General features: G+C 54.6%; 2 protein-coding genes and 1 long non-coding RNA gene across 8 annotated transcripts in view; 2 read left to right on the forward strand and 1 right to left on the reverse strand.

The window, feature by feature from the left end:
* Positions 1 to 10262: 10262 nt before the first annotated feature.
* Positions 10263 to 119926, forward strand: HPCAL1 (hippocalcin like 1). 6 transcript variants are annotated; one of them, XM_082745503.1, is made up of 6 exons: positions 10263 to 10599; positions 54758 to 54835; positions 84487 to 84613; positions 114030 to 114425; positions 116196 to 116301; positions 119039 to 119926. In XM_082745503.1, the coding sequence occupies exons 4-6, from the start codon at positions 114048 to 114050 to the stop codon at positions 119134 to 119136; spliced, it is 582 nt and encodes a 193-aa protein (XP_082601629.1). In that variant the 5' UTR covers positions 10263 to 10599; positions 54758 to 54835; positions 84487 to 84613; positions 114030 to 114047; the 3' UTR covers positions 119137 to 119926. The 6 variants fall into 6 exon arrangements, with proteins under 6 accessions (XP_082601629.1, XP_082601631.1, XP_082601630.1 ...); XM_082745505.1 differs by lacking the exon at positions 54758 to 54835; XM_082745502.1 differs by lacking the exon at positions 84487 to 84613 and having other exon boundaries at positions 10265 to 10599.
* A 10198-nt stretch (positions 119927 to 130124) lies between these two features.
* On the reverse strand, positions 130125 to 137982 carry ODC1 (ornithine decarboxylase 1). Its single transcript, XM_082745498.1, has 12 exons — positions 137732 to 137982; positions 134665 to 134812; positions 134262 to 134396; positions 133825 to 133998; positions 133468 to 133640; positions 132918 to 133052; positions 132720 to 132801; positions 132445 to 132528; positions 131590 to 131752; positions 131395 to 131507; positions 131096 to 131310; positions 130125 to 130599 (listed from the first exon to the last, which is right to left on the reverse strand). The coding sequence occupies exons 3-12, from the start codon at positions 134361 to 134363 to the stop codon at positions 130455 to 130457; spliced, it is 1386 nt and encodes a 461-aa protein (XP_082601624.1). The 5' UTR covers positions 134364 to 134396; positions 134665 to 134812; positions 137732 to 137982; the 3' UTR covers positions 130125 to 130454.
* Positions 137983 to 138063: 81 nt separating this feature from the next.
* LOC309871995 overlaps positions 138064 to 139552 on the forward strand; it is a 4280-nt gene continuing 2791 nt past the window's right edge. The window contains exons 1-2 of the long non-coding RNA XR_014315605.1: positions 138064 to 138701; positions 139545 to 139552. The exon at positions 139545 to 139552 is cut by the window's right edge and continues 2791 nt beyond it. This is a non-coding gene — a long non-coding RNA (uncharacterized lncRNA). The remainder of the gene's footprint in view (positions 138702 to 139544) is intronic.

A 139552-nucleotide genomic window follows, 5' to 3' on the forward strand; every position in this document is an offset into this window, starting at 1 on the left:
TTCTTGTGCCCTGGACAGATGTGACCGGGGCCAAGGCCTGTGTACACACTGGGCGACTTGGGGTTTCCACGTAGAGTGGAGTGTAGAGCTCTCTTCCCACTTGGGTTCAGAAATGGGACGAATTGTGGTAAGTGTACAGAGGGCGCACACTTCCCTTCAGCCTGGGGCTGTGCTGTGGTTCAGGACTCCTGAGGCACTTTTCAAGGCTAAATGTGTTTCTAGGTGGAGGAGGGGTGGGGAGAGCCTTGGGCAGAGAGCGTGGCATGTGCAAAGGCCTGGAGGCAGGAATGCTCTTCAGGTGACCACCAAGAAGATACAGGAAAATGAAATCTTTTGTTGTTTTTGAAACAGCTTTATTGAGATATAATCCACACAGTATGCAGTTTACCCATTTAAGTGCACAACTCAATGGTTTCTGTATGTTCACAGAGCTGTGCAGCCAACACCATGACCAATTTCAGAATTTGTTCGTCACCCCAAGAAGAAACCCATCCCCTTTAGCAGATAATCTCACATAGTACTCATCCCTGACTCCAGCCCTAGGAAACCATGAGTTTACTAAGAAAATAAAGTGATTTGCTAAGAAAATAAGTGATTTTTCCTTTGGATGTTTGATCTTTGCAGATCCTAAACCTGTCTCCGTGGTACAGATACAGATCTGTGAGGACATTTGGATCGTGCACCTTTGCCAGGACAGCCCAAGACCTCCACATGGTCTAGCTTGATCCTTTCCCTTTTAAGCATGCAAAAAAAAAAAAAAGAAAGAAAGAAAGAAAAAAAATATCAACCAATAATTTCATCATAGAAATCTAAGATATTTTTTTTAAAGATTTTTTAAAGATTTTATTTATTTATTTGACAGAGAGAGATCACAAGTAGGCAGAGAGGCAGGCAGAGAGAGAGAGAGGAGGAAGCAGGCTCCCTGCCAAGCAGAGAGCCCGATGCGGGACTCGATCCCGGGACGCGAAGGCAGCGGCTTAACCCACTGAGCCACCCAGGTGCCCCAGAAATCTAAGATATTGTGAAAATCGGCCCCACAGTGGTTCTCTTCCGGCTCCTTAACAGCAGGATCTGCAATGTATTTGTAACTGCAAAGGCCCTTTAAGACCCCATTTATCTGGAGTGCAAAGGCCCCATTTCCAGCTTCCTTATTGAAAGGTGTGGCCATATGACTAAGTTCTGGCCAACGGAGATGTGAGCAGAAGCCCTGTGTGGCACCTGCCTTCTCTTTAGGAGGAGGGCATGGCCCCCTTCCCTTTCCTTCCTCCTTCTGCCTGGACAGGGATATAGATGCTGGAACTTCTGCAGTCATTCTGAGCCATGAGGTGCCCTTGAGACCAAAGATCATGGAAGGAGGAGAAACACAATAAAAGAAGACTGTGTTCCTGTTATCTGGGACCATTTTAAAAAAAAATTTTATTTATTTGACAGAGAGAGAGAGAGATCACAAGTAGGCAGCAAGGCAGGCTGAGTGTGGAGGGGGGAAGCTGACTCCCTGCGGAGCAGAGAGGACCATGAGGGGCTCCATCCCAGGACCCTGAGATCATGACCTGATCTGAAGACAGAAGGCCCAACCCACTGAGCCACCCAGGCACCCCTATCTGGGACCATTTTAATCCCAGACTTCCTGTCTCTGGACTATTTAAAAAAATTTTTTTAAATCAACTTTATTGAGTTATAATTTACTTAAAATACACCCCTTTTAAGTATATCGTTCTTTGGGGCTTGACAAATGTATGCCGGTGCACCATCCCAGTTAAGATGTATTTCTGTCACTCCCCACAGCATTCTGCAGCCCTCCGCTTTCCAGCCCTGCTCCCACGACCCTCTGCGCAGCTACCTCAGGTACCGCCTTCCTGCGTTTTGTCCTGTAGAATAGTTCTGCTCCGGGCTGCTCTTCAATGAGAAAGAACTAAATGCTTATCTCACTGAAGCCAATATATTGGGGGCCTTTACGATTTGCAGCTGATTCTAATGCAGAAGTGACTATAGATATATTACACGCAGCCTCAAAGAGAGGTTTCTAAACACACTGTAATATTGTCTTGACTGCCGGTAGCCATCCCATATCTTCGATTGTTCCCTAGGAAACAGATTTGGAGATGACATTTTCAAACCGGAGGTTTATTAGGAAGTGCCAGTGGACACGCACCTCTGCAGAAGGGAAGGGCCACAGGGCGAGGGCAGCTTCACCAGAACCTCAGCTGTCCCCACGGGGAGCTCTGAGGCCAAGGTGACCTTCAGAGATATCCTGGGCTATGTGCCCAAGTTACCAGTTATCGGATGAGGGCTGAACCTGGGGAGCAGGGAAGGCAGCTCATTTCACTCAAAGGCAATTTCCAGGGAAGAGTCAAGAGCAGCCACTCCCGGGAGTGGAGGGATGCGTGTCCCGGCTCCGAAGGGGAACCTAGGAAGTGTGTCACAGCAGTGGTGACACCGTGTCCTCAGGGGTTCCACGGCTGTGTGGGAGCAGCCTGCACCTGCTTGGAAGACCTTGGAAGACCACTGATGGGGCAGATGCCCGGCTCTGTGGGTCCTGCCTTCCCCTCTGCACAGGGTCCCCTCCTGCCCAGGAAGCTGTGGCATCAGACGCTTTCTCTACCCGTCTCTCGAGCTGACCCTTGGTGGGCTGTCTTTACACACGCTGACTTTGGCAATGCCTCCCTGTGTCCTGGCCCTTCCTTATTTTGAGCTTCACGGTGACGCCACTGATGCTTCTCCAAAAATGTGAAATTTAACATCCTTCTGAGCTACGGGCATTTCTCTGCTCTGAGGATGGCTCACTGGTTCCCATGTGTCTGCCTCATTTGACCAGCGAAGGCTGAATTCAGGACCTGGTCTGCCTAACAACCTTCTCCATGGCAAGAGCCGTTTTCTCCACTTGGTCTGAGTGCTGCGTTCCCAAAGGTTGGGGTTCCGGGATTCTGCCATTTTACGAGCGCTGGGCATGGCCATAAATTAGAATCCAACAGATGAAACGAGGGACGAGGGATACTGTTCGTGTTACTTTTTTTTTTTTACGAGAAATATTGTAAAACACAGATAAATTTAGAGACACATATATATCAGACACATACATTTCTGCAACAGAGTTGCTATCAGAACAGATTGGCTTCATATTTTTAGAAATAATGCCCGTCAGGTACAGCCGATTAGCACTGTACTCTCTTTCCCATCTCGTGCGGTCCCAGAAGCAATCACTCAATCACTTACAGCAATCCCGGCTCTGTCTTTCAGCCCACGTTGGTGCTTTTGCTATGTTTGCATACATTTACACAAATGTACATTGTATTGTTATAGCTGAAATTAACAGTAACATACCATTCCGTTTCTATTCTTTTTTTAAAAAATTCAATGCTTTTTTTTTTTTTTTAAAGATCTTCCCATGTTGATTTGGACTTATCTAGTTGATGGATTTTACTACCATATATAGTAAACCGTCGTGTGAATATAAGGGGCTTTTTTCATTCCTTCCCCCCCTCAACCCCCCATGCAGGACACTGAGGCAGATTTTCTCTCCTGTATTGGGACGTGTTGTCTCCACATGGCTTTTCGGCTTATGTATGCACAGAGGTTTTCTCGGGGTGGGTAACTGGAGGGACAATCGCTGGGGTGGGGGTATCTGTCTCTCCAACTTTGCCAGATATTGGCAAACCGTTCTCCTGAGAGACTGTTGGCATTTACACTCTCAGCTCAATGCCTGGGAATGTCTCTTTCCCCATGTCCCCTTCATTACTTTGTAGCAATTATGAAGAGTGCTGCGATCAACATCCCGCCCAAGTTTTGGGGTGGATGTATATTGGAAGAACTGCCAGACTGGCCTCCACAGCTAGCACACCATTTTGTACTACCACCGGCAAAGAACGTGGGTGGGTTCCAGCTTCTCCGGTCCTCACCCACACTTACTGTTCCTCTTTTTGATTATAAAAATGCTCATGTGTGTCAAGGAATCTCATAGAGGTTTTGCTTTGTATTTCCCTGATAACTAATAATGTTGGTCTTTCCATGTGCTTTTTGGCCCTGTACACGTATTGTCCTTAGACAGATGTCCACCCAGAACAAATTCCTTCCCATTTTTAAGTTGGGTCGTTCGTCTTTTTATTGTTGAGCTGTGAGACTTCAATTTATATGCCATAGAGACTCCTTATTAGATATACAGTGTGCAAATATTTTCTCCCCTTCTGGGGGTTGTCTTTTCATTTTCCTGATGGTGCCCTTTGAAGCCCCAGAGTTTTAAGCTTTGCCAACTTTTGCTTTGATTGCTTGTACGTTTGCTGTCATACCTAAGGAGCCATCGTCCAATCCAAGGTCCCAAAGATTTACACTTGTGTTTTCTTCTAAGGCTTTATTGCTTTAGCTCTGACGTTCAGGTCTTTGATCCATTTGGAGTTAAACTTTTGTATATGGTGTGAGGTAGGGGCCCCACTTCATTCTTCTACAGGTGACCGACCGTCTGTGCCCATCCTGTGGTTCCAACATCACTTGTTGGAAAGACTGTTCTTTCTCCCACTGAATTGTTTTGGCACCCTTGTCAAAAAGCAATCGATTACAAATGGAAGGGCTTATTTCTGGATTTCAATTTTGCTCCGTTCATCTGTGTACGCGTCCTTATGCCAGAACCACACTCTCTTGATTACTGCAGCTTTGTTGTAACGATACAGCTTTGCCAGCTGTATATTATAAAGCGCACTTCTGCTGTTTCAGAAGACTGCCTAGGCCAGTGGTTCTCAAAGTGTGGACTCCTGACCTGCAGCGTCATCATCACCTGGTAATTTGTTAGAAATGCAAATTCTTAGGCGAGACCCTAGACTTTGTGGATCATTAACTCTGGGGGTGGAGCTTAGCGATGTGTGTCCTTGCAAGCTCTTCAGGGGATTCCAACGTACCCGAAAGTGGGGATCCCTTGCATCTAAATGACAGTCGCCAGTCGCCTATGGCTATTAAGCCCTTGAATGGTGCTAGCCTGAACTGAGATGTGTGATAAATATAGAACACACACTGAATGTCAAAGACTTAATATGAAAAAAAAGAATGCAAAATATCTGATTCATAGGTTTTGGAGTGATTGCATGTTGAAGTAATAATATTTCCTCTATGTTGAATTAAAAAAATGTATCATTCAAATTAATTTCGCCTGTGTCTTTTTACACTTAAAAATGTGTCTGCGTATGTGGGTCACATTTCCTTTCTGCTGAGATGTGGACAGTCGGCTAGAAGGTGAAACGAGAGACAAGCAGCGCCGTGGGGGTGTTACTTCCATTCCACGTCAGCCGCCGAACTGTTCTGGGCAGAGAGTCACCTGCTATCCTGCTCAGAACATGTACCAAGTTCTCAGGCGTCAGGAGCTCCATTTCTCCAGAAGAGAACCCATCCGGAGCTGAGCTGGAAAGGCAAGGGGCCTTTTCCGGTTCAGACTGGTTGGGAACAGCGGTCAGAGCCGCTGTTTGTGTTTGGCTTTGGGTTTTGTGCTTGAGCCGGAGTATGGTGCCGCCAAACAGACTCTTGGCTGCTTCCCTCATGGTTCACCAGCATGCAAAGGATGTCGGGCCGGGTGTGCGGCTTCCCGGGCTGGAGGCTTGGCTGGACATATGGGGGGCCTGGCAGGCTACTCCTGGGTGCGCCCTGCCTACCCCAGGTCATCGTGCGGGACACGGACACAGGACCCCTTGAATCCAGCTGTGCCAACCAGCAAGGTACACCTGTCCCGGGGCTCCATTCCTATGCACGGTGAGCACACCTTGTGCAGCCGTGACTTCAAGATCGCCGCTCCAAGTCCCCAGCAGGTGCTTCGACAGGGTCTTGGGTCACTTTCCAAATCCTTGCTGCATCTGACCCTCTCCCCTGCCCTGGTCACCTGTGGGGAGCGCTGTCCTGAGGAAGAAAGCTCCCAGAGGTTAGGGGGTCTTGTTCAGGTGACACAGCTAGAATGTACCAGAACTGGGGCTAGAACCCGGGCCTCCCAAGATTCCGTGGGATGCTCTCCTATACATTTGTACTGAGTCGGTCAGCCTTTGATGAGCTGCTGATGATGCTGAAGGTAATGTCTTCTCAAGTATCTACCATGCCGCAGGCCCCTTTCATGCATTGCCTTTTTAAGTCCAAGGGAGACATGAATATCCACGTTTTATAAATTAGGAAATCGGAACCCTGGATTAGGGTTCAACTGGGATGGCTGAAGAGAAGGTTCTGGACCTACTAAGGGGGAAGGAGGGAAGAGGGGGGAGGGAAGGAAGAAGGGGGTTATTACCAAGGTCCCCATGCTGGTGACAGTGGGATTCAGACCTGCCTGTAGGTCTGCCTGCCCCAGAACCCTGCTCACTCTCCCCTGCACCTCAGTGGGCATGCCTTAGGGGACTCCGAGAGACGGCCCAGCCCCTGAGCCCTCACCGGAGAGCCAGGCTCCTCTCCACACCCTTCCCCTGTTCCTCGGGAAGCAGGGCAAGTGGGTGATGCACTGCTCAAGGAATAAAACAAGGTCCTGAGAGCTCCAGGTCCTGACGACCGGGTCCCGGGGCCCAGCTTTGAGACTCAGGGGGGACAGCTGGGCAGGCAGAGTGGGTAACAGAAGATGAGAAGTTATGTTGGTCTGTCTTAGCTTGTGTGGCCATAACAATATCCTGAGACCGAGAGGCCTGACATTTCTCTCTCACAGCTCTGGAGGCTGGAAGCCCAAGGTGTTGGCGGATTCAGAATCTGTTGAGGGCTCCTTCCCTGGCTTGCACTTGGCAGCCTTCTTGCCGTGTTCTCACACGGCCTCTGTGGAGAGCCAGAGAGATCTCATTCCCTCTTCCTCTTCTTGTAAGGCACCAATCCTCTTGGATGAGGAGCCCATCCTTATGATCTCATTAATCTTAATTACTTCCTAAAAGCCCCCTCTCCAAATACAGGCAGGTGTGCTGGGGCTTCAGTGTACGACTTCCACAGGGGCACAGCTCAGTCCATAGCAGGGGAGAATCTCCAGGTGAAGGGAGACTCTAGTTTATCTTGATACCTGGGCACTTGCAAGGGCGAAGGGAGACCCATGTGAATGTGCCTCTGAGTCACGCTCCCTAGGTAAGCCACGGGTCACAGCATCTGCCTCAGGGTCCTTCATGAGCACCGGTGGACCTCAGGGAGAGGCAAGGTGGCCTCGCCCTCCCATTTCCCCACCTCTGATCCACGCTGACCCTGGGCAGGATCCAGCCATCCCAGCAAGTCTTGCTATTGGCACTGCCAGCAAGTTTTCCGACTGTGTCCTCCGGGTTGCACTTCTGGGGTCGGGCAGGGTGGGCAGTCAGAGGGCTGTCTCTAGCCCAAGGGAGCATGGTCCACTCCATTCCCAGCAGCCACACTTCTCCCCTCTGCAGTTACAATGACACAGAGGACCAGAGTCAAAAGAGGACCTGGAGATCAGTGGACCGTCACCTCTTCAAGCTTTCAGAAGCAGGGGTCTGTGGGCTAGAAGCCTGGTTATTGGAAAGGACCTCCTTAGATAGGATTATCATTATTATTTTTAAAGATTTTGTTTATTTATTTTGAGAGAGAGAGAGTGAGAGTGCATAAGCACGGGGAGCAGCAGGCAGAGGGAGAGGAGAAGCAGGATCCCCATGGAGGAGGGAGCCCAATGAGGAACTTGATCCCAGGACCCTGGGATCATGACCTTCGAGGAAGGCAGATGCTTAACCGACTAAGCCACCCAGGTGCCCTAAGTCAGTTATTATTACGACTAATGAGGCTCATTCCTGACTTCAATTGTTTATAGCCATGGTATGGAAGACAAATTGTATATAGAGCAGGCCATCTCTTACATGTTGAATTGTTCCCCCATAAAGATGTTGAAGTCCTAATCTCTGGTACCTGTGAACATGACCCTGCTTGGAAACAGCGTCTTTGCCCATGGTCAAGCTCATTAGAACGGGCTCTAATCCAGTATGACTGGTGTTCTTCCACAAGGGGGGGAATTTGGACCCGGAGGCAGACACACACAGAGGAACGATGACAGGAAGACATAGGGAGAAGACCGCCATCTGTAAGCCAAGAAGCCCTTGACGGAAATCAGGGGAGAGGCCTGGGACAGATTCCCCCTCAGGTCCCTCAGAAGGAACGAACCTTGCTGACACAAAGATCTTGGACCTCCCAGCCTCCAGAACTCTGAGATAATAAACGTCTTGGTTTGAGCCAGCAAGCCTGGGGTACTTCCTTAAGGCGGCCCAGGACACTCACAGGGCACCATATCCCGAGTTGGCTCGTTGCTTTGCTCTAGTTTATTAAATTCAGAAGTACCTACTGAGTCACTACCGCATGGCCCGCGAGAATGAAAGGAAGAGGTCAGCTTGTCTCTCACCTGAGGGAGACATTCCTCCTTTAGATGCTCTGAAACAGAGGTAGAGACATGGCGACATGCTCACCCACTCCATGGGTTTCTCCATGACCCCTGGCAGCCAGAAAGCCCGGTGTGACTAATTCTGGTCCCTGAATGTGGACCCATGTTATGTGTGCCTCCTCTAGGCCTGGCTCCCGATGACCCTGAACCCCCCCCTTACCCCCAATACCACCCCCACCCCCCCGCCACCAGCACGATCTCTTCCCTTGTTGCTGGCTGGAAGTCAAGGGGCAGCAGTTCCTTGGAAGCCCTGAAAGAAGAATTTCGAAATGGAAGAGATGTTGGCGGAATCTCAAGACGGAAGGGGCTGGAATCCCTGATTGCCCGTGAGGAGCCTTCCCCGTGTCCCCCGACCTGGTGCCAAAGCACAGCCCGAGTGAGAAGTGGGTCTTACGTGTGACCACAGCAGAATATGACCTACGCCACTGAACCCAGTATCTGTGGTCACCCTGCTGACAGGCCTGGGCTTGACTTGGTGGGGGGGGCGTGGTGGTTCTCACCTACAGCCCTACCCTCTGTGCCTACAGACAGAGGAAGGCTGCTCAGTGCCCCTGGGCCCTGGTCTGCGGAGGAGAGATGCTGCCCCTGGGTACCAGAGCCATTCCGTGTGACCTCACCACAGCCCCACACGGCTGACTCTCACTGTCATTATTGTATTTAATCCCCACAGCGGGGCTGCCTAGGAGACTAACTCCGTGTAGGGCTGGTTTTGCCATTTGCTTGCTGAGACAGGGGTCTGGGCTCTCAGACCACCTGACCTGCCGGCCCCTCTCTTCCCGCCCAGCCGCCCACCAACATTCCTCTCTGCAGCCGCCTGTGGAGTGGGAGTTCACTCCCGGTGTTTTTGTGGAGGAGGCTTTGCAGGAGGATTTGAGTTTTCCCCTGGAGACGTCAGAAAGACAGTCTGTCTCAGCCTAACACTAACGCCCAGCTCCACATTCAGGGCTGTTTCTGTGGTTACCTTTCTTTGGGGATGTTTGGGGTGGGCGGTGGTGGTAGTGGTGGGTGTGGGTATGTGTTTGCTTTCCCCAGGGCCCAGATTTTCCGGAGCTACTGGGGTGAGAGGCTCTGGGAAGCACAGTCCCTTATTCCTTCCCTCTGTGCAGGTGCCTTAGAAGGGGGACAGAGGAAGTCCGCAGGAAACACAGGTCTGTCTCTCTCCCTGACTCCCAGGCCGCCTGTCCCTGGGACCCAGATGTCCACCAAACCCCTTCCCCAGCAGAGGCGGAAGACCCACAGCATGTCCGGGAGGGAAGGACCAGAAGAAGCCTGCTCCTCCTCCCGTCCATTTTAGAGACGGGGAAACCAAGCCCTCCAGAGTCTCGGGGACTCGCCCAAATCACCCAGAACCGACAAAGGCGACCAGAACTGGAACTCAGGTGTCCCCTCTCCGGGTCCTCAGCTCCTTCCCAGAAAGAGGCGCGGGAAGGCTGGTGGTAACAGCTCAGGGGCCTGGCGGCGAGGGTGCCAGAGGGCGCCGGGAGGCGGCCTGGGCCGAATCCGGCCTCTTCCCTTTCTGGGCCACACTTCCTGCAGAGGACCGGGGAGGCGGGGGAGTGGGCGCCGAGCTCGTCCCTCCCGGTGCCGCCTCCCCGCCTCTCCCACACCCGCAGGCCGGAGGCCAAGGGTTAGGGAAGCGGAACCGGTGCTCAGCTCCGCTCCTGCCCCGAAATCCACCAGGCCTGGGGCCGGGTCAGGGCCTAGGCTGGGCGGAGAGCGCGCTAAAGCGCAGGGACGGACCGGGCCGGGACGGCTCCGAGGCCCGGCACCCAGCAAGAGGCGTGGCTAGGGACAGGGGCGCGACCCGAGCGGGCTTGGTGGGCGGGGCCAATTCTGGGGGCGTGGCCGGGCGGGGGCGGGTCCGCAGGAAACTTGAGCGCCAGCCCCGGCCGCACGCCCCGCCCCCGGCCTCCGCCTCCGGGTCCCGCCTCCAAGTCCCTTCCTTCCCGGCGCTGGCGGGCGGGCCGCGGCGACTGCAGGCGGCGGACGGGCGGACCGGCGGACGGGCGGGCGTCTCCACCTCGCTCCCTCCCTCGCTGCCGGCTTCCTTTTGTTTTTCTGGGAGGAGATGAGCGCAGGGCCAGCGCGGAGGCTGCGGGCGCACGGAGGCCCGCGCTCCTAGCCACCCTCCCGGCCTCGGCGCGCTCGTCCCGGGCAGCGGCCCGCGCCCGCCCCAGCACCAGCTGCGCCGAACTTGGGCTCGGGAAGCCGGCGGACCGCGTCCTGCGCGGGAGCAGGTAGGGCAGCGGGGGGCTACGGGCTGCGGGCAGTGCGGGCGTGTGCACCGGCGTGAGCTGCGACCGGGCTCTCTGCGTGTGTGTGTGTGTGTGTGTGTGTCCGCGAGCGTGTGTGTTGGGGGTGCCTGTGTTTGCGTCGTGGAGTTGTGGGTGACCGCGGACGGTGGTGTATCCCTGGAACGGCGTGTCCTCGTGGGGATCCGTGTGTACAGTGGGTGTGCACATTTTGGGTTGCGTTTGTGGAATTGTGTGTCCGGGCGCAGTTGCTGGTGGGGACGGGTGCGGGGCGGGTGGCCGGTGTGAGCGGCTGCGCGTGGGGCGCGGGCAGCGGGGTGGGCGTGGGCAGTCCATCCCTGCGTGCGGAGCCCTCTGTCCCCTGCCGGCCGGCGCAGTGCGGAGCTCCAGGGGCCCCGGGGACAGCTGGCATCCGAAGGAGCTAGCGCGGGCCTCTGGGGCAGCGTGGGCTAGTCCCCTGGGGGGCCGGTCCGTGCGGCCCACGTGGGTGGCAGGTGCGCTCCGGCCAGGGGAGGGGACCGGCTCGGCCGCCATCTGCTCCCTCCCCACTAGGCCGAGGGGCGACGGACAGAGCCGTGCTCCCGAGTCAGGAGCCCCGGCCTCGCCGTGACTCGCACTGCGACCTGGGCCAGACACGCCACCTTATCCGGTAGAGGTTTGCTTCTCTTGCAAACGGGGACAGTTCCTCCCTTGGGGTCTGCCGTGACATTTCAGAGGAGAACGCACCAAAGATGGCTCTTGGTCCAGTGCTTGGCACATAGTAGGTGCTGAGTTAATTGAATTAGTGTCAATTAGTGCTCTCTCTCTCTCTTTTTTTTTTTAACCCTTTTTTTTATTCTTTATCGCGGGTGGGGCTGTTGCATCCCCCACCCCCACCCATCACGCCCCTAACTTAACTGCGAAGCACCGAGATTCGAGAAAGTTTAGGCTGACGGCTGCGCTGCCTGCTCGCCGCACCTCCCTGGCGCCGCCGCCTCGGGCGTGCAGCAGGGAAGGCTCCCGCGCCCGAGCTGGGGGTCCCTCTCCTGGCCAACTGCGGCGGCTGCTGAATGAGTCGGGAGCCTTTTTGTTCAACAAGTGCCTAGTCCCCGGGGCTTGCGGCTCAAAGAGTCAGGGCGTGAAAGTGGCGCTCCCCGCAGAGACGGACCTCGGGCTCCCAGGGCATCCTGGCCGGGCCTGGTCAAGCTGAACGCCATCCCCTTGACTCCCGGCCGATACCGAGTCCTCCTAGAGGAGGGTGTTTGCCAGGACCGCAAGTCCTGCCTGGGGCCTCCGTGTCGGACCCTCCTACCCTACCCCCTTCCACCCAAGGGTGGTTCTGTTGATCAGGGGGTCCCCAGGGGTCCGGGGGATCCTTCCTCCTAGTCCTACACCTTAATTTTTAAAATATTTAGTTCGAAGCCTACTACTACGTAACACTGAACTGCAGTGACCGCACACACCCTGGAACCACGATTTGCTCTCAGGGAGAGTCCTGCCGACTGCAGCATCGCACTTGCTAGACCCAGCAGGGCCAGGTGGCCCGGGCTGGCCTGCTGCCTTCTGCCAGAGCTGGTGATTCCTTCCCTCCATCGCTGTGGTTTCTTTTTTCCTCTCAGGACCCTTCCCAGTCGGAAAAACAAATAAGCTTTTGAGAAGGGAGTTGCGGAGGGCATGGTGCATGGTTTTCTCAAAATGGAACATGGGCCTGGAAGGGGCATGGGGGGGGGGCGTGGGGCTGAGCAGCGGGGCTGTGCCTAGGGATGGGATGTGTCTCCCGGGGTCACCTGCTCCCGGTGGGTGTGCTCAGGAAAGCTGGAATCCTTTGCAGGATTTTATGACACAGGAGCAGAAAGCTCTTGCTTGGTCTGTCTTCTGCCGGCCCCAAAAGCTGAGGTCTTGGCGGTGACGGCAGGCCGGAGGACCTGGAGGAGCCAAGTGTTCATCTGATTGGGTGTGAGGGGCACAGTTAGAATGCAACCTGCTTTTTTTCTGTTGCAGAAAATGATTTTATAACCTAGAGGAGAAAAGGGCTTTTCATCTGAATCCTACTGTCTTCCCTATAATCAGATTGAGTAATAATGGGGGGAAAAAATCAGGCTGGCTTTCTTAGCTCAGAAGACAGACCAAAAGCTGGGCTGTTTGTTGTTGGGGTTGTTGTTTTGTATTTTCCTGCTTAAAACCAGCCCTTTGTCTCAAGCAAACCAGTGCTTCGGCCCTAGATCTATTTCTGTTTCACTTTTGAGAGCGCCTCTAATTACTGAGCTCTTGAGGTTTTGTTGGATAATGTGCTGGAGGGAAGGCCCGGGGGCTCTGCCTCCTGCCTGCCTCCCGCCTGCCTGCCTGCCTGCCTGCCTGCCTTCGGATGTGCTGACTTTTAGCCTTGCCTGCTCCCTTCGGGTCCTACTTGGATGCTTTCCGCAAGGTGAAAAATAGATGTCAACGTGTGATAATAATTTGGGACACCTGGCATTGGCCATCAGATGCCTGGAAGCGCAGACTTGTGGAGAAACAACAGGTCAGACCCCCAGAAGAACAGAGATTTGCCCAAACCTGAGCTGGTGATCCGTTCATTTCCAATAAGCCCTCTAGAGGGAAACTCTAAGAGATAGAAAGGAGCTCAGACTAATGCCTTCAGAATTTTATCTTAATGCCTCTTTCTGGCCACTGGGCTGTGCAGAATTAGAAATACAAGCTGTTGAGGGACAAGGAGTGGCCTTGCCTTAGTGCACAGTCCCCATGGGGGCCTCCTCCTTCCTGAGCTCAGTCTCTACCTGGAGCTGCTCTGGAGTTTCATCCTGGTAAAGCAGTAGTGCTGTCTTTTGGGGAGGGGGGTCCCGGGGGGTGGGGGGCTTGATCCACTGCCTTATTTGGCTCCATGTGCACACTTACTTGTAAGACTTGCTTTTTCCTGGGGCACCTGGGTGGCTCAGTGGGTTAACCCTCTGCCTTCGGCTCAGGTCATGATCTCAGGGTCCTGGGATCGAGCCCTGCATGGGGCTCTCTGCTCAGCAGGGAGCCTGCTCCCCCCCCCCCTGCTTGCCTCTCTGCCTACTTGTGATCTCTCTCTCTTTCTGTCAAATAAATAAATAAAATATTTAAAAAAAAAAGACTTTATTTTCCCCATAGTATACCCTATTGAACGTTTGTGTATCAGGCAGTCTGTCTCCCCCTTACGCCTGTGGTCCTTCCCCCTGTCCCAACTTATCCTGGGACCTTGTATGACCACTTGCAAGTGACAAAGCGCCTAGGTCACTTGGGGACTGGTGTTAATCCGGGATACTATTAAGGAGCCCCACAGTTATTTGGCGCCACGGGGTAAGCTGTTCGGCAGCTGACGTTTCATCGATATCAGGATCAGGTTTGTGTTCGAACTGAGTGTGCCAGCAAGCCCTAAACCAAGCTTGTTTGTGAGGGGACAGTCTTTCGAATTTGTTATTCGGCCAGCCTGGGATCAGTGGGGGATTAGGTGTGTTTTGCTAGTGTGTCAGTCCCGGATGTTGTCATTGTGTTTGTGGAAGGAGGGCGCTTACCAACCTTAATTGTGCTCTGTCTACCTTGGGATTCACCATTCTCCTGCAGTCTCATTGGATTTCTCGGGTGTTTTCCCCGCCCACACGTAAGGCTGTGCATCTCACGTGGCTCCTGTCCTCTTCCCTTTGGATTGAGTTCCTAATCAGGGGATGGCAGGTAGTGGTATATGGAGAGAGCAGAACAGGCTTAGGGGCTGTCCCGGTAACTCTTGTCCCATGAGGGGGAGTGGGGAAATGTTTCTTTCAAATCACTTCCCACCCCCCACCCCCCCAAAAAAGGTTGGAGTCTAGTGGCACGGGTTTTAATGTAACTTCCGGTAATCAGTATGGTTCGACAGGTGAACGTTTCTTAGGCACTGATGAGCAAGGTGCAAGTCTAAAGAATTATTTTTTTTTATCATCAGGAAAGCACAGTAAATCCTTTAAGAGAGCCCTGCCTCGGCCATGTCCTTTCAAGTATAATTGAATTTCAGAGGCAAAGCTTCATATCTCTGCATTTATGAGGCATGACTAACTGAAGACACTTACGGAGAGATCCCAGGCTCTTCCTGGCGCAGCCCTTCCCTGCTGGCATCAGGTGGGCAAAGATGTCTTCTTGGGGCTCTTTAAATCTACCTGTTTTTTTTTTTTTTAAAGATTTTATTTATTTATTTGAGAGTGAGAGCAAGTGAGTGAGAAGGGAGCGCATGAGCAGGGGCGGGGAGCAGAGAGAGAGGAAGATACAGATGCCCCCGCTGAAGCAGGGAGCCCGCTTCGGGGCTCGATTTCAGGACCCTGAGATCATGACCCCTGAGCTGAAGGCAGACGCTTCACTGACTGAGCCGCCTGGGCGCCCCTTCATTTACCTTCATAAGCCAAGTGCATCCTGCCCTCCCCTGCTAATCCAGCAGCCGTGTTTTCCAGATATCTGTTGCTTTGAGCTCTTGAGGTGCCCCTCAGGTTGGCAGGAAGCCAGGAAACGGGTCGGGGTGCTGGCATCAGTCCCACCTGCCTCACTCGACGAGAAGTTTCTGAGGAGCAAGGGATGGGTCGGTGACCCTTGGCTAAGAAGCACTCAGGCTAGTTAAGTTTGTATTCCCCGGGTAAGGCTGCTGTGATCTGCAGACAGGAAGAAGGCTTTGCGGGGTGTGCGGTTCCCGTGGGAGTCTCCCTCGATTGCCTCAGGACCCTGATGCTTCCTTCCAGCTGGAAGCTTCCTTTGCTCTGTGCCTCTTTCGGCCACGGAGGGGTCCCTTCGGCAGCGTTCTCTGAGCTCTCCTCTCACCTGGGCTCACGCCTGTGCGCTGGCAGGTGAGCAGACCTGAGCTCTTCCCACGCTCAGACCCAGCCCTGTGGTACACGCTCCGTGCTGCTCCACATCAAAGCAGAGCCCAGAACTTTCCTCCAACCGAGTCCCTCTGCCTGTTGTAGTGATTGCCTCTTGCCTACTCGTTCATTACAGCTAGAAATCTCAGGAGTGTTTCTGGGCTCTTTCCCCTTTTTTTCGTCTAGGAATCCTGAGATGGTCAGTCCTCTGAGGCCCGAGCCCTCCTCTCTGACCCCACGACTCCTGTCCCTACAGGGCTGAGCTTTCTCATCCCTTATCCTGGGGCCCTGCTTCCACCTGGGTCATTGCTGTCATCAGATCACTGTGGGAAACAGATTTTCTCATCTCACTCGACACTGTGGTCCCCGCCCCCCCCGTCCCCCCCCCCCCCCCCCAGTTCATGCTCTTGCTCTGTAAGACACCTGCTGGGTGCCTTGCTTCAAGCCGAGACTTTGAAACCCAGACCCAGGCTTTCTCCCTGCCAGAGCCCAGCTTGGGCTTCGGGTTGGGGAGCCGGCCTGAGGAGCCCTCAGACCTTGACAAGAGCTCCAAGGAAGCACTTCCCCCTGGGCTGGGGGGCGGGAGGGGGGTAGGGGGGTGCTGGCTCCCAGCTGTGCTGGAAGTGGTGCAGGTGTCTGGGGGGAAGTGGGACCAGGAGGGTGAGCCTGGCGGGGTTGCCACAGCACCTGCCTTTCTTCTCTCCCACCCAGACTTCTTTATTGGCTAAACTCCTGCTCATCCTTGGGGAAAAAAAATCTTTTTAACTAACAGCTTTATTGAGATACAGTTTATATACCGTGAAGTGTACCCATTTCAAATGTACAATCCAGTACTTTTCAGTAAATTTACAGAATTATGCAGCCGTCACCACAATCCAGTTTTAGAACCTTTGCATCACCCCAGAAAGCTCCCTCCTGCCCGTTTTCTGTCACTCTCTGTCCCCGCCCCCATCCCCAGGCAACCGCCAATGGGCTTTCTGTCTCTACATCTGCCTTTTCTTCCTCCCTCTCCTTTATAGATTTGGCTGCAGGGCCTTCTCCTTGAGGCTTTCCTGGAGTTTTCCATTGAGAATTGGTTGCTCCCTCAGGAAGATCAAAGGGGCTGGGTGCTCAGGAAGATCAAAGGGGCTGGGGCAGGCCGGCCAGCTCTGTGATGCCCTGGCTTGGTCCTTCTGGCCCCTATCCCTCCCCTAGTGCAGCGCTGGGCCCCTGGACTGCTCCCAGGGCCTGTTGTCTGCTCTGCGCTCAGGTGAAGTTGCTCCCCCCCATTTCTTTTGTGGGCTCCCGAGTATCCAGCAGGGGGGTTCGGATTTAAAGTACAGAGTGAGGCAGAAGGGGTCAACCCATTATTTATATATGTATGTATATATTTAAAAGATTTTATTTATTTATTTGACAGAGAGAGATCACAAGTAGGCAGAGAGGCAGGCAGAGAGGGGGAAGCAGGCACCCTGCTGAGCAGAGAGCCCGATGCAGGCCTCCATCCCAGGACCCTGAGATCATGACCTGAGCCGAAAGCAGAGGCTTAACCCACTGAGCCACCCAGGCGCTCTAAACCCTTTTTTTAAATGAGAAAATCTAGGATACCTGGAGCACACCAACTCACCCAAAACCTTGGGCAAGGAGAAGAACCAAGAATGAAGCCAGGTCAAGTTCTCTCCCACCCCTGTTTGGTAGCCAGGATCTGCCCTTCTGGGGCTTTTTCCAGAGTGATGTTCAGTTTCTCGTCAGGGTCTCCAAGCCATGGAAGTTCCTTGTGGGGCATGAGCGGTGCATGGCGCTTCTCCATTTGCCCCAGTACTTGGCTCACAGCTGATGGGGTAGCAGTGATGTAAGCGTGCGTGGGCGCAGGGAGGTCTCCCGGGAGGTAGACAGACAGGGGCGCTGGGAGGGGAGGGCACTTGCCTGGGTTGTGCGTTTCAGAAGAACTTCCCTTCTTGGGTTATTTTTGTTCTTCAAGGAAAAGCAGAAGAGAAGACCCATTTTGCAGATTGCAAATTGAGTCACAGAAATGTACAGACAGGTAGATCTGGGTCGGGGTGTGTAGGCCACTGGGTCCCCAATGGTCTCTCTTCACTGTTAACTAACAAAGTTAACAAAAACAAAAACAAAAACAAAAGAAAGCCCTCCAGTAGGGGTAACAAACAAAACTAAACAGAAAGCACAAATGGTGTCTCTCTCCCACTGAGGCAGAGAACTTTCTCGGTAGACAGCAAGAGTGTCTTATGTCCTTCGGAAGATGGCGGATGTTGGGGTCCGGCAGGCCTGGGTTTGAGTCAGGCTCTGTTCCTCTTCTGGGTGACGCTTTCTGAGCCTGTTCATGAAGGGATTCTGGGGCCACGTTAGACTGCACGTGGACATGGATGTAGAGTTGTTGTGGAGGAGTCATCAACTGGTCACGTACATGTCTGTGGTTAAGTGGCGGCCATTATTGCTATTTAACGTTCCCAGAAGGCGTTCCTTGTCTGCCACGAAGGTTTTCTTCTCATATTCGGTTTATTAGGCACCTTTTGACCCAGGCTGTAGGAGCAAAGCAGTTGTTGGGAGAGCCTGTGCGTGTGTGTGAAGGCCTCCGGCAGGGAGCTGGTGCGGGCCATAATTTGGAGGTCAGGGAGCTGCCATCTTGGATTGCCCGGCTCATGTCTTCTCAGAAGGTTTTCTGGGGGTCTCTGACACAGCCGTGGTGTACTTGGGGGGCTGCCCAAAGTGATCTGGGCGAGGTCATTCTGCAGATCTAGGTAGGTTGTTCCTCAGACCCAGGGAGGCCCTGATCTCTTGATCCCCTGCCTCCAAGAGTGGTTGGAACCATTTTTTGGGTTGGCTTGCGAGCGTGCTAGTGTGCCTGGAGACTCTTGGGAACACCGGCAGCGTTTCGATTCTCTGTGGCTGTGTGTCTGGATCACAGCACGTTTATTCCCCCTCCAGCAGCAAAATGCTCAAGTCCCTGCTTCCTTCCTGTGCATTTAACAGACGTTTCCAGAAAATAGAATTGACGACAGCTCCCCACCCTTCCCTGTCACTCCCATCCTTTCCCTTTGCCGTGCTGCAATCCATTTTTGGAGGGAAGCGAGAACCTCTCAAAATCAATCATCTGGGTTTAAAAACAAATCATTTCCAACATCGTATGATTTTCCGTATTTACATGTGGGGCTGGGGAGTCACTCCTGCCAGAGTGAGTGTAGGATGTCTAGAAAAGCCTGTGCCCCAACCGTGGGCCCAAGGCAGAGCTGTGGGTGGGCAGGACTGGTGGCTCGCTCTCTCGCTCGCTCTCTCTCAGCCCTCTCCAAAGCGTGGGGCGGCAGTCGCAGGAATAAGCCTTTATTAAAAATCCTCAGTCATGCAGTGCCAATCCCATGCTTGGTGACGCAGCCTGGACAGTCTGGCTCGGCTTCCAAGGGTGGGAGACGAAATCTGTTGGCTGCTTTGCCTTCTTTGGGTGTCTTTCTTGTAAGTACGGGAAGGTAGGAAGAGGCCTGGGACAGGTGTTGAGGCTCGGCTTTGGCCCTTAGGGCCTATTCTTATTCTTATAACACACTCTGGGGTGTGTTTGTCCCTCCTCTTTATCTCTGAAGGTGGGATAAAGAATTGCCGCTTTTATTAGCTTATGTTCTTGGTGATACGCTATTATCTGCCCTCAAAACAAATGGCCTGGCTGATTGTTTTCAGAGCTGGCTGTGAGGAGAAAGCTCATGCATTTGGGAGTGATTTTTGCTGTCGTTGGAGGAAGTAGGGGGAGGGGGTTTGTAGCACAGGTGAGGAATTCCAGGTCCTCTCGGCCAGGGCCCCCCAAGCAGTGTGAAGATCTCACTGTGGCCCATTTCCCCTTCCCCTGTGCTTTGTCCCGGGCCACATGCTGGCTTCCCAGCATACCGTGTTATCAGTCTCACCATCACTATCCCCGTCATCACTGTCATCACCATCCTCCTCCCCTCCTCCTCACCGTCATCACCACCGTCACCGACACCTTCCTCATCCCCACCATCCCCCTCTCCACCACCATCACTGTCCTCTTCCTTCTCACCATCACTACCATCATCACCATCATCATTCTCTTTCTTCTCATCACCATCATCACCATCATTACCATCACCTTCCTCCTCCTTCCCTCCTCCTCACCATCATCATCCCATCGTCATCACCACCATCACCACCATCACCACCATCACCATCATCACCATCATCATTCTCTTCTTCCTCCTCATCACTGTCATCACCATTAACACCACCATCACCATCATCATCACCGCCATCACCATGGTCACCATCATTACCACCATCACCATCCTCATTCTCTTCCTCCTCATCGCTGCCATAACCACCATCACTATCATTACCATCACCTTCCTCCTCCTCATCACTACCATCATTACCACCATTACCATCACCACCGTCATCACCATCACTATCACCACCATCGTCATTGCCATAACCATCATCATCCTCCTTATCATAATCATCCTCCTTATCATAATCATCACTGTCACCGTTACCACCATCACTGTCATCATCATCGCTGTCGTTATCATCACCTTCACCACCGCCATCAACACCCCATCCAGTCTCCACATTTCTTCCTCATGTTTGGGTCACTGCTTCATAGAGCCCATTTCTGTTGAGTGAGCTGTTCTTTGTCGACAGGTTGTGTGGGGACACCTACTGTTAGGAGGGTCATGAGGAGAGTTAGTACGAGATGATGGTAGGCATAGAGAACCCAAATGGGTGGGTGATGGAATGTTACTCTAACAAAGGCTTCACAAGACTCATTGATCTGGAATATTCTTGGAAAAATCCCACCTGTGATGGTTAATTTTATGTGTCAATTTGACTTGGCTAAGGGATGCCCAGATAACTGGTAAAACTGTATTTCTGGGAATGTCTGTGGGGATGTTTCTGGTAGAGATAAGCATTTGTGGCACGCCTGGGTGGCTCAGTGGGTTAAAGCCTCTGCCTTCAGCTCAGGTCATGATCCCAGCATCCCAGCAGGGAGCCTGCTTCTCCCTCTTCCTCTGCCGCCACTCTGTCTGCCTGTGCTCGCTCGCTCTCCCTCTCTCTCTCTGATTAAAAAAAAAAAAAAAAAAAAAGAGATAAGCATTTGAATTGGTAAATTGAATAAGGGAGACCCCCTTCCACAGTGTGTGCAGGCATCATTCAATCCCATGAGGGCCTGAATACAGCAAAAATGAGGGGGAAGGTGGAATTCACTTTGCTTGAGCTGGAGTGTCCGTCTTCCCTTGTCCTTGGAGATCGGAGCTCCTGGTTCTCCGGCATTTGGACTCGGACTGACACTTAGACCATCAGCTCCTTTGATTCTCGGGCCTTTGGAGTTGGACTGAATAACACCAGCTTTCCTGGGTTTCTAGCTTGCAGTTGGGAGGTTGTGGGACTCTTAAGCCTCCAAAGTCACATGAGCCAATTCCAGTTAAGTCTCCTTGACTGAGAAATCACCTGCCTGCAGGCCCAGGAGAGACCCAGTGGTTCCTAGTCTGTTGAGCTCCACGTGGCCCTTCCAGGGAGGATAAATTTGGCCCCTGTTGTATTGTGTAGGCCGTTTGCTGGCCCTCTTCACCAGTACTGGTTGGAACCTCACCTCCCTGGTTGTGCACTGTGCTTGTCTGCCTCTCCTAGGGCAGTGGGCCTCTCTGCATGTAGGACCTTGTGGATTTCTCCTCCCTGGCCCCCCATTCCTGGCACAGAACCTGGAACACAGTGGATGCCCAGATGTGTGCCTAAACCACGGCTCCCTTCCGTCAGTGGGAGGATGGTGGGGGAGTTGAAGTATTTAACCTCAACGCCTTTGCCAAAAGGGCCTGCTTTGCAGGCTGGATGTGTGATCGGCGGGGCATCACTATTTTCTGTGCTCGTCACTGATGGCAAGTGTTTTTCCCATTCGCTAAAATTGCAGCACCGCGGTGTAGAAGCCATCAGGGTTTTCTGGGCTGGCGGAACGAGCCCCATCTGATTGTCGAGGTCTGGCTTTAACTTGGCATGAGTGGTTTTTCCTCTCTAGATTGCAGTTTTTTGGTTTGTCGAATGGAGCTTGGGACTAGGTAGTCTCTGCATTCTCTATCAGCTCTACAGTTCAGGAAAAATGTTCAAAAATGTAAATTTGGGGGGCACCTGGCTGGCTCAGTCCACGGAACATGCAACTCTTGATCTCAGGGTTGTGGGTTGTGACTTCGAGCCCCACGTTGGGTGTGGAGATTACGTAAAAATAAAATCCTTTTTTCTATAAAGACTTTATTCACTTGAGGGGGAGAAAGATAGTACGAGCAGGGGGCAGTGGGAGAGGGAGAAGAAGACTCCCCACTGAGCAGGGAGCCCAGTGCTGGGCTCGATCTCAAGACCTAGAGATCATGGCCTGAGCTGAAGGTAGACGCTTAACCAACTGAGCCACTCAGGCGCCACTTAAAAATAAAATCTTAAAAAAAAATGTAAACTTGAGTTATGGGGCACACCCAACATAAGCATGGAGAGAATTTTCCTAGCTCAACTGACTGCAAAAAAAAAGAACGTTCTAGAAAGCACAGACACCTTAGTAAGTGCTATTTCATGGGCTGGCACCTTGATTCAGAAGAAGCTGGTCCTGTAGAGGGACAAGCCTGTGGCGCACAGATGAGAAGGAAGGGGAAGGGTCAGAGGACACTGAACTTGGGGAGGTGACCTCTGTATGTTTCACCTACCCCTCCGTCATTCAGCATGTTCCTATAACTTCCTGTCCCAGGACGGTGCTGTATATGAACGAAGAGGATGGGCTCATGGTACAAAGGTGGTGAGCGACGTTGGCGGGAGCACAGAAGCCTGGCGGTGGAGCCGCTGAGTTCTCAGGCCCTAGATCTGGTGCCTGATTCAGGAGCTCTTGACTATCCCTTTAAGAGGACACACCCAGGGAAAACCAGTGCAGAAGATAGAGCCCTCCTTTTTGTAATGGTGCAACTCTCTTCTTGCTGGGAGGCCCTCACTGCTGATATCACCAAACTGGTAGACTCAGCTTTCTGCTTTGATTAACCATGACTCAGGGAGAATTAGGGAGTATTATAGAAGACAAGGAATTGTGTTATTCTTGGACAAAAGCGTACGTTAACACAAACTCCTGAATTGATTGAGCTAATTTAATTACTGAGAATTCTTTGAGGGGCACCTGGGCGGCTCAGTGGGCTAAACAGCCAACTGTCGGCTTTGGCTCAGGTCAGTCAGGGTCATGAGATCGAGTTCTGTGTCGGGCTCTGTGTTCAGGCCAGAGTCTGTTCAGGAGTCTCTTCTCTCTCTCCGCCCTTCTCCTGTGCTCTCCCCAACCCCATACATAAACAAACAAACAAGCAAACAAATAAATAAAATCTCAAAAAATAATTCTTTGAAATGAGCACATTTATGGTTATAGGCTGCTAGGTTTTTGCTAAAGGGGTTAAAAACAAGCAATTTAGGCATTTCAATATATACAGGGCTGGGGAGCAAGGTATAGAACTATAGGGACAGTTTCATTCCAGTTATGTTTATGAGGGGAAAAAAAAAAAGAGAAAACAGGAGAAGGGCATACCCCAAACTTTCAGCAGTGGTTGAGGCTGATGGGATCATGGTGGTTTCTCTTCCTGGCCTTTTCGTATTCCTCTACACTCTGAATTTTTACCAATAGCTGTGTATTACTCTTGCAACTAGAAGGAAAAAAAGGTTTTAAAAGGAACCCCAAGGACACATTCCTCTGATAACCTTGTTTACCGTGTTATTTGCTTAGCAAACTTTTCTTTTTATAGTCAGACTGTCTGGAACCCAGGAATTCCATAGTTGTGATGATTTGAATTAATGGAAATTTATCGTGATGCATCATTAGAATTTGCTAATCTCATCTAAATTCAATGCGGAGTAACTTTATTAACTGGGTATGAAGAAGAATGTTGTGAGCCTTCTTAGAAATTCACCATTTCAACATGGCAACGGGTAGAGTTTGTTTAAGGTCGAGAATATGCTGCTTCTTTTTTACTTGCTCGAATTTGGGGGTTCCCTTTGTTTCTTGATCTGGAAGAGCCTTTGTGGTTCCCACGGGGTCTGTCCAGAGTGTTTGAATGAGGTGGTCGGTGTCCTCACCCCGCCCATGGCTGGTCTCGGCTCTCACTGGTTTTCCTTTGCTTTTCTCACCACCAGGTGTTCAGCACAGTGGCCTTCCTCCAGGGATGGTCTCCTTGCTGTTTGTCGGTTGGGCTGCTGTTCAGCTCCCTTTTTGAAAATAACTTTTTCTGTTCCCCATCCTTGACCTCCCTGGCTTCATGCCCGCCTGAGAGCAGAGCCGCTGGTCTTCATCCTCTTCCAGTTGGAGGCGAGTCTTCCCCACTCCCTGTGCTGCTCAGGCCTCGGACCTTGTGTTGACTTGGGTTGGTATTGGGTTGACATTGGGTTGACCATCTTTCTTTACTGGCTGGGGAGCAGGACCCCCGCAGCCTTTGTTAGGGCCTTGCCTGACTTTTGGTGGCATTGTTCCAGACGCTTCTTAGGCTGCTTTTTTTTTTTTTTTTTTTTCAGAGGTTCATCTGCCTGAGTCCAGGATACTGAGTCAGCAGTGGGAGGTTGTGAAGTTGAGGCCAGTCATCAGAGGACTTGGCCAACATGAGGGATACATTTCAGGGTGAATGAGGGAGAGATCCTGGTGGCTGGCCATATAATGTGAAATACCAGATGTTGCCTCTGCTCCTGGCTCAGAGTCTGCCTATAGTTTAGTTCCCTGGATTTGAAATTTAAAAAAAAAAAAAAAAAATCACAACTTTATGGTCCGAGGTCCATATTTCTGATCCTGAGCTAGAAAATAGTTGTCAGCAAAATTCCGTACACATCGGGTAGACTATGTCAGGATCTTAACCATAAGGAACCCATATTTTTTAAAAAAAATTAGTCTGGCTACAGTGTTCAGAAATTATTATTTTTGAAAGCTGGGTCCTCAGTTTATTGTAGGATTCCACATGGAGGCAGGAAGGAAGCCCTCCAAATCCCTGGAAACAGGTAGGTTACCATGGAGACTGGGCGTGTCCCTGTGGTTTCCCAGTTGTCCTGGAAAAGGAGCAAGCCGGACTTCTCTTTCTGAAATTATGTGAAGGGTCATACGTTTTGTGGACTTCGACAGTGATTTCTGACATGATTTTGCCCTCCTTTCTGTTTGTCTAATTGTTAATGCTGTGTGCCCCTGCCTTTCCTGCCAGAAACACTAAAAAAACAAAAAACAAAAAACAAGGGAACACCCACTGGAAACATCAACCAGAACAAAATCTTTTAATAAAGCTAGGGATGCTCTCTTTAGCGCCAACGATGATTACTCTACAGTTCGGCAAATTAGTTCTACTCTTTTGTCTTGTACGCCGGGCTGGGCTCTGGGCCCTGGGGACCAACAGTGAGCACGATATTGGGGGCCCTGCCCTTGCCAGGCTGGTGTTGTGGTTGTGACCCATAAGGAGACAGCTTGAAGCCAGGAGGGGTCCAGCGTGAAGCCAAGGAGGGGCCCTGGGCCGATGGGCAGCAGCTCCCACCAGCAGCCACGGAGCCACAGCCAGCCTCCCACAGCAGCAGCGGCTGTAGGCTCGTGGCGGGCCTCCCTGCCTCCCTCTCCCTCTCTCCTGCCGAATGCTTCTTTCCGCAGAGAAGGCATGTCCTCTTTGTCCTGCCTGCTGCACGTTTGTAGTAAGCAAGGACCTGTGCCACCTCACCACTGGGTGGCCTGTTTTGCACAAGCTTGTTGACTGGCGGGGACCTCGAGTGGGCTTGTCACACCCTACAGAGGCTGCCGGTAGGCACGGGGCAGAGCTGGTGGCCACACTGGGTGTCGGGGACGTCGAGGAAGCGGCAGACTCCAGCCTCTGCGCACCTCGTGCTTAGACCAGCGGTCATGGCCGCAGAGGATGCTGTCATCTGAATGAAAAAACCACCCTCAGGCCCCCAGGGTCCCGGGCCCCCCGAGGAGACTTCCTGCCTCATCAAGCTGCAGAGGGGGACCCCAGACTAGAGCTGTCTCTTCTTGTTTTGCGCCCACCATGGATCCTAATCTGGGGCTTGAACTCACAACCCTGAGATCCAGACCTGAGCTGAAATCAAGAGTCGGGTGCTTAATGGACGGAGCCACCCGGGGTGGGGAGTGGCACTAAAGATGTCTCTTCTTGACGCTGGACTGACTTCTGTTCTAAGGGACAGTGAAGAGACTGTTCTTTTCCAAAGGAGAAAAGGCACCTGCGTGGACTCAGTCCCTATCTTGCTCCCCTTCCCAGGGTGTAAACAGCGCCCACTGTTGCTTCCCCAGGCAGGTCCCTTGGGTCTGCTGGAACACAGCCCCAGGAATCCCTTTCTTCATCTGATGTGGGAATGATAAAACCCTCCCTCCCTGGATTGTTGTAAGAAATCGCCGTTAGAACTCTTGTAAACTCTAAAGTGCTGTATTCGTGGAAAGACTGTTCCCATCATTGTCATCATTAATCTTTTTACATTCACATCCTGTAGCCCCTGACCCATGGTGGTCTAACTCGGCAGGTCTGCCTTGCTGGGGCTTGATGCCCGCTTCCCTCCCCGGAATCCAAATTCGGAGTCTCCTGCCCTTTTTCTTCTCCCACTTGGGGTCCCATTTCCCTCCTGCAAGGTGGCAGCCCGCAGCAGAGGCCCCGAGAACCGTGTTGTCCGAGACTCACAGAAGAAATGGAAATTTGTATCTGCTCACCTGTCCTCTGGGACTCTTGGATCTTCTCCATCTTTCTGAGTCTGCCAGGAGGGGGTCGCTGGCTGAGTGTATGGCAGGCAGCAGGGAAACTTACTGGTCCGATTAAAAACACTTGTTCAGGGGCGCCTGGGTGGCTCAGTGGGTTAAGCCGCTGCCTTCCGCTCAGGTCATGATCTCAGGGTCCTGAGATCAAGTCCCGCATCGGGCTTTCTGCTCAGCAGGGAGCCTGCTTCCCTCTCTCTCTCTCTGCCTGCCTCTCCATCTACTTGTGATTTCTCTCTGTCAAATAAAAAAAAAAAATTAAAAAAAAAAAAAAAAAAAACACTTGTTCAAATACAGTCAGGCTGGGCTCAGATCAGTGACGTGTTCAGCAAGCAGGGCATTCCCCATCTGGGTTCTTGGTTCTTGGGTTATGGGGAAAGAGAACACTCACCTTGACTCTCATCCTTTGAGGAGAGGATGCCTCCCCCCACAACCTGGTGAGCCCCCCACACGTCCTTCAGGAAGCTTCAAGAAGCTATGCCTTTTCACCTGCCTGCGCCCTGCGCCCTGTATTTTACTGTCATTATCAGAGCATCTTTTAGAGGGAGTGGCATGAAAAAGTAAGTCTTTCTTCCCAGCACGCAGAGTCCCCTGGGGAGTGGAGACCAAATGTGTTCCCTGTTAGGCCGCGCGCTGGGGCTGTTCCTCCCCTTGCCACGGAGGTGGATGTTCAGTGACATTGGCGGGATAGGACTGGGGCAGCTCCAGATGAAGGCTCCCGGGTGAGCCCCTCACAGCTTCCCCCTTATACTTCCCCCTAGAAAGGCCCCCCTGTCTCCAGACTCGAACCACACCTCGCTCAGGATGAAAACAGTAAAATCTCGAGTAACCAGCACCGTCCCGAATGGCCCTTGATCACGGGCCTTGAGAATTAGCCCTCATTCATTCATTCATTCGACACACAGTCACCCCCAGTGCCTGCTCTCTGGCTGGAGGGAGGTGTCCTGGGGAGGAAGATACCTCTTGGAGCTCCTCTTGGAACTCACCTGTGCTTCCATTGTCCACACGCCTTGAACAGACACAGAAAGCATTCGAATCCGATTACCCTCTCAGTGTGATGCCAGGATTGTCTAAAGGATGAACTCCAACCTGGGGAAGGCCCTACTGTCTTCTCAGGAAAAAAATGGAGACTGAAGCAAAAACCTACTTGAAAGTCAGCGAAGAATTTTTCCAAACATGAAAACGCTAAATTATTAGCGTTCTTCTGTCCGCCTAGGAAAAACTCCCTCGCTCTTGTTGTTATTAACAGGGCCAAGCCCAGAGGTTTAGTTATGTAAAAGCCAATTAAAATAAATTAAATGCAAATACTGTTTCATTGTAATGTAAATTTTGGGAACTGGATCAATCAAAGGTTGTGGAAATGCCAAAGTTGTTAAGACTTTGGTTACCATGACAACGGCTCTCTGTCGCGAGTGGTCGGGTCCTGGGGAATTCTTGGGGTGGGGGGATCTGGCTCTTGGGGTGACTGCGTCTCTGGGGGCAGGGGTGGAACTCTCTGGAGGGAGGTCCCAGTCCAGCCAGGCCACCTGTGTCATGACCTTTTGGGGAAGCCAGAATTAAGAGTGCCCAGGGCAGGTGAAGGAGCTGCCCCTGGTCCCGCTTTGTCTGTCTGCCCTGCCCTTTGGTGAAGGTGCTGTTCTTTGTCATCTTGGCTCCCGGCTAGCAGGGACCTTACCTGCCCTGTCGCTCCATTCCGGGTGGGGGTGGGGAGTGTCGGCGGGGGGTGGGGGGGTGTTGTTCGGATGGCACCCACCCGCTGCCATCATCACACCTTCTCAGGGCTTTCAGTTCACAGACAAGGCTCTCCAGGCTTCATTTCATTTTGCTCCGGAGCCCCAGCCTCTGGGGCCATAGTTATTTTACAGGAGAGGGACTTAACAGATGTTGGGATTCAGAGCGCGACTTGCCCAAGGTCTCAGGGCCCTAAGATAGCCGTGCCAGGATTGCCGTGGGCTCCTGAGTGCTGGACAGAGATGGCGCTGTGTCCCACAGAGGCCCTGGGGACCCACGCTTCGAGCCTTTCCCTGCACCTGCTTCTGCAGAAGCCTGCTCAGAGCTGGTCCCCTCCTCCTCCGGACTCCAGCTGACCCGGCCTCTTGGTTCCGAACGCTGGGCCCAGAGCCGCCATGATGTCTCTTTGGGGTGTCCCTGCAAAGAAGCTTCCTAACACGTACATGCTTTTAGGATGTCAAAATCCCACAGCTGGTGCATATGAACCCTCTGCTCTCTTAGCGGGAGGAGGGCCCGGAAGCATCTGCCAGGTGCTAATTAGTGCCTCCGCGGGGCTGCGGTCCAGGGCCTTGTGGATGAGACCCCACGGGCCTCGTTCCGCTCCCTGGAGGGGGCTGGCGATGGTTGGGAGATGCTGCCGCAGTTGGGGATCCTTAAACTCTGTAGCAACGAGGTTGTGGCCCTGCCATTGTCCATTCATACACCAGTCCATTCATACCCCAGACCGAGCGCCTGCCTGATCGGTCCGCTGAGGAGGAGGCCCGTGAGACGGAGGGCTGCAGGTGGGCCGTGGGCTGCCCCGTGTCCCCTCGCTGCTGTGGCCACGCTCCGTCTTGGCGTGCCCGCCCGCTGGTGCCCAACGAGCACATAGGGGTGGAATAATAACAGAAGGCAGCTGTTTGCGCCGGAGGACAGGCGCGCTCTCCCAGTCTGGCCTGGGGGGTGTAGAGTTTAATGAACTTAGCCACGTTTTCTTGGAGTTGCTTCTCAGAGTAAGCACAGGGGGTGTCCCTGCCTCACGGGGCCACTGGCCACGGGGCCACGAGCAGATGCTGTGCAGGAGTCGCGGTGGGTGTGGGAGGTTGCTGTGAGTGTGTGTTGAAGGAGGCTGGTGTGTCATCTTCTCATCCTCAGACTCTTAAAGTGGGTGGTGGGAACCCTGTGTGGTTGGTCCTGCTTTGGACACCTTGACCTTTGACACTCTTATCCTTGACCTCCAAAACCTTGGCAGGCCACTCTTTGGGGGTGTGAGGGTTGGGGTCCGGTCGTGTTGGCTGGACCCCTGGGCCAGGAGTGAGCCGACCTGGGGCCTGCCTTCGCCTCCGCTCCCAGCCTCAGTGTGTGAGGCTCCACCGGCTTTCTGTGACTCGAGGGGAGAGTGCGCAGGGCTGGCCTGAAGTCCGGGGTGTCCTGCGTGAGGGATTCTCCCGTCTCAGCGGCAGTGCTGACAAATACATGAGATGGGGCGTTTCTCCCTTTGGGGAGAATTGGGGCACTGTCACTTGACACATATTCTGTCTTTTAGAGAATGCTGCTCCCCTTTCCCCCTCCCGTGCGCTTTGAAGTTGGCCGGTGCTTGCTAACAGATGCTCCGGGCTCTCAGCCTGGGCCGCGGGCCACCATGTCCTCCCCCGGATCCACCCTGCGTTCCAGCTGGGCTGGACCGTCGCCACCCCGCAAACACATCAGCGTGTCCTTCTGGCCTCCAGCTCGCGGTCTTTGCTGTCCCTCCCTCACCCAGCTAGAGCGAGCTCTGTGTCCGGGTGGCCAGAGTACGTGGGGCTGCTCCCTGCTTTGACCTGTGGACCCCACATCTTCGAGGGACACAGCCCAGAGTCTCTCTGCTGCGGCGTCCCCAAGGAGGGGAGCCTGTGTGGGGCGCGCCCTGGGGCTCCTCTTCCCCGGGACCCCAGCCCCGATGCAGCGTGTGCAAGGACTCCTGTCTCATGAGTCTACCCAGAGTCCAGCCTTGCCTTCCCATTACTCTGTGACTTGAGCCGTGGCTGAGAGTTGGAGAAATCCTTGCAAGTGTTCTAGATTGTGTTAGAATCTCAAAATGTGCATTTCGTGGCTGTTGGTTCTAGAACCCCAGAATGTATAAAGCGGCTCCCTGGGCGGCGGCGGTGGGCCTGCTGCCGGAGGGACCATGCCCGTTGCTTCTCCAGATCTCCCGTGGCTCCGTTTCTTGGCCCTGTGAGCCCCGCGCAAGTCACTCCGAGCCTCATTGTCCACCGCGTTAACTGTCCGGGCCTGGTAAGGCTGGCGTGAGGATTCTCTGGGCTCGTTTGTATTAGAGCGCTGTGTTCGTGTTAGTTGATTAGTGTACTTTAAAGACGGAACAGGAACGAATTTGCCGGTCATCTGTGGGCGTGAGTACTCTTACCTTCAGCCACTCAGAACAAGAGCCTTGGCTTGTTCTGCCGGAGGATGGTGTTATTCAGAGCCCAGTTGTATGGGACTGAATTCTCCGGGTGCCATTCTTTGCAGCCGGCGTTTGCGCTGATGACTTACTATATATGTACTCGCAAGTGGGTAATTTATGGTTCACACTCAACCCGTAACTTTTCATTTCCTGGCTGATGTATCAGAAGCTGCGTTTGCAGCGGCCTGTAAGTGTAGTAAGCGGAAAAGGACGTAAGCTGAGGCCGTTTCTGTCCAAGCTGTGTGTGTGCTTCTAGAATCCTGGCCCTGTGAGGCATGGAGGGGGTGGCACCTGGCTGCGTGTGGGCCCAGGTGTGTCCCCCAGCAGGCCGGTGGTGGCAAGGATCCCACTGCACAGTGGGCACGCTCGGGCCCAGAGAGGTTAAGCGACTTCTTCGAGGGTTTACAGCTCAGAAGTGACGATGTGCCTGGAGGTCCAGTGTGTCCCACTCCGGCGGACAGTGCCTCGCTTGGAGCAGGTGCTCAGTCAGATTTTGTCCAAGATCTGGTCAACTCGCCCACCTGAATATTCTGTACCCTAGATATTCAGGCCCCTTGGGGTGTGGAGGTTGTTGAGGAAGATGATTAAAATGCAGCTTCCCGGCCCCAGCCCACCTCGTCGGCATTGGGGAAAATAGGGGTGAGCCTCAGAATGCCTTTGAGCCGTGGCGGGGGTCTCTGAACGCACAAGTTAGAAACCACTGCTCCAGCTTTGTGGAATCCATCTCCTTCACAGTCACATGGCACACAGGATGGTGGCCTCCCGCACTCCCCCCACCTCCCTGGACGGGGGTCCACATCCCTGATCCTAGTAAGGTAGCCAGGTCAACCTTACATGGCAAAGGGCTTCGCAGTGCAATTAACATGGGGGATCTTGGCTCAGGGACCGTGTCCCAGACTCTCCAGGTGGATCCACGACCGCGAGAGAGGGGGGCCTCCCGCAGCTGCAGTCGGTCTGCCGCGATGTGACTGAGAACGGGCTGGGAGATGCCGGCCAGCGCTGCGGCTGGCTTGGCGGAGGAGGACGGGGCCACCAGCCAAGAGATGTGGGCGTCTGTTCGAAGCTGGGAAAGGCAGAGAAGCAGAGTCCCCCTGGGAGCCTCCATGTAGCCCTGCGGCCCCTCTGTCCCAGCGAGGCCAGTCTCTTCCTCGTCACTTCCTGTTCTCCCTCCAGAGTGCCCCCCCCTTCCAACCCCTCTGCCCCCTCGGCCCCACCCCTGCCCGTGCCCAGAGTCCAGGACTTTGGCGGGGGGGCCTTGGGCCAGTGTGGTTCCCAGCTGCGGGAACTCAGAGTTCAGGATCCCGTGGTTTGTGCACATTTAAGTGGTGCTGGGCCTGTCTTGTTGCATTTTTCCTGCATGACGTGGGCTAACCGTCAGAGGGGGTGTAGGCCGTGACCGTGACGGGCGGTGCTGGGCTCCAGGACCCCGGCTGCTTCTCTGTAGCTCACTCCCCCCTTCCACCTGCACACTTGGCCTGCAGGGTCTGCAGCCCTCAGAACACTTCCTGTTATTTAAATGTTGGTCCTTTTGATTTTTTTTTTTTCCTTTCAAACTAGAGACTTGACTTTGTACAGTTTTGTGGTGAGCCAGACGCATTTTCTTCTTCCGAGCGGCCCGGTGATCTCTGAGTGTGTGAGGAGGGCCTTGTGACGGGGTCTTTGAGGCCCCCTTGGGGCTCCCCCTGTAGACACCTCTGATGAGGAGGAGAGATGATCTCTTGAACTTTCGGGGGGACCTTGACCAGGCATAGAATGTTCTCATTGGAAATGGTCTTAGTCCTTTAAGGAGAGTGGTTGGGAACATTTTCTTCGGAGAGGCCTAGGGGACTTGGGTCCTTACTACTGGGCCCCTTACTGCTAAGTTCCTTAACTGGGCCTCTCTCCTTGGCTTGTGGACAGCTGCCTCCTGACTGTGTCCTCACAGGGTCGTGTCTGTGTCCTGATTTCCTATTCAGATAAGAGCACCGGCCAGATGGGACTCGGTCATTCCAGTCACTTCTGTAAAGAACCTGTCTCCAAGTCTGGTCACATTCTGAGGTCCTAGGGTTGGGGCGTCAACGTATAAATGTGGGGGAAACGTCTGCCTCAGCCCATAGTTCCCATGTGAATGGGAACTACAGTGCTCGCCGGAATCAGGTTGGTGAGGGATTAATTTGAATGCTGATGTATTTAAGTGCTTGGCACACTCAAGAGGTGGCAGCCAGCACTAGCTGTGGAAAATTTGAGGGATTTTTCTCGAGTGCCTCTTGCATGCCAGGTCTAGGTTCTTCTTGCTAGACATTAACTTGCTTCACGCGCGGGCGGTTGCTGTCCGTGTTGTGTTTCTGGAAATGTGGATCCTATCCACATCTATCCAAGACCGTAGGTACCTGGGCCCCAAACCAGGCTTTGGGAGTCAGACACACACGGCTGGGCAAGGGCCTGGGAATTGCATTTTAAGTAAGTATTCCCAAGCACACGAACGGCAGTGCGAGACCCAAGCTCCCGTCCACGGCTCTCATCATTATCTTGGTCCACGCTTGCCCCTCTCCTGTGGACTGGGCTGTCCCCCCTTCCCTGTGTGGCTGGCTCCCTTTCCACCTCATGTGTCCGTCTGTCCTACCGCCTGCAAGAGTGACTTCTTTGAGCCACATGGCCTCCTCCTGCTCTATGCTCCGAGGCCTTGCCAGCAATCTGCAGAAGGCAGCTCGAGCTCAGGGGACTGCCTGGCGTCCAAGTGGGTCCTGCCTGGCCTCCTGCCCACTTCTCTGCCACACTCCAGGTGTCCCTGGTCCCAGGCTTAGAGAGCCGTGTGCCGTCTGCTGGGCAAGGCACCACTCCTGCCTCCTCAGCTTTGCACGTGTCCCGCCCGCTACCGGAGGACCCCCCCGGCGCCCCTCCTCCTGTATCTCCTCCTGCCTGTGTTCTCAAGCACAGGCTCCTTCGTGTCCTCTGTGGCTCTGAGCACCGTTTCCGAACCCGGAGACACTCAGGAAACGTCTGTCGGCCGAGTGGATGTAAGAAGTGATTTTCCTGGGTAAGAAAGGAGCTCCCAGTAGCTTTCTTGAGGCCACGTTACGGCCAGCGGCCAAGCCGAGCTGGTCATCCTGTCTTCTGGGCGTGCTCCTCGGGCGAGGCCATGCTTGTCTTTCGCCAAACACCCCCACGCTATGGTGAGTTCTTGGGTTTTCTACGGTTTCGGTTTCCTTCTTTGTTCATGGCTCTTCTGGTGTCTCCAGCCGCTTCTTCCTCCCCGTCTGATCCTCTGGGGACTTGGAAAGGATCCTGGCGTCACCTGTTGTCATTTCACCAGGGAGCTCAATGTCACCTGTTGTCAGCTCACTGGGGAGGTCTGTGTCACCTGTGTCATCTCAGGAGGCAGCCCTGTGACACCTGTCGTCATTTCACGCCCTTGGCTCCTGGCTGTGCGGTAACCTGCCGCACGCATGGGCTGCGGGCCCTGAGCCTCAGTGTGAGTCCGCCCTGGGGGAGCAAGGGGCCAGCAGCCCTACCTGCCTTCCCATCTCAGCCCCCCACCCCACTCCCCATGGGTGCATTTTAGTGAGGTTCTGGGAGAAGTTCCTTTTTTAAATCCTTAGCCAAAGTGTCTGAAAACACGAACCCAGGCGATCTCTAAGACCCTTCCCGTGCCAACCTTCTTTGGCTTCTAGAACAAATCCTTCATAACCATCAGTGGATTTGCTGGAGGTCAGTGAGGTCAGGTTGGCCTGTCCCGGCTGTCGTGGTCATCCAGAAATGGCAGGTGAGCCTGACTGAGAGGGAAGGCACTGTGGGGTGTGGTGGTGGGGGGGGCTGGCATCTGCCTGACTTTGGGTGTCTGTGGCTTCCCCCCACCGGTCGCCGGGTAGAGCGTGGTGACAGGCAGGGAGCTTGCTCCGGGGGTACAGCAGAGCCTGGGGCCGTGGCCTGGAGGGACCACAGCTTTGGGGAGCAGGGTGATGGGGGGGTCCATGCCCCAGCTAACGAACGGGTGGAGGGTGAGTGCCCTGGGCTGTTGTGGTTGGTCAGCGAGGGCACCTGGTCATCCTGATGGCCAAGCCCGAGAGAGAGATCACAGCCTGCCGGTGAGCTGTGAGGCGTTTCCTAGAAGTGTTTCAGGTCTCAGCCCGTTGAACTCAAAAGTTTAGTTCTGAGTGTTGATTGGCCCGGCGGTGTGTGGAGGCAGGCTGCTGTATGTGGACTTCCCATGTCACGCCGTGAGCATCCTGAGTGTGTCCCTTCTCCCAGGGCAGACGTGTGTCCCTCTTACCAAACAGACAGACCGACGGACAGGAGAGGAGAAGGGCTCGTTTTGCTGGGACACTGGTTCCTTATCTCACTTCCTCTTCCTTCCTGCTTCTGTGGAAGATGCCAGAGGGCGATTCTGGGGAAGTGACTTGCCTGAGGTCACACAGAGTTGAGGTCACACTGGGACCCGAGCCCTGTCCTGTCACCACTTTCCCCCACGCCTTCCCCAGCCAACCGCCTTTTTCCTTCTCTCTCCTTCCCGGGGTCTCCTCCGAGTTCCCATTCACTCCCCGCGAGGCCTTACAGCGGCACGACAGTCACCATGTTCTCTGACCTTTCCCCAGTCGTGTGTTTAAGGCTCATCGGCCTGGCCCGCCCGCCCAGTGTCTTGGGAACTGTCTCTGTGACCCCCGTTCCTCTCTGGGCAGGTGGCGGGGAGGGGGTCGTATGCAGGGAGGGGCCCGGAGCTCCCCGGCCGGGCTGCTGGCTGTCAAGGAAGGAACCATCCCACGCATGGTAAGCGGCGGGGGACCTAGACTCAGGAGCAGGGCAGGGGGTGGGCCTCTGTGGCCGCAGAAGGGAGAGCCCAGCCCGGGTGAACGGGGATGGAGCCAGTAGGGCTGGGGGGAGGGCAGTCGGCAGACAGTCCGTCGCTCATCGGGACCGCCAGGGTTGGAGGAATCTTTTGGGGCTCGTTGCTCAAGATAGGCCAAGGGTTAATAACACATCCAAGGTCAGGGATGAGGAACGGGGTTAGGGCTGCGGTGGTCAGATGTGGAGGGTGGGGGACTCTCACTGACCTGGCGGAGCGGGGCGGGTGGCGGCAGGGCAGCCAGCAGGGACTCTGGGGGGCGGGACGGCCCGAGCTCCGTCTTTCATCAGCCTCTTGGGGATTGTGGACCTGTGCAAGTAGAGATATTTCCCTTTAAAGTCACTTGTTGGGGTGCCTGGGAGGCTCAGGTCATGATCCCCAGGGTTCTGGGATCGAGTCCCACATCAAGGCTCTCTGCTCAGCGGGGAGCCTGCTTCCTGCTTCCCTTCCTCTTTCTCTGCCTGCCTCTCTGCCTACTTGGGATTTCTGTCTGTCAAATAAACAAATACAATCTTAAAATAAAATAAAATAAAAAAGTCACTTGTTTCCTGGTGACGAAAGTAATGTGTTCTTACTGTAGACTTAGGAAGCAGAGAAGGCATCAGTCGGGTGGTCATAACTTTTGTACCCCTGGAGCCTGTGGTCTGGGAGTTGGCTTGACCCCCGCTAATCTGTGAGCCCTCGGGGGGCTGGGGCGGGGTGCCCGCACGCTGCTGTCACCAGCTTCTTCCCTTCAACACCGGCAGCAGAAGGCCCTTCCCTGCAGGGATAGGAGCCAGGCTGCTACCTCTCACACAGCTCCCCCGGGGCCTGATGACAGGTGCCACTTCCCCGGGCCATCCCTGGGGCAGGCTGCTGCCTAGGATGAGCTTCCAGGGGCCCCGTGTCTTCCGAAGATGCAGGTGTTCCCCCCCAAACTTTCCCCTGTAAACTGGAATTCCTTTATGCTCTCAAAACTCATGTGCTCTGGTATCAACTGTGGCCATTTTACTGTTGTGTTGACTTAATCTTTGGAGAAATTTTTCATTTTCCTGCACAAAATTCTGCATCACTTTGTAAGATAGGCAAACACAGAAAAACAAAGGGAAAAAGATCCTTTATAAAATTGTAAGCACTCACCCCCCCCCCCCATGTAACCCTTGATAGGTTTCCGTTGTGTACCCCTTGAGCTTCATTTCTGTCTACAAAATGGTATCCATGATTTCTGGAAATGTAGGCAGATAGATACGAGGTCATCTTTAATCTGTAAAAGAATTAAAGAGTGTCCTCTGTGTCCAGACTTTATAGATGTCCTATAGAGACGTATAATAAAACTTATATATATTTTAGCAAAAAAAGATCATAGTTTCATTTCATTTTGACTTACTGTTCTATAAAGACCCATAAACGTGACAGGCCCGCCAATGCCCAACCTCTCCTCTCTGTCCGCCCCTTCCTCAGGGCGCCCCTCTGCTGAGGGACTGGAGCTGTGTCCATCCATGTTTTGGGTTCTTGCCACAGGCGTGGTAAGAGCTTTAAACAAACATTAGTTTCTATGTGTTAGAAATAATCCTAAATCTACTTATTATTCACATCTTTTCAAAAAGATTTTATTTATTTACTTGTCAGAGAACCGAGCACAAGCAGGGGGAGGGGCAGAGGGAGAGGGAGAAGCAGGCTGCCAGCTGAGCAAGTCGCCCCATGCGGGCCTCCATCCCAGGACCCCGGGATCATGACCTGAGTCAAAGGCAGATGCTTAACCCACTGAGCCACCCAGGTGCCCTCTTCGTGTTGTTTGGTAGTTTGGCCTTTGACGATATGTCTAACACTGTCTTTGAGGTCAGTCGTAGTGATATGTAGGTATGGTCCATGGTCTTCTTTTCCCTCTTTTTGTTAACTGCTGGATAGCGTTCCCTTGTCTCAATAAACCGCATTTCCCAAGTTGTGTCCAGTTTTTTCTTACTGTTACAGAGAGCGCTGTGGCAAGCGCTGTGTTTTTCTTGAGTGCCCCAGAAGGCAGCCTTGGACACGGTGCCCGCTGATCCCGGCATCCTGTGGGATCCCCTGCCCTTGAGTGTGGACCGGACTTACTGATTTGATTCCAAGATGGAAAACAGCAGAGTGTTGTGATGTCCCCTTATTAGGTTATAAAAGGACTGCGGTAGCCAACTCGGGTGCTCTCTCTTGCCCTCTCTTGGGTCCCTTGCGCTGCATCAAGCTAGGTGCCACATGGTGAGGGCACCCTGTGGGGCAGCTGTCAACATGCATGGGAGTGAGCCCAGAGCAGTGCTCCACCCCGACCCTCCACCACTGCCTAGCAGCCCTGGACGGAAACCGAGCTGGAACCCCATGACTGACCTTGAACCAGAGCCCTCCCACCCCCACCGCCCCAGCGAAGGCACAGCCAGATTCCTACCTGAAGGACCTGTGATATAGGAGTGTTTATTTTATGCTGCAAAGTTGAGGGGGCCCTGTATTACACAGCAGCGACTCGCATGAGCATACCATGAGAGTTCCTGGAGCCTTCGGAGTTTTTACCAGGGGAGCTGCTGGGTCCTCTGCTCACGTCCCCTGTTACTGGTTCTTAAACCATCTTCATGGTATTTGCGGTGGCTTCTTGTCCCCACTATGAGGGTAAGAGGTTCCTTTCCCCACACCTCTCCAGCACTGGTCTTCTCCAATGTTAGCGTGTTAACCCGTGGATCTCATGCATTTAAAACAGTATCTCACGGGCTTTTAATTTGCACGTTCCTGAGTTCTAGCGAGGTTGGACACCTTTTCAGCATATTTGCTCTCCTTCACTGTGACCGGCATGTTCCTTTCCTTCGTCCAGTTTCTTTTTGGGGGTACGTTGTTTTTTCCTATCGATTTATAGATATTTTTATATTATGGAGACTAATCCTTGGTCAGTAATACTATTTCATACTCTGTTTTTTTAAGTTAATACCATATTGAGAACGTATTTGTATGCAGACAGTTTTTTAGCTCTGAACTAACTGAACATTTGATTGACCTCATATCGTAGAGATACATATATATATACACACACATATCTAGTAAGATATACAGGTACTTATGTATAAATGTAAGTTGTATATAACACACATGTAACACATATAAACATTGAATATATCTTATAACGTACAGTATGTTATTTGTCAGTACGTATTTTGTTATTTAGCTGGTGGTTTATGTTGCTTGCCGTTCTGCGTTAGTCGGAATGTGGCTGCGTATCAGTCAGCTAGGTTATGCTCTGGTAACAAATGACCCCTTAAATCTTCTGGTTTGCAGCAATGTAGGTTTTCTCTCACTCAGGTTACATGACTGTTGGCTATGGCTCTGCTTTCCACCCTTGTCCCCCTGGGGCCCAGGCTGACAGAGCAGCCCTTGTGAGACATCGCTGGTTTCGTGCTGGAGAGAGAAAAGATGGTGGAACAACAGGATGGTTAAGCTTTCTCTCCAAAGTGGAGATGGCCTGTGCCGCTCGTCAAGGCCCCTCCTTTCTCCCTCCCTCTCCCTCCTCCCTCCTCCCTCCCTACCTCTTTTTCTTCTCTCTTCCTTTCTTCTTTCATGTAAATTTTAGTAGTTAACATGCAGTGCACTACTGGTGTCTGGAGGAGAATTCAGGGATTCATCACTTACCTACAACACCTGTGCTTATCACAAGTGCCCTCCGAGTCCCCTTCGGCCATGTAGCCACCCCCCCCCCCCCAGCATCTTTCAGTTTGTTCTCTGTCCTTAAGAGTCTCTTCTGGCTTGTCTCTCTCTCTCCTTTTTTTCTTTTCCCCCTTCCCGTACGTTCACCTGTTTTCTTTCTTAAATTCTGCCTACGAGGGAGATTGTAGGGATTTGTCTTTCTCTAACTTGTTTTGCTCAGCATAATACCCTCTAGTTCCATCCATGGTGTTGCAGATGGCAAGACTGCATTTTTTTTTTTTTTTTGATGGCTGAGTAGTATATACACCTTCTTTATCATCCAGCAGGTGATGGACATCTGGGCTCTCTCCACAGTTTGGCTGTTGTAGATAATGCTGCTCTACACGGGTATCCCTTCGAATCTGTATTTTTGTATCCTTTAGGTAAATCCCTAGTAGTGCAGTTGCTGGATCGTAAGGCCGTTCTCTTCCCCCTCACATTGCAGGGGCTAAAGCAAACCATATGGTGAGGCCTGATGTTAGTGGGGTGAGAAGTATCACTCCCCCCATGGGAAAGGTCAATGATGATTTTTTTTTTTAAAGATTTTATTTCTTTATTTGCTAGAGAGAGAGAGAGAGAGAGAGAGCGCACAGGCAGGCAGAGTGGCAGCAGAGGCAGAGGGAGAGGCAGACTCCCCGCTGAGCAAGGAGCCTGATGTGGGACTCGATCCCAGGACGCCGGGATCATGACCTGAGCTGAAGGCAGCTGCTTAACCAACTGAGCCACCCAGGCATCCTGGGTGGGACGATTTTGAGCAGTAAAATTTTCCATGTGCTGTGATGAACATGTCTAAACCCCTTGCCCTCGCCACTTCGTGTCATTAGGCCTCAGGATTCTTAGAAGTAGAATTGCTAGGTTAGGAACATGCACGTTTGTAAAGCTTTTGCTCTTTATTATGTCAGGTTTTCACTGTTACTGAATTCCTGCTGTGAAATTATAAATAATTATTAGTCCCGATGACTCATTTTCAAAGGAAAAAAATACTATTGCGTGGAAATACTGCCCTGCAAACCCCTCTCCCCCACCATGACTATAACAACTTTATTTACTTCTTGTAGCTGCTTTGTGAGGTTTGGTGGTGCAGATGTTCTCGCTCTTTCTTAAGCGAGAAGCCTGAGGCTCAGAGAGGTTGAGAAATTTGCCCGGGATTGTACAGCAAGTAATGAGGAGAGACCCTGACTCTTAGTCAGGACTGGGCTCCTCCTCTGCCACTCTGGCTTTTGGAGTCTGTGTCGAAAAGTCCCCCAACCCCTTTGTTCCCCCCTGCCCAGCCCCTGCTCTGTTTGCTGACGTGCCCTGTGGCTGGCCGTGTGGCCCTCCGAGAGGTGCCTGGCCCAGGCCCTGCGCTGAGGAAGCCCATCAGAGCCTGCCCTCCGAGGATGAGCTGGCCTTGGCAACACTGGCTTAATCGGCATTAAGGTATCGCTGACCATCTTTGGACCTGGGGAGGGGATTTACTATTATTAGAAAACGTAAGGGAACGTTATAAATCCTGTTAGCCCCCAGAACTGAAGACAGATGCTTGTTTATCGAGGAGGAAGCCTCTTTCCCGGAGGTGGCACATTTTGGACCCGGGGACTGGGGCGCATGATGGGTACGTGTTGCAATTGAAGTAAACCTCACAGCGGGGCCCAATGAAATGCCACATTCCTTCCTCAGCCCCTGGTTGAACCTCATGCCTCTGCTTGGTCTCCGGACCAGGGGAGGGAGCTGAGCTAGGAATGGATTGCTTTGAGATTGAGGTGATGTTTGTGTCACATTATTCATTATCTTTGGGCCTGCCATTGGCTCATCTATCAAATATAAAATTTGGGGCACCTGGGTGGCTTGGAGGGTTAAGTGTCTGCCTTTGGCTCAGATCGTGATCTCTGGGTCCTGGGTTTGAGCTCTGGCATGGGGTTCCCGGCCCAGCGGGGAGTCTGCTTCTCCCTTTGTCTCCGCCTCCATCTCTGCTCATTCTTTCTCTCTCTCTCTCTCAAATGAGTAAATAAAATCTTAAAAAAAAAAAAAAAGTAAAATTCTTTCCTGCCTCCTTTCCATGTTGACTGTGGGAGCCCGTGAGATCTCCCAGAGGTGCGGAGTGAGCTGTGGATGCCTAGACCATAAAGGGGTCACCTACTAGGAGGGCCAGAACCCAAAAGACGGATAGTAACAAGTGTTGGTGACGAAGGGGAAAAATTAGAACTCTCATGGGCAGTGGGGATGTACACTGGGGCAGCCACGTTGGAAAAACAATCGAGCAGTGTTCCTCAAACAATTAGTATATAGAGTTAGTATGTGACCCGTAGCTCTGTTTGCAGGTTTGTGCCCAAGAAAACACACGTCCGCACAGACCTGCACACGAATGTTCACAGCAGTGGTGTTCTGATCCCTGAGCTGGTGCACGGATAAACGGAGTGTGGTCTATCCGTGCGATGGAATGTTAGTGAGCTGTAAACAGGGCAAGGTGCTGACTCTCGCTTTGGCGTGAATGAGGCTAGAAGACAGGGAGCTTGCGCAGAAGACACCAGACGCAAAGGGCCCTATATCTCGTAAGATTTCACTGATACAAAACATCCAGGATGGGCGAGTCTGAAGAGACAGATAGTGGATCAGTGGTTGCCCGGGCCAGAGGTGAGGGGGGATGGGGGTGTCTTTGGGGGAGGCGAGAACGCTCTGAATTAGGCAGTGGTGATGCCTGCACAACCTTGTGGATATGCCAGGAACTGCAGAACTGTGTCTTCTCAAACAAAGCAAAGGGAATGATAATGAACAATATTTTGATAAGTGATTAGGGGCAACACAAGGGGACAGAGTGCGAACTTCGAAATCCGACAGGTCTAGTTGTCGTGTGATTTTCATCCTTTTGAGCCTCAGGCTCCCTGTTGGTAAAGCGGGGGAGTTGCCACTCTAGGGGGCAGGACGGACTCGGCAAGGTGATGTTTGCATCGGCCGGCATGAGCAGGTGCTCGCGGAGCTGTAGCGCTGAGGGTTGGGCCACCTTCTCTGGGCCCCGCCCTGTGTGGGCAGCGGGCTATGAAGATGGTAAGGCACAGTCATGACCTGTGACTCGGCAAGACCCCGTGACACCGTGTTTTTGGAGGGCACTGTCCAGAGAGCCCACCCCTGTGCCGATCATCCTCTGCTGATGGTGAGGTGATGTCCCCGATCAACCCAGTGCAAGTCGCCAGTGCAGTTAACACACCGGACCTGTCCGACGGTGTAGCTTCTTGCCGGGCTGCCTTCAACATGCTCCAAACACTTCTGTCAGCTGACAGCTGGCAAAGTCTTCTCACGTGAAGCCTGTGTTGAAACCGAGGGTTGAACATCTTCTGTAGTTTATTGAACACTGTCCTGAACGTGAGAAACAGAATGGCTCTGGGGACGCAGCATGGCTGTCCGTGTCTCGACTGCTCGCCCCTGTGATTGCGGCGGCCTGGGAGCCGCGGCGGCCGCCGAGCATCGTGTTGCCAGCCCCGGAAAGACCCAAATTCAGACTCAAAGTCCAGATTCTACGGAATGCTGGCCTCTGCACACCGTCAGGTCAGAAAGTGTTGGTGGCGCCATCATCCGTCTGGGACTGGCTGTGTTTCGTAGAGCTCTGAAGTGTCCCTGCGAGGTGGACCAGGCAGATGACAGCGGCCCCGTCCATAGACAGAACAGCGATGCGTGGTGGTGGTGGGGGCGGAGGCCGCCTGGAGTGTGGCTGTGGTGGCGTCGTGCGGGCTCACTTAATCAGAGCAAGGAAGGGGGGATGGGGGGTGACGGGGTGGAGAGTTGGGGGTTGTGGGGGTGGGCATGAGGGGCTGGGCAGGAAGTGTGCCCAAGAGAGGACAAGAGGCACCGTGTGCTGGCCTCTGACGCTAGGTCATGGGTACCTGGCACTCACAGTACTAGTCCTCTCTCTTTTCTGTGTATTGGCAGTTTTTTTATGAGAAAAAGTTTTAAACACCGACATGGTGAGGTAGGAGGCTGTTCTCTTCGTAGTGCAGAAGGGGAGGTCGAGGTACAGAGCATGCGAGGTTAGGGAGCTTGCCGCCCTCTTCCGATGGTGAGGCTTAGGCACCAGGCTGGCGGGGCGGGTCCCCTGGGTCAGGGGTCCTCTTGGGGTACTTGCGACCAGTACTTCCTCCTGCCAGAACCCTTGAGGAGTTGGGGTTCCTGTGTCCCCAGCCATGGCTGATACACTCCCCTCTTTGCCTATCGCAAGAGCTCTGGGCTTGAGAGATGGGGGGGTGGGGTGGGGCGGGGAGTCAAAAGGCCACAACTTGGGGATTCTTGGTGGTTCTGGCCTTTGTGATGCCAAGGGTTCATTCACCAGATTCTGTTAGTCTGGTAGAGTCTGTGGGCGCGCGTGACGTCACTTGGTTTCTCATCCTGTGACTTTTCAAAAATGTGAGAATCAAGTGAGGGGTGGGTGCCTGCATTGCTTTCTGGCCCGCTCTCCCCTTCCCTGCAGAGCAAAAGTCCCACATACCTCACTGTGACGTTTTGACCTGCATGGCTTTGCAGGTGTTGTCTAACCTCTCTGAGCCCAGTTTCCTCCCTTGAACGGAAAGGATATTAACGCCTCCTTTCCTTATTCCTGGAGCTCCTCAGTGTGGGCGTCGAGAGTGTTCTGACCATGTAAAGAAATGGTGTTATATGGTAGGGCCTGTTGCTAGAAACTGCACGATCTTGGTAAAGGGTGATGTTTTCCGGAGGCTGGTGGAGAGATGTTCTGGTTATTAGTGTGTCTTTCCTATTGGATAACTCAGAATACCGCTTATGGTGGAAGGGGGGTAAATTTGAGAGACCAGCTGTAGGGGGGCGTGGCACCCCCCCTGCGGGTGTGGCACCCCATTTGTTCCCCCCGTTGCAGGCTCAGAGGGGGCTGAGCTTGCTAGGCCCATGCTGTTGCTGCCCAAAGCTTTGCTTTTAGGCTCTCACTCCAGATGTCAGGGGATGCTCCTCTGGGGCTTGGTTGTCCTGCAAAGCCCTGTAAATTTCCTCCTGGCCCCGTCCCCCAGCCAGCCCAAATGCCTGTAGCCCCTTTCCTCTGCGGTATCTGGGTATCTGCATACCTGTCCCGTTTGTTGTCTTGTGGGTAAGAAAGTGTTTTTAGAATCATGATGATTTTACTTAATTAACCCTCAGATTTCTGTTCTCAGGGAGAAATCATTCCTCCCCATCCCCAAACACACCCCAAACATCTGTTATAAATTCTAGATGCTATATTGGATCTGTCTTAAACTCCAAATGAATCCCACATGATGGCCTGCTACACTAATGCATCTAGAGACAGGATCTCAGGAAGGTTATGCTTTCAATGGGTTGTCCTGGGCAGTTTTTCTGACAGCCTGGGTTGTCGACGACCCAGGGGTCTGGATTCGTAATGGAAATCCTGGCAGGGACCGAGCTGTATTCACGCCATCAGTCCCTCTCTGTCACGTTTGGTGGTGACCCTAGGGTGAGGGCTTGTGGGGTCTGGGGTCGTTTTTTTTTTTTTTTTTTTAAAGATTTTATTTATTTATTTGACAGAGAGAGACCACAAATAGGCAGAGATGCAGGTAGAGAGAGAGAGGAGGAAGCAGGCTCCCCGTGAAGCAGAGAGCCCGATGTGGGGCTCGATCCCAGGACTCTGGGATCATGACCTGAGCTGAAGGCACTGAGCCACCCACTGAGCCACCCAGGCACCCCGGGTCTGGGGTCTTTAAACAGGAACTCTCCCTGATAGGCTGGCAGCCGCCCAGAGACCCAGAAACCTGAATGGGAGACCTTGGCTTTGTTACAATCGGAAGTGATTCTGGGGCTGCTCTGTCTGTTATAACCTCCGAGGGAGGGTGGGGCCAGCAGCCGGAGCAGGGGCCGGCAGGTGGAGGGAGCAGGGGGTCCTTGCCAACGGTGCCACTGTCTTAGGGGCAGCCCCCTCCGATTACCCTGGAGAAAATGCAAATATTTCGCAGAGATCCCCAAATCTGAACTTAAAGGAAGGGGTCCTTCCTTTCACAGCAGTGCTGTGGTTGTCATTTAGGTGGGATTCGGTGTGAATTAGGATGGAATTTCATGGCTGGTGAGGACTCTGTGACTCCACACTGAGCAAGTGTGGGAGGTGGGGGCTGTGTTCCTTCTCCCCGGGGGTGGGGGTGCAGCGGGGGGCTCACCGCCGCATTCTCTCCAAGGCCGCAGCCCAGCATCCCCTGTGCCAGGCCAGATAGTTCTGGGTCCTGGCCTCGGGTGATAAAGACTCCAGCCTCATCAGGGAGGGAGTACACAAATAATACCGCTCACGGGGACAAGTGCCCAGAGAGCTCCAGGAGGAATGAATTAGCCCAGCCTGGGCAGGGTTAGGGAGGCCTCCCAGGGAGGTGCGCTCTCCTGGGCTTCTAAGGATGCTAGATGTTTGGCATGGGAAGAAGTTGGGGCGGGCACATTCTAGGCATCAGGAACAGCATATGCTAAGGTGTCTGGGCTGCGAGGAGCCAGATATGTTGAAGCCTCTTGATAAGCTTCCTTCTGTGGTTCTTTCTTTCTTTCTCTAGCTGAGTTTTGTTTTGTCACTGGTCAAGGACCAGTTTGTTCCCAGGCTGGGCCGTCTGCCTTCCCGGGGCTGGGCAGAACGTTCTGGCCTGGCCTCTGAGGATTCTCTGTGTCTGTCCTGTGGCCTGAATCCAAGGCTGTGGCTTGTAGTGGCCATTTTGTTTCTCCTCTCAACGGCCTCCATCCCCCCTTACGGCCTCCATCCCCCCTTACGGGCAGGTAGACCCTTAAGCCGGGGCGTGGCCGAGCCACACAGCAGAAACACCACCGGCTGTGGTGATGATCCGCTAGATCAGGGTCCCAAGGACGGGAGGGAGAAGGGAAGGAGGAGCTGTTTCCCTGCCCCTACCTAAGGTCAGGGTTGGGAATCACGGAGTTTTAGGACAAGAGAAACATTTGTTCCTTTTTATTCCTCTTTGCACTGCTTCCCCTAGTGTGTCCCTCCTGCTAGAGACTGTTCCTTCGTAAGGTGCACACTCCAGCAGCCCGTGGAGGCCTGTCCCACTTCCTAAAACACAGCACACTTGTTACTTACCCCCCTTTCCCTCCACTAAGGCCCATCCTCAGAGAGTGGCGTTCTGGAGCAAGAGGAGTGAAACCCGCTGGTAATTCTCACTAGGGTGTGAAGGACTGACTGCACCTGATCGCCCCTAGGACTCTTGGCAGAGGGTGGTGGGCCACCAGGCAGGAGAGTAAGCCCAGTGTCTGCCCCCTGACTTTGCGTAAGCCAGTCCTGCTTTTCCCAGGGTTCTTTCTTCTGGTTCTGGATTTGGAGGTTTCTGGAAGGCTAGCATTTTCAGGGTGAGGAGTGGCTTTGGGTAAAGGATCTGAGGGACAGGTTGGCAAGCTGCAGGTACCTTTGGCTGTAGACCCTGGACTGAGCGAGGCCCCTGCTGTCTCAGCGTGATCCAGCTGGAAGCGACTAAAGCCAAAGGCCAGAAACAAAACGCATCCTCACGGAGGGACGTTGAGATCAGCCGCAGTGGCATATGAAGTCTTTCTGCTGTTCTCCTGTTAGGAGGTGGGTCAGGGGTGAAGGGCGTGGGGGGACCAGAGAAGAAAGAGAAAGAGTCCGTCTTGGGTCTCTCTGGTGCAGACTGGACAAATGGCCTGGGGCCGCACTCTTCCAAGGCAAGTAATTTGAGAGCCAACCTCCGGCTCAGGAAGACCCGCGCGGCTCTCTGGGTTATTGAGAACATCAGGGCATCCGTTCTTTGAAGTCACACGCAGCCCAGCCTGAGCCCGGCTCATGCCTCCGTGGAAAGCCCTGACCTGTTGTGTTTTTAACTAGGTTATTGAGCTGTTGAAGGAGCAGGCATGAAGGGTCTCTTATTAAAAACTAAAACAAGAAACAAAAAAGGACAAGCCGATCAGAAGAGGGAGTGCTATGGTGAACTCATCAACCCCGCGGCTTTGATCTTGGAGGCCAAGGAAGATGTGGTCTTTGATGTCTGCTCCCCCCACGGCCGTCCCCGCGCCAGACGGCGGAGTGCTGTGCCTCTGAGCCGGGATTAATTATGTAAGAGAGCTGCGATCCGGGCCGGCTGCGCGGGAAGGGGCCCCGGCAGGCTCTGCCCGAGTGCCCCGGCGTCTTGGGATTAGCCTAAGGCCCGCTGATCTGGGAAGCGTGAACAGACTCCTGTAGGGGAAGCGGGGGCACCGCACGGCGTTTCTTCAGTTCTCCTGTTATTGTCTTCATGGAACTCCAGAACAGCTTCTTGGATATCAGTCTTCAGGTCCCTGAAATGGAGCCCTGTGCGGAGAAATGAAGAAAAGTATCTGGGCATCCGCAGCCGCTGTTAGACCATCTGGTGGCTCAGAAATATTTTATAATCAAATGAGTAAGACGGGCAGGCGTCTGGCTCGCTGCGTGGAAGAGGCTCCCTTTCTTCCCTCTCCTCCTGTTTGTGCTCCCTGCTGCCCTCGGGAAACACCAGAGAAGACTTTTCCCAGGTGTGAGGACACCCCTTGGCCAGCTTTGACCTTGGGCTGGCCAGGCGACCTTGGGCTGCTCTGTGGGCTCGCTCGTCCTTGCTCTGTTCCCGTGTAACATGGAGGCCCTTGTGCTCAGTGCTGCGAAGGGATCGAGGCGAGGTTACTAGTGGGTCCTGCTAGGAGGCTGTCCGTGCTACTTGTCTTAGAAAGACTTTTTAAAAATTGTGCACCAAGGGGCGCCTGGGTGGCTCAGTCGGTTAAGCTTCTGCCTTTGGCTCGGGTCATGATTCTGGGGTCCTTGGATCGAGCCCTGCATGGGGCTCTCTGTTCATTGGGGAGTCTGACTCTCCCTCTGTGCTCTTCCTTTCTCAAATCAATAAATAAAATCTTTAAGAAGATTGTGCACTTGAACTTTTTCTGAACAGAAATATGATAGATGCATATTCACAGTAGAATATTTAAAAAAGTAGGAAATGAATTCATATTGTACAATACCCCCTCCCTCCAAAGGGGTGACCACTGAGAATTTGGTGATGTTTGGAAGGTTTCTGCCATGGCTTGCGCACACACACACTTGCACACACAGAGGTGATCTGTCTGCCTAAAGCACGAGGAGTAATTGTGGACACAGATGGAAGTGTGAGTCTGAGTGTGTCTGACGTGTGCACACGTGGGGCCCTCAGAGCTCTCCAGGTCAGGGCGAGGCCCTGGCACATTTCTGTTTGTGCCTTTCTTTCAGAGGAAGTGAGGGTGTAGATGTTGCCGGGGTACGTGGTTGGGGGGCAAGGTTGGCCTCCCCTGCTGTCCTGTAGGAACGTGCGTCCTGGGATGGCCAGGAGGTAGGAGGAGACAGACGTACAAATGCCCGTGTGTCTCGTTCAGGAGCAGCGTTTGGAGGTGCTCCCTCCGTCCCCAGCACTAACTCAGTCTGCCTGCCCCCCTTCCCCACCGTGCACCGCCCCTTGTGACTTCTTGTTTTTTGTCGGGAGGTTGATCTGTCTTCTTGAGACTGTTAACACAAAACAAACCTCCTTAACACCCTTTGAGGGAGCCTAAGTCCTGAGCCAGTTGGAGTAAATGAGCCCTGCAGAGTGTCCCCCGCACTGGGGTAACGGGCGGCCGAGCTGAGAACCAGAGACCCCAGATGGCTGATGATTCGCGCTGATGAGGTATGGGGAGGGCTTCATCCGGTGTGGAGCAAAGCAGAAATACTGTGTTTCTGCAAAAACACTCTGAATTCTGGTCTTCTCCCAGGAAACCGAGATTTGCCTGGTGTGGGGTTACTTGAACCTTCTTCTGAAAGCAAGCCTGCCTTTCAGCAGGTGAACCGAAGAACTCCGAGGAGGGGCCTCTCTCAGCTCCAGCCAAACCAAGGGAGTCGATTTCAGTGTTAATTAACTGCAAAGAAAATAGCAATTCACTTGAGCCAGAGAATCCTGATTAGTTTGGTGTTCTGTATTGCTCCTTTTCTGTATTTCTTGTTGACCTTCGTAACGTTGGGGTGCTTCATTGGCTCCAGAAACAATGCTGGCCAGGACAGGGTGGCACTTCTGGATTCCTTCCCATTGTTAGCAGGAAGTAATAGAATCTGGGTCTTTAAAAAAAAAGTATTTTATTACACATTTTCTCTGCAATGCATGCAATGCATACTCACTGGAATGTTTTGAAAAAGCCAAATGGTGAAAGGGACATAGAAAACAAGTGACATCTTGTCACACCTTCCCAGGTAACCGCCATTGTATTTGTGTCCTAGAAGAAGCCCTCTTCCAGTGCCATCGGCCCTGGCAGGGAGTTGCTTGATTGAAAAAGATCAGTAAAGAGGGGATCAAAAAATGATGCAGACATACCTGAACGTCTTATTTGAACATAAAACGTGCATTTGTTCCACTTGTCCCCTGGTTTACGACCAACGCCTCTCTTGTATAATGGGTCTCCTGGACCTTTTTTGTAGTACCTTTTAATGCCCCATCTTACTTTCTTTGATTCTCAGTTTCTGTTTCTGTCAAGTGAAATAGGGAACACCCTCCCAATATCAAACAGTGATTTTTGTCTATGCCTAATTTAGCAGTGATCGTCCCCAAATATCCAACATTTGTTCCCTAAAAACAATTCCCTTTTAATTCCTATCCCAATGGTTTACATAAAATTTAATTGTTATGTAATTACGTAAGTACAGCCTGTGTAGGCAGGTTTGAGGACAAGCATGGCTGAGTCTTGGTGAATTTGGAGACCAGCACCCCCCCGCCCCCATCCCAAGCACCCGGCAGGCCCTGTTACTCACAGGGAATGCTGAACATCCCATAGTCCAAGGGCAGTTCAGGGAGGCATCTGTGCTCATTTTACATATAGAACATTTTACATGATTCCTTAAGAATCTCTTAACTACTCAAGAGAAGTCTTACAAAGTTATCAATTCCAGGCTGAAATTTATAAATTAAATTAAACACATAACAGCTAATGTCATACTTAATGGTGAAATACTAAAAGCTTTCTCTTTAAGATCAGGAATTGAGACAAGGATGGCCACAATTGCCACTTATTGTACTGGAAGTTCTAATCAAAGAGAGCAAGCAGTTAGGCAGACAAACAAACAGACAAAAAAAACCACAGGCAACCAAACCAAAAACATAAAACCCCATAAATGAATGAAAGACATCTAGGTTGGGAACTAAGAATTAAAACTATTTGTAGGCAAGATGATTTTGCACATAGAAGAGCCTAAGGAATCCACTAAAAACACTCAGAGCTTATAAACAATTTTGGTAAGCTTGTTGGATACAAGACCGATATAAAAAAATGAATTGCATTTCTGTGTACTGCAGTGAAGAACCTGAAAATTAAATGAAAAAAAAATAAATCCATTTGGAGTAGTATCAAAAAGAATAGAATATTTGGGCATAAATTTAGCAAAATAAGTGCAAGACTTATTCTGAAACTGACAATGTACTTTGAAAGAAATTAACAACCTCAGTAAATGGAAAGACATCCCATGTTCATGGATCAGAAGGCTTAATATTATGAAGAGTGCACCATTCCCAAATTATAGATTCTGCACAACTCCCTATGAAAATTTCAGCAGAATTCTTTGTAGAAATTGACAAGTTGATTCTAAAATTTATACGGAAATTCAAGGAACCCAGAATAGCCAAAACAGTCTTGAAAAAGAAAAACCCAGTGGGAGGGCTTATACTTCCTGATTTCAAAGCTTATTACAAAGCAATAGTAATCTATACAGTGTGGTACTGGCACAAAGGGAGACGTAGATTAGTGGAATAGAGTTCAAACTCCAGAAATAAACTCTCATATTTACAGTCAATTGATTTTCAAAGGTAGCAAATAATTCTATAGAGAATAGGCTTTTCAACAAATGGTACTGCTACAAATCAATAGTCCCATGTAAAAGAATGAGGCTGGACCCCTACCTCACACCATTTATAAATATTAATGGATCAAAGACCTAAATGTAAGAGCTAAAACCATAAAACTCTTAGGAGAAAAATAGGTGTAAATCTTCTGGACCTTGAATTAGGCAGTTGTTTCTTGAATATAATAACAAAAGGATAAATGACCAAAGGACGAAATACGCAAATAGAACTTCATCAAAATTAAAAACTTCTGTGCTACTTAGGACACTATCAAGATAGTGAAAAGACAGCCCACAAAATGGAACACAGTATTTGCAAGTCACATGTATTCTATACTTGTACCTAGAATAAAGAACTCAGAACTTAGTATTAAAAAAATAATAATCCATTGAAAGTAGGGCAAAGATCTTGAACAGGCATTTTCCATGGTACAAGCCCATGGAAAGATGCTCAACATCATTAGTCATCAGGGAGATGCACATCAAAACCACAAGATACCACTTCACACCCACTGAGATTTCTAGAGTCGACAAGCCCGATAAATGCAAGTGGTGGCGAGGACTCGGAGAAGTTGGAACACTTCAACACTGCTGGTAGGTATGTAACTGGTGCAGCTGTTTTGAAAAGAACCTGGCAGTTCCTCACAAGTTTAGACAGAGAGTTCCCACATGACACAGCAGTTCCCCTCCCAGGTGTACATCCCAAGGAGAGGAAAACTCACATCCCCGTGAAACATGCTCGTACGTGTGGAGACAAGCCAGGTGTCCACCCGCTGATGAATGCGTAAACAAAATGTGTTAGATCCACAGAGTGGAATATTATTTGGCAATGAAAAGGAAATCCCATTCACGTGCTATACAACAGACGAAGCTGGAAAACAATATGCTGAGTGAATGGAGTAAGTCATGAAAGACCACGGATTATGTGATTTCACCTATGTGCAATGTCCAGAATGGCAGATCTGTAGAGACAGGAAGTAGATTAGGGTTGCCCAGAGCTGGGACCGGGGGAGTGACTCTTAATAGGTGTAGGTGTCTTTTGAGGGAGATGAAAATGTCCTGAAGTTGATTGTGGTGATGGTTGCACAACTCTGTGCGATTACTGAGTTGCATACCTGAGATCTGTGAGTTGTGTGCTTTGTGAATTGTATCTCAAGAAAGCTACTATTTTTCTTAAAGGTTTTATTTATCTATTTGACAGAGATCACAAGTAGGCAGAGAGGCAGGCAGGGAGAGAGGGGGTGAAGCAGGCTCCCCGAACAGAAAGCCTGACGCAGGGCTCGATCCTAGGACCCTGGGATCATGACCTGAGCCGAAGGCAGAGGCTTTAACCCACCGAGCCACCCAGGTGCCCCAAGAAAGCTACTATTTTAAAAACAAAACCCCAGGAGCCCTGCTGCCTATCCACACTACACCCTCGACCTCTCCTCTCCGACCCCTTCCCGTTTCCCCATCTCCGATTTCCAGTAGAGGGAGGTTCTGCATGGAGGTCCCCTTGCAGTGTTTGGGACTTTGTTCCTTCCCTAATCCCCTAAGCCCCTCAGGATATAGAATATACCTTGATTCCTGCCCACACATTGCTGAAACTTCCCCATTCTGGTCTTGAGCCTCTTTGTTAATGGACTGATTTCCCAGTAGGTTTGTGTCTGATTCTAAATTAATTATCCTGGAAACAATTGACTTCATCCCCCGTCGGCAGCTAGTTCCATTGGCACAGGTCATGCGTGCTGGGGCAAGACCCAGGCATGTCCCTTCCTCTCTGTCTTCTGGGGAACTGGTTTCAATATTGAGGGGTCCTGAGAGCTCAGGCCTCCACAGAGAGGTGTGGAAGGAGCTTAAGGCCTGGCGCTCCCAGCAGGAGCACTGTTGGGGTCTCCCTGATCTGCCAGGCCTTCTGGAATGTTCCAGATGTGGAAGGTTCCAGCTCTCAGCACTCTGTGGAGCAGAAAGAAAAAGAATCTTCTAGTCTTTCTGACCAGCCAGTAAGTTCTTTAAAGACAGGTACCATTCTTGACATTAAAAAAAAAATAATTGTGGGACACCTGGGTGGCTCAGTTGGTTAAGCAGCTGCCTTCGGCTCAGGTCATGATCCCAGCGTCCTGGGATCGAGTCCCACATAGGGCTCCTTGCTTGGCAGGGAGCCTGCTTCTCCCTCTGCCTCTGCCTGCCATTCTGTCTGCCTGTGCTCGCTCTCTCTCCCTCTCTCTCTGACAAATAAATAAATAAAATCTTAAAAAAAAATTGTGTGCAGGTTAGACACTTAATTTTTTATTTGAACTGGTCACTGAAAACACAGACTAAGCAAAGATGATGCTCTATCAGTCCTGCTGTCAGAGGGTGGTTAGATGTGTGGTGAGCCAGGTTAAGATGAAGGCAGAGAGACTCCGCACTGCCTGGGGCTGGTAGCCGTCAGTGGAGACACACTTCTCTGCCTGCGGTTGGTTTGCTGGAGGAACGTGGACGGGTCATTTGGCCTTTCTGTACCTCAGTTTTCTGTCTTGCTAGCCTCGAAGGTTTGTTTGAGAACCAACACATGCCTTGAGCATGGGACCGTGAGGTCAGGGTGGCATCCCTGCACCCCTTTGCCTCTGCTGGGGGCACCCTGGGGCTGCAGCCATCCTCGGGGGTAGCAGAGGACCTGGGGGCATCACACAGGTGCTTCATGTGGGAGATTGGGTCTTGGAGGGGTGAGGCTGGGGCGTGAAGAGAAGCCTGAGGGAAAGTTCATTTTTAGGACCCAAAGAGGGGGTAGGAGCTCTCAGACTTTAGGATCTGAACTGGCAAAAACAAACAAACAAAAAAATTAATTAATAAATCAGGGCCCATATAGGGTTGCTACCTTTAACTTTTGTCACATCAGGGCATAAAACATTGTCCTCTAACTTGTTCTTTGTGATAGAAGGGACATTTTCGTAGCAACGATTGTGGAGGGAAAGTGTGATTGCAGAAGAAAAGAGCGTCCTCTGAAAAGGCACCTCAGCTTGTAGAGAAACCTCTGACATGGTCATCCTTCCTCTCTCTGCTGTGTCTGGTCCCCGTGCTGGCAGTGGGGGGCCCCGGGGGGTCCCAGTGCTGGCTTGTGGTGGTTTAGAGATGGCAGGACTGAGAGGGTCAGCTTTCTACGTGGGTCTGGATTCTGGGAAGCCTTCTTTTTCTTTTCTTTCTTCTCTTTAAATTTTTTTTATGACAGAAAATTTCAAACATAGGCAAATGCAGCAAGAATAGTAAAATAAATGGTAAAAGGGCAAAGAAATTGGGGGGTGGGGTGCCTAGGATGATTTAAATGGGGCCTGAGGGCAAAGCAGTGTGTATTATCTGCTGGACCCTGGGTCGGGGGGAGCTAACACTACCAGTTGCCCACAGCTTCACTTGACGAGAGCATCCCTCTAGAACTAGGGGCCCAGGGCCTAATCTGGCCCCCTGCTTGTTTTTGCAAATAAAGTTTTATTGGCACAGCCACGTTCATTTGTCATTTATGTCATTATCTTCGGCAACTGTTGCTCAGTAGGCAAAGTTGAAGAGTTGGGGCAGAGACCCATAACCTGTAAAGCCGAAAATATTTACTCTGGCCCTTTACAGAGGTTTGCTGACCCCTGGCCTAGCATGTAGAATGCCGGAAGTCAGGTGGAAAGGGACTGAGAGAGTTTTTTTTTTTTTTTTTTAAAGACTTTATTTATTTATTTGACAGAGAGAAATCACAAGTAGATGGAGAGGCAGGCAGAGAGAGAGAGAGGGAAGCAGGCTCCCTGCTGAGCAGAGAGCCCGATGCGGGACTCGATCCCAGGACCCTGAGATTATGACCTGAGCCGAAGGCAGGGGCTTAACCCACTGAGCCACCCAGGCGCCCCGAGAGAGTTTTTATTCTAAGCACCCACGCAATGCTTGGGCTTTTTAGCTGTACTATAGTTCTATGAAGTGGTCTTTCATCTGCTCTGGGCTTGTATTCTTCCAGCGACGGGGTGCTCACCCACCAGCTGCAGTGCGTTCCAACATCGTGCGGTTCTTTTCCTAATCGTCTCTCAACTCACTCTCCCAGGTCTCCCAGGTCTTTGTTTGCAGCCTCACAGGCCCAGCGCGGTTCTGTTTCCCCCTCCCTACGCACAGTCCTTCAGCTGTGCGCTCATTCTCATTGTCGTCCATTCCCTCCTTCATCCCACAGGTGTTTCCTGAGTGCCTTCTACTGCCAGGCGGTTACAGACCTCTTGGGAGCCTCAGTGTCTTCATTCTCCCCTGCACTGTAAGTGGTCCCTCCCCTCCACAGCTCCCGCAAACAGATCTCAGAAATTCGGGGTGCAAACCGAGGCTGACTTTGCCAAGTTAATGCTGGATCAGATAACAGTTAATGCTGTTACCTCCTCCTGGCACCTTACAGGTTCCCTTGCCAAGGGGGCTTGGAGGCATCAGTGTCATCCTTGCACGGAGGAGTAAACTGAGGCTGCCAGCTCGCCAGGCGACACCAGCCTCACACTCTGAGGCCCCGCACTGTCAAGGCAGGGTCGGGCTTCTGACTACTCAGACCTTCTTTCTGCCTTTCTCTGGGTTCTTGCATAGCTCCGGGGTGGGGAGCAGGGATGGAGGCTTATCATACAAGTGACCTAGACTTCCGAGGGCTTCTGATCCTAAAGGTGCAGCCCTGTGCATGGGCCTAGTGTGAAACTTGTGACGTGACCTTAGTTTTGCAAACTGCTCTTCTCGCCTCCAGCTCCTTCACCTGTCAAGCCCTCTGAACCTCCTCCACGAACCAGGCCTATCTGGAGAGGTGCTCTGGAGCACACGGTGGGGAAGACAGTGTCGTTGTGCCCCTGTAGCTCACCGGCTCGTGGGAGGTCAGAAGATAGATGGGCCCTGCACTGGCCTTCTGAAAGCCGGGGGGGAGCAGTGGTGGGACACCTTCTTGAGGCGGGCGGTAGCAGCCAAGAGGGAGGGCACTTTGATTGGGCATTGAAGGGTGCATAGGAGTTTGCGGGAGAGTCACAGCATTAACTGGTCACTGAAAAGGAAGTGGAGAGCAACACTGAGTGTTTTGTCCTGACAGCTCTTCCTGGAGACTGTCTGCAACTGTGTAAATTTGTGGAGAAACACCCCACGGCTGGCTGGGAAAATCGATTAGGGCTTGACCTCCTTTGTTATGTGCTTCCCTCCCAGGGAGATGGAGAAGCGAGTTCTGCAAAGGCCCGGGAGCATTAAACTCTGGTTAGATGTACGCATTTTTTCTAAGTAGATAAATAATGACCTTATGCAAGTTTCCTTTGGCTCCATGTGTGTGTGTGGGGGGGGGGGCTTGCTCTGAGGGTCCAGGAAATCGGTACCTGTTTTCTCTTATTTGACGAGAGGAGCCCCTGGCTGAGGTGCCGCGCGGTCTCGGAGAGTGCGTTCTCTTCCCCAGGAACGTTAGTCACAAACCAGTAATTTACCTCAGCAACTGCACGGAGTGGGATGATGTTGGCCTTTCGGCAAAACATGCTTGTTTATAACTGGCGAGAGAAGCAGCCTGAAGACGTTCTGCGTGACGCCCAACTGCACGGTCACAGCGGAGGGCCTGCGCTGCTCTCCACTTAACGGGGGACGGAGGAGGAGGAAGGGATGCGGGGCTGGGGTGCGGGAGGTGCAGAGACAGCGAGAGAGCAGGAGGAGGGAGAGGGAGGTTGGGCCCTGCCCTGAGTCCACCCCCACCTGGCCTTTCTCTGCCCTCGGGAAGCACCCTTCGGGGTCAGGCCCCCTGGCTTGGGATCCTCAGAGCCCCTGCCTCACATCTGGGAAGGCACAGCGTCTCCCAGGTGCAGGGCTGGGCTCTCCCCCTCCCTGAGGAGCCGGGTCGCCCTCCACCGCCCTCCCTCCTGCGTGGGCCTCCCCTGGCCAGACGGAGGCACCAGCTCCAGCGTTCCGGGCTTCCTCGGGCTTGGGAAATCCGTTCTCCACTCCCCGGCAGGGGCAGTGACAACACGCGTGCGTGGAGATCCCCCCCCAACCCCGGCCATCTGCGTCACGGAGCGTCCATCCTGCCCCAAATGCTGTGAAAGGAGCTGGGGAGGAGACCATGCCTCGTGCCTGTCCTTGACATGGGCCCAGGTCTGTGTTCCCCAGCCCTCGAGGGGCTCAGTCCTGACGTCGCTGCTCAGTCCTGTCACATGCTCGCTCCGCGCCAGGCCCTTTCCTCTCCTTACTTGTTTATTCCTTCCTTCATTTGCTCTTCTGATTCCAGCAGTGACCTTCCGAGGCAGGTCTTACTGTCTTTGTTTCATTATACATAAATTGACGCCCAGCAAAGTTAGGTAACTTTCCTAAAGACACACAGCGCCTAAGTTCATCGTGGGATACCCCTTCTAGCTTGGGAGGACCTGGTGGGGGGGGCTTGAATTAGGCCTCAAAGGACAGCCGAGAAGTTTGAGGCAGGGAGGGGCAGGCCAGGACAGCGGGGGGCAGCGGCAGCACTGCTCTGTGCCAGGTGCCCGATGTGGCATCACGCACACAGTCCCCTTCATCCTGTAGGCAGCCGGAAAGGCGAAGTGGCTGGGCCGAGCTGTAAAGGTAGGACTGGGACGCAGCTCCGTCTGGTGCCATAGTCGGTCTGTGCCCTCTATCCACACCACCCTGGGGCATGGCCATCAGGAAAGGGCACCCCGGGGTTGGTGGTACAAAGTGAGCGGTGGGTATATGGTAAAACCCTCACCTTTGTTCAGGGCTCTCCCATGGGGTCCTGGGCCCCGTGGCCCTGGCTTTCCCCCAGGTCTCAGCCGCCCACCTCCCCTAGGTCCAGCTCCTGCCCTGCCCTGCCCCTGTGCGGGCCTCTCCCTGGGCACTCCTCCGGCCTGACCACGTTCGGATCTTGCACCGGCCCTGCTTCCATCCCACAAACCCTCACATAACCTTCTTTGCAAAGCTGTTTAAAAGAGTGATCTCTTTTTTTTTTTTTTTTAAAGATTTTATTTATTTATTTGACAGAGAGAGATCACAAGTAGGCAGAGAGGCAGGCAGAGAGAGAGGAGGAAGCAGGCTCCCTGCTGAGCAGAGAGCCCGATGCGGGACTCGATCCCAGGACCCTGAGATCATGACCTGAGCCGAAGGCAGCGGCTTAACCCACTGAGCCACCCAGGTGCCCCTAAAAGAGTGATCTCTTGACTCTTGGGTGAGCACCTGCTCTGGTGTTCCCAGGCCGTCTGTTCAGGGACCTGCGTCCAGAGGACCAGGGAGGGGGCCAGAGGCGGTGTGCTGGGAGCACAGGAGTCCGGGCAGCGGGGGGTGGGGGGTGGAGGAGGAGACGAGGGAGAGCTTTTGGCAGGTGAGGGCCAGGGCATGGAATTCATGACTCCTGGTCTCGCCCAGGCTCCTCCTCGGACGTGCATTTTCCTTATTACGTGGCAGCGCTAGCTTGTCTTACTTCTTCCTTGGGGGCGTGAGCTGTGCCAGGAGGCTGAGTCTCGCACCTTCTGCGGGGCTGTCGTGGCCAGGAAGCTGCCACAGGTGCAGCGGACGCCCGCGGGTGGATGCGGGAAGGAGGCTCCGCGCTGCGCGGTTCTGCCCTGATCGGTTTCACACCGTCGCTCGCGATGTGTTTCCTCCAAGGAGTGTGCTAGGAAGAGCGCAGGTGCCTCTTGCCTCTTTATTGGATCACTCTAGATGGGGACCCGCCTCCGAACCAGCAGGTTCTTTTAAACATCGTGACCTTCCCTCCCCGAGAGGTGTCTGCAGGACAGTGATATTTCCTCCTGACATTTGCCCGCCTGCAGTGGAGAGAAGAAAACCAAGAAACGGTGTTTTTCTCCTCCACACAGTCCCCTCCCCACCGGTGATAACGACAGAGCTGTCTTCCTGTAGGAAACGGTGCCCTCGTCTTTAGGCAGAGAAAGCGTGGTGTTGCGTTTGCCGGGAGCGAGACAGTGGAAGGTGGCGGAGGGGGGCATGGCTACGCCTCCCCAGGTCTGCACCCCCGAGAGCTTCTGCCCCTCGGGGGGAAACATGGCTGTGATTTGGGGCCATAGCCCCTGCCCGTTCTCTTCCCCTGAGCCCGCTTCCTTCCACGTTTCAAACGCGGCTTTGCTGTGTGCAGCTCTGATGAGCACAGCCTTTCTCTGGGGCCCCGGGGATTTGCTGTAAGAAAGAAGAGGGTTTGGCTCCAGTTTCTGGCTACATGTGTCCCTGATCGCAATGCCTCTGGTCCCACTTTATAAATGAGGGACAGATGTGATGTCTGGGTGTCGGGATTGCTGGGTTGAGCACCCCCTCCTTTTTAAAGATATTATCCATTTATCTGTCAGAGAGAGAGGCAGGCAGAGGGAGAAGCAGGCTCCCCGCTGAGCAAGGAGCCTGATGTGGGACTCGATCCCAGGACCCCGATATCATGACCTGAGCTGAAGGCAGATGCCCAACTGACTGAGCCACCCAGGCGTCCCGAGCCCCATTTTTTTAAGTAGAAAGTATGAAGAGAAAAGCAGGGGTGAAGCGCGGCCATAACCATCTAGAGAGCCTTTGGAAATACGGTCTCTGGAAATGCCAGGTGACCCGGATGACGACCGGTCAGCAGCAGGGATGCAGGGATGCAGACTGGCCAGCGAGGGACTCCAGGCAGCCCTCAGGATGGAAGCACGGTGTTGCAGAGCCGTGGCTGAGAAACTGAAACCAGGAGGCTTGGTTGCTGTCTCTCCATTCCGCCATCCTGATGGCCTGCGTGGCAGCAGCAAGTCCTCGAGTGGGCACGGGGGACTTTTCTGCTCTCTGCTTCTTGGGGAGCCACCAAGCCATGGGGCCTTGTCTCTCCGGCCCTCTGCCCAGGTAGATAGAGCCTCTCCCCTATAGCTCTGCGGCCGTGGAAGGAAGGTTCTAGACCATGAGCCCCGACCCCCACCTTCCAGGCCCTTTTGGGTGGCTGGGGCCTCACCCTCCAACCCCAGAGAAACCACAGCCCTTGATTCCCGGCCTCCCGTGATCCTGACCCTGACCCTCACGCCGCTGCCTGGTGGGTGGATGGTCAGGCCAGCTCCTCTCCACTCTGAGTAAGGTGCCCCCTTTCCTGGAGGCCAGTACCCCCAGTAGTGGTGGGCAGTTTTAGCTCCATATTTACTGATGCATTAATGGACACTTTTCAGAGAAGGCTGGGTTAACTCTGCCGTCTTCACCAGGCCCGGGAGCCCCTAAACTTGCCTCTTACCCACTTCCTTATCACCTGTGAGTTTGCCTCCTGGGCCGATCAGTGCCTCCTTTAATTTCTCCCTCTGTCCGTTCATCCGTCACCTGACAGTCCACAGGTCTCGTGCTGTGGGGTGTGGGATACTGGCAAGGGCCCCCAGTCTTGAGAGAGCGGTCATACCCCTGAAAGGCACATTGATGGAGGAGGCATGGGGCTGGGGGAGCGGCCCTGACTCCCTGCGGTGGGTTGGAGGGTATGGAGGGCGTGTCCCTGGAAGGGGCTGCAGGGAGCTGCTGCCCTAGGAGCCCCTGGGGTGAGGGTGCCAAACAGGGAGGGCATTCGGGCTTAGGAAGCCTCCCCCAGGAGACTGAGTTCCCCAGACACCCAGCACGTGTGAGCCGGACCCGTGAGCCAAGGGCTTTGGCTGTCCCATTACACGAGAGACTTTCACATAGTTACTGAGTGCTCAGCTATGAACAACGGACAGTGGAGACCAAAACCCAAAATACAACAATCCTTTCACTAGACTTCCATTGGAAAACAAATCCTATGTGAGGGGAGACCAGCCGTCTTCGCAGTGCGAGAGAGGAGGCCTGTGCACATTCCAGAAGAATTCTTGGGGTTGTCGCCCTCCTCCCTCCATCCGTTGTCCCTCTCCTGCCTTCTCCCTCTCCTCTTCCTCCTTCCTCCCTTCTCTCTCTCTCCTTTTGAACTTACTTTTTTTTTTGTTAAGATTTTTTCTTTATTTATTCAACAGACAGAGATCACAAGTAGGCAAAGAGAGGGGGACGCAGGCTCCCTGCTGTGCAGAGAGCCCAATGCGGGGTTCGATCCCAGGACCCTGAGATCATGACCTGAGCCGAAGGCAGAGGCTTAACCCACTGAGCCACCCAGGCGCCCCATCCTTTTGAACTTTCTTAATTGCATTTTCATCTCTTGTCCCTCAGCCTCCCTCAGTAGAGATGTCAGGGCTCCTGGCATGTGCCCCGCGTTTGCGGAGCTCTGACGACACATGGGAGCGAGGTGGCTGGATGTGGGCCCCGCTCTCAGAGAGCTCCCCGTCCAGCCTGTTGGTCGGGGGGCCCTATTTCTAGAACACTACCTGAGGATGGGTGAGCCCGCTGTGTAGGGTCACCCCAGGACACTATCATGGCTCTCTGAAATTTGAATCAGTTACCCTACTTGGCTTCAATTTATCAGAAGACAGAATCTCTAACCAAAGTCCTTGACCAGTCCCGGCTCCCTGGACGTTTGTTGTGCCTCCTCGTCGGTGCTGTGAAACCATCGTGTTTGGGAACCTGAGATGAATGATTTGCCGGTTATTTTAAACTGATTCCCTAAGCTGTGCACACAGTGCTTACCGTTGTGTTTAAAGCTCTCCATTTTGCAGCGATTACTTTGGTACATTGGCAGGTTAGAGTCTCTCTTATGGTGCTGATGTCTTTTCATAATAACATTGGTAACATTTCTGTAGCCCTGGAAAGCTTGCCAATTGCCTTCCTATACTTTAGGTAATTTGAGTCTCATGGTATCAGCTGGAGTTACCCTCTCAACCATAACAGGGACACAGAAGCTCAGAGAGGGTAAGGAAGGTACTCAGGGTCACACAGCTAGCGAGTGCTGGAGAAGGGGCCTAGGGCTGCTTCCGCTTGACTCTGCCCCACTGAATCTGAGTTGCTCAACCAATGAGTCTTTATTGAGCACCTACTGTATGCTAGCATTATGGAGGTGAGCAGGTACAATTGCGGGATTGGTGGGAGCAGGCGGTGCTCGAGTGGCGGTGGAGACAGAGAGGGTGGCAGCTGTGGGCTGGGACCCAGGCAGGTGGGAGGAGCCCTTGGCTGGTGTGTGGCGGGCAGGTCGGCCGTCAAGTGAGGAAGCGAGGCATCCTAGGGTGGGTGGCATGTCAGCAGGCCGAGCTCCGGATGGCTCTGGGTCCTGCTTCCCAGAGAGGTCAAGCTAGAGTTCTCAGGGGTTTGCGGAGGGGCATTCCGGGGCGTGTGAGGGACGGAGCATCCAGCAGTGGGGAGAATGGGAGGACCGTTTCTGCTTGTCTGTTTCCTTCTTTAGATGATCTTTGTTCCTTCAGGAAAGAGAGGTGGGCCATGGGGATGGAGGGCGGCCGAGGCCTTCACCGTGACCTGATGTAACGTTCTGCCCGTTGGCAGCCCGACGAGGGACACGGCAGCCCCGGGCGCTTATCTGCAGAACCGGATCCCGTGTCTGCGGTGGCGGGAGAGGAGGGAGGCAGTCCTGGAGGCTGTGCGGACGGCACGGAGGGCCTCTCACGGGCAAAGCTGCAGCCCCTCGTGGTCCTGTGCCAGAGAGAAGTGCCCAGCACCGGGACTGGTTTCAGTGGTGGCTTTTGCACCTGCATTAGAAAAGATGCGGTCGTATTATTCTGGAACAGAGACTCCCAGGCTCAGAGGGGGAAAGTGGATTTCCCGGAGTGACACTGCCCCCATTCTCTATCTATCCCAACCTGTGTCTAACTTTATTTTTTTTTTCTGAAGTTGACTGGAAGATGAGAAGATTTTTTAATTTTTTATAAAGGCAGTGCCTAGCAGAGCCATGAGAAACAGATTTCTCCTAAAGCTGGTCTTCTGAGGTCACTGCGACACCGTGGCAGGGAGCATTTCTGACTCTGGAGAATTCCGCGGTGTGAAGCAAGCCATGCGCCCTCGCAGGGTGGGGGGCTGGAGGTTTGTGCCCCGGCAGCCCCGTTCCTGTTCCCCCGAGCCTTGGATGGTGCTGGAGAGACACGTGGGACTTTTTTTGGCTGTTTGTAGAAGCTGCTAGAAGGGACCTTTTAGGATGTGCCGGCGCATCGTCAGGTGTCCGAGCTCTCCTTACGGCATTCCACTTCAGTGACAGGTGTGGGGCGTCTTTATGTTTCTGAATGGTGTGGCCCGCCCTCCGTCGGACCCACCAGGCAGCTGGCGGGCTGGTGTGTAGACTCCCGGGTTCCTCCCAGTCCTACTGATCAGGATCTCCAGGGCTGGACGAGGCAGCTGCGGGTTAAGTGGGCCCCAAGGTCACCCCTGGTGTGAACTCCTCGGCCTGGAGCCCGGATCTGGAGCCAGCGTCCGTGGGCTGCCTGACCTCCAGGGAGCTGCTTGCCGTCCCCAAGCCTTGGGTTTCTGGTCTGAAAGGTGGATCTGCCACACCTCCCATTTTAGGTCTGGTCACCTAATGTGGAGAAAGTGTTCCGTGCCCAGCGAGCAGTGGCCTTTACTGGGTCTGGCCAGCAGTTTGGGGAGGGCAGGTGGGATTTAGGGCGTGGAGTGGGGTGGAGGCCCCTGGGCTGGGGGACGTCCCTGCTGCCGGGAAGCGGCCTGGCCAGGATTGACAGGGGCCTCCTGGAGGAGCGGGGGCCTCTGGGAGTGGGGAAGAGGCCGCAGTGTGGGAAGAGCCTACAGTGATACTGGGTAATGGTGTCCTTTTTGCCTTTGCTGCAGGGCTCAGGCTCCGGGGGTACCCAGAGGGAGGATCCTGCTTGGGGTAGCCCTGCTGGCTGCTTTTCAACCCGGGCTCCCCTCCCGTGGCGGTTTTCCCCAAGAGATGAGGAGGGCCCAGCGAGCCGGACACAGCCATGGGGGACCTGCTCAGCTAGCGGGTGTGGCTGTGGATGCAGGGAGAAGCGGCCGGGACCTGGACAGGGGTTTCCAGGGAGCCAGAAGCTAGGAGGATGTGTGTGCAAGGGGCGGGGGCAGGGGACCCTGGGGAGACAGAGCCCATAAGTCCCACGGGAGGCACCCTCCCGGCTGTCCACGGATTATCAGAAGGAAATGCTCCCTTTCCTGTTGGCTGGTTTTCGAGAAACTTCCCTTCCCTTCCTTGACTTCTTGCCAAGGAGTCTCCTCCTGCCTGGAACGTTCTGAACTCTCTCCTCTCGCTGCTGTCCCTCCAGCAGGTGCAGCTCCCCCTTAAAGGAGGGGCTGTTTGAAGGAGACGGTCTGCTTCACCTCCCTCATGACTTCCCACTGCTTGTCCTTTCATAGCTGGGGCCTGGGCCCATGATGAGGTCACCCTGGTGTCACTGGGTGGGTGTGTCCTGTCCCCTCTGACCACTGGCCTGGAAATACCGCGAGTCCTGGGGAGCTGGATGCAAGGGACCTGTGGCCCCTTTGCCTGCACATGTGCAGACCCAGCCCCCAGAGGCAGTCGTGGGCAGGGCTGTCCCCGTGCCCCGGAACTTGGTCATCGACATGGTTTATAGGGGAGGAAACGGATGTCTTGGAGCTAGAACTCAGGTTCCCTGTCCCTGCTGTTGCGCCTCTCCTGTGATGTTCTAGAACAGTGGGCTCCTGGCTGTCTCTGCGGGCGACCCCACCTTCTGTGCACCTGCCCCAGGCCCGTGCGCGTGTGTGTGTGTGTGTGCGCGCGTCTGGGGTGGGGGGGCTGTTTGCCACCGACTGAGCCCTGACTCTGGGGATGTGCTTGGAAATCAGTGCACCGTCCAGCCCCGAGGTGCACGGGTGGGGCTTCTGCCCAGAGTCTATGCAGGAGGCGGGGAGCTGATGTCGGCCTGGGGAGGGACAGGCAGGTCTTCCTCAGAGATGACCATTTTTGGGGCTTGCAGCTGGGAGCCATTGCTTCTCTTCCCACCTGATCTGGATGGTTCATCTGCCTGGCCCCATAGTCTTCACCTCCCTCCCCAGCTGCAGAGAGTGTCGTAAGGACAGCTGACAGACACCAGGCTTTACAGGTCACCCCATCGTCCCTCAGGCTCCCACTCATCCAAGTGGCCTCTGGTACTCGCCTCCCAGAAGGGCTCCCAGAAGGCAGAGTATGAGAGTCCTGAGCTGCTGGTCTGGACCAGCCCCAGGTCTTCTGGTTTCTGGAATAGCATCCTTCCTGTAGAAGGACCTCCTTGGCTGGACGTGCGTCCCCACCCTGTGTCCCCAGAGGCCCTCCCCCTGAGCTCAAGCAGACTGAATGTGGACCGGGGAGGGACGCTTTGTGTACCCGAGGAGCTCTCTGCTCGGCTCCCACAAATAGCACAGTCTCCCTGTTCGCTTTCAGGGCTGGTTTCCCGAGAGCACTTCCTGGTCCAGGACCAGGGGAAGCACCCATGCTGAACTCGTGGCTTTGGCACGTCCTGGTGTGCTCCTCCCCAGCCCACCCACAGTCCCATTCTGTCACCTCAGGTCTTGGGTGTCAACTTCTGGAAGCTTCCAATGCCTGCCTTGCCTGCCACGGGCTCCCCCACGGGCTGCTGTCCTGATTTCCACCCCCTGATGTGGACACCACCGTGAGGATCTCGGCTCCCAGCAGTGGCACAGGGAGAACTCAGCACCCCGAGACTGCACTGCCGTTTGGCTGTCAGATGGACGATGTTGGGGGAGGCCCAGGGCCCCCAAGTGTATCTCATACAGTGCCCTTGTTTTCGGGGCTGCACCAGTCTGGGACTTTCCTGTGGGGGCAGCCAGTGGCAGGGAAGACACCGGCTCCCCCCGTGTGTGAGGAGGGGTGTTCGGCCCAGCAAGGGGTGCTGGGAGCCACACGGAGGGTGCCGACCCCGCCCGTGCTGAGAGGCCCCTGCGTTGCCATGGGGAGTCCACAGGAGAGGAGTCTGTCTAGAAACTTCTGGTTGCTCCTCTAGTTTATAGTCAACTGCCAAGGACTTAAGGAGAAGCTGGTCCCTGCATGTGCGGCACGTGTTGTGTGAGATACTTAATCTAGGCAGGGCGGGCGGAGACAGATGCGGTTCTCAGGGGGTACTTTGTTGTCATGATTTGAGCAAAAATTTTAATATCTCTCTTAATGAAAATTCATAAACTTCAGAAAGAAACCAGTAAAGCAGAAGAGTAGTTTTGCAAGTTCTGATGTCCATTTTCAGCTTCCCAGCATAAATGTGTCAAAATGCCAGCGGACGCCCTCTCCACCTGAAGCTCCCGGTGGATCCGTGCTGGGTGGGGGTGTGGCCGGGGCGCCGGGGCAGCCCTCTGCCCCTCATGAGCTGGTGCCGTGTGGGATCCCTGCGCCTCATCTGGTCCTTGCCCTCTCTACTGTGGGACTGTGTGTGTACATATGTGTCCATGTGGGCATCTCTGTGCACAGGTGTGTGTGCATGCACACATGTGTGTCTCTGTTGCCAGCGGGCATATATGCATGTTGGTGTACATGCTCGTGTGCACGCTCGTGCGTGTCCGAGTGCCAGCATGCATGTCAGCACGTGTGCTCATGTGTGGGATGTACACCTGTGTCTGCATGTCCACGCGCATGTCTGTATGCTCCTGTGGGGCATGCGTGTATGTGTGTGCATGTGAGTTCATGTGTCTTCATGCCACACGTGTGTGCCACTGTATGTATGTGCCTGTGTACTTGGGGGCATGCACTTATGTGCACATGCTTGTGTGTGCATATGTGCTCATATGTCTGTCTCTCACGCATGCCGGTATGTACATATGTGCCCATGCACGTGGGGTGTGTATGTGTGCATGTGTCTGTGTCACACGCGTGTGTTTGCCCATGTATGCAAGGGCATGCAGACCTGTGTGTGTATGTGCACTTGTGCCTGTATCTCCAACAGGCATGTCAGTGTGCATATGTGTATGTCCCTGTATATGGGGGCGCACATCTATGTGTGTGCATGTAAATGAGTGTGCATGTGTGTTTGTGCACACATCCATGCCAGTGTGTGCATGTGCATGCATGACCAATGTGTATCCACATTTATTGGACCAGAGCTCCCAAGGGCGGGTCCCCTCCTATCAGCTGGTCAGTGGAGCTTTGGGGACAGCTGTGGTGTGGCTGGAGAGCCCCCTGACTCCCCCGGATGCGCTGAGCCCCCTTTCCTTGTGCTCAGTGTGGGTCCTCAGTGTCTCTCCTGCGGCACATCTCCTGCGGCATCGTGAGCACTTCTTTGTGGCTTTGTCTCCTCCCGGGGACCACTGTTCCTTAGGGCCTGCTGGCTCTGGCTTCCTCGGGAGCCGGCCTCCCACGCAGCTCCGGGCACCAAGGCTCAAGGTCGGTGCGTGTGTTTGGGCTTGAACGGTGGTGTGTTTACTGGGCTGCTCTGCCACCCGCACCAGCAACTCCAAATGACATTTCAGGAATTGAATTACATTTCAGTACTTGCAGAATCCAGGAATAGATCATTTGATTGTATCTGTTGGAAGTCATTGCCACAACTGGCTTCATTTTCTTAGCCAACATCTATCCTGAGTCGGGAGACATGGCAGAGGGATGCTGTCATGACCAGATTTTCCCAAAAGCACGTCCCCCGAGCTGGCGGTGGCCCATGCTTTCCCCCAGACTGGGGGACGGCTGGCACTGGACACCGCCACCGCCTGATCAGTGCACTTGGTGCCTGATCCAGTGGCAGAATCTGCCCAAAGCACGGCCAGCCCAGTCCCGCCGAAGATGCCCCTTTGGGGTGGCCGCAGTGAGGGAGCTCTCCCCGGCTCTGTGGGGCCGGAGGGAGGGAGTGTTTCTTCTGCCCAGGAAAGTCATGCAATGCCTGTGCCGGATCGCCATGCCCCATCTGGCCTTTTAGGGGTATGTTTCCTCGGGGGCTCACTTTGCTCTTCTCTCAAGCCCCTGGGAAATTTTCTTGGGGTTTTCCCAGGCTCCCGGTATCTCAGATGCCCTTCCCGGCCCTGGTGGGCACCTGCCTTTCTGCTGTCCAGGTGCTGGGTGGTTGCAGGACCAGGAGGCTGGGGGCCGGGTGAGGGCAGCCACTTACCCTGTGCTCGCATTTGGGTTTTCTGTGGAGCCGGGCCCCGGGCCAGGTTGTGAGTCTGGAGCTGCCTGCTGCTACAGAGAGGTGGGAACAGTCAGCAGGAAGCGGGTTTCAACCCCAGTGCACCTCCTACCCCTGCTACTTCTGGAGAGCAGGGAGCTTTCCTAACGAACTCCTGAAGGGAGAGCCTTCCAGAAAGCCAGTTGGCAGCCCTCTCTTGCTGCTCCCGCCCCCTTCCCAAGCCCCAGAGTGGTTGTTCTCTCCACCCCACCTTTGCTGTTGACTTGAGGGAGTCAGCCTGGCCTGTCTTGCTCTGGGGTGATGTATGCTTCAGGTCAAACTTGGAGAGATCCAGGCTGATGGCCTGGCCTCTGATTTCGTCTCCCACTATGGTTCCCACCTGGTGTTGGGCACAGGGCTATGTGAGTACAAGTGGCCTCGCCCTAGGAAATGATAATCAGGTCTCTGACAAAAGTCAGAGAGTTCATAAAAATATGCTTTTGTGTGTGGTGATTTTAACAGGTGAATGCATGTGCCTGTGGATGGTTCTAGATGCATCTGCTCATGGATATTTCTAGATGCACGTGCCCGTGGATGGCTCTAGATGCACATGCCTGTGGATGGTTCTAGATGCATCTGCCCATAAATGGTTCTAGATGCACGTGCCCGTGGATGGTTCTAGATGCGCGTGCCCGTGGGTGGCTCTTGATGCGCGTGCCCATGGGTGGCTCTTGATGCGCGTGCCCATGGGTGGTTCTTGATGCGTGTGCCCGTGGGTGGTTCTGGTTGCGTGTACCTGTTCATGGTTCTCGATGCGCATGCCTGTGGGCCTCCTGGTCACTTTATATTTAAGCTCTACCTGACAGGCATCAATAAGCACCGCCTGGTGTGGGAGCAAGTTCCAGAACTGCAGGCCCTTACCCTGCCCTGGGGCGGGTGGGGGTGGGTGGCCCACAGCAGGTGGGGGATGGAGATAGGGCCCTGGTGTGGCGGGAACCCTCGGAGGGGTCCCTCAGGCCTTGTTGGAGGAGGTGGTGGCTAAGCAAGCCAATTTTGTCTCTTGGAAACTGTTCCCTATTAATCAAATAATAACGAATGTGCTGTGTTTGGATCCACCAGGGAAAACGCCATGAGCTAAAAGGCAATGTAAGCTCAGGCAGGCCAGATTTACTTGGACTTCGAGAAGTTCGGCTTACGGTTTTAGAAAAGGAAAAGGCTCAGGCCTCATTAGGCCACCCCCCGCCCCCCCGTGTGTCCTTGAAACCTTTTCCCTTCTTGAAATGTGCTTCTTAACATTCTGGAAAAAACAACTTTCTCCTTCTATATATGGACCTTATCTGGACGCGCAGACGCATACCTGGTCCTCTTATCTTCCGCAAACGCCGGGGTTGGGCCCTGGGGAGGTGGGGGGAGGGGTGGTAGGTACACAGATACTGGATTTGGCGTTGTGCCCAGCCAGGTAGGGCGAAACACTGGTGTGGGGGCCCCTGCTGGAGATTGCGGCCTGCCTTCATGAATTCCTCCTTTCCCTTGGAGGTGACGACGAACCTGGTGCCCGCAGTGCTGCAGCCCGGTGGGGCATGTGGCAAAGGAGAGAGGGGCAGCATGTGTGCATGTTCCTGTGTGTCCACAGGGACATGCATGGAATTGGGGGTGGGGTGGGGGTTGGGATTTCGACCTGGTGGGTGTCCGGCCTGTTCCGCGCATTCGTGTGCACCTGTGGACGCTCTAGGGCCTCGTGCATAACTGGACCGTCTCCGTGAGGAGCGGTTAGTTCAGTGCTGACAGGAAGAGGCTCCAAGGAGTGTCAGACGTGCTGGCCTCGGGGTGGGTTGTTGTGTCTGACCCCAGGCATGGTCCCCCATGGAGGGCAGAGGGGTGACAGTGAGCGAGCCCTCGGACAGGCTGTCCTGGGATGCTTGGACATGGGGGTTGGGCTCCAGATACGAGGCGACCACTGGCACTGGCCCCTTGCAGACCACGGGAGCCTGCCCAGGGTGGTGACCTACAAAGACACCACCAGAGCCCCCTCGGCGAGAGAGGAAGGGTGCTTTCCTCTGTCAAGTGACACCCTGCTCCTGGGTCAGGACGGGCTTGCAGGTGGCGACCCTGTCAAGGAAGGGTCAGGTTCTAATCCTGACCCCCAACAAGCTTCTGCCCTCCCTCTCTGTGGTTCTCAGTCTCCCCATCTGTATGGCGAAGGGCTTATCTGAGGCTGTTAGTGAATTGGACATGTTATGGGGTGCAGGCCCGACCCACAGCCTTCAGCCCCAGGGTCCCCAGCAGGGAGAGAGGACCTTGGAGGGACCACATTTTCTTCCCATGGCCCGTGGACACTAGCCTTCGTTTCCGGGTGGCCTGCTTGGCCTCCTCACCCCCTGCTCCACACTTTCCCCGCAGGGCTGCTCCATTCACCCCCCCAGGTGGCCAGGTGAGGCACCCAGGAAGTCCCCCCCTGCCGAGCCTGGGCTGTCTCACCCACAGATGGCGGTGTGCCGTGGAGGACAGGGACCTGGCCCACCCACAGATGGCGGTGTGCCGTGGAGGACAGGGACCTGGCTTCCAGACATGGCCCTTTGCTGCCCTTGTGGCGCCGTTGCCCGGGTTTGGTCCTGGTCCTGGTCACGAAATTTCCACAGAGCTACTCATGGGTGATGACACAGAGACCTCGGGGCACAGGCCAGCCGCCCCCTCCTCGTGTCACAACTGGGTCTTGGGACCTTTCTCTCTCCCTCAGAGGCCCGTTCCTCTGGCCCCGAGCTTCAGAGATAATGGATACCCCGTGGGGGTCTTCCTCTTACGTTAAAGCACAGCAGCACGCCGCTGGAACGTGGGGGTACAGCGGACAGTGCCCGTCTAGTGTCACCAGAGGTCCCGATTTCACGTCTGCTTTATCTCTGCTTCTGTTCATCCCCCTGTGGGGCTGAGGAGCAGAAACACTGCGTTTCCTTGGTGTGAGCCACACTGGAGGGCCGTGGGCCACGCCGCTTAAGGACGGGGGAGACCTTGCGTGAGAGGCACTTCCTTTGGGCGCCGTTGGGAATCCACTCAAGTGTGTGGAGCGTCCACTCCATGTCCTCCATCCATGACCGAGCGCCTGTTGTGTTCCAGTCACTGTTCCACGGAGGGGAGGCGGGATGGGGGAGGCTGGCTGCCTGTGAGCCCCCAGTGCGGCTGCCGGAGCCCCACAGCTCCCTGGCCTGGAAGCCAAGGCTGGTCCTGGAGAAGGTGGTGAGCTTGAGGGCTTCCCCCGCCCCCGGCCTCTGGAAGACCCCTGGGTACCCCCTCCCTGTTCTTCATCGCTTCGGTGCCCTCCCTGGTGAGCAGAGCAGTGCTCCAGGGCCCCGAGAAAGGGAGCACTGCCTTGCTGCCCTGCACGTTGACCTGACCTTCCAGTAAGAATGCTGAACAGGTCCCTCCCCAGAGCAACAGCCACGGGCCGGGCCTGTGAGGACAGCGGCCCTGAGTGGCTGAGGGCAATGGCCTGTGAGCGTGTGGGCCTGTGGGCCTGTGGGCCATGGGCCCGGGGTAAGGGACAGGTGGGCAAGATTCCCTGACTGGAAGGGGAGGCAGGAGAGGAAACTGAGGCTGCAGGCAGAGGGGCTTGTCCAGGAAGGGGCAGTACGGGGTCTCCCAGCAAGTTCTCTCGGCCCCACGCTGAGGCGCTTCTCCATGAATAAGACATGTGGTGGGTGGAGGCTGGAAGTATCATCCTTATCCTCTGACTGATAATAGAAAAATTAAAATTTAAAGTGATCTAAAGTGACAAGTGACAGGAGCGTTCCTAGAAACGGGAGATTGGGTGTGGGAGCGGATCTCAGTGTAGACGATACCATCAAAGAACGCCCTGCTGTCGGTGGGGTTTTAATGTTGCAGAGTTTTGTCAGCCAAGGAAAGAAATAAGGTCTCTCGGTTCCGGAGATGGTGGGAGTTCCTTCGTTTTTGCCACCTCGTGTCCCAGCTCAGGGCGCAGAGTCACACCACAGTGTTGCTTCTTATGGGAAGTCCTGGGACTTCGTCCCAGGTTACTTGAGGACCTTGGAGTTGGCACCCTAGGACCTGAGGCCCCTTCCTGCCTAGATTCCCCACTGGCCTTGAGAAGCCGGCCCTCTCCCCCGCCCGCCCTCAGCCTTCTGGAGCCAGGAAAGCCTTCCAGATTGGGTATGTCTGGGCCCTTGGGCAAGCTAGAAGCCCTGGCTGGCCTGGCCACCTCCCCAGAGATCTGTGGTGTCCTTACTCTGGATCACCTGGCCTTGTGCTTGGGGTCTCTCTCCTTTGTCCCAGTCTGGGTCAAACCTTCGGAACTCACAGGCCAGACCCACCTTAGCGCCCGCTCACCTGGGCTCCTGCAGAATTGACTTTGTGTACATTTTAGCTTCTAGGTCAGTGTTTTCCACCTTGGGCCTCTAGCAAACACAGCCTGGACAGGGCCTCAAGTCCCCAAGTCTCCTGACCGGCTCTTCCAGGAGCTCGAGGCAACCTGGCTGGGTAGGCAAGGCCACCTCCTCCCCACCCCCCTCCCCCCTCCCTCCTTCAGGGTGTCCTAGATCATCCCCCTCACTCACTGGGTCCTGTCTTCGAGGTCAGTGGGGCAGTACATGAGAGCCCAGGAGGCACTGGACTGCCTAAAAGCCTTACTTTAATTAGAAAAGTTATGTAATGCAATACATAACACGCATCAGGAAGTTGGCGAGATATAGGACAAAAAAAGTCACCCATCGTGGCCTCCCCCCCCCCCCCACCCCGGCCCCGCTCCTGGCTGCGTGTTCCCTTCTGGCCTTGTTTGTCTTCATACACACCCCTGCCTCGGGGGTTGCCTGTTGACCCCTGACCTCACCATTCTCGGGGGCTTTAGGGTTGTAACAGGGAGCACCTGCTTCTCGTATGTGTATGAAGGCCAGGCTGCAGGGACAGAAGTCTGCCCTGCCCTCTGGGACCTGCCCATGCAGACGGGAGGCGTGCGCTGGCTCTGAGGGAGGTACGGCTTCAAAGCAGCGGTGCCCTCTCGGAGCGCACGGGGAGGCAGGCACAGGTGTCCGATCCAAAGACGACGCACGGGACAAGAGTTGAGGTAGAGGCGGGAGCACAGTGTTGAGTGCTGGGTGGAACGGGAAAGAATGCTTTGGACTGTGTACATCCAAGAAGGCTTCTTGGAAGAACCTCTTGGGAGGGCCTGGGAACTGACTTAGCTGAGGGTCCACAGTGGGAGGAGCTGGGCAGAGGGGAGGCGGGCAGAGCCTTGTGCCCGAGGGCAGAGAGGAGGCGTCCTGAACCCCCCCCCCCCTCACCAGAGTGGCAGCTCCATGGGACAGGACCTTGTTGGTCTGCTCACCACCCAGAACAGGTTGCCTTGAAGTGTTGAGTGGAAGGGTGGGCAGACAGGGAGGTGTCTGTGTCCGTGCCTGGCCACACAGGAGTGGACTTCGGGAGATCTGGGCCTAGAGGCTCTTTGGAAGGATCTGGAGGGATCTGGGCCCAGAGATCTTTGGCGGGGGAATAGGGGGGATCTTCCCTAGTCAGCTGTCTTTAGGGAAGGAAATCCTACAAGAACAAAAAGGCAGGGGCAGTGGGTGGAGAAGTCCTACCCATCATCCCGGCTTAAGAGACCACATTCTGGTACCTGTCCTACCCCAGGAGGACAACCCTGCAGCCACGTAGCCCTATAGATGGCATTTCGTACATGAGATCATTCCTTAGGTACTGTGTGAAAACCTTTTTTTTTCATTCAGCAGCACTTTGTTCTCTGTAGAATTCTCTAGGCCCTGCCTGGACATTCGGCTGCTCGTCCTGGGGCTGGGAGGTTTTGGGGGCTTTGCTTGTCCCCAGAGCTGTGTGTCAGAGGCGTCTGGGTGAAGAAGGGAGTACGCAGGCAAACCAGGCAGAGGGCATGGGATCCACAGCCCCCCTGTTTCAGAGCGTGCAGGAAACTGCAGGCAAGCCTGTCTCACCAGGTGCAGAACGGACAGGGATGCAACCGCCCCGTTGTCGTTCACAGTTTTGACAGTGACCCCATTGTTTACTGGGATGAACGTGACTTCCAAGGTCAGAATCCACCTGATGGAGGGAAGCCTCAGCCTCTTCATAGCCCTGTGACCTTGGGGGGGTTGGTTCACTCTCTGACTGTGACCTTGGGGGGAGGGTTCACTCTCTGACTGTGGTTTCCTCCCTTGTGCCTGGACGCAGCACCTCCCTCGGAGGGTTCCGGGAGAAAATGAGACCCAGGAAGGTGTCTCCGTGCCAGTGCCTGGTGCGTACCAGGCGCTCAGCAAACGGTTTCCTTTCTGCCCTTCTTTTGTATCTGGGGAGAGAAAGAAGAACCAGCTGCAAAACCACCAATTAGTGAAATAATTAGGAGAGTAGTTGGAGAGAAGATAAATATTTCTATTAGCTGTGACTGCTTATTAATATCTAATTTTCAAAAATCCTGTTCTTGTGCTGAAAATGTTATGTCGGGGACCATACAACTGTGTGCATTTGTCAAAACTCACTGAACTGTGTACCTAAAAGGGGTGAATTTTAGTATATGTAAATTATACCTTAAAGAACTTGTCTTTACAAAAAAAGATCCATTCTTAAAGCTGATAAAGCATCCGAAAATACCCAGGTCTCGCATTAAGGGGAAATATGCCTGCTCTAGACGAAGAAGAAAAAACCCCGACATTTAAATTTCTTTTGACATTTAAATATTTTGCTATTGTTATTTCTTCTCTTGTTATAGAAGATAGACAGGTGAATTCAACAGGTGTCTATTGAATGCCTGCTATATGCCAGGCACTGTTTTTGGCTCTGGGGATACTCCTGAAACATAAAGTAACAAAATCCTGCCTTGAGGACAGGGATTAGGAGGGGGACCAACGTGATAATTGAGCAAATTCCATCGCGTTGGGAAGGAGCTGAGCAGAGTCATGGGGAGTGGGGGGTGCTGGAGGGAGGGGCTTACAATTTGAGATAAGTCAGTGGTGGCAGACCTCATTAAGAAGGTGTGATATTTGAGGGGTGCCTGGGTAGTGTGGTTGGTTGAGCGTCTGACTCTTGGTTTTGGCTCAGGTCATGATCTTGGGATTGTGGGGTCGAGGCTGCGTCAGGTTCCACGTTCAGCGGGGACTCTGCTTGTCCCCCACATTCTGCCCCTCACCTTACTCATGCTCTCTGTCTCTCAAATAAGTAAATAAAATCTTAAAAAAAAAAAGTAAAAGGAAGAGATATTTGACCAAGTATGGGGACCATCACCAGGGAGGATGGTCTAGGCAGAGCCGGTGCCAGATCCGAGGTGGGAGTGGGCCTAGCGGGCTTATGGGAGGGAAGGGTGTTGGGGGGAGAGCAATTTTGGAAGCAACAGCACCTAGCCTGGCAGGGTAGCCCTGGATCACACTGCCTTATAGTTTCTAGTCTCATGAATGTCAGAAAATACATGTCTCATTAAAGTTCAGTATAATGAGACTATTTTTTACATACTGCATCGTAACTTGTTTAATATAACTTATTGAAAACATCCTTCCATTTTATTAAAACCATCCTTCGTGGCCCGATTTTGCAGGCTTTGGTCGTGTTTCATTCCTGGGCACGCACTGCTTATTTCACAGACACCCTGCTGTTCAGCACTAGGTCCTTCTAGAAGGCACCGTGGAGAGGTAGGGTGAGCTGGATGGCCTAGGCTGCACCCGCCCACAGTGGGTGGTCGGTGGGAGGGGGCCGAGCAGAAGCACAGCTCAGACATGGTACCTGTATGTCCAGACCTGCTGGGCACTTGGGATTCATTCTGGTTTTTTCCGCTGCTTTAGCACTTACCCGGAGAGGTGTATGGATAGGACTGACTTGAGAATGTCACTGGCCTACTGCTTGCAGGTGAGTCTGGACTCTGACACCCACGTGCCCGGCCATTCTGGTCCTGTCTTGTGCACTTCGCTCCTCCTGGCCCACATCCAAGCCCACCTTCTGGAAGGTTCCGTCTGTCTCGGCTCCCGTCATGCCGTCACCTCCCTGAATGTTGTACTTGGAGGGTATCCGGCAGATGAGCAACTTCGGGGTGGAGCCAAGGCCAAGTTACTCACTGTAACACACAAACGGGGGCCGGCTCGCCGCTCTCCCTTCCGCTCGGCCCAGGGGCTGTGTTTGGCACTGAAATACAGAAGTGGTTATTAGGGAGTCCTGCCCTGAGGAACCGTCAGCCCAGCATCGAAGGTAAACTGATACACACAGAAGAACATCCAAAGTCCTCCAGGGCACAGCACGCTGTCCTCTGAGTGGGGACAGGGGGACACGCAGAAGAAAGCTTGTCTGAGCAGCGTGCAGAGAGGGGCTGCTGGAGAAAAACCACCTCACATGGGGCCGAAGGCCTTCCTTGAGCCTAGTGGGCATTTCCAGGCTGTGGCCTCCTGTCCGCCTGGATGCTGGAGGCCAGGGTGATGCTGGCACTTTGGGGTAATTTGCCTGGTTTCAGGGCTCTTAATGGGATTTGTGACGTTGTGGGATCCTGAATCCTGTGGATTCAGCTGCCTGTGTCCCTGGGCATTTTCCAGATCTGCTCTGCACCTGCCTTGCCCACGGCAAAGTGCAGGGAGATATAATTTCAAGTTGGTATTGTTTTGGTTTTTTTTTTTTAAAGGCTCCTTTGAAGGGAGGTGTGGGACTTATCTGTGCGAATAATCAACATTTCCAAGGTGCTCAGGGCTGGGGAAATTTGGTTGCAGCCGTGTTTTACCCCCTGTCTCCAAAGTAGGGCACTGCCCAGGGCAGGGCCCGGCCTCTGGGGTGAGGCTATGGTCTGCTGGGCACCTGGGCTGGAGAAGCATGTTCTTCAGAGTATTTTGGGTCTGGTTATGTACGTTCGGTGCTCGTTGTAAAGAATGTGAAAAATGCAGAAAAAAAAAAAAACAGATCTAAGCCCCTGTCCTGCGATTCAGAGAAATCACAGCTAACGTGGGCCGTTTCTTCTAGTTGGTATGAATTTATATACAGGATGGTGAGTGGACACAGTGGCCATACCACAAATTCATTCCATATCCCACCTTTCCAGTGAGCGTCATCGCCCATTCCCCCGGTGCTTCACAAGCATTTATAAACTTAACTTTTCATGGCAAATCACGGAAGGATCTAGACATGGACCTACTTCAATCCAGCCTCTCGTTTCACAGGAGGCCGGCCTTGCCTTCCTGGGGATGTCGGGCGGAGGGTGGAGAGCGGGGTGTGGGCCTGGAGCCATCGTTGTGAACGCCGCACCCGCCCGCCTGCCCCCTCCCGCCAGGAGCACGGTCAAGTCTCCAGCACCCAGGCCTGGGCTGTCCGCCTGCGCCAAGTCTGCGATTCCGGGGACCGGATCTGAAGTTCGGCCCTGCTGCTTCCCCCAGACCCGGTCTCCTTCTTTCTGTTTGCAAAATGTCCTTCACTGCGTGTTTCTAGAAAAACTGTGGAGGTGGGCAAGGTGTTGGTTGTGGGGGTGACTGTGATGGGACATGGCCCCGGGAGCAGGTCTGAGGGCGGCCGCCGGTGAGGACGCCACAAACCTTTTTCTGGGGCGGCTGGGCTGTGTCTTTGCCCTTGGACTTCTGTGGGCTGCTGGAGGTTCTGGCGGTGGGGTCTGAGCTGTGGTGGCCTGGGGCCCCAGGGACAGTGGCCAGACCCTCCCCGCAGGCCTCAAGTCGTGGGGCCACAGCGACCCTGGACGGCTCCCGACAGCTGCTGTGGGCTTGGCCCTGACTGCCTGTGCATCTTTCCCTGCCCCCGCTGTGTATGACGTTATACCCGTGTCACCGTGGATAAAACCCTGGCGGGTGGGGGGACGCGGAATCCCAGAAGCTCTGCGAGGTTGAAGGGATGAGCTGAAACGTAGAGTTCACGGCGGGCTTTGCACTTTGGTTCAAGTGCAGATGCATTCATTCACGAGCGTGCAGGTGTGAGAACGACCTGAGAAGCCGTGCGAGGCCGCGCTGCTCCCCATCGGTTGAACAGGACACATCGCAGCCCCTGCCCTTGAATCAGGAGTGGGCCCGGCGGCCCGTGTCCTCTGGGAGAGGGGTCTTGTAAGGGAAGGTAGACTCCCCACCCCGGGGCCACCTGGGGGTCCAGGCAGGAACCGTCATCTCCACAGACGAGCTTGGCACAATTTTAACTGCGCCAGAGCCCACGCCCCAAGGGGGCCCCTGGAAGCTGCTGGTGCTGCTCTCTTGGCCGCCGTAAACTTGAAATTAAAAGAAGAATCCAGTTTTCAGGAAGTGTGCAAGCTTGCTCAGGCCTGGAGATCGCAGGCTCCCTCGCCCTGGGGCTGCCAGAAAGGTGTGTGGGCAGGTGCATGGTGGCAGAGCCCCGGGTCTCAGGCTGCCCTGTTTGTGGGCACAGCGGCCCGTGAGAACTGGCGAGGATCTGGGCAGGGGTGCTGCTGTGGGCAGGGCGTGGGTGGAGGAGTGTTTGCTCGTTGCTCAAGTACACCCAGCCCCTAGGCTTTTTTCCAGCCAGGCTTCCTGCGGCCACCTGGCTGCCAGCCTCCCTGACTGTGACCCACCCAGGTGCCTTGCATATGGGAGCCAGGGGCACTGACCATGGCAGCCCACTGACTATGGTCTGTCCCTAGAGTGCTTGGGCCCCGAGGGCCTGCCTTGCCCTGCCTGGAAGGAGCTTCTTGGGACTGAATCTGACCAACTCAGATTCATCCTTTAGGTCTCTGCATGTCACCTCCTCTAAGAAGCCTTCCCAGATCCTTAGGTAGGGCTGTAGGCCTGTCCGTGCCCATGGCCGCCAGCGTCCTGCACTCAGCTCTTCATGGCACATGTCACCTTGCCCTGGAATCTTCCGGCAGGGGGCCTGCTGCCATCTCCTGGAGGCATCTGGGTGCCCCAGAATCAAGTGCCACCAGGGAGGTCCATCTAACTGTGAAACACCCGGTAGGCCCTTGACCCAAGCAAGAAGCCACCTGTGCTCCTTCAAGATTAAACGTGGTGCTTTGAGCAACAGGCCAGGCCTGAGTCACTGAGCCCCAGGACAAGTCTTGCACAGGGACCTCAGACCCCCCTTCCTGCTCAGACCTCTGCTGGCCTCCCACCTTCTCCGGCCCAGGGTGCCAGGTCCAGAGGGTTGAGGGAGAACATGGATGCTGTGGGGTGGGTGGTGGGAGCATTCGCCTGAGGCCGAACAAAGGAGACATGTTTACTGAGCACAGTGCGGCAGAGAGGCAGTCTGCGGGGAGGCCGTGGGTGGGGCCTGCTTTTAAACGGGGAAGATGAGGAGATGCGGCAAAATCTGGAATTCTCCCTTTCTTGGTAACTGTGCCTGGTTGTAAGTAGCCCACGGTCAGTTAGGGCCTGTGGGTTTTGGGGAGGGGTGGTACAGTGAGAAGGAGGGAGAGAACCTTCAGCAGACGCCACGCCCAGCGCAGAGCCCGGTGTGGGGCTCGATCTCACGGCCCTGAGAACATGACCCGAGCTGGAATCGAGAGTCTGATGTTCAGCTGACGGGGCGGACCAGGCACCCGTGGATGTTATGAGATGGGTCACCTGAAGGGCTTGTCAGTAGTCAGCCAGGGGGTCGCCGCCTGGGACCTTCTACCTTCCATTGCTTAAGCTGTTTGCCTCCAAGCGGCCTCTCTGTAAGGAACTGCACTGGGGCGCGTTGCTGATACCTTTTGTATAAATTCCCCACCCGGGTCCCTGTGCCCCCAGAACCTCCCGTCTGTAGAGCTCTCTGATGGAACGTTTGAGACTTTGGCCTGCAGAAAGACCCCCTCTTGTGGGATCTTAAAAAAACTTGGGGAGAGGGGTGCCGCCTGGGTGGCTCAGTCAGTTAAGCCTTTGCCTTCGGCTCAGGTCCTGATCCCAGGGTCCTGGGATCGAGCCCCATGTCGACCTCCCTGCTCCGTGGGGAGCCTGCTTCTCCCTCTCCCTCTGCCCCTCCCGGTGCTTGCTCCCCCCTCCCGCTCCTTCTCTCTCTCATATAAATACATAAAATCTTTAAAAAAAAAATAGGGCTCAGAAGGAAATGGCCACATGCCTAGTCCCGCAGGAAGGGCCGTGGCCGAGCTTCCCAGCCCACGTCAGCCAGAGCAGAGGCCCCGGGCTGCACCCTGGCCTGTGTGGGAGGAGTGTGAAGTGCGTGTGCCTGCCGTCACGGCCCAGTGTGGTCTACGCAAACCAGCCGCAGGGCTGCACGTCTTCCTGTCCCGCCCAGCCACACGACCATTGAAACTTGGCTGCCGAGAGCCCCTCCCTGCTGGATGGGGAGCGTGGGCTTGCTTGTGCAAGACGTTCTCGAGCCGGGGGGGGGGGGGGGGCTCTGTGCCCTGCAGGACTGTTGGTCCTTTATTTGGGACGGAGGGACCTGCTTCCATCAGGGAAGTCCTCACTCAGGGCGAGGATCTGTCACCAGATGGGGGCAAGCAAAGGCACAGGGGAACATATCCACCTCAGGGCCTCTTGCCCTCTGCACAGCTGGGGGTCCAGCTTCATCATTCTGTGTGGGGGTGTGGAGGGCTCCGGTTCCCTGGAGAAGGTTCAGGGGCGTCCTTGGCCTCTGTCTGCTAGATGCCAGGAGGGACCCCATGCCCCAGTTAGTTGTAATAACCAAAAATGTCTGCAGTCACTTCCAAATGTCCCAGGGGAGCAAAATTGCCCGCAGAGGAGAACCACTAAATTGTGTGCATGTGCACATGCATGCGTGTGTGTGTGACAGCGTGTACACACACACATGCATACACACTCCTTTCTGCAGGTGGCTGCGGGTGGGCAAGCTTGCTCTCTGGCCAGAGTCTGCTTCCTGTTACTTGCCCCTTCTCGTAAAAACAAATTTCCCTTTCATACACAGACAGCCGAGCAACTGTTGACCTCCGCCCTTGGGTTGGGGGGGGGTGGCCGCGTGGAGGAGGTGGGGGCCCCAGGCTGAAAGGTCAGTCATTTCTTCAGTCGGGTCAGAAAGCCTCTTCGTGCCCAGGAGCCCACAGGCCAAGGTTGTTCTTGCGCAGACCGGTCTTGGAGGGGTGGGGCAGAGGGACGAGGCCTGTCTGCTCACGTCACCTGGCACGACTAGCTTCTGCAGAGAGAAAGTGGTTACTTTTCACTCCCCCCCAACCCTATGGCTCTGCGCCAGGCGGTGTGCTAGGCCCCCAGGTAAGACCTCGTTCTGGGTGGCTCAGTTGTTAAGTGTCTGCCTTCGGCTCAGGTCATGATCCCAGGGTCCTGGGATCGAGCCCCGCATCAAGGTCCTTGCTCAGCGGGAAGCCTGCTTCTTCCTCTCCCACTCCCCCTGCTTGTGTTCCCTCTCTTGAGAGAAACATCTGTCAAGTAAATAAATAAAATCTAAAAAACAAAATAACCTCAGTCCTTGGTCTGTCCCTCTGCTTGTGGGACTCCAGACACTGGTCAGCAAGTTGCAGCAAAGTGAGCTCTAGAAGGGAGTGCCCGGCGGGGTGGGGGGCACTGAGAGCTGGGGTCCAAAGGAAGGACGGGTTCTCTGGGCACTCAGGGGGCGTTCTAGACAAGCGCGTAGCTCGTTGGTGGGCCAGAGCTTGGCAGTCAGAGAGAGAAACCTGCAGGTTCTCCTTCCCAACTGTGACCCGAGCTGAGCACATGTGAAGCAAAGATACAAAATTGGAGATGTGAGGCTCTGCAAAGACCCCGCTGTGAGCGGCCTCCGCTGAGCACCAGTGCGTGCAAGGGCTTTGCAAATGTTCTTTCTTGCTATCCCCCAAAAGCCCACCAGGGCACCTGGGGCCACAGAGGCGAGAACCTGTCCCGGGTTGCCCAGCGGTGCGAGGCTAGCTGTGCTGTGATCCAGGTGATTCCTCCTGGTGGGCCCAGCTGGAAAGTGCAGTGTCCGGCCCCCTCGCTTTCCCCTCCTCCCTGGGCTGAATCCTGGAGGTGTCTGGATGCTAGCCAGCAGGCCAACTCCGGGCTTGTGTTCCTGGCCCAGACGGTCGACCCTGTGGCCCCTGGGGAGAGCTGTCAGGGTCTGGAGGCGGTGGGTAAAAGGCCAGTCCTTCAGTGTAGACGCGCTCTGCACAGAAGCCCCACGTCTCCCAGGCCAGGCAGGGCTGGGCTGTGATTTTCCATTTGATGCTGGGCTGATGTCACTCGTGGCTGCAGGGTGGAAAGCCGTGTGGGCAGCTCTCGGGCGACAGCCATCTACATGGGGTGACGGCGGAATCCGGTGTCTGCTCCGCGGAGCAGTGTCGCTAATAGGATTCGCTGAGCCTTTGGGGTGTTTGTGGTGCCGCGGCTATTGCAGGAACTGAGGGGCTGCTCATTTGTGGGGAATGAATAATTTATTTGTGTTTTCGGATGACTTACTCCTTCATCACAGATACAGCGGCCGAGCTCAGCATGCTATGTTGGCTACTGAGTAAATGGCTTGAGCAAGAGAACTGGCCTTCATCCCCGCGGCCCTGGGCGCCCCTTTCCTGGCTCTTGGTTGAAGGCTGCGTTTGGGGGGAACCAGATCTGCCCCCCTCGGGCCACTTTCCTGTCTGTGGGGAAATTGTGCTTTCTCTGCTGGTCTCCTGCTTCAGTGAGCATGGCCCCTAGCTGGCTTAGGGGTGTCTAGAGTCCAAGCTGTGTGTGGTCACAGCTGCCCTTGAAAATGTCCCATTTGCACAAATGCCTGTGGCTGGGTTGCTCCCTGCTTTGGCCCCCGACACCAGCCTTCACAATGGCCCCCGACACCAGCCTTCACAATGGCCCCCGACACCAGCCTTCACAATGCCGTCCTTCCCGCCCAGCCCGCCCAGCCGGTCTTCCTCCAAGCCCACACCCAAGAGCCCACCAGGGCTCTGTGTTCAAAAGCGACATGAAGCCCAGTGTCACAAGCCCTCCGTGGTCCGGCCCCGTCGTTCCTCTGCAGCCTCACCCCACGTCTCGTCTCGGAGCTGCCAGCTCCCCGGTTCATTCATCAAGCAGGGACCAAGAGCCCCCCATGCCCCAGGCGCCGTGTCAGGGGTTGGCTGGGAGACGCAGGAGCAAGACCCTGCTGTTCCAAGGGGCGGGGAGCCCCAGAAGAAGGGTTCCAGGCAGGCCTCAGAGACCCCCAGGGCTCTGGGGACGCTGGGGGCCAGGGAGGGTTGATGGCAGGGAGGCTCAGAATTGTTGGCGTCTTTCACCTGCCACACCTGCGGGGGAGGCTGGGACCCCCAGAGGTAAACCACCGGGGTTGGGGGGCATGGGACCACCAGCGCCTTCAGTGGGGGCGAGAGGCCGGCACCTGGAGCCTGGCCTGAGGGGGCCGCTCTGCAGGCAGCCTGGCCCGGAGCCCCTCTGTCCACCCACCCTTCTCGCCCCTACACGGACCCCACCTCAGCCCTCCCCTTTGCACTGCCTTCCACTTCCCGACTTCTGGGGCTGCCCTCCTGGCTCTTTCGTCGATCCCCGAGGGCAGAGTTGGGTCTTTGGCGTCCCTGTGGCTGGTGGGGGACACGTGGCCTACAGGCCAGCTAGTCTCCGTGGGCACAGTTCCACCTGCCTGGCTGGCCTTGAGAACGTGGCTTCCTGTCTCTGAGCTGGGTTTCCTCACCCATCTTGGGGCAGTGACCCCAAGAGTAGGACGAGGTGTGGATGGGCCCAGAGGTCCTGAGGCAGAGCTTTAACGGCTGCTGTTAGATCCCGGGGTCGGGCGTTGGAGCTGCATGAGGGTCCTTGGGATTCACTGCTTCCCGGGGTCCTCGAAGCTCCTTCCGGGCGCCCAAGAGCAGGAGGGAGAAGCAGCCCCAGAAGGACAGGTGACTTGCCCAGGGCCACGCAGCAGTAAGTCAGAGTCTAAATCTGACGTGCTCTGGGCTACATGCCTGGGAAGGGGAGCTTGGTACCCCTCCGCCCTGAGTACCTGCTGTCCCAGAGGCCTCCAGGCGGGGAATAGGCTTCCTGTCCTCTGCCACCTGGTCAGCCCCGTGGGTATGAGAGGAGGGGACTTTGGGGCGGCAGGTGCAGTAAGGGCGCCCTCACACCCCCCCTCTCCAGCTGGGTCTGCATCTGGAGAGCAGAGAGCCGGGCTGTCCCCATGCTGCAACCTTGGCCCCCGTCCTCCGGTGACACCTTCCTTGGATCCTGCTTCAAATGCCAGGCAGAGCGGCAGGGGGACTGGCCAGAGGCCACTCCTACAAGTCTGGGACCAGCCTCCTCCCTGGGAGGAGCAGCCACCTTGACCCTTGATGGAGGACATGGGGCAGCCTCCTCCAGGCAGGACAGTGCCTCAGCCCACTCCCCTGAGTCGGAGTCCGGAGCCCACGTCCCCCTCCTCTCCTGGCTCTGGGGCTCCAGGCAAGACCCTGAGCTTGTCTGGGCCTCGGTGTCCTGGTGCATGAAGCGGGGGGAGACTGATTTGCTGTGCCCGCCCCGGGCTGTCCTGGAGGCCGGCTGGTGTCACGTCACGCGTGTGGACCCGTGGCGGCCGTTCACCCGACGCGGAATGCCCACGCTCTCCTGTGTCTCGGACTGTCGTGGAAAAGGGCAGTCTTGACAGCCTGTCCCAAAGCTTTTCTCTTGCTCCTCCGACCTCATTATTAACAAAACTTCGCAGGGCGTTGAAGGGAGAGGCCTGTGGCCTGGCCCATGGGCTGTGTGACAGAGCCTGAGCACCGGGAGTCTGCGTGTGCCCGGCAAACCCAGGTGCCTGCGTGCCCCCCACCACGAGTTTGGGGTCCCACTTATGTTTCCCCTGCGGCCGCCTCATTATTGGGATGTTGGCAGAGGCTCGATTTTTCTTGGTCCGACCGAACAGGACGCGCCTCCCGACACGGCCGGAGAGGAGCACCAGGGCGGCGATCCTGCGGCCTCTAGTCCAGGGCTCAGGGGCATCAGGGAGCTGCGGGGTTGGGGGTGGCAGCAACTGGGATGCGGAAGGTTCCAAGGATTCTGTTCGTGGGCATTAAGCCATTTTATTTGCTTTCCTGGAGAGTCGAGAGTGAACAAACTTGAATTTGATGTTTCCAGAAAATGTACTTCGTGGAGAGAGACCTCAGTTCCTTGCTGCCCCTCAGGCCAGGGGCTCTTAGAAGCCCTTCTCCAGGGCCTGGTATTTTGGTAGTATTCTCTCGTTTTCAAAATTCTTCTGCCACAGCGGTGCTTAAACTAAAACTTTTTTTTTTTTTTTTTTTTTTAACCAAAAGGCTCAGGTGGGAAAATCAAAGGACCCCTAAAGGCTAAGCAGTTTGGAATAGAAGAAATCTGGACTTCAGCTGGATCATTTTCTGAAATGCATTTCATGTCATCTTGTCCTGTGCTTACTCCATGAAAGTAAGATTTCCACAGCTAAACCCACGGGGGGAGTCAGGCATGCCGCTATGCCCCCCTCAAAGTTGAGTACATAAATCTGAGTCACAAAGATTTGAAGGTAAATAAACCGGACAGGGATGCCTGAGCGGCTCAGTCGGTTAAACGTCTGGCTTTGGCTCAGGTCATGATCCTAGGGTCGTGGGATCGAGCCCTGCGTTGGGGTTCCCTGTTCAGAGAAGCAGAGCCTGCTTCTCCCTCTGCCTCTGCTCCTCCTGCTTGTGCTCTCTCTGTCTCTCACAAATAAATAAATAACATCTTTAGAAACAAACAAACCAGTCATATGTTAGAGGGTCTGAGAAGTCCTGCAGTAAAGAAACCAATTTAACTCTGTGGCAGGAAGTAATTTGCACATGTCCGTGACCAGGAGCCTTTCTTACCTTTCACATTCTGTGAATGCAACTAAGGTCTTTTAGTGGAACAGTGGCGCCCCGGCGAGGATGAGACGCGGTCGTATTTTCCTTCGGAAGGGTATAAGGCATCTCGCGTCAGTTCGGACTCTGTTGAAAGGGGTAGAAAAAACGGTCCCAAAGTGGGTTAAAGCAAACAAGGTTAATTCAGTACCTCACAACACGGAGGGGTCCTGGGCTGGACTGGGTGGGGACATGGCCTGGCTCCCGGATCTCTACTGCTGTGCTGCCCCTGTTCTCCGAGCCCCCGTGTGCCCCCTGCTGGCCCGCTCTCTGTGGCTGAGGGTGGCGGGACGTCTGGTCATTCGTGGTGAGGGACAGAGCCCGATTGTGCTGGGAAAGCGAGGGAGTCCCCTTCGGGTCTGATGCGTTGGGAATGCTGACAGTGTGGCACCGAGGATGATTGCTGTAGGAGGGAATGGATGCTGGGCGGGGTGGCGGGGGGCACACAGTCCAAGTGCCATTTCCCTGGTTCCTTTTTCTGTTGTCCTGGCGAGGCGGGCGGGGGGGTGGGGGACAGTCTTAGAACACGCGCTAAAGACCTGGGTGCTGACCTGAGAGAGCGAGACAGGAGGAGTGTGGGGGGGGGTTGACCGGGTGCCCCTGTTCCGCTGGGCAGACTGGAGAGAGACCCATCATCGCTGCGGGGAAAGGAAGGCAGAGGCTCTTAGCTGGACCAGCGATGTGGCTGCTGACCTCCGAGGGGCCCTGGGAGTTCCACTAGCACGAGCGGCCCGAGGGCTACCCCGGCCCTTCGCTTTTCGGTGCTCCTCCTTTTTCCGGATCTCTGAGAATCTCTGACTTTCCCAATGATCACACACAAGCCCTGGCCGCCGTGGCTTGGTTCTGAGACGCTCCTTATGGCTGGCGCTCGCTGACAGAGAACATCAGTTATTATTTATCATAAAGAGGGGAGACCCTTCCCTTGCGAGGTGAGGTGGCGGTCAGAGGGACTTCCCTTCTCCCCACCCCAGACCAGCTGGCGGTCCTTTATGGACATTCTAGCGTAATCTCTGTGTGTTTATTTATTTATTTTTTGCCGTTTGACCCCTTTCACTCACTGTTCCTGCCCCACTCCCATTTGTGCCTTGGAAAGTCAGCCCTTTCAAGGCAGACTGCTTGACAAAACTCAGGAATCCCCAGTGCCTGGCACAGAGTAATGTCTTATAAATTTCAGCCTAGTACGTGGTTGGCTGGTGTTGTGGGGAAGGGAGGCTGGCCGCTCGGAACACAGGGCCGTTGCTTCATGGACGTTCATGTCTCCCAGGGAGAGACATGTCCCTGCACAGATGTGACAGCCGTGCTCAGGTGAGGAAGGTGGGGTACAGAGAGGCTCGCCAGCCTGGGAGGTCATGGCTGAGCTGGCTTGCTGTCTTCCCACCGTTTCATAGGTGACAAGTAACGAGAAGACGCCCCTGGCCTATGGCCTCAGCCAGGCTGGGGAGTGCTGGGAATCCTTCCGCCCTGCCTGGGGTGGGCCAGGGGGGCTGCAGGGATGACAGGGGGTGCTTTGCCCTCTTTGCTTGGCTTTTCGGTGAGGTTTCACTTGTGTGCATTTAAGTATGCATTTTCCCAAGAGGAGACAGCGCCCAGAAGCCCCTCATGACTTTCTAATCCTTACCCCGTCAGGCATAGCCAGTCTCTGTTTCCATCACTGTGCACTTGTTTTCCGTGCGTTCATTCTTCTCGTAGATGGAACCCTTGGGCATGGAGTATTGTGTGTCGGGCGCTTTGCTCAGTGCCCTGTTGGAGATGTGTCCAGGTCGCGCCGCTGAGGTTCATTCTGATGCTTTGTGTTCTCCCGTCGGTATGAACACCCCACAGTTCATTCACTGGTCTGTTGCAGACGGACCTGGGCATTTCCAGCGGGGGCCGTGACACATCTTGTGTTTTGGTGGACGTGTGCCCATCCTGCCGCTGGGAATAGAGCAAGAAGTTGAGCTCCTAGTGTATGCGGTGTGTGCGGGCACCTTGGTAAATAACTCAACAGTTTCTCAGAGCGGTCGGAGAGAGGCTCCTTCCGTTTTGTGGCAGGATCACAAACCCCTGGGGATGGGAGCGGCCTCGGGGGCTACCGCCAAACAGCGGACACACTCACTGGAAGTCGGGGAGGCCGTTGGCCACCATGCGGAAGAACCTCTTGCTCTTTGCATCCTGTGGCAGAGTTGAATTCTTGGGTAAGGGGATTCGCGGGTCTTTCACGGTGGCCCAGGTGACCAGGGGGCTGGTGCCAGGCCACTTCCCCTGGGTGTCCTTTCCAGCCCTGCTCCCCTCTCTGAGACTTGTGGCCTGGGTGGGGTCCCCTCGGGAGGGCACGCAGCCTCTTACCGTCCTTGAACCGAGCCGTGGAGGAAAATGCCTCTCGCAAGCGGCTGTTGTGCAAAACGTCTGTGCACAAGCATTCAGCGAGCGTCCTGCCTCACACCTGGGGACCGTGTTGGAATTCGTCGTTCCTAAGACTCCTGTGTCCCCTCAGACATAGTCATAATCCAAAACCCATCCATCTGGACTCCAGACCCCACTCTATTTTCCTCCCTTGGGGACTTTGCTCTCTAATGAAGTTAGAGTTCAGGATATATTAAAATAATTTGTCAGCTCTTGAGCACACATCTGCCCCTGGTGTGAACGGCGGGAGAGGCCGTTGGGTTCTCTGCGCGTCCCAGGTGGGGTGGGAAGTCTAGGTCCGGGTGTGAGGAGGCGTCAGGCACTGAAGGAAGATGCTTTCTAGCTGTTTTCTCAGGACTGGCCAGCAAGGTCAGTGGGCACTGCATCCCTCCTTGTGTGGGTCCAGGAACTGGGCCCAAAAGGCCCCCAGAACTGTAACTCCTTACATGGGGCAGGGAGAGGGGCTGCCTGGGTCATTTCGGGAGCTGAACTGAGCGTTCAGTACCGTGTCCCTCCCTGAGTGTATATCCCGAGAGACCTCCCCCGCTTCCTGCTGTGCACCGGGTCATGCCCTTGACTGCAGAGTGATGGCAGGAGCTTGTGTCTGGGCCCACCCCAGACGCGGGGCGCACATCTGAGCGTACCCAACTGGCCGTGGGCTCAGAAGTGGAGCTGTTGTCCCTGCATCTCACACACGCATCGGGCACGCACGCAGCTTGTGTGTGGAGTACATTCTGTGTCTGGCGGGGGGTCTCCGAGGCAGGGCTGCAGCTCAGCCTGAGACGTGTGCCTAGGGGACACATCCCGGGGTTCGAGGCCACTGGGCTCTGGTGGGTAGCCGTTTGCCTACCTGCTCCTGTGAGCCTGCTCTTTGCCCTTCGGTCGGAAGACCTTGACCTGGAGTCCTTCGCCCCCACCCCAAACGGCTTTGTTGAAACGTAACTCACATGCCATATAATTCACCCATTTAAAGTACATGATGCACAAATAAGTAAATCAAAATCAAGTACACAATGCGATGGGTTTTCGTACATTTACACGTATGTGCAACCATCCCTAGGGTCAGTTTTAGAATACTTCCATCGCGCCGAAAGGAACCTCCCATCCCCTTCGGCCGTCCCTTCTACCTCCCCATCCCCCAGCCCTGAGAAACCGTGAATTTCTGTCTCTAGAGATTTCTTATCTGGACACTTTATGTAATGCGATCGTGTCATATTTATCCTTCTGTGTCCGATTTTTTTCACTTGGCATAATCTTTTCAGGATTCAGCTGTGTTGTAACATGTGTCAATTTCATTTCTTTTTATGGCTGAATAATATTTCACCATATGAATATGCCACGTTCTGTTCTCATTCATCTGTTGATGGACATCTGGGTTGTTTCCACCTTTTGGTTATTATGCGCAATGCTGCTGCAAACATTGTGTAGGAGTCTTTGTGTGGCTCTGTGTTTTCCTATCTCTTGGGTATATGCCCAGGAGCCAAGTTTCTGGGTTACATGGTGACTATATGTTTAATCATTTGAGGAACTGCCAGACTGTTTTCCAAAGCAGCTGCTCCATTAAATTCCTAATAGCAATGTATGAGGGTTCTGATGTTTCCAAATCCTTGTCAGTGCTTGTATAGATTTGACTTTTTAATTTCTAGAAATCTTAGCAGGTGTGAAGTGGTATCTCATTGTGCTTCTGATTTGTGTCTCTCTAATAACTAATGATGTTGAGAGTCTTTTCATGTGTTTTATTGGTCTTTGTATGTCTTCTTAGAGGACTGTCTATTCACAACCTTTGCCCATCCTTTAATTGGTTTATAAGCCTTTCTGTTGAATTATAAGGGTTCTTTATATATTCTAGATACAAGTCCTTTATCAGTTAAATGATTTGCAAATATGTCCACCCATTTTGTGGGTTGTCCTTTCATTTTCTTGTCTGTGTCCTCTAAAGCACAAATCTTAAATTTTGATGAATTCCAATTTATTTATCTTATGTGGTTTTTTTTTTTGCTTTTGGTGTTGTATCTAAGAATCCTTTGCCAAATCCAAAATTATGAAGATTTAACCTTATGGTTTTTTTCTAAGAGTTTTATAGTTTGGGTTCTTGCATTAAGTTCTCTGACCCATTTTGAGTTAATTTTCTATATGATGTGAAGTAAGGGTCCAGCTTCATTCTTTTGCATGTGGCTATGTTGTGCCATCACCATTTGTCTACAAGATACTCTTTCCCTATCGGCTGGCTAGTCAAGGCACACTGGTTCCAAATCAGTTGACCAAAGATGTGTGGGTTTATTTTTGGATCCTTAATTCTGTTTCATTGATTCTGATTTATGGGCCAATACCATACTATCTTGGTTATTATTGCTTTGCAGTAAGTTTTGAAATTGAGAGGTGTGATTCCTATGTTCTTGTTCTTTAGGATTGTTCTGACTACCCTGGGTCCCTTGCAATTCCATATGAAATTTAGAATCAGCTTGTCAGTTTCTGCAAAGAAGTAAGCTGGGATTTTGATGGGGGATTGTATCGAATCTATAGATTAGTTTGGGGAGTATTGCCATCTTAATAATGTTAAGTCCTTCTGATTCATGAACATAGGATATTTTCCCAATTATTTAGATCTTCTTTTTGCCCCCCAACAATATTTTATATGTTTTCAAAGTATAAATTCTGCACGTCTTTTGTTCCTATTCTATTCTTTTTGATGCTATTACTAATGGAATTATTTTCTCAATTTCGTTTTTGGGTTTTTCATTGCAACTATATGGAGATGCAGTTGATTTTTTTTTTCAAGATTATTTGTTTATTTATTTGACAGAGAGAAACACACATGGGAGAGGGGAACACAAGCAGGGAGAGTGGGAGAGGGAGAAGCAGGCTTCCCGTTGAGCAGGGAGCGAGATGCGGGGCTCCATTCCAGGACTCTGAGATCATGACCTGAGTCAAAGGTAGATGCCTAATGACTGAGGCACACAGGTGCCCTATGACTGATTTTTGTATATTGATCATATATCCAGCAACCTTGCTAAAGTGTTAGGCTTTTTTTTTTTTTTTTTTTTTTAGTGGAATCTTTAGGATTTTCTATATACAAGATAATGTCATCTGCAGATAGAGATCATTTTACTTCTTTTCTAATCTAATCCTGTACTTCATTTTCTTGCCTTATTAGCCTGGTTAGAACCTCTAGGATATTGTTGAATAGAAGTGGTGAGAGCGGGCAACCTTGTCTCAGTGCTCATCTGAGGTAGAGAGCATTTCGTCTTTCACCATTAAGTAGGATGTTGGCCTCGTCAGGTTGAAGAAATTCCCTTCTATTCCTAGACTGTTTAGGGTTTTTATTATGAAAGTGTTGGATTTTGTCAAGTACCTTTTCTGCATCAATTAAGCGTGTGATTTTTGCTTTTTACTTTTATTGATAAGCTATACTTCACGAATTGATTTTCAGATGGTAAACCAACCTTGCATTCCTGAGATAAATCCCAGTTGGTCATGGTGTAAAATTCTTTCTATTCTTCAGGTCACTGGTTTTGGTACACTAGTGCTTTGTTGATTTTTGTTTGTTTTTGCATCTGTGTGCATTAGAGACCGGTCTGTATCTTCTCTGCTGAAGTCTGTCTGGTTTTGATATCAGGTAATACTGGCCTTATAGGACAAGTTGGGAAGTGTTCCCTCTTATTCTATTTTTTTGGAAGAATTTGTGAAAATTGGTATTGATTCTTTCGATGTTTGTGGAATTCAGCAGTGAAGCCCTTTGGGTCTGGGCTTTTTTGTGTGCGAGTCGCACTTTGCTTGCTGATTCCATCCAGTGCCTCGTCCGTCATAGGCATTTTGGAGGGTCTCCTTTGTTCCAGCTTGTCTATTCTTCTCGGGGAAGGGGTGGTGTCTGGGTCTCTCCACCGGCTCCGAGTCCTAGAAGCACATTCCTTCTGCTCTTTCGGTCACTGTTCTCATTCACTGACTCTTCTGTGTGCCAAACACGTTTCTGTGCATTAGCTCGTTTAGTTTTTACAAGAACTGGGTGCACCAGGTGAGGGCGATTATCACCTCCCTTTTACGTACCTAGAAACTGAGGCAGAGAGAAGTTAAACAGTGGGTCAGGGTCACACCGCCGGGCAACAGAAGAGCTAGGATTCGAGCCAGGCGGTCCGGCCACACAGCCCTCTGCGGTGTCCTTCTCCCTGCTCTCCTGAGGCCCTGCTTTCTGCTAGGAGCTGGGAGTACAAAAGTAGGTCAGACCTGATCATTGCCCAAGTGACTCCCCAGGAACCCCAAACCTGAGAGAAGGCGGTATCTTATGTCTAACATGAGCAAGGGGCTGGGGAAGGTGGGGTGTCAGGAAGGACCCCATGGGGCAAGTGATGTGGGAAGCGAGCTTCGAAGGACGGTCCAGTTCAGGGGTGCTTGTGGCTTTTGTCCAGGCCTTTGTCTTTCGTGTCTCGTCTCTCCCAGGTCCTCAGCAGAAGGGCCTCACAGAGAACCTTACCCTGGGATGCTGATGGCCTCTCCCCACTGGCGGGAGTCTGGAGCAGTGGGACTGTGCCCCGTGTGTCTGTTTGAATCACCCAGGCCTCTGCACTTAGCTCTTCTGGAGAGGAAGAGGCCGAGCATTTGCAAGACAATTGCTAGACAGAAATCAGGAGCCGCCAGACATAACTCAACATAATTATTTCTGCATAATGACTTCTGCTACTTGATTCAGTCTTGAGCAACGACTGTAATCTTTATCTGTCACGGAAAGCTGGTGGCTCGGGAGCCCCTGTGGCTCAGCGATAGAGCCCGGAGGAAATTTGCAATTTGAGTTAATGGAGTGTTCCCAGGCAGCTGGGGAGACAGAGCCTTCAAGGCCTCCAGAATGATGGACCCTCCTCTGGCGAGGAAGCCTGATGGCAGTGCCAGCCGGCCTCTGAGGGGACACAGCCCACAGGCTTTGTCGCAGATGGGGAAACAGAATGGCAGAGATGACAGGGCGTGCCCAGGTCACAAGGCCACTTAGCGGCAGAGGCACACCCGGAAACAGAGCTTCTCCTCCTCTGCTCTCTTGCCACACAGTACTTTCCCGAACGAGCTGGTGTGTGCCTCTGGGACCGGAAGAGCTTCAATGGAAGGTGTCTGTGTGGACCAGGAATGTTCTCAGCTGGCACTTGGGGCCCTGAGCTGGTAACTGAGCATGTTGACTGTTGAGGGCTGCCCCCAGAAGACTGGAAGTGGTAGGGCCTTTGTAGCGGACAGGCAATTGACCTTGACCCAAGCGCTGTCCAGGGGCATGAACCATGCAGTGCGTGTGGTGGCTGAATGTGTCCTGGAGGGCAGGGTCTCCCTGAGAGGGCTAAGGGCTGGGGGAGCCCCTGCTCTGGCTCTAGGCTCCCCTGACTCACAGGGGCGCCTTCCCACTGCATTCCCACAGTCTCCTAGAAGCTCCTATAACTAACGGAGAGAGCAGGCCTGGGTTTGGGGATTGGCATTTTTGGCATCCCACTTAGCCACCTCTGACCGCGGCAAATGTCCCCAAGTATGTTTGCCCCTCTGTGAACTGGGGGTTAGAATGGGCTCTCCCTGCGAGGACTGCTAAAAGGGTGGAACTCAAGGCTTCTAGCACATTCTGCTGCTGGCTCTGTTACTGGGTTTTGCAAAGGTGACCTTGGGGAGGGCCCTTGACCCCATCTGGACCTGATTTTCCCTGAATGTCAAAGCAGGGTTTACAGAGCCACAAGATGGCTTAGCTAAGATCATGGACTTGAAAGTGCCTTTAAAAAATATGGGACAAGGGGGAGCACAGAGGACTTTTGGGGAAGTAGAACTTCTCTGTATGATACTGTCATGTGGACATATGTCATCACACACCCGTCTAGACGCACAGAAGGAACACCAGTGAGAGTGGGTGCCACCTATGGATTTGGGGTGATGTGTGTCGACCTAGGATCATCAGCTGTCAGAAACGTGCCGCCATAGGGGCATGCCGATCCTGGGGAAGGCTGCTCATGTTTGCCGTGAAACATTGAACTGCTCTAAAAATAAAGTCTATTAAAAAATACATTATATAATGGAATAAAATATATACATAAATATTTGAAATACCGTATACACATATATGTGTGTCTGTATACGTGTGTGTGTGCGTGTGTGTGTGTGTGTGTGTGTGTCAGTGGCTCTGTCTAAAAGCTCAGTGACCTTCCCGTGGGAATTTCTGGTGGGAAGATGTATGACTTTTCTACTCGAGGCCTCAGAGCCCAGTGGGGAGTTTAAATAACGGACTTGGCTTAGAAGTTCTGTATTGGTGACTTGGGATAGGATTTTAACCCTGAGGCAAGTGCGCTCTGCTTCCGGGAACGTCTATGTGATGCCTCTGGGGGCCCTCATTTGTCAAATGTTGATTACTTATTGAGTGCCACTGTATACCCGCCGCCAGAAGCAGAGGCAGTCCCTTCCGGCCCTCCCGCCTCTCCGAGCCGGTTGGAGGAGACGCAGCCCCTCCTTCTGCAGGAGCAAAGGCGCGAGGGGCGCCCCGCTCGCACCTGTACCGTCCAGGGTAGGAGACAACCACGGGTTACAGGAGAAGAACTGGGAAGTGTGCTTAGATTAGGAAGAAGAATGGGGTCTCAGGCGAAGAGACGCATGACAGGGGACTGGGGCTCGAGAAGGAGCCAGCCAGAGGGGAAGGCGGCTGCGAGAGCCCAGGACGGTCTGGGCTCCGTTCTGGCTCTGCCGCTTGGAAGATACATGCCCTTGAGCGAGTAGTTCGCTTCTCTGAGCCTCAGCTTCCCCACCTGGAAACTGGGGTCAGTCGTTACACCTACCTCATAGGGCCGTTGGGAGGATCGAACTGGCCAGTGCAAATAAGTGCCCAGAAAGTTCTTAGCGCAGCTGTTGGTGACCACGAGAACATTGTATTTACACGCCCCATCCAGGGTGCAGCCTGTTCACAAGAAGGGGTGAAGGAGGAGGTCAGCTCTGTCGGCCATGCAGGCAGGGTGTGTGGAATGTGCTAGAAGCTGTTGGTGTGAGGATTGGAGGGGGTGGGGGAGTGGTTTGGGTCACCCAGGACGCCCACGGTGCCTGGGCGTCTCTTCTCACAGTGACCCTGTGACTCCGAGTGGTTGGTTCTTGGCTCGAGGTAGCTCGAGGTTGCTCAAGGTTGGCGACGCCCTTGGGCCGTTTCTGCATGCTGGGGCGGGAGCTTGTCTGCGGGAGCCCCTTTGAGCCTGCTCTGTGCCAGGCCGTGGTGTGCACGATCCCGGGGCCCTGATGGTGACCCTGTGGGTCAGAGTGTTGGGACAGGCCCAGTGACTCAGTGACGCTGCCAGCACCCCAGCCCCAGGTGTGCGGACCGCAGAGGCCGGCCTGGCTTTTGCTCTTGACATGTGGCAGTCAGCCACGGCGTGGCTGGCATCTCCCCCGGAGACTGCTCCCAACAGGACTGCAGCAGGGCAGCAGGGACATATGCTCATGGCCCTTGCCCTCAATGGCTGGACCTTCCTGTGCTCTCTGTGGGGCTCACAAAAGCTGTAGTCCCCCCGATAGGCACACAGAAGCCACCAGAAAGGCAATGGGCTCCGGGCCGGGGCTGTACGCACCCTAAATGGGTCATGGTCTCCAGCCTAGACAAGGCTGTGGAACGTGCCCCTGCAGCTTCCTGTCCCGACTGCCTCCACCCCGACTTGGCCTTGGGTAAGTCACTTTGGGAGGCCAGAGGGGCCTGGAAGCAGGGAGGACCCGTCGCTGGGGTGGGGTGAGGTCCTGCCTGTCGCTGCCGTGTGAGGACTTCACCCAGCTCAGTGGGAAGAGACCAGGAGTCGGGGGACAGCTGCCCGGCTGCCCTGACGAGGTGGTCCGGTCACCCAGGTCCCGTGACCATTTTGGTTCTCGCCTGAAGCCAGCCAGGTCTTTCTAGTAGGTCGTTTGACCTACGATGCTTTGATCTGGGAATTAGAACATTCCTGAAGCTTCTATCTCCCAAGCCTTGCCCACCTTCTACCTCCACAGAGGGGGAAGAGCTGCCTTCCCAGGGCCCCAGGGCTGAGCCTCCCCACCACCACCTCCTTTCTCCCCCAGGCCTCGCTAGGGTCTCTGAAACCTTGGGTTCGGATGTCCCCTTCTCTGGTCCCACCCCTGACCCTTCCAGACTTTTCTCTGGCTTCCCAGATTCCTCCAAGATTCCTTCCCAGATTCCTTCCCAGATTCCTTCCTGCCGCCCCAAGGGCCTGACCAGCCTTCTCACTCACAGCCCCACACCCCTCCTGCCCTCCAGTAGCACAGCAAGCCCTTGCCGGGCCCGGCCCCCAAACCTGGAGCCCAGCTGCTGTCCTCTCAGACAAGGGGTCAAGTCCACAGTAATTCGCATGACCTACAAGCCCTTGGTCTGTTTGAACCCACCACCCTCCGGGCCCCATCTCAGACCACTGCTTGCTTTGGGTTCTTGTGAGAGCAGAGGGCCTGTAATGTTGAACGTGCCGTCCAGCCCGCAGGCCTTTGCTCACTGGCAGCCTCTGCGTAGACCCCTGTCCCCTTTCTTGGCCTGGCCCACTCCTGTCCATCCTGTACAGCGGAGCTCAGAGGTTTCACCCTTTTCCAAAGCCTTCCTGGCCCCCGGGGCTGAGCCTACTGCCTGTCCTCTGTCCTCTAAAGGCCCTCCCTAGGGCTCCCTTGCCATCAGATGGTGTCCCCAACAGGAAGTGCCGGCTGTGCACTGAACAAGCCCCGCTGGGGGCCCGGGACCCCACCGCCTCTGCTGTGCTGTCACTCCCGCTGGGCTCATGGTTCGGTTCTGTTCCCAGGTGAGGAAGTAGGTGGTAAGTGTGAGAAGGGGCTCTGCCCTTGGGTTTGTGCCCTCGGATCCATTGGGCTCACTTCACAGCCTCCCTGCCTCATCTGTAAGAGGGTCAGTCACGCCTCCCCCTTGGGGTGGTTGCAAGAGTAGAGGCGTGGGAAGGCCTCAGCTGCCCCACAGCCCTTCTTCCTTTTCCTCCTCCTGCTTCTGGTAATTAGGACAGTGGCTGTCATTAGTCACCGGCCCTGCCCGGCTCAGCCTGACCCACCCCAGGACTGTGAGCCCCAGCCGAGGCCCAGGATGTGGGGTCTGTGGCCGAAGACCAACCGACCAAGGGGCAGGGGGCAGCGTGGGGGAGGGGCCGCTGGGGGCTCAGCCCTGCGGGGCCAGGACCAGCCCAGGAGAGCCTACCCAGAGCCCTCGCAGAAGGTCCGGACTTTTCTAGGCCCTCCAAGGAATCACCTTTATGGCTCAGCTGTGAGGCTACTATTTGCGCCCCAAACCTACCTCAATTTCCACCTTAATAAACCACCCTGAGGTGGCTGGGTGCCGGGCACTCTAGCCCTGAGGGCGTCTGAGGGGGCAGAGGCCTGGCTGCTGGTTTCCTGTAAGTCCCCCCAATGGCTGTGTGTGGCAGGTGGGTCAGACCAGCAGGCTCCCAGCAGCCCCCAGATAGCAGAGCTCGCCTCCCTGCTCCCTGCTCCTGCCAGGAAGCCTGCATCTCTGGGGCACGGGGGTCCCCCCTTCTCTTGTTTGGGTGTCTTTCATTCTCTCATCTGTCCTCCTCACCTTGTGACATGTTCCCGTGGTAGCCTCTGCCTCAGGGGAGAGAGGAGCCGGGAAGGTACAGCTTTCACTCATTCCATCTCTTTCCACCAGCCCTGTGGGAGCTGGGAAACAGGAGAAAGTGGGGCTCTGTGTCCCCCCAGACCTTGTCTGTGTCCAGGCACACCTCAGAGACGCTGCGGCCTCCGTTCCAGACCACAGCCACGAGGCAAATGTCCCAGTAAAGCCAGTCAGTGACTGTTTCCATTTCCCAGTGTGCACAAAACCTGTGTTTATACTATACTGTAGTCTGTTAGGTGTGAAAAAGCATTATGTCTAAAATAAATAATGAGCATCCCTTCATTTAAAAATACTCTATTGCTAAAAATGCTAATCATCACCTGAGCTTACTGTGAGTGGCCACCGCTATTGGAGAAATCACCGTAACAAATAGAATCATAATGCAGTCATTTGAAATATGGAAGAATTACCAAAATGTGACACAGAAACGTGAAGTCAGCAAATGCTCTTGGGCAATGCCACTGATAGACTAACTTGATGCATGGTTGCGACAAACCTTGAATTTGTAAAAAATGTATTATCCGCGGGGCGCCTGGGTGGCTCAGTCAGTTAGGCCTCTGACTTTGGCTCAGGTCATGATCCCGGGGTCCTGGGATCGAGCCCTGTGTGGGGCTTCCTGCTCAGTGGGGAGCCTGCCTCTCCCTCTCCCTCTGCCCCCCACCTCCACTTGTGCCCCCCCATCTCTCTGTGAATAAATAAATAAAATCTTCAGAAAAAAACGCGTCATCCACGAGGTATGAGAAAGCAGAAGCCTGGTAAAACTGAGGTGTTCCTGTACACATGTCCTAGCTAGAGGCTCGGCGGTTGGCACAGGTGCATGGGTTGGGGTTCGGGGAGGCTTCTGGCCAGGTCAAGTCCTGCTGAGGCTAGTAGCTAGATGTCAGGAGCAGGGACAGGGGCCCCAGGGGCAGTCAAGGAGTGTTTCTTCCCAGCCTAGGGCCCCAATGCCCACAGCAGAGACCCACTAACCCCTGCTCCTACCCCCACTGCTACCACCAAAAGAGATGAGGAACTCTGGGAGTCCAGTGGTATTTCTCGCACCTCAGTATCCTTGGCCGTGGATGTCCTAGGTCAGGTGACAGCAAATGGGAGGACCCCTTCTTTTTACTCCCAGGCACTGGAGGAGAAGCACCTGTGTGTGAGGCCGTGCGTTCCAGGCGCCCCCCCCCAGCAACCCTGCGTTCATTTACTTAATGGGTAGTTATTGATCACACACTCTGCGCCAGGAAGCGTCTAGGTTCTGGGCTTCCTTCCGATAGAGAACAAACCAGAATAAAGCCTGGCCCTGGGGAACTTGCCTTCTAGTTCTGGGGGTAGAGAGACAATGAACTCAACAAAATACAGAGGGAAGAATCAAATAGGACAGGAGAATAAAGAATGTGTGGTGGGGTTTTGGCTTTGATAGAAGGCTAGGGAAGGCCTCGCTGAGGAGTATGTTGAGGAAAGACCCGAAGGAGAGGAGGAAGCTGTTTTATATCTGAGGAACAGCCAGTGCAAAGGGCTTGTGGCAGAAGACGCCCAGGTCGTTAAGGAGCAGCAAGAGGATTGGTGTCACTGCTGGGAGATGAACAGGTGCGGGGACGGATGGACCAGGCCTTGGGATGGGAGTGGGCGGAGCTCATACACGGGGGCAGGACACCGGCAGCGCTAAACCCGACGAGGAACACGGGGAACAGCGCGCCATCTCAGCGCCGCCAAAATCAAACCATGCAGGGGACCTCCCTGGTCCTTTCCATAGTGACCCCCTCCTAAAAATTTTATAACTATTGCTCACAGAGATCTGTGTGGCCACGGCTCTGCTGGCAGACGTTCGGTGAACCGGGGCAGGAGACTTGGGTTCTGCGTAACACTGGGCTGACCTCTCCTCTGGGTAGTGGCCTTGTGGCCCCTGCGGGAGTGTTTCTGGTCTGCGGGTCCCAGGGGCCAGAGGGTGGTCCCCTTGCCGCTCTAAAGTGGCCTGCAAAGTAGAAACGGCTCCAGTTTTGAGGCAGGGCGCCAGGAGAGGGGAAACCCTTCCTGTGTTGCAAGTTGAGGGTTATTTTTATAGTGACGGGGGATGACTTTGCAATATTGCTTCCTGTGGGCATCTCCTTCAAGCCTCAACCCAGGGGGCGGGTCCTGCATGGCGGGCACGGTGGGCAGCCTGCAGTGTGGGCACCTGTGTGTGTGCACGCACAGACACATGCGTGCACACGCACCATGGGCACGTGTGAGTTGGCTTGGCGTTCTCATCCAGTGGGGAATCCACGGAGGGAGTGTTGTTTCGGCCCAAAACAGGACTGCCAGCCCCGGGCCAGGGAATCACTGCCTTGGGTGTCCCTGAGCGGAAGGATTCTGCATTATATTGGGGAGATGAAAGGCAGAGATAAAAGGAGGGGCGCTTGACCTGCGGATCAGCCTTGGCTCCGTGCCGAAAGGGCGGGACCCAGAGGGAGCCTCCACATCCAATGAATGAATGAATGAATGCAGGCGATGACCCCAAGGTCTTGCAGCTTGTTGGCTCCTGGGCCAGGGCCCCCTGCCAGGTCCGCGTCCGCACAGGCCCTTGCTCTTAGTTCGGCCGACACCGATCCTTCTCGCTTCCCAAAGCCCTGATTTCCGAGTCAGCCCACATTTCACGTTTTCTGTCCTGTGGACCCCTTGACTCTTCTTGGACCTGTCAGACTCTGTGTGTGGGTTTGTGGCTGAACGTCCTCCCTGGGAACCTACTTCACAAAGGTTTGCTCTGGTGGATGCGCCTGGGACCTCCCAGCGTCTCCCGGAGACGGGCTCCTTTTCTGAAGTTGAAGACTGTCTGGGTTGGGAAATTCAGAGCGCCAGGAAGGTGGGCCCCATGGGGCCAGGCCAAGTTCCCCACGCGAGGGCTGGGCCCGCAGAGGAGCTGGGGGTCGTCAGGCCCACCTTTTCTCCCTGTGTCCCAGACTTCCTTCTTCTCACCGAGTGCCAAGTACTGCAACTTTCCCATGTTTCCAGGCACCGTGCTAATTGGTTGCAGGCTTCCTCCCAGCTGCGCTCTGGGTGAACGGAGCTCAGCTACGTCCTTGGGGAAGAGGGTCAGGAAAGGACGTGGGCCCCAGCCTGAAAGCTAGAGTCTGTCGGTTCCTCCTGGAACACCACTTTCCTTTGTCCCCTTTATGCCACCAGCCCTGGGGCTTGGTGCCCGGCCGGCAGAGGCGCTCACTCGGCGTAGAGAAGAAGGAAGGGCATGCCTTGCCTTCCCAACTGCACCGCAAGCAGTCTGAGAGCCCCCGTCCTTCTGTGTGTCCCCAGCACACTGCGCGCTGGTTTTCACTAGGTATGTGCTCAGTTAACGTGTGCCGATCGACGTCGTCCGTGCGCGAGTTTGCGCATCGGTCTCCGCTCTCCCTGCAGATCCGTGCCTTCCGGTGTTGTGATTTAAAGAATGAAAGTGGCAAAGGGCAGCTTTTTTGAGCCGTCTGCACTCCTGATCGGAAACACGCTCCTAATGACAAAGTGAAGCCCGCGCCAGCTGTGGTCACCGAGGGCAGCCCGCACGTCCCCGTTTGGGGTCCTGGCCTGGTGTTTTAGCCAGGCTGATGCCGTTTTTGTTGCGAATGACTTAGTGTTTTTATTTCTTCCCAAAGACATTAAACATGAATCAAATAGCATATGAGATGATTCACTGGAAGTTTCCTTCCAAGTTAAAAAAAAAAAAAAGAAAGAAAGAAAGAAAAAAATTTCCGGACTAGGGAGCTGCGCCATGAACAAGCTACCGACTGGCCCCTGGTGGCAGCCAGGCACTCCGGAAGCTCTGCTGTGGGCAGCACCTCGTGCAGTGGACTTTCCTGGGGACAGAGCCACTTGTCGGCGCCCACAAACCCCCAGGGGGCTCTGTGCGTCTTGAAAACATCTTTGAAATCCGGTATCTGTAATGACATTTCTTTCTTTCTTTTTTTTTTTTTTTTTGGTAATGACATTTCTTACAGTTTCTATCCTTAGTGTCTTAGGATGTGGCCAGACCTCATTCATCAGGGGCACGTGAATTCAGAGTTTGGAAGCGGTTCATCTGGGGCGTGTGTGTTGTGGATTGAGCTGTCACTCAAGCAGGAGCCTGGTGGAAATTTAGCTTTCCACCCGGACGGGGAGAAGAGCTAAGCGAATGGGTCTGCCGGCCGGGATCCTGGGAAGGGACGCCTGGGTGGCTCAGTCAGCTAAGCTTTGGGTCAGGTCATGATCCCAGGGTCCTGGGTTCAAGCCCTGAGTTGGGGACCTGCTTCTCCCTCTGCCCACCCCATGCCCTCACCCAACTTGTGCTCTTTCGCAAATAAATAAATAAAATCTTAAAAAAAAAAAAAAAGATCCGGGTGCCTGGGTGGCTCAGTGGGTTAAAGCCTCTGCCTTCTGCTTGGGTCATGATCCCAGAGTCCTGGGATCGAGCCCTGCGTCGGGCTCTCTGCTCCGCAGGGAGCTTGCTTTCCCCCCCCTCTCTCTCTCTGCCCGCCTCTCTGCCTACTTGTGATGTCTGTCTGTCAAATAAATAAATAAATAATCTTAAAAAAAAAAAAAAAAAGCTCCCAGGGAGAGGGACATACATTGCAGCCAAGCAAGTGGGCTTGCCGGGTGCATGCCTCGGGGGCCACTAGTCTCAAGGCATAATTCACAGATGAGGAAAGCAGCCCTTTGAGGCACAGGACTTCCCGGGGCCCCCACTCTGTTCTGACGCTGGGAATGACAGCTGTGCTAATAGCCGCTCACTTCTTACCAGGAAAGCCTCCTCAGCTCCATCACAGGGCTGCTGGTCCAGCCCTCACCCTTTACCCTGAGAAAGAATTCAGAGGCACCTTTTTATTTTTTGAGTTGGACTTGACACATTTGAACCACACTTTGACTAATTAGTCTGAATTCCTTGGATCTGACGGTATTTTTTCTTCTGTCCCCTAGTTGTCCTCCTCCTCACACCCTACATTTGTTAATCTATCCCTTTGTTCCAGACTATCCTGTACTGTTCGTTGCTGTTCTATTGCTGGCCCAGTCATTGCTCATGAAGGCGTTACCTCAAGAGGTAACAGGCCCAGGGCTGTGGAGTAGGGACCAGTCTGGGCTGGTGGCCTTCTCCCAGTGCCCCTAGGGTAAAGTCCTGAAGCTAGCCCTGCCCGCCACACTGTGCTGTTTCACGCCATCACCACACCTCTGCGGACACTGGGGACTCCTCCTTGAAGGCCACTTTTCAACCCTTCTCCGCTGGGAGAATGTTTTCCCAGACAGTAGCTCCGGTGGCCTGTCCCCGTCCACCCCAGCAGAGGCCTCGGCATATTCTTCGTTATGTCGGGCCCGCAGTGGCTGCCTTTTTCCAGCCTGGAGTCCTGGTGCCTAAGGAGTCTGTGCAGGTTCAGTGAGGGGCAGGATAGCAGATAGCCGCGGAATGAATGAGCGAAGGGTCAGCATGTCCTGTGCTGTTTTCTCTAAGATGAGAGCACTCCCAGGGTGAAATCCTGGCTGTTCCAGGCACTGTTGAGTCGGAAAGGTCTTCGTCCTGGGAGCACCTCGCGCCCCTGACCAACCAGGCCTGGGTTCTCTTCTGCCGGCTCCGGGAAGCAGGCGGAGGCATTGGGACAGTCAGCGGCACGTGTATGCGTGATGTATGTAAGCCGTGTGTGTGGTGTGTGCATAGCGTATGTGCCACGTGCTATGGTAGGGTGTGGGGGTGCGTGTGTGTGTGCGTGTGCACCCTGTCCTGCACACATCTGAGCAGCCCAGCCTCCTCAGAATGCTGGAGGTCGCTCTGGGCAAATTCCAGACCTTTCTTTCAGTCTCTGCAAAGCTCCCTGTCCTTCTGGGCATTTGTCCTGTGCAGAAACCAGCTCCTACGTGGACCAGAACTGGGTAGAAGCCACAGACTCCCCAGAAGACATCATGCCCTTAGAGCAGAGCCCATCCACTCCCTGAGGGGTTCCCCCTCCTTCTCCCTCCCCTGGGGCCCGGTCACAGTGTCCATGGCCGGTGGGAGCGGAGCGGGGCTCACGGAGCCTCAGGTGGCTTTGCCAGACTCGCAACCCGGGCAGCGCGAGCTTGCTGGAGGCTCTGCTCTGCCCCCGGAGGACAGTCCTTCCCTTCTCTCCTTTTTTCTCATTTTCTCCTAAGAACAGAAGTTAGAATTTCAGGGACTCGGACCTGCACTGGTTGTATCTGGGCCGCTGGGATCCCAGGTTTTCATGCTCTGGGCTGGGCATGCGGGCGGGAGGTGAGTGCAAAAGCGCCGGCAGCCCGAGAGCCCTCGCCAGCCTCAGCCTCTAGTCTCAGCCCCAGCCTCAGCCTCCAGCCCCCAGCCTGGCTCTGCTCCATCCTGCAATGAAGCTCATTAAGCTCTTTTCCTGTATCCTAAAAGCTGTGATGTGACTTCCAGATACTTGAGGTTTTAAATTTGTTAGTCCTTTTATGCCTTCATCGCCCTCTACCCTCGCGGCGACACTTGTCACAGCGGCAGGCGAGGGCTGTTACTCCCGTTTACAGTTCAGGAAACTGAGGCCCAGAGAAGTTCTGAGACAGCTGAGACCATAAGGCACAGTAGGGGAGCCCGGGAAGAGCATAGGCTGCCCATTTTCCACACAGCCGCTGCCCCATGTGGCCCCTTCCGTGCACAGCCACCACCGAGCGGTCCCACGACGGAGGAGTGAGCAGATGCTGGCCTGAGGCACTGAACCTGCGACCCACCGCACCCCAGAGCCTGGCTCCGGGGCAACCCCCACCTCCCAGGAAGGTGCCCCGCTGGCCAGGGTGTATAGGCACCGCCTGTGGGTTTCCCTCCCACGGGGGTTGGGAGGACGGGGGTCCGCATCCTCGAGCATCAGTGCAGAATCCGGGGCTCCCTCGGTCACATGCCTTGCAGATCTGTCCCACGCAGGCAGGGCCGGTGCTGGAGTCATTCTGCGGCCGGACACGTGCAGCCTGGAGGCATTTGTGCTGACGTGTGAGGGCTGGCGTCCCAGATCTCCACACCTGAGAAGCACAGCTGAGCCGGGTGGGCACCCCGCCCCCCAGCTCTGTGCCCCCAGGGCTGACTGGGGCACAGAGGGGGCCGGAGGGGGGCAGTGGGACCCCTGGCTGAGGGCCACCTAGCTGGGGTGTGTTCACAGATGGAGAGAGGGGGTGATTTGGTGATTGGACCCCGGGGTCTGACATGCCCCAGGCAGGCCCTCTGCTCAGCTATGGCTATTCCCGTGCCAGTAAATGGAACTTTCCTAATTATCAAGTCTGGATTACAGAATGTCTCTCTTGGAGCTTCAGATCTGGGCAAGAGAGTGCTTTAACGTCCTGATCTGTGATGTGCCTTCCTGGGTCCCCTGATACTGGGGAAGTCACAAAATGTTGGGGCAAGAGGGTCCTAGAAGAAACCCATTTACTCATTCATCAGCTCCTCCATTCAGGCACTGTGCTAGGCCCTCGGAACCCACAACCCTTACTGCAGGTGGATTTACCGAGCACCGAGCCCTGTTCTGGGCAACGTGGGGATACAGAGGAACGAGAGGAGACAGTCAATAAAGGTGTCAGTGTGGTGCCAAGGAGTAGGGAACGCTAGGACAAGGGGGCGGGGTGAGGGACCAGAGCGTGAGGGCCGATGCTATTTGAGATGGGTTCCTTGGAGGAGGCACCCCCAAGAAGACTCGAGCAAAGACGTGAGCGTTGAGGGAAGGCACCTTGAGACCAGGTGGAGGGAGCAGCACACGGCAAAGGCCTTGTGGCTGGACAGGGCTTCGGCGTGAATGAGGTGTTCTCTTTCCACAGTAAGCTCACGGACCAGTGAGGGAAAGACACAAGTAAACGGTGTTATAAAGGCTGAGGTCATGATAGAAATGGGTTAAAAATTGGTATTGGGATGCCAAAGAAAGAGGAATTGTTGGGGGCTGGGACGCACAGCCCCGAATAGGGAACTTGTGAGCTGGGCTTTGGAGGTTGAGTAGAAGTTCGCTGGGCAGCTGAGGCGAGCAGTCACATGGACAAACCAGTGTTGTCGGAGGCACGAGATGTGTGGGGAAAGCCGCCCCCAGTTTCCGCCGCGTTGGCAGCTTCTGCGGGGGAAAGAACGGCCTCTTGGGAGTTTCTCTCTCCTCTTCGCCACCTCCTTTCTCTGAGCTCATCCAGGGCATTCCAGCCTGCGCTGAGTGGAGAGGAAGGCTCCAGACAGGGAGGGGAGCTCTAGGTCTCAGCCAGATCCCTCCCTCCCTCCCTCCTTTCTTTTATTATTATTTTTTTTTATAGCTTTTGGGGAGTCATGAGGATTTAAGCTTCGGGGGATGGGTGCCGAAGTCCAGAGGGCTTCCAGCGGGGTTTCTCAACCAAAGCTCACTGGCCTGGTAAGCTGGATGCAGCAGATTTCCAGGAAGCCCTCTGAAAATGGGCTCCTGGAGGTCAGAGGGCTAAGTTGGGACCTGGGTTGCTCTCTGTAACTGAGCTCCCAAGGGGTCTGCCACTGCCGGCCTCTGTCCCCCTGATCTCATTCAGGGGCTTCCTGAGAGAATACTTTCTACCGCTTCTGATCCTCAGCTGTATAAGGACCTGGGCCATCACTGTAGCTGGGCTCTAGGAAGGTTCTCGAAAATGCTGTAACAGAACTTGTGACTGATTGGGAAATGGAAATGCCACGATCTTTCTTTCATGGGTACCTGCCCCAGCTGGGTGGCAGTTAGTAATGGGCCTGTCAGCAGGGTGGTCATGAGTTTCAAGAGTCCCTGTGTGGTGGCCCCAGATCTGCAGGGCCCCAAGGTTCTTCCCAGGGCTGAGCAGCCAGTAGGAATGGAACATCGGCCACGTTCATGTGTCATTTTTCTAGTAGCCACGTTAAGAAGGTAAAATGAAACAGAGGAGATGAAGGTTATCAACATGATTCATTTAACCCACGATATCGCAGACGGTGTCACTTATCACTCCACATGTCATCAGGATAGCAAAATCATGATGAGCTAGTTTACATTATTTTTATGTGGGAAGTCCTCAAAGGCCAATGTGTGCCTTACTCTGTGGGCACATCAGCGAATTTAGACGGGCCACATTTTCCATGCTCAAGAGCCACATGAGGCTGGTGATTACTGTACTGGGCAAATCTAGGTTATAAACAGAGAAACTGAGGCACCAGCGATGCAGAGGAGGTGGGAAGGGGGGATGGGCGGGGGAGGTGGGGTCTCCAGTCTGGAGGAGTCCGCCTGCCTGCACGCACCAGGGTCCACCCAGCCGCATTGCAGCCTGAGCTGCCCCAAGGGTGCTGTTCCTGCTGGGGGCAATCCGGCAATGGTCACAGACCCTTTGGGACAGGACTGGCCCCCTCCTCAGACCAGCTGCACTAGAAGCCAAGGCTGCCTGCAGCTTGCCTCTCACCCGCTTCCTTGGAGAAGAGAAGGGCCAATTCAGCATTTGTCCATTTGTTAATGAGTCACCAGAGCAAACTGCCCGTTTTCTGTGGGTCCCTTCAGCCCCGACTTTCCTGTTCGACCCCAGGCAAAACAAGCTCTCATCCCCAGAAGAGCCCGAGGGTTGCTTGAAGTTCAGATTCACCGCGGATCCCAGCCCTCCCCCCTGCCCCCCAGCCTCATCCTGACTTTGGCCTTTCCTAAGGGCTTGCTTCCTCTGAGTGCTTGTAAGTCTGCTTGGCCCAGGGAGCTCTGGAGATCTAACCTGATGAAAGCATTTTATTATTTTTTTTTTTAAGATTTTTAATTTATTTGACAGAGAGATCACAAGTAGGCAGAGAGGCAGGCAGAGAGAGAGAGAGAGGAGGAAGCAGGCTCCCTGTGGAGCAGAGAGCCTGATGCGGGGCTTGATCCCAGGACCCTGGGATCATGACCTGAGCTGAAGGCAGAGGCTTTAACCCCCTGAGCCACCCAGGCGTCCGAAAGCATTTTAAAGCGATGGCTGCAGTGTCGACCCACGCCGTCAGCCAGTGTGATTAATGCACACGCTCGGTACTAGGTTCCCTGGAGCCTCACCAAGCATTTGGAAGAACTACGCCATTAAAAAGGCTTTAATTTGCAGGCGATACCTACTTCGGGTTAAATATTTTCACAGGGCTCCCCAGCTACATGTTTGCGCTTTTTTTTTTTTTTCTCTCGGAACAATTTAGCACATTAAGAACGATAGATGGAGTAAGCGAGAGCCAGAGAGACGGACGGATGTAAGTGCTACATTAACCGTCTCCTCATTCTTCCGTTACTGGGAATGAAAATGCGATCTTTGATGCATTCTGAAGGCTGTTGGCTGTCTGATCCGAGCCCTGCTTGATCACGAAGCTTTTCAAGCGGAGTGAGACGGTGGCTCTGATCCCGAATTGATCACCCTTCCTGGCACACCCATTCTTCACCCCATCCGTCAGCGGAGATGAGAGATTTTCTGGTCTACAGATGAAGGATGGTGTGTGCCTGAGCACCAGGGCTGTGGGGCCATTTCTGCTGAGAAAGGGGATGGTTGCTTTGTCTCTGCAGAAAGGCTGGCTTGTTAGCCTCCTTCTTCCCAGCCAGCCAGTCATCAATAACGGTTCCTTGGCGTGATTAGTAAAAGAGGGGTCACTGTTCATGCAGCGTCCCCCCGTCCTGGGTCCCTGGGCAAGGAAGGGACCCCAGGGAAGGTCACAGATGAGTTCGTGCTTCATGGAAACCTCACTTGTGTCTAAGATGGAGATAAGATAACATTGCCCCCTCCCAGCCTGGCCAAGGTGGCCCCCGCCTTCCCAGCGCCTGGACTTTGCCTAGAGGTAGCCTATGGGCGTCGACCTCCAGTGGCTTTTTGGTTTGGTTTTATTTGTTGTAGTAGGCTCCATGCCCAGCGTGGAGCCCAGTGTGGGGCTTGAACTCACAGCCCTGAGATCAAGACCCGAGCAGAAATCACATGTTGGTCATGTGACCAAGGAGCTACCTAGGCTCCCTGACCTCCAGGGGCTTTTAAAGTCCTCCTTATAGGGGCACCTGGGTGGCTCAGTGGGTTAAGCCTCTGCCTTCGGCTCAGGTCATGATCCCAGGGTCCTGGGATCGAGCCCCGCATGGGGCTCTCTGCTCAGCGGGAAGCCTGCTTCCTCCTCTCTCTCTGCCTACTTGTGATCTCTGTCCAATAAATAAATAAAATCTTTAAAAAAAAAAAAAAGACCTCCTTATAGTTGGGGTTCATTATCAAAGGAGCAAGACTGATACAAAGCGAAGTTAACAAGCAAAGCTTTATTTGTGCCAAGCATCAAGAATCGACTGACCGGTCAGGGCCGCCCGTAAAGAGAACGACCCCTCCCAATCTCACAGGCTACCTTTTACTGGGTAAAACCGCAACCCATATCTTGTTATTTTAACCTACCGGGTTTGTGTGTCTTTTCACTCTGGTCATAATTGGCGCCCAAGTTTGGCAGCCAAAAGGCGGGGTTTACATTCTTTGGTGGTTAGGGAGGTTGCATATGTGCTTTTTACTGATTAGATGTTTTCATCTGGCCTGACTTGTCCTTGTATTCTGGGTTCTGTTATCAGGGACTAGCCAACTATGCTTTACTGGTTTCCTGGACTTGCTTTAAAGTAAGTTCTTCTCGGGGGGAGGGTTAATTTAAGTTTACCACACAAACAACAAAATGGCTGTTTAACCAAGATGGAGTCGCTCTGGCTAAGTAGAGCCTTACACTTATCTTTTGGTTTTGATTACGCATGCCGTCTTCCTAGGCAGACTGCCTAGCCCCCCGTCCCTGTGGGAATGTAATCCTTTGTCCCAGGAGCACCAGCCACCCCACCCTGACCCCATCCATAGGCACCTGTCTGGTAACTGCCTGAGCACATCGAGAACAAGAAGGTGCATCCCTGGCCATTCTGAGGGCCTGATGGGCTCCAGGAGACTGCACCCCCTGTGTGCCCAGCCTGGCGCCAGGCCCCGAAAACATGCTGATGGCCCCCACTTCTGGGCTTGAGTTTTTGGGGTACAGAGCACCGGCTTGGGGACACGTGCGGGCAAGCATCCCCACAATTAAATGACTCAGGACCCAGTGCAGGGTGAGGTGGGGCACACCAACATGTAGACCTCACATTTCCAGAATCTTCCAGGGAATGCTGTATTCCCTTCCTGGACTCCTTCGCCTTCCTTGGGAGGGGTCACCGCTTGTGGTGAGAGACTCCCCCACCTGGACCTCCAGACCCAGGGATCTTAGACTGTCAGACCAGGAAGAAACCCTAGTTTGGGAAGGAGGCCTTCTCCCCGCACGCAGCCTCTCAGGAATACCCTCCACCCCCCATTTGGAAGCACTGTGAGAGGGGGGCTGGGCAGGACTCGCAGTCTTGTGGGTCAGTTCGGGGACATGCGTGGGAGGGAGCTGGCAAGGCGTGAGGCCACCCCCCCGGGTGCACCGCTGAGCTCTCTCTGCCTGTGACCTTCCAGCTTTGGGTTGACGGTACTGGTCCCTCTCCCTAATCTGGTACCTTCCTCTCCATAAACATGTGTTGTCTCAGGCAGAGTAAGTGTTGGGGGTTTGGCGTTTCTGTCGGATCTAAAAGAACAAAAATCACACACACATCCTGAGGCAGACCGACAGCATCATTCTGAGTGTGGATTTGGTCTTCAGGAGGTGAGTGGACTCTGAAGGGACCTATCCTGAGCCCGCGGAGCCTAGAACTTGACCGAAGGCCGCTTGTTTCCATGGTGAAAGAGACAGGATGCTAATCAGGGTAAAGGATGAGCCATTAACGATCCAACGCGGCCCGGTGAAGGTGCTGTCCGTGGCCACGTGTCCATCGCGTGGACCCTCCCGTGGCCACCTGGCCCTCCCGTGCTGCCCACTGCAGGGTGCCGGGCGGGGGCCGGACAGCCCGGGCTGAGTGCTGGCTTTGCCTCTGGAGCCTGCTGGCAGGGTGGGAGGGAGGCCATGGGAGCCTCCCGGTGCCTGGCCCCACAGACACTAATGGCATCTGCTGACTCAGTCCGTGGCCAGGGGCAGCTGAGCTAGCATCCTGGGGCTGTCATAACCAAGTAACACAGACCGGGAAGCTTCAGAAACATTATTTTCTGACAGTCCTGGAGGCCAGAAGTCTGAGACCAAAGTGTCACGGGTTTGGTCCCTTCTGAGGCTTCTCCTGGCTTACAGACGGCTGTCTTCTTGCTGTGACCTTGCATGGCCTTCCGTCTGTGTCTGTTTTCTTTTTAAAGATACAATTTTATTTATTTGAGAGAGAGAGCACAAGAGAGAGCATGAGCAGAGAAAGAGACTCCCCGCTGAGCAGGGAGCCTGATGTGGGGCTCGATCCCACGACCCTGAGTGACCTGAAAGCAGACACGTAACCAACTGAGCCACCCAGATGCTCTTCCTTCTGTGTCTCCTAAGGGCCCCAGTCACATTAGGTCAGGACCCACCCCTATGACTTCATTTGACCTTAATTACCTCTTAAAGACCCCGTTTCCAAATGCATTCGCATTCTAAGGTGAATTTGGGGGTTCCGTCCAGAACGGCGGCCGGCCCACCCTGCTCACGCTGGTCCTCTCCTGCTGCGCCCCGCATGGTATGATACGCCCCCTTTGGGGACACGGGGACACACGCTGCTGCTGGCGGGAACAGCGCCGGGTCTGGCAGACGGAGTGAAGAACAGGGACGAGCAGGTGCGGAAGGAACCATCCGAGGCCCAGGCCCACCGTGTGCGGGGCTCTGCGGCCGCGGAAGCTGCAGATGGGAAGCCCCATGGGGAGACCCCGGACAACTGTTGGGATGCCCACCCGGTCGCTGGCTGAGACATGCCACAACTGGAGGAGAGCATGCCGTATCGGGGCTCCGAAAGCAGCTGAACTGATGGAAGGGTTGGAAGTGAACCCGTTTCAGGCCCAGGTGCCTCTGACGTGGAAGTGCTCAAAGCCCTCGGGGTGTCGCAGGTGGCGTCTGGGAGCCCTGGGGTGGGGGGAGTGCTGCTCAGTGCTCCGAGGACACAGAGAGGCGAGGCTGCCAGCAGGAAGCCACGTGGCGCGTCACCCTGTGGGGGGACTCTCGGGCCACCCGCCGGGCCAGCTGGGCTCCAAGTTTTGCCGTCCCAAATTTGCCATGCAGAAGTCCCAAGTGACAGGAGGAGGCCAGGAGGCTGTTTAAACAGAGCGGACAAAGCAGGGGTGCGGCTGGCAGGTTAATAAAGGGACCCTCACAGGAGCAGAGAAAGCACGTGCGAGCTGGGCCGGAGAAGGGTGCCCTGGGGACAGAGAGCGCGGAGGGTGTCCGTAGCCCTGAGCTCTGAGGGCTCTCCCTGCGGCCTGGCCTGCCCGCTCAGTGGCTTCTGTGGGGTCACCTTTGGGGGATCCCCACGCTGCACCAGGGGTCTCCCGGACTCCGAGCTCCCCTCCGTGTGTGTAGACATGTGTGCTCGAGAACACGCCCCCAGGAGGCTGGCGTGGGCAGGGGGTGCCTCAGCGAGGGGACCAGCCGCGGGGCAGGTCTCAGGGTCACGCCCAAGGCTGGGCGGGAGAGCCTGTGGGTGGACAGATGGACAGGCAGAGAAGGATGGGCACCTGGCCTAAGGCCCTGACAACACCCACGTGGCTTCTCCCTGTGCCCTCAGCTCCGGTCCTTGGGTTTGGCAGGCAAGGCCATCCCAGTTCCCTGCCATCAGGCCGCCAAGGGGACACCCGGAAGGGCCGGGGAGCTGGTCCAGTGGGGCCCCAAGAGCATGACAGAAAATGCAGAATCCAGAGGCAGCTGCAGCCCCAAACCTGGCCTGAAGGTTTCCCAGTGGACCGAGATCCAACCTGCTTTTTGGTTGGTTTTCCTTCTCCCGTCAGACATCTTGATTTCCACATTCACCTTTATTTTTCACGTAGGAATCACAGTGGTCATTACCAAAAAAAAAAAAAAAATCTTATTAATTAACTGAGTTTCCAAAGGGACCAGAAGCAGAATCAGCGACCTGTGAACGCCAGGTCTTTGGGGGCCTTCCAGACGGTGCCGCTGCACGTCCTCGGGTGGGTCAGAGAGCTGGCTGGTGAAGGCATGGGGTTCCCTGACCTTGAGACCTTGACTTCCTGTGACCTCTCAGCTCCTGTGGAACGAAGGTCATGTGTGCCCTCGTCCTAGGACATGCTGCACTTGGTGAGGTGACCTCGCAGGTTCTGCGTGAACTGGAGTGAGGCAAGGACGGCTCCCCCAGGGCGGGTCCTGCCCTGACAACTGGCTTCCTCAAACATCGGCTCACTTCCGCTTTTTTAGATCAGCCTATAGGTCAGGGCCGAAAGCAGAGATTGTAAACCCTGACATTGTACAAATGGTGGTTCTCAGAACAGAAGCTGATGAAGAAAAGCAGAGATCAGTAACTCGGTCTTACGGAGAGAGAACCAAGAGGGAAGTTTCTTAATGAAGAAATAGAGGTCGGGCTACTTTTATGTTTGTTTGTTTATTTTTAGAGATGCTATTTATTTATTTATTTATTTGAGAGAGCGTGAGTGTGCCCATGAGCAGGGGGAGCAACAGCAGGAGGGGGAAGCAGCTCCCCACGGCGCAGGGAGCCGGGGCAGGACTGATCCCAGGACCCCGAGATCATGACCCGAGCCGAAGGCAGAGGCTTAACCAACAGAGCCTCGCAGGTGCTCCTTGTATGAAGATACATGCACAGAGGTCAGCATTTTAAAATTGCAAAAAGATTTACAATAAAAACTCCCCATTCCAACCTTGTCCATCAGCCGTCTCTCTCTAGACAATGCCACATCCTAACGGGTCCTTGCAGACACGGAAACACGCATGTGTACATGGTTTTCTGTCTTTTTCACAAAGGGCAGCAAACTCTGTGCTGCTGCGCACTTTCTCTTTTCACTTAAAAACATGTCTTGGTTACCGCTTCTCAGTACGCGGTGATGGACGCCTGGGTTGTTACAGAAATCGGGGCAGCAAGCCCAGCATGGGTACGCTGTTTGCCCGGCTGGAGTATCTGTAGCTACTCCTCCGAATGGAAGAGCTGGGCATTTGCAGCTTTGGAAAGACATGGCCAGGCTGCCCTCCATAGAAGTTAGGAAAGGAACTTGAACTATGTAATTTAAAGTCATAAAGGGGCACCTGGGTGGCTCGGTCAGTCAAGCGTCTGGCTCTCGCTCTCAGCTCAGGTCACGATCTCAGGATCGCAAGACCGAGCCCTGTGTCAGGGATCGGTGGCCGGGGGGGGTCTACCTGAGATCCTCTCTCCTTCTGCCCCTCCCCCCCCGATTGCACCTGCTTGCTTTCTCCCCCAAATGAATAAATAAAATCTTTTTTAAAAGATAAAGCTGTATAGATAAATAAAAACAGGGATATGTATCATAAAGCTAATAAAACCCAGGGGGGAGCCAGGAGGACATTCCAGGGAGAAGACACGAGCTCCGGCTGTCCTCTTACTGGATGGGGGTGCGGTGCACACTGTTTGGGGTTCGTAAATACAGAAGCAGTTCCAAGCGGGCGTCTCTGGGATGGGGGCGGGAGACATTTCAATTTGATGGTCTCCTCTTCTGTATGTTTGAAAAATGATGGCTGTTCCGTGTTACCGTCAGAGCCGGACCATGAAATGAGCTGAGGAGGTGACAGTGGGTCAGCGTGAGGCCGCCGTGTCACTGCGGATCCGTCCTCCCTCCCGGCCTCGTGGGGAGCTGCACGGGAGGCACGTCCCGCGCTCCCGCGGCGCCCGATTTGTTACTGGTCCTGTTCGGGAAACGTCGTGGGCTGCTCCGCCCTAATTCTAGAGCCACCCTGCCCCGCCTCCCGCCCCAGGGAGCTTCTCAGAGACAAACAGAGAGGGGACACCTTCAGAGTTTCTGGACTCCTGTTCCAAAAGCAGGACGTGGTGCCGAAGAGGAGAGAGCCGGCCAGATCCCAGGGTCACGGGTGCGCTCGGCCGGCAGCGGGAGCACCTCATTCCACTGATTTAGGGTGAATCCCGCCCCTCCCCTCCATTAACACATTCCAGGAGACAGGATGTGCCCACGAGTGGTCCCCCTCCCCGCAGGGCATTCGTGCACAGTGGGGGACTCTCCACGCAGCAACCCCTCCCCGGGGACCCGCTACTGCTGACCCCCCCCCCCCCCCGTCTTGCAGGGGTGACCAGCTGCCGCCATGGGCAAGCAGAACAGCAAGCTGCGGCCCGAGGTGCTGCAGGACCTGCGCGAGAACACGGAGTTCACCGACCACGAGCTGCAGGAGTGGTACAAGGGCTTCCTGAAGGACTGCCCCACCGGCCACCTGACCGTGGACGAGTTCAAGAAGATCTACGCCAACTTCTTCCCGTACGGTGACGCCTCCAAGTTCGCCGAGCACGTCTTCCGCACCTTCGACACCAACGGGGACGGCACCATCGACTTCCGGGAGTTCATCATCGCGCTGAGCGTCACGTCCCGGGGCAAGCTGGAGCAGAAGCTCAAGTGGGCCTTCAGCATGTACGACCTGGACGGCAACGGCTACATCAGCCGGAGCGAGATGCTGGAGATCGTGCAGGTAGGGCCCCGCCCCTGCCCGCCCCGGGTCCCTCGGATGCCACCTGCCCCCTGCCCCAGCATGGACTGCCTGTCACCTGGCCAGGGAGGTCCCTGCTGTAGGGATGATAAGACCCAATACTTCTAGAGCAGGCCTGGGCTAAGGGCAGGGTGGGGGGTCCTTCTCCGCATTTCATGAAGCCCGAAGCTCAGAGAGGGCATGTCCTAAGAATTAGCAGAGCTGAAAATCCTAAAGGAGAGGTCCCTTGCTCCCTGCTAAGCCCTTCTTGAGTCTCCGTATTCGAGATGGCGACACGCAGTTTGCCACGTCCCCAGGAGCGTGCTGCGGTAAAGGAAAACCGGAATATTAGTGGTCCCAGAGTAACAGGCTCTAACCCAGAAGGAACATCTCTCCTTGTGAGGCCTTTTTCCTCCTTCATGCCTTCATGCCTGTCAGTGGCAGGTGAGGCCATTTTCCAGAAAGAAATCCCGTTCGGTTCCCTTCACCGGCTGCCTGGGTTTGTGGGAGGGGAGAGAGCTAGAAGCTGCCGCTCCCTGGGGCCCCTGGAGCCGGGGGGATTCGGTTCTAGAATTCCCGAGAAGAGGCCTTCTCTGCATGTAAGGAACTTTGTGGCCCAGGAGCTAAGTCTTGAGCAAAGAGCGTCAACCCCATGAGCTCCCGCGCCAGCCGCACATGGCCTGAGGAGCGACCACCCCGCTGCCCCCTGTAGCTGGTTCTCATGCAGAGTAAGTCAGCACAGGTGGGGCCTGTGCGGCTCAGTTGTCCCTTCTGGTCCTTCACCGTAAGAGGCGGTGGGAGTGAGAATTCTTTCTCCCTGGAATCCTAGCCTACCTGTCACCCCTTTTGCAAACGGGCATGCCCATCGCTGGCTGAGCAGACTGGCCTGGCCAAAACTTGAGACACACCAGTGAGATTGTGCAAACAGCGAGTACAGGGTAGGGATGGGCGCCACGCCTGGGCGAATGGGATCTGGCTGCTGGGTGCCCCCACCACGTTCCCAAACCCCGAGACCCTTCCCCGTGGCCTCTCAGCCTACCAGTGGCATACTGACCTCCTATACCCTTCTCAGCATGGACTGGAGTTTTTAGTACTTTGGAAGCCAACCAAGACCTTGGAGAGGCTTGGTGCTGCTTTTGGCTCTGCCCTTGGGCGTGCTGCGTGGCCCAGTCCCGTGAGGATGTCCTGTCCCGGGGAGGTGTGCGCCTGTGCATTCTCCCTCCTTCTGGAGAGACCTGTGCAGTCCTGCTGCCGGTCCTTTCTGGGGGTCATGATGTGGTTCTCCCTATGGGTGTCGGGGGCGAAATCTTGCTTGTTTTAAGCAGAGGTCTAACAGTCACAGAGTGAAACGCACACAGCTGTGTGCTAGGGGACGGGGGTCGTGCACATATGCCCCTAAGACCACCACCCTTGGTGAGTTTCAGACATTCGCAGTCCCCCAGAAGCGTCCCTCAGGTGTCGTCCCGAGCACTTTCCGACCTACGACCCCAGACAGCCACCAGGCTCCGGGCTGTCACTGTGCTGTGGTTTCTCCTGCTCTTGAATGTCACATAAATTGGTCTGGCTTCCTTTGCCTGGTGTGCTGTCTGTGATAGTCCCCGTGGAACATTCTGGAAATGTTCCTCTAGAAAGCTGAGGAAGTGTCCTGAAGGCTGCTTGCATCCTGACCTCTCCATTTCTTTCTGTGGCCTGGGAAGAAGTTCACACCTGCCCCCACCTGCCCAGGAATGTTCCAGAATCTCGGAGCACATGCTTCTACGTGTCTCTTTGCAGGCTATCTACAAAATGGTGTCCTCTGTGATGAAAATGCCCGAGGATGAGTCCACTCCGGAGAAACGAACGGACAAGATCTTCAGGCAGATGGACACCAACAACGATGGTAAGAAGTGGGTGTGTGTGCGTATGTGTGAGTGTGTGACTGTGTGTGTGTGCGTGTGTGCGTGTGTGCAGGGCTACTGAGAGCAGAGGTTTGTTTAGAGCACTTCCCTCTCCCTCAGCAGCTCCTCAGGCCTCCTTCAGCTCCCCCTGGCCTGAGGGAAGAGGCTGGATTCAGTCAGGGAGACCCGGGTCTATGTCCTGGCTGTGTCCTCTGTGCCCCCTGTCCCCGCTGAGCCCTAGTGTCGTTTTAAAGTGCTTTTAAAATAGGAGAGACTGTCAGCCCCATGGATGTGTCCCCGGGACAGGGAGGCAGGGGCACTGATGGCACCTGGGCCCTTCTTGGGTGTGGGGGAAGGGTGCAGATCAAGGTCCCTGAATGGTGGGACCCTTGCTGTCCTCCTGAGATGGCAGGCTCCCCAGCGGCCCCCAAGGGCTCTGTTGGGGGACCGTGGCAGTGGGGCTCTGCAGGATCCACGTAAGCGCAGGCAGCTACGACCCGGTAGGTCCAGGCCTCCTGCCGGCTTTGTCAAGTGCAGTCTCAGAGTCAGGTTGGATTTGCTTTTGAGCAATAAAGAAATGGGACATTTAGAGTAGAAAAGGAAACACCCCCTGGGTTGAGCTGGAGATGAAAAACAAGCTAATGCATTAGGAAATGCTCTGTAAGGTCTGCAGCGCTTCTGGCAAATGGGTTTAAGGACCGAGCTGGCCCAGGGACAGGCTTACTGTGTGAGCACAGCGGCAGAAGGTACACCGGACGCAGCAGACGGCGTGGCGACGGTTCCCTAGTCATGGTCACCAGTGAAACAAGACAGCCTTGTGCCTGGCATTGCCCTTGGGCAGATTTAAAGCCTGGCTTCACCCTCCAGGGTAGTAAGACACAGCCTTCGGACTCCGATGGACCTGCACCGAGTCTTGGCTCTCCTGAGCCTTGGTTTCCTCCTCTGTGAAATGGGCATGATAAAGGCAGGCTCATGTGGTTGTGAGGATTCAGGGAGACGATACCCAGAGTGCTGTGAGCACAGAGCCCTGGGCATGGCGCTCTCGACCCCTCTCCCCTGCCTGGCTTCCCAGCCTGAGCTCCTCCCGCCGCTCCTCCAGAAGACCAACTGGGCCCACACCTTCCCAGATTGTTTGGGACCCCGAGTCTGTGCGCTGCGGTGCAGGGCACCTCTGTGAGCCCCGGTGTCCATCTGTCCCAGGCCTTGGTGCGGGAAGGGAGAGTTGCCGTTGGAGAGATGAAGGTGAAGTCTGGGGTGCTCAGGGGCACCCCTTCTTGAGGGGCTGCTAGAGTGGACAGGGCCCTGCACGTTGTCTTACCTTCCCTGCCATCCTCCCCAGGGGTCAGGGGGGGCCTAGCAGGTTGCCCCCAGCACAGCACTCTCCGTCCACACCCATCCCGGCCGTCAGTGTGAATGGAGACTGGCTGAGCGCCAGGAGCACGCCGACTGCTGCCAGACAGACCCAGACTGTGCTCATGAACCCCCAGAGCCCCTCGGGTCCCCCATCAGCCCCTCACCTGTCCTGCTGTGTACCAGGAGGAGGGGCTATGCTCTCAGAAGCTTCTCACTCTGAGTGATCGGAGATGGGGGAGTGGTGGGTAAAAGTCCCTACCAAGCACAGGAAAGCAGCAGAGCCCAGCAGCCGCTCTGTGCAGGCACAGGGTCCCGGAGAACATCTCCTCCATTGAGGGGGTGCTTCCCAGCCCATCCTTGAGCCTGGATGTTGTATTGTCTCCCCTGGGGCCAGCCTGCCTCTCTCCTGCTGGGGGCCAGGAGGAGGGGGTGTTCCTCTCGGGCAGTGGGCTTGCAGGAGGTCTCTGCCTGGAAGCTTCTGGATGCCTCTTCTGGCTCTCTGGCCCCAGCTCACTGAGCACATCTTCCAGACCAGGTCAGGGCTAAAGATCTTGAGACGTGGAAACATTGGTATCTTGCCTGTGGTGGCGTGGTACGGGCCACAGGCCTCTCGGTCCCTTTATTGCCGATCTGCGGGGTCACTGTCACTACGGCCTCACAGCTGCAGACTTCCCCAAGGCATAAGTCACTGGAACAGGGCCAGCTTCAGACCTAGGTCCTTCTGCTTTGCAGGGGGGAGTCCTGGGAGAGGGACCACTGAGAGGGGCCTGTGGGTGTCCCAACATTGGCTTCCCCCCAGAACTCACATCAGTTTTCAAATCCACTTCCTACTCCCGGTCCTAGCAGTAATGGGGTCGGTGGTGTGAGAGGGGCAGAGGATGCCCTAGGGCGTCACTGGCCAGACCCAGAGCAAGGCCAGCCGGCTCTAGGCCCCACCCCGGAGGGCGAGAGTCCCTCAGCAGAGAGCGATCCCGCCCGCGAGCCGCGAACCATGCCGCCACCAGGGGAGATCAGGCACTGGGCAGTGATGGGTGGGGGGGCCCCGGCTACCCCCCGACCCCCAGCCATGGTCCCCTCAGCTCCAAATCAGTTACGGGTGACTTTCTTCCCGGACGAGTCCCACCTTCCTTACGTAAAGCCTGGGGTGGCTTCCAAAAGGATTGACGTTGTCCCATAAGCCACAGCGCCTCCTTCCTTTTCATGTATAAATTATGCCCCTGGTGAAGTGCAAAGTTAGTGGAGTCCCACTTTGGCCCAGCTTCAGAAGGTGCGAGACTTGGACCAAAGGGGGCGTCCCCTGGTGTGGGAGCGTGGCGGGGACCTCCAGACGCATGACGAGTGCGGAGCCCTGGCTGACCCCCATTTCTCCTCTCTCCTGCGCCACAGGCAAGCTGTCCCTGGAAGAATTCATTAAAGGTGCCAAGAGCGACCCCTCCATCGTCCGGTTGTTGCAGTGCGACCCCAGCAGTGCCAGTCAGTTCTGAGGGGCCGGGCGCCCGGACGGTGGCGGAGGAACCCAGGCTCGTCTCGCCGTCTAAGCTTTGCTTGCAGAAGTGGATGCCGCCTCCACCTTTCCTGCTCGCCGGGGCCCAGGCGACCTGCCCGGCCTGGTGGCTGGGCCTCCCTCCTCCACCTGGCCTCCTCCTGTCCCCCTGCCCGGCCCCCCCGCCAGGGACGCCCCCCACCCCCCGGGGAGGTGTTGACACGCAGGGCTCACAGTTCCGGCTCCCGGGACATCTCCCCGCCCCAGGGAGCCCGGAGAACACCGCCGAGGACACGGATGGGACTTCCTGAGATCGAGACCAGGCCAGCTGCTGTACGTGGTGATGGCAGGTGGCCGTGGGCAAGCGGGGGACGAGAGCAGAGGGAGAGTAGACGGGCGAGCCCTCCCCGTGCATGGCCCCGCCTCGCTCGTGCGTTTCCTCTGACCAAAGCTGCTTGCACGTACGGATACTGTGGCCTCCTTCCTTTTCGTGTATAAATTATGCCCCTGGTGAAGTGACGTGTGCCGTGTAGGTCCCGTATTTCACGCCTCCGTTGCCTGTGATGCGTGGTTCCCCCCCCCCCCCGCCCCAGTGGCCCGTGATCCGCCCCCGAACCTGATTATTTTGTGGTATTTATGCGCTCTCTCGATCTGCCCGTTTCCAAGGAAATGCATGCGTGCCCAGTGCCGTGGCGACCATCCGTCCAGGTAGTGAACGCAGGCATCTGTGTAAGGTCTGTCCTCCCTGTTGATTGGTCTGGCATTTCCTGTATTAAAAATTATCAAATAAATGGAATTCTCGGAGTTTCGTGTTGGCCCCGGAGAGCCTCCGGGCTGCTCCAGACCCTCTGGTCAAGGCGGGTTCAGCGGGCTGCTGTCAGTCGGCTCGGCCCGCGTCCTGTCCCTGTGTCTGTTAAATCTTCGCAGCCTTTTCTTCAGTATCTGTCCCGTTTGTGCCAAGAAATGCTCATGGAAATAAAAGGTAACCATCCCTGGCAGGTCTGACTCTCAGGCCCCGTGAGGACAGAGCAGGGACCCGAGCCATTGGCACGGGCCTGGAGGGAGACCTGGTTTCTCAGCCAGGGGCTGGAGGGACACCTCTGGTCCCAGCAGCACAAAACCATGCAGGAGGTGTTTGTACTGTAATACGTTTGTGTCACACGTCAAGTTCAAAGGCAGCGTGCTGTAGGCTTGGCTAAGCCAGCCTCTGGAGAGAGCATATCCCTGCAGCCCCTGGGCACCCTCCCACCCCTGCCTACCACCCCACCACCTGATCTCTCATTTAGCTTTTGTCCTCACACTTGTCTCCTTGGGGTCCCCGCAGTCCAGCTGACACAGCATTCCACAGGCAGGATAAGAAGCAACCCTGTCTTCTCTTCTTCCAGGAGAGGGAGGAGAACTTTCCAGAATTCCCCCCACCAGCTTCCCCTCTCCTTGGCTGAAACCTAGGTCAGTGCCTTGGCAGGGGGGTGTGAGGTGACTGTGACTGGCCAGTCAAGAGGCACCCTTGGCTGAGGAGGGCCCACCTTCCCTGGAGGGCATGGCAGCGGGAAGGGTTGATCAGGACTGAAGTTGTATTTTCAAGACAGACGCCAGCCGCGTCTGTCACACCTGCCTTGGGCTACGGGGCCTCTCAGAGCCTCAGTGTCTTCTCCGGCGGACGGGCTGAAACGGAGAGGTAAGTGGGCAGAGCTTGAACTCGGAGCCTGCCTCCCAGGTGGGCAGGGGCGGTGGCTGTCCCGTTAGTGAACTCGAGCTGTCCCCGAGTGCCTGGCGAGTGCCTGGCGAGTCAATGGCACCGCCAGCGGCTTGTTCCCGGCGCGCCCCCAACTGTGGGCCTCAGCGGGCAGCACTCTCTGTGCTAGAAATGACAAGGTGGTGTTTTGACAACTCTGCCTGGGGGAGGGGGCCTCCCCGGGGCTCCCCTCCCATGAGGGACTTGAATTTTACAGAAGACATTAATCAGTACTGCCTGTTGGGGGCGCTTTGGGGCCAGGAATGGGGATAGGGCATGGATGGGAATGACCGCTGTCCCAGGACCATCCGGGGAAGCAGACCCAATCGGAGATCTAAACACACACGCACGCACACACACGCACGCACACACACGCTTATTATAAGGCATTGGCCCCCATGATTCTGGAAGCTGGACAGTCCCAATATCTGTGAGCTGGAGCTCCACCCTGGAGAACCCATGGCATCATTCCAAAAAGGGTCTGAAGGCAAGAGATCAGCATCCCAGTTCAAGACCCTCAGAGCAGAATTGCCCTTGACTGAGTCCTGCTCTGTTCAGCCCTTCAACGGATTGGCTGCGGCCCACCCACGTTGGGAAGGGCCATCAGATATCTGCTCTACTCAGGCGACTAACTGAAATGTCAATTTCATCCAGAAATACCTGCATAGACACACCCAGAATAATGTTTGACCAGGTATCTGGGCCCCCATGACTCAGTTAAAATGGCATATAAAGCTATCAGGGGTGTGTGGGTAGCACAGTTGGTTAAGCGTCTGACTTTTGGTTTTGGCTCAGGTTGTGATCTCACGGTCATGAGATCGAGCCCTGAATCGGGCTCTGCTCTCAGCACATAGTCTGATAAAGTTCCTCTCTTCTGCTCTCCCCTACCACCGCCCCTGCCGTGTGTGCTCTCAAATAAATAAATCTTTAAAAAATATATATAACCCCAAAGCTATCACAAGTGCTTCTGCCCAGATGTGAAGATGTGAGTCTGGGGGTCCTCTTCGACCCTGCCCCAGCAGGAGCTCACGAAAGTCGGTGTAGCCCACCACCCCGTCCGGCCAAGGACCTACAACAATAGGAACCACTCCTGAAGCTGGAACGTTGTTTCAGAGCTCAGGAGGGAGGCCTGGGATGTGGAGGGGAGAGTGGGAGGGCCGGGCTCCATGTCTAAGGTACTCATCTGGGCAGCTCAGGATCAAGGCCTGGGAAGGCAGGGCTATACCCCCTCATTCTCAACCCTGGCTTTACATTAATGCAGCCTGAGGCTTTCTCTGGGTAAGCTGGCCTCCTCTGTGGGAACTGGCATTAAGCCAGCAAGATGCGAGCCCCCATGTGCTGAAGGCCTCTTAGGCGGATACTGCTGAATGCGCTGCTGTAAACCTCCCATCAGCCTACAAGTTAGCCGTGACTACCTACGTGGTCCAGATGGCTGGCCTGGGGTATAGAGAAGTTGCTTGCTCCAGAAAGGGGTTGCAGATAGGGGCCTGCAGAGGACCCAAGTTGGGACGACTCCTAATCACGGAGTGGTCTTCAGACAGCTGAAGCCACCTTTGGGGCCCCATGTGTCTGGGGAAACGCAGGGGCTTGTCCCTGGGTCCCTAAGTAGGGCTCAGCTCGGGGGGCCCCCGGGCCTAATCCCCAACCCCGGCCGAGGCACTGCGCGGGGCACCGCTGGGGGCCGGGAGTGGGGGGCCGTCTGCTGTGCTCCCTACTCCCGTCCGGACCTTGTAGACCAGGTGGCTCCCCACTGGACCGCCAGCACTGGCTTCCAGTCCCATCACGGCCGCCTGAGGAGGGGACGTCAGACTTCTGATGGGGAGGTCAGACGCCTGCAGAAGGTCTTCCAGAGGAAGGAGAGTTTGTGCAAAAGTCCGTCCTGTCCCTGACCTTTCCCGGAGCTGCCCTGCCCCGGGTTACGGGCCAGCAGTGAGTGCATAGTCTGCTTCGAGGAGCCTAGGGGCCAGAGGGGAGACTTGGGCATCCAGAAGAAGGCCCCAGCTCAGAACTGGGCCTGACCGCCTCTAAGGGGACGAGGGGTTATGCGCCACCGACCGCCTCTAAGGGGACGAGGGGTTATGCGCCACAGAGCGGGGCGGTGGGCACAGGGCTCGGCCTATGAGGCCCAAGTCAGCTTCTCACCAGCTACCAGCCTTGGGCCATCCTGAGTCTGCTGAGCTGAGCTGGTGCCAGGCGCGGACTCCTTGTTGGCCGTTCCGTCGAGGGGCTGCCCAGCGCGAGGCCGGTGGAGGCGGGCAGTGGGTGTCGCAGGCAGTGGGGGGCCTGGCGCCTCTGCCGGTTTCCCTCAGCCCGGGGACCCTGGGGGTCCTCAGGGAGTCAGAGCCCTGTAGCATGGCCTTCTCCTGGGCATGGGGGACATCCAGAAGACCTCTGAGAGGACAAGGGGTGAGAGTCGAGTAGACGTGGGAGACGCAGTGGTGCAGGAGCCCAGTGAGCCTGGGCCTGGACGGAGGCGTGTTTATGCGGGAGCTGCTCCCGAGGGAGCGCTTGGGACATGGCCACATGGGACGCCACCCAGAGTCAGGGCCCAGAAGAGCCTTGGGGTGAGTGCCGCCTGGCTAGTGCAGGGACCTGGCGAGGGAAGGCAGCTGCCTGCGGAGGGCAAACTTCCCCTCCGTCCCCTACAGGACTCTTTCCAGAAGCTTCTGAGACTCCCTGGGGTGGGGGGACACCTCTGGGCTCAGACCCAAAGGGGAGCCATCTCTGAGGAACTGCCAGGCCACCTGACTCCTGCAGTTTACGAGAGGGCGCACTTGGGCCCGTCCTGGCTGGTCTCGCCACATGTGGGCTGGGTGTGTCCCCATCTCCCACATGTGCGCCACACACACACCCTCCACGTCCCTGTTCTCCAGGGGACGCTGCTGCTCTGTTTCCAAGGGTCTCTGTGGTGCACGTGCTCCACCTGGTGGCGAGCAAAGAGGAGACTGGGGAGGGGAGGGGACGGGTCCCAGGGACATGCCTCCGGCTCCCAGTGCTCTACGAGCCATCAGCCAGGCCCCTCAGGCTCGCTCAGGTCCCACAAGTCATTAGCAGAATGAGAACTAGCTGCATCACGGCCCCCAGACCGTGCCCCTTGCCCTGGATGTGTGTGCATGTGTGTCTGTGTGTGTCTGTGTGTCTGTGGACCAGTGGTGTGTTTGGTTCCGGAGCCTCCACAGATGGGAGCCTGGCTGGGCCAGGCTGGAGCGTGTGTCCGTCCCGTGTGGAGGGGTCACAGTCACACAGTCGGGCATGTCCCACGCAGATGTGGCGTCCAGGGTCCGCTGCACCTGGCCTGGGCCTGTGTGGGCAAGTGGCTGGCTCCAGAAGACGGGGTGAGGCTGTGTTGAGTGGTAGCCCCGGCCGCCCATCCTAGTGTGTGGGGCAGAAACCCCTGTGCCCTCAGCCCAGCCCGGCTTGGCTGCTGGGGCTCCTGTCCCCAGTTTCGAGGACAGCGGCCTTCCTGCCTCGTCCTCCCTGAACCGCATGCTTACCCACACTCCGGGCCCTTTTCAAGACTACATGCAAATACCCCTTCCTCCAAGAAGCCATCCCTGACTCCTCCCAGATGGCTTATAGCCCCCCAGGCTCCCCTCAGTCACAGCACCGCTTCCGCTTCCTTCATACTGACCTCTGGTTGTCCAACCCGCTCCTCCCTTTGTCCTTGGATCCAGTGCCTGGCCCAGCATGGGGTTAGCGACGGGGAATGATGACTGAGACTCAGCACGTGGCCCGTCCCTATTCCCTGGAGCTGCAGGGAAGCCACGGCCACCCCAGACACCGGGGCAGAGGAACGAATCTCATCTTGGACATTGAGGAGCCCCGTGACCCTAGACAAGGCCCTCCTTGATCTCTCCTGTAAGACGGTGACATTGACCCTGCACATCGGCTGCCAGAGGAAGGGCTGCAGGGCCTTGGGGGAGGGGGAAGCTACTGCCTGAGTCAACACCTGTCCTGCAGACTCCCCAGCTCAGAGGGAGGGCTGCCAAGTGTTTCCCCGGATGTGGGGGCCACGGGGCCAGAGCCAGGGTTAGGAAGGGACCCCTGCCCCCCAACACACACTGCCATGGAGGCAGCTCTGGTGTGGGAAGAACCCGGGGGCCTGGGACCATGCACAAAGACAGGGAGGGGGCAAGCCTGGTAGCCTTAGGTACCGAAGCATGGAGGTGGGCGGGGACCTGCACCCAGGAGAGCGCAGTGGGTGGGGATCCCATGAGAGCAGCGCCCCTCTGCCTCCCCCACCCCACCCTGCAGCAGGGAGGCCGAGCCTCAATGTCACCATCTTATAGGAGAGGACAGGGAGGGCTGTGTCCAGGGCAAGAGGGCTAGTGGGCAGAGTCCCCAGGTCACCTCAGGATGTGGCTAGGGGTGTTACCCACTCTGGACAGGCGTGGGCGGCAAGGCTGTTAAAAGGCTGGGGCAGCGGGTGTGAGGCAGGAGGGGCGACGGCTGGGCTGGGGGATGAGTTTCACCTATGGGGGCTCAGGATGAGTTTTGGGGGGCGATGGCCTGGTTGGGGCCAAGGCTGCCTGGAGCCCCTTTCTCAAAGCCCCAGATCCACTACTGTGACTGGCCCTGGATTTCCTTCTGAGCCAGAGCACGCTCGTCTTCCCACAGACCTCCTGGCACAGTCAGGGCTCTCCAGGGACCTTGGTCTCGTGTTTGCCAAGTGACTGTGAAACCTGACAGTTGGGTCACGCTCCCAGCTGGGCAGAGGAGCCTGGATTACGAGGTGCTGCTGCCCTCTGGTGGCTGTGGCTGGGAATGTGGTTTTAGGCTTGGGGGTGCCAATCCCCAAGGCCTCCCAGCCCGGTTTCAGAGCCTCTTGGACATGCTTCATGTAGCTTTCTTTCTTTCTTTTTTTTTTTTTTAAAGATTTTATTTATTTATTTGACAGACAGAGAGACAGAGATCACAAGTAGGCAGAGAGGCAGGCAGAGAGAGGAGGAAGCAGGCTCCCTGCCAAGCAGAGAGCCCGACTCCGGACTCGATCCCAGGACCCCGGGATCATGACCCGAGCTGAAGGCAGAGGCTTTAACCCACTGAGCCACCCAGGCACCCCTTCATGTAGCTTTCTGTCCCTGTTCCACTTGGCAGATGAGACTGAGGCTCTGAGGAGCGCCTTTCGTTTTTTTTTTTTTTTTCTTTTCTTTTTTTAATTTTTTTTTTCAGCGTAACAGTATTCATTGTTTTTGCACCACACCCAGTGCTCCATGCAATCCGTGTCCTCTCCAATATCCACCACCTGGTTCCCCCAACCCCCACCCCTGCCCCTTCAAACCCCTCAGATTGTTTTTCAGAGTCCATAGTCTCTCATGGTTCACCTCCCCTTCCAATTTCCCCAACTCCCTTCTCCTCTCCATCTCCCCATGTCCTCCATGCTATTTGTTATGCTCCACAAATAAGTGAAACCATATGATAATTGACTCTCTCTGCTTGACTGATTTCACTCAGTATAATCTCTTCCAGTCCCGTCCATGTTGCTACAAAAGTTGGGTATTCGTCCTTTCTTTTTTTTTTTTTTTTTTTTTTTTTTTTTTTTTTTTTTTAAAGATTTTATTTATTTATTTGACAGAGAGAAATCACAAGTAGGCAGAGAGGCAGGCAGAGAGAGAGAGAGGGAAGCAGGCTCCCCGCTGAGCAGAGAGCCCGATGCGGGACTCGATCCCAGGACCCTGAGATCATGACCTGAGCCGAAGGCAGCGGCTTAACCCATTGAGCCACCCAGGTGCCCCATCGTCCTTTCTGATGGAGGCATCATACTCCATCGTGTATATGGACCACATCTTTATCCATTCGTCCGTTGAAGGGCATCTTGGTTCTTTCCACAGTTGGTTCTTTCCATTGCTGCTATGAACATTGAGGAGCGCCTTTCTATGGGCCACACCACACACACAGGCGGAGGCTAGGCTCCTGATACCCAGGACTCTGAGGCCTTTTTGATAGTATTACACAGTTCAATTTCAATTTCAGACAAGAGATACATGTCCCATGCAGTTTCTTTAATTTTTACTTGCTGAGTCTGGCAACTCTACTCCTCAAGCAGGGAGCCGAGTGTGCGCGGTCCCCGGGGCGGGTCAGAAGCTGCGGAGGCCAGCCCACCCCGGCCGGTCCGCTCATGACCCTCCCCGTCCTCCAGTGAGCCGCGGGGATGGAACCAGCCTCCAGCCCCAGCAACAGCAGCGAGACTCCTCAAGCGTTTTTCACTCGGGGGCCTACATTTGGGGCTTCACTGACCCTCCCTCGTAACAACCGCCAGTGCGGGACTGGAAAGCCTCTGGCTTCAAGTTCAGTGACGCATTTGTGGGCTAGGAGAGGCGCCAGGTGGACGTGGGAGTCCCAGGGCCTGCCTCTGGCCTCCGCCGTGGGACGGGGCTCGACCAATTGGCTTCTGAGCCTCTTCCTCCTTTGGGAGGCTCGAGATTTAAGATGAGTCTCGCGGACCCGTGTCCAGGGCTGTGTAGTCTCCTCGGGCCCCAGCCTCCCCCCACCCCTTTGTCTGCTCGTCCAGAAGGGCTCTGTGCACAGGCGGAATGTGCACACACGCCCGCACACACACTCACACGCGCGGCCTGCTGGGTGTTTGCTCTCCCCACGCTCTTTGTGCTCGCTCGGGCTGGCACGCGGGCCCCGTCAGCTCTGGCAGCTTCGAGCGGCCACGGGCCCCCGTTCCACCGAATGCCTTGCCCGTCCGTACCCGACGGTTATGGGGGTGTCTCCAACGTGTGGTCACAGTGCAGGGAAGAGCCCACCAAGGGGTTTCTGTCAGCAAATCCTTAGAATTGCTGGGTCAGAGAGTTAGGATTATTTGCGATGTGGCCCGATGGCCTGCAGAGAGGGCTCCCGCCGTCGCCTTTCTCGACAACCGGGGCAAGCAGCCCTGCTTAGCCGGCACCCAGGGAAACCCCTTCATCTGCCCCCCCTCCCGCCGACACAGGACCGTCCGTGGTCGTGCACATTTGAGTCTGGAAATCTCAGACTTCTCTGAGTCCATGTTGTGTCTCGGCTGCTCTCATATTGTTTTGTTTAGTGACCAGAGCCCAGCTAATATGAAAAAAGGCAGCTCAGGTCACACAGTTCTGTCTCTTACCTTTTTGACTTCAAGTGTGTTAACTTTGTGTCTGCTCATGAAAACGCTCACCCCGAATGTGTGACACGAGGAGCTGGGGAGGCCCTTCTTGCTCTTCCCAGGCTGTAACCCCCCATCCCCACCACCCCATCTCCGGAGTGCGGTGCGGGCCCCACAACCTGCCCTCGGAAGATGGTCCCCAAGTGAACCAAACGCGGAGCCCGATGGGCTGAGACCCGCCTTCATCCTGGAACCAACAGCTTGAGACCCCCGGGTTCTCTTCCCGTGGGGAGCCTATTATCCAGTCTCCGGCACTCTCAGGAGGAAAATCCCCCCGGCTGCCTAGTGCAGGCCCAGAGCCACAGTCACTTCACACTCTATTTAAAGTCTGGGAGTGTCAGTTTTCTGTGAATGGCTTTTTTTGAGAGCAAGGTCACCCCAGAGCATGGGGAGGAGCAGAGGGAGAGGGAGAAGCAGACTCTGTGTTGAGCCCGACGTTGGGCTCAATCTCACAGCCAAGATCATGACCTGAGCCAAGATCAAAGGTCAGACGTTCAACCAGCCAGCCCCCCAGGTGCCCCTAGACAGCGCCATCTTTCTTCACCACCTGGCGTAGGTAACTACACGCAGCAACCGAGGACTTGCGGGGTCTTGGAGTGGACACACACCCAGCAGATCTCCGCCTCTTTGGCCAAACTCATCTGCCCACTCTCGGGTCTAAGGACCAGAGGAGGCCATTTCGCCCAGTCCAGGCCATACTATCCTCCAGACCCGAACATGGCCTTGGCAAATCCCAGAAGCCCTGTCAGCTGACAAGTGTATAAGCAGGGTGTCGGGAGTTAGGCTGAGGCTGTCGTGTGGGTGGGAACAGGATGACCTGGGGTGGCTTCTGTCCCACTGGCGCTGCCCAGCTGGACGGACTGGCTGAGAGCAGAGCACTTTCCAGATCCTTGGCGTATGAGTGGGAAGTACACACTCCCCTCTCTCTCTTCCATCTAAGCTCACTGGCGCCACTGTGAGATCTCCCTCCCTTCCGTTCACGTTGAAGTCCTCGTTTACCAAGATCCCAGGCTGGGGGATTTGCTCCCATTTCTCAACACCAATTCCTCTATTTTGAACATCCTGAGGAATCAGGAAAGGATGTGCTCACAGAAGTGGGACAGTCGGAGAGGTTCCCCCCACCCCTTGGACCCTACTCTAGTCAGAACTATTGTGTTTGTAGCTTCTGATGTATGTTGGTATGTACAACTAAAACCGTAACCTCAGGTCTAGGGAGAGCAGAGCTGGTGACACGCCCAGCCTGAGCCTGGCTGAGCAGTGGGAAGAGGAAATTCGGCCACCACAGCGATGCAGTGCCCATGGGGAACCCAGGTCTTGGGCAGGGAAGGTGGTTTTTAGGAAACCGGTCCTTCCCCTGGAATCCACTCTACAGCACTCCCTGCCATCTGGATTCTGGTCTTGCTGCACCTCCCCGGTAGGTGAGACAATACTGCTCTGTGACAGCAGGGCCCAGGGGCTTACTAGGGCCCCGTCTGGTTTTTGCCCACCTTCCTTCCCCTGCAGGATTGGACATGATGATCTTGAGGGGGTCCACAGTGTGAGAACCTGATGTCCTTTGGGGGCAGGAGGGGTACGAGTCGAGTAAGCGGTCCAAGTCTAAGAGAGGAGAGACCTACAACACAGGGTAACTGCGGAATTTATTAAATGAGCTGATCGCCCAGTGTTGTACCACATTCCTAACCTGCCGCTCTGCAACTCGGTCCTGGAGAGAAGATTAGCGGGAAGGAACACCTGTCCCGTGGCAGCGCTCAGGGCTCCACGGGTCCTCCTCTGGCACAGCCCTGATACCCACAGGCAATGAAGAGCTCTGGGTGCTCCCGCACAGCCACGTCTGGGGACATTCAGGGCCTGTGTCACCCACGCTTTTCCCTCCACCTATGTGTGGGCCAAACCCTCTCTTCTGTGTGAGGATCCACAGCAAACTTCATACAAGACTCCCAGACTCGAAATGGACGTGCTGAGCAGGAAGACAGCATTTCGATGCATTTTCAAAACACTGAAAACCACCAACTTCTAAGTTCTCTGGGACAACCTTCTCAGCTACTGGGACCAATTCCCACTTATAAAACACATTCGAGGCACACCACCGGGAATGGACACGCTGCAAAAACTCTCCAATGCCCAATTATTTCAAGATATTTTATTTTTAAAACAGGTCACAACACTAAGCTTTTGGCCCGTTCTGCCAAAGTACAAGCTACAAATGCTTGCTCAGCAGTGGAGGGGCGCCCCTTAGTAGCATGTTTGAAAATTGAATAAAAATCCATATAAAACAAATATTCAAATAGTTTCCATAGGAACACAGATAAGTGACCCCATCTCCTCGTCTTCCACACTGTTGCATCCGTGCCGACCCTAGTTACAGACATCTCAAAACTAGCAGGAATTAAGTTACAGTCCCCCCCGATCCCCCAATCCAAGCTCAACTCGAAGCTAACAGCTACAGGAGCAGCACCTACACGTTAACGCTGGTGGAGGCACAGGTGGCCGGGGGGCGCTTCAGCCCGCTCTCCCGGGCGCAGGACACGGGCAGGGGGCTGGCGTCCGGCCCCTCCAGCTCAGCCGGGAAGTCGCGGCTCTGGATCTGCTGCATCAGTTGCCTGAGAGATAGAAGTGGCAGGTTCAGAAACCTCAAGTCCCCCGGAACCAGGCGGCCTCCAGAGCGTCCCTTCCCCGAGAGCCTGTGTGCCCCCTTGGCCACTACCTCCCCAGGAAGCGAGTCAGCACATTCCAGAAGCAAGCCTGTCTTCAGGACCACCCATTCAGTAACAGGGAAAGCACAAGTCATGTGCATTCGTGACAATACTCTATTGACACAGAAATACCCCCAGGCTTTTTTTTTTTTTTGAAAGAGTTACACCTCTATAAAAATCTGAGAATACAGATTAGTATCACCAGAGGAATCTTCCACTTATATTTTCTAAATTTCCTCAAGCATATATTCTTAATGCAGGCAGAGAACTACTTTTAAAAACCTTTTTAGTATTTACACCTAAACAAGATGATTTTCTTCTGACTCAACCAGGCAAGAGCCAGCAGAAACCCCAGGAGAAAGCTATTCTTGTCAAACCAGAAACACGCGCCGTCGTCACTAACCACGTCGGCCCCGACATCACGTAGTAGATGGTCGGTCTCTGGAACCCGTTGAAAGTAGAAGCAGCTGCGACCGTGTAGGCGCCCATGTTCTCAAACACCATCCAATCGCCCACGTGCATCTCGGGCAGGTCACAGCGCTCGACAATGCGGTCCAGGCCGTCGCACGTTGGTCCCCATATGCTGGTTGAATAGTACTTCTCATCTGGTTTGGGTCTCTGCATCGAGAGAGAAAAACGTTACCTAGCTGCCCTCGCTATGACCATAGCCTCGCTGCTGTGCGGACCGTGCTCGGAGGGTACCTTCTGCAGGAGGGGCTTCACATGTGCGTGATCATAGAGGATGCAGTTGAATGAGCCGTACACGCCATCGTTCACGTAATACATAAAGGTTTGTTCATTGGACTCCTCTTCATCTGGAAGGACACCAGAGTCTCAATTACCACTTTTTCTACCACCGTACAGCTAAGTGTGCGATGACTCGGCCTTTATACGTACCATCAGAGCCTGTCTGTTCCTTTAATACGAGTTTTTTGGCAATGATGTTAACTGCGAGCGTGAAGGCTGATGCAACGTAGTATCTGCCAGGCTCGGCTATGATGCTCACGCCCGAGTCAGCCGGGAAGTACTTGTCCAGGGCTGGGTTGATAACACTGGTGATCTGCGAGAGACAGCGAGGGGTGTCACCAAGGAGAGCTCACCGCAGAGAGAAAACCAGCGCCGTGACAGGACGCCAGCAGCAGGCAGGTTTACTGTCGAGCAACAGCCGCGGAAGAAAAACCAACAGCAGCATCTCCCTGCGGTTTCACATGGATTTCCCTTTGGGATTTGATGGGCAGAATTCTATCAAACAACGCTTTAAATTTATTACTGCTTACTGAGTATGAAGGTGCCTAAATATTTTAATCTACCAAATACACGTCAATAGGACAGACTCTATTCTGCCCATCTCACAAAACTGTAATAAGAAAAGTGGATCTATTTCATAAACTCAACCACTGCAAAATGGCCCGTATTTAGTAAGATGTCCATTTTAACTTTGTAAGTGACTAAAACAATTAAAATGTTTGGAAGTACAAAATTTAGAAAACCCTATTTGGGGTAATGATGTACCGAAGTCTGCATGTTCTTTCCTACTCAACTATTTCCCACAATCTGGGGGGAAATGGACTCACTGTGGTTAAGAAAACCAAAGCACATGTAATACAATTTTAAATAACAGAACTCACTGAAAATATACCAAAACATTTTTATGTTTGTACAATTTCTTTTGTTATTACTTTAAAACACTTAAGTTTGAAATACATGAAAATGGAACTTGCTAAAAATAGCTGTATTTCTGCTATAAATTACCTCTTCAAATTTAAGCTTCACATCCTCAGATCCAGGAAAGCCACCACCGATATCAAGTAGATACATGTTGAAACCAACCTCAGCCTAGAGTCAAGAAAGTCAAGTCAATCAAGCAGCCAGATCAGTAACAAGCTGTAAAAATGTATGCAGCAGCTGGGTTTAAGCCTCTGGAATATGCAGTGACTTTTGGAAAAGGTTAATTCTAGAACTGAGGCTTGTTACCGTCAGCCCCGTTCCCCAGCCCACAGCCCGCAACTGGGTTTACATATACTCACTCCCATGTCAAAGACACAGCGGGCATCGGAGATGGCTTGCACGAAGGTCTCAGGATCGGTGCAGCCACTTCCCACGTGGAAGCTAGGGCAAAGAGAGGAGAATATGCTATTTCTGAAAATCGCTATTCATAGTGCGAGAAAAACCTGAGATGTGCACTGTCCAGTATCTTAAGTCTCTGCGTACCGCCAGGATCTCACCTGACACCGATGATGTCAATATTCAGCTCTCTCGCCCGTTCCAAGAGAAGCCTGCTGATTTTGAGTGTGGCACCGAATTTAACACTGAGGCGACAGACTGCTTTGGAATCATCGGTGGCAATCCGCAAAACCAACCTAGAAGCAGAAAAAGTGTATCAAATCTCCCGAAAGAAGACCACTGATAGCCATGATTATAATAAAAAGAATCTGTGACTGATACCCTCTGATTTGAGTCTCATACTTTTTTAAGAATCTGTATTTACCTGGGAAAGAATCAGAGAGAACAGAGGGAAAAGGAGAAGCAGATTTCTGCTCCCCGATCAGTCCCAGGACCCTGGGATCACGACCTAAGCAGAAAGCAGACGCTTAACCGACTGAGCCACCCAGGCGCCCCAAGACTCTCCTACAGCTTTATTCATCAAGAGGATTTGAGATTTTCTACTCTGCCTCTGATCAGCACACTCCTATACTTTATACTCAAGTATAGAATCTTGATACCACGTGTAGATCTCGTATGTGACCTGCCCACAAACGAGGAGTCACAACTCACTTTGCCTTCGGATGTGCCCTGGCAACCTTCATCAGTTCAACTTCACTATCGAAAGTCATCATCTGGACTCCATTGTTGGCAGCGTACTTAATCTGAGACACTTGTTTACAAGGATTTGCATAGATAATCCTCTCTGGAGGCACCCCAAGACTTTGTACCAATTGTATTTCAGTCTGAAAAACAGGAGTATGTTATTGATAGATATGAAGCCAAAGAAAGAAAGAAACAGGAAAATGGGAATTCAGCCCCCCCACTTTCACTGCTGTCTATTGCCCAAGAAACCCAACTCTGACCCGCCCTGCTGGGAGCACCAGGGCCATCTGAAATCATCACCCCGAGTCCCGCTGCTTTGCTTACCTTGCTGGCGCAGTCAAACCCCGTCCCAATGGTAGCAAGGGTCTTCACTATGGTTCTGCTATCATTGCACTTGACTGCATAAAAGGGGGTGACCCGAGGAAGAGCTTTTAACCATCTCAGATGTTTCTTTAGAATGTCTCCCAGGTCGGCCACATAGAAGGCATCCTTATCATCCTACAGCAAGAGTGGTTGCAGGGAACTCATGAGCGGCCTAATCACACTCCCACATGCAGCCTCCCCCTGTCATTCCCATCAGTCTCAAGGAACCCGTTTTTCTTTACCCTGGTCACTATTACCACAGAGTGATTCGTAGCTAATAAATTCTGAATTACCTAACATGCCATGTTCCATTCTACTTCCTTAAGACCCCACTCAAGTTTCTCACTCAGGTGCCCAGGATTTTTAAAGCTGCACTGCTAGCACGGACTTAAACTTACAGAAGATGAAACTTCATTAATTTTTTGGTCCAGAATATCCTTGGCAGTAAAGCCTTCATCGAGGAAATGGCAGTCTAATTCCGCATTATTGAAGTTGTTCATGGTTTCTTGAAGTTCCTCCAAAAACGTAACAAACTGCAAATAAGGTGAAAAAACTTACTCAGAAGCCATAGCAATACTCAGTTCATTTTCTAAAAAAAATATTTGAGCAAGACCGTTCGGGGTGGGGTGGGGGATGGCACAGAGGGAAAGGGAGAAGCAGACCCCCTGCTGAGCCGAGAGCCAGATGTGGGGCTCCATCCAGGATGACCTGAGCCTAAGGCACAGGCCTAACTGAACCACCCAGGAGCCCCCAACACTCAGTAATTGTTAATAATAACCTGCAACAACCATGAATACTTACATGGAAAACTAAGGAGAAATGGAACTTAAAGAAATGGTGGCCAATTTCTCACAAAGGCAATTCTCCAGAATTCCAAATCCCGCTGAGGATACGTGCGCCCCAGTGCAGCAGGGGGAATGGTGTGATCAACACCGAATTTGCTGTCCACCTTAGGAAGGCATCAAATGGAAAGATCAGGCACGGACTGTGATGCGAGCACACAGAAAGCAGGGCTGCACAGGCGCTCTCCGGAGATCGCTGGCTCACCCACTGGACTTCGGAATCCCCTCCTTCTGGGCGTAAGCCACAGGATTCCAGAAACCTCTCCACTATCCAAGGACACTGCACATTCAACACTAGACTTTCTCAAAGCAACACACTAAATCTTTTAAGATTTTATTTATTTATTTGATAGAGAGACAGCGAGAGAGGGAACACAAGCCAGGGGAGGAAGAGAGGGAGAAGCAGGCTTCTTGCTAAAGCAGGGGAGCCGGATGGCGGCTCCAGCCCAGGACTCTGGGATCATAACCTGAGCCAAAGGCAGAGGCTTAATGACTGAGCCACCCAGGCGCCCCAACGCTAAAATCCTACATGTTATTACTATATACCTCAAAATAAGCACTTCAAATATTCATGCTAAAAAATCTATAGAAAGCAGGTTTCAGAATCCTCATTTCACTAAAACAGAAAAATTGTTTATAATGGCCAGTTTATTTGATTTCAGGGATATGTTAACTCTTTAGAAGCTCAAGAGAACACTTCAGTAATTACTAAAAGGCGCCTTATAAACATCTACCTTCTGTTTTCCCTAAGTCTTCACAAAAGTTTTAATAACTGAAAGGCATTGTGGAAATGTCTAAGGCTAAACTTACTGATGCTCTGAAGTTTCCTAAGAATATTCTGAGTTCATTTTTATGCTATTTTATTTTCAGGCCATGCATATTTTTAAAAAAGATTTTACTTCTTTGACAGAAAGATCACAAGTAGGCAGAGAGGCAGGCAGAGAGAGGGGGAAGCAGGCTCCCTGCTGAGCAGAGAAGCCCAATGCGGGGCTCCATCACCAGGACCCTGAGATCACGACCTGAGCAGAGCCTAAGGCAGAGGCTTAAACCACTGAGCCACCCAGGCGCACCCCCCAAACATGTATTTTTACAGTAAGCAATCTTCATTATCAACAAAATGTATCACAGCTCCTGTGTCTGATCAGAAATCAGCGTTCTTAAACCAGAGCTGGCGATCAAGTCAGCGACTCTGCAAATCTCATCTCGTCCTTGTTTAGTTAATGAACGATAATCACATGGAAGTAATTTCTGGCTAACTTTATGAATAACAAAAATAAGGAGGCAGACAAGAATTACGAATAAGCAAAAATAAAGCTCATAACATTCAGAGCCACTGTCCTTGGGTCTTCACAAAATGTGACACAAATTACTGATTTTAACCTATGTAATTTCTGCTGGGCAGGACTTTTTTTTCACTGTGCGACCCGCTTCAGTGCCTGTAGCCTACGGCAGAGAGGCCAGGCAATGGTTCGGGGCCGCGGTTTGCTCTGGCATGGGACACTATGAGAGGCCCAGGGGGACGAGCCTGCCATAAATCCAAACCCATGCACGGTACAGCTTGTCCTTTGTTGTGTGTGTTTTTCCCCCCTTTCTTAAGATTTTATTTATTTTTTAAAATCTCTACACCCAACGTGGGGCTTGAACTTACAACCCCATGATCAAGAGTCACATCCTCTACCGACTGAGCCAGAGGAAGAACTTGTTCTAAGACTTGATCTAATGTGACTTTCTGGCATTGTCAACCTCCTACGTTGCTGAAACCACCTCTAGGGGAAGTCAAGAGTCTAAGGGGACGGCAAACCCGTTGTGTCTATATATTCCACACTGAAGGCAGGTTCACACAGTAACAGATTGGACTCTTCAGCTAGGATCTTGTTAGAAGAGCTTTAAAGCAATGTTCAAGCTTAAACTTGGGAAATTATTACTTTGAAATGTTACTGTTAAGTATCTTTTAAAGCTTTATTTTGAAAACTTGCAACACAGTTTCACCCTTCAGTGTTCTCCAGAGCTAAGTCCCTTGAAAGGATGGGTCAGTGAGCACAGACACCACTCTCCTGGGAAGTCTCTCCTGCCAGCCGGGAAGTATTACACAAGAGACAGAGACCAAATTTAAGCAAACTGAAAAAATATTTCACAAGTCAACTAAACCATGCCCAATTTTAGCTTAAATAAAGCCAACCCATTCTTTGTGCTCCCCAGACCTTTCTAAAAAGTTCTGCTCCCCACACTTACCCATTATTTGGGATTCTCAAAAACACCACCATCAGCTTGTTTGGAAAACCTTAAGGGCTGCCTCCTACGGGTCAGTCTGTTGCCTGGACTGGGATCTCAATATTCTAGACCCTTCTTAGATCTCTAAGTCATCCCAAGACTCCTCGCAGAGCCAACTCTAGGGCACAACGAATAGAGAATGTACTGCCGTTGTCAAGACAAGGCTCTCTCCCATCTGAGCTCGAGCAACTCCGGAGAGCGGCTCTATCGGGTCGCTTCCTCCGTACAGACACTAAGAGAAAATTCCGCGGCAGGGAGAGAGAACGGCCTGCCTCACCCTAATGGAAGTGAGCGGAGCGACGGGAGCCCGAGACTTGCTCGGGCCCGCTCGTCCCTCTCCTGCACCTGCTGCCGGGCTGGCCGCATGGGTTTTAGAAAAAGAACAGCGGCTGAAAGAACCGCGGGCCCGCCCGACAGCCTCCGGCTCCGAGTCCCCACTGCCGCGGTGGAAGAGGGGAGACGCAGTCCCCTCCGGCCCTGGCTGCTCCAAGCCCTGGCTGCCCCGATCCGGAGCAGGACGGGCCGCGCCGACGGTGGCCGCCGGGCGCGCGCAGGATCAGGGGTCCGAAGTCCCGCTCCACGGAGGGACGCGGGCCCCGGAGGGTAGGGGGGTCAGGGACCCGCGGTCGGCGCGACCACCACGTGCCCCTCGCAGCTCCAGGCGCAGGGTCAGCCCCGGGCCTCCGGCCCGCCGCGCGGGGACACGTGGCCGTCCCCCTCCCGCCTCCCAACCGCCCGGACGCGCCCCCTCTCACCTCAGAGCGCTGGGGCGCCGCGGGCCAGCCCCATGGAGACGCCGCCGCCGAGCGCGCAGGACCGCCGGCCGCCCCGCCGCCCCCGTCAGCCGGCCGCCCGCCGCCTCGCTGCCTCCCGCGGAGGACCGCCGGCCCGAGGTGGCGCCGGAGCTCTGGCAGAGGGGCGGCGGCGGCGGAGGCTGAAGGGACTGACAAAGCCGACGCGCCGCCGCTCCGCTACTTATAGCACCGCGCGTGTCGTCATGGAGACGCACCAGCTCAAACCAGCCGCGATCGGTTCCGTCCGGGCGTCCTCCGAGGAAGGGGGCGGAGCGCGCCCGCGGCGGCCAACCCGCGGCCCGACGGAGGATGGGGAGCGCGGGCCCTCAACGTCAGCGGCTCCGAGCGCCAGCGGGCCCGCCCCCGGCCTCGCGCCCCTCCCGGCCCTGCGGCAGATTTGCGCACGCGCACGCGCACGACGCCGCAGGACGCCTCCGGCGGCCTCTCACCCCTCCCGGCCCTGCGGCGGGCACGCGCACGACGCCGCGGGGCATCCCTGGCGGCCTCGCGCCCTTCCCGGCCCTGCGGCGGGCCCGCGCACGCGCACGACGCCTCAGGTCCTGGGCCCGCCGGCGACCGCCGCGCTCCGGGACACCAGCCTCGGGGCACGAGCGGGCGCCTGCTGGCGAACCAGGCCGAATTTCAGCATCCGCGCTGGGCAGAACTGTTCTTCCTCTTGGCTTTGAGTGCCTCGTGTCCTAGGGCAGAGAAAGGAGATCGCGGGCGCAAGCGGGCCACGTGGACCCCGGGTGGACTCTGGCCCCTCCTGCCAGGCGCCTCCTGTCCTAGGAGAGGGGGCCTGTGACGATTCTGGCTTCACCCCAAGAATGGGGCGCAGACGCAGACGGGGGCCAGGTGCGTGCTAAGGGTCACCTGGCAAGTCGGGGGCCCCGCTTCGGGCTGCTCCCGCGGCGCCAGTCAACGTATCCAGGTGTGTTCCGTCTGGATGGCCGGCAGCGACCGCCACGCGAAGACACGCGGGCGGTGTTAAGCCAGAGGCTTGTCTAGGGGCCTTAGGGGAAGGAGGTAGAGAGACCACAGGCCACCAAGTCCCTCCACTGCCCTTTACCATTGTGGACGGCATTCGCGGTGACTAGATGTCTCTAAGGGCAGGTGCGGGTGCCTCGTTTGGGCAGAGCCTTTAAGTCCCCGCACAGCGACAGGCTGCACAATGAAGCCGGAGGCGAAGCCCTAGGCATTGGGTTATCCCTGAGTATGCAGTCCGTGGGGGAGGACGATGCCTCTCTGGGATGTGGGCCACACCCGGCTGCTGACCCCAGTGAGGGGAGAAGGAATGTGGGGCAATTCTTTTTTCTTTCATCTTATCATTCTTTCCCTTGAAAACAAAGTGCAACAGTCACATCCCATCCTCGAGTGTGGGGTGTGCCCCACCGCAGGGTCCCCGTGAGGATTTAAAGGGGATGGGATGCTAGTCCAGGCAGGTTGCCAGTTTGGTGCAGAGGGACCTTGGAGGAGCTCAGTGCTGTACCCCATCCCTGGTGCAGGAGTGCTGCGTGAACTTGGGGCTATTACCTCCCTTCTCTGGGCCTCCAAGGAAGTTTGACCAGAGGATACAAGGATGTTTACAGCTGCAAAATCCCTGTGAGGTTTTGAAAAACTTCCCCTGCACTGTCCCCAGGCCTGAGGCACACCTTGCTCAACTTTATTTTTACATAGTCCTTGAGCAGCCCATGGGTGGGTACCTAGCACGGCTCAACTGGAGAAGGGAGGCAGGGAGTTATCTCCACCCTGACAAGCTTAATTCCTACCCTAGGATGAGAT

Source organism: Mustela nivalis (assembly GCF_964662115.1).
Source record: "Mustela nivalis genome assembly, chromosome: 8".
Classification (NCBI taxonomy): domain Eukaryota; kingdom Metazoa; phylum Chordata; class Mammalia; order Carnivora; family Mustelidae; genus Mustela; species Mustela nivalis.

What these genes read in the sequence shown, in the direction of transcription:
- ODC1 (XM_082745498.1), bottom strand. Translation starts at nt 134,363, where the DNA reads ATGAACAACTTCAATAATGCGGAATTAGACTGCCATTTCCTCGATGAA. An exon ending in TTAATGAAGTTTCATCTTCT is followed by an intron (nt 133,999 to 134,261) that starts GTAAGTTTAAGT and finishes CTCTTGCTGTAG; the next exon opens with GATGATAAGGATGCCTTCTA. An exon ending in AGGGCACATCCGAAGGCAAA is followed by an intron (nt 133,053 to 133,467) that starts GTGAGTTGTGAC and finishes TTCTGCTTCTAG; the next exon opens with GTTGGTTTTGCGGATTGCCA.
- HPCAL1 (XM_082745503.1), top strand. Translation starts at nt 114,048, where the DNA reads ATGGGCAAGCAGAACAGCAAGCTGCGGCCCGAGGTGCTGCAGGACCTG. An exon ending in AGATGCTGGAGATCGTGCAG is followed by an intron (nt 114,426 to 116,195) that starts GTAGGGCCCCGC and finishes GTCTCTTTGCAG; the next exon opens with GCTATCTACAAAATGGTGTC. An exon ending in GATGGACACCAACAACGATG is followed by an intron (nt 116,302 to 119,038) that starts GTAAGAAGTGGG and finishes CCTGCGCCACAG; the next exon opens with GCAAGCTGTCCCTGGAAGAA.